General features: G+C 41.2%; 23 protein-coding genes across 46 annotated transcripts; 11 read left to right on the plus strand and 12 right to left on the minus strand.

Annotated features, from left to right (window-relative positions):
- Positions 1-501: 501 nt before the first annotated feature.
- Positions 502-33,777, plus strand: LOC115763980 (complexin). 8 transcript variants are annotated; one of them, XM_030706786.1, is made up of 7 exons: positions 502-595; positions 5,046-5,215; positions 10,916-10,927; positions 22,903-23,060; positions 23,840-23,972; positions 26,307-27,708; positions 33,647-33,714. In XM_030706786.1, the coding sequence occupies exons 2-6, from the start codon at positions 5,161-5,163 to the stop codon at positions 26,378-26,380; spliced, it is 432 nt and encodes a 143-aa protein (XP_030562646.1). In that variant the 5' UTR covers positions 502-595; positions 5,046-5,160; the 3' UTR covers positions 26,381-27,708; positions 33,647-33,714. The 8 variants fall into 8 exon arrangements, with proteins under 8 accessions (XP_030562646.1, XP_030562645.1, XP_030562649.1 ...); XM_030706785.1 differs by lacking the exon at positions 33,647-33,714 and adding an exon at positions 29,167-29,273; XM_030706789.1 differs by lacking the exon at positions 26,307-27,708 and having other exon boundaries at positions 33,647-33,777.
- Positions 18,913-22,271, minus strand: LOC115763979. The gene is made up of 2 exons (XM_030706784.1): positions 20,987-22,271; positions 18,913-19,987 (listed from the first exon to the last, which is right to left on the minus strand). The coding sequence occupies exons 1-2, from the start codon at positions 21,867-21,869 to the stop codon at positions 19,083-19,085; spliced, it is 1,788 nt and encodes a 595-aa protein (XP_030562644.1). The 5' UTR covers positions 21,870-22,271; the 3' UTR covers positions 18,913-19,082.
- Positions 33,778-41,086: 7,309 nt separating the features above from the next.
- On the plus strand, positions 41,087-43,517 carry LOC115764000 (melanization protease 1-like). Its single transcript, XM_030706820.1, has 5 exons — positions 41,087-41,220; positions 41,473-41,636; positions 42,346-42,586; positions 42,641-43,213; positions 43,275-43,517. The coding sequence occupies exons 1-5, from the start codon at positions 41,163-41,165 to the stop codon at positions 43,424-43,426; spliced, it is 1,188 nt and encodes a 395-aa protein (XP_030562680.1). The 5' UTR covers positions 41,087-41,162; the 3' UTR covers positions 43,427-43,517.
- A 124-nt stretch (positions 43,518-43,641) lies between these two features.
- Positions 43,642-44,536, plus strand: LOC115764003 (39S ribosomal protein L9, mitochondrial). The gene is made up of 2 exons (XM_030706822.1): positions 43,642-43,751; positions 43,820-44,536. Exons 1-2 carry the CDS (start codon positions 43,680-43,682, stop codon positions 44,516-44,518), a joined length of 771 nt encoding a protein of 256 aa, XP_030562682.1. The 5' UTR covers positions 43,642-43,679; the 3' UTR covers positions 44,519-44,536.
- Positions 44,537-44,754: 218 nt separating this feature from the next.
- On the minus strand, positions 44,755-46,174 carry LOC115764002 (39 kDa FK506-binding nuclear protein). The gene is made up of 3 exons (XM_030706821.1): positions 46,078-46,174; positions 45,691-45,903; positions 44,755-45,633 (listed from the first exon to the last, which is right to left on the minus strand). The coding sequence occupies exons 1-3, from the start codon at positions 46,091-46,093 to the stop codon at positions 44,777-44,779; spliced, it is 1,086 nt and encodes a 361-aa protein (XP_030562681.1). The 5' UTR covers positions 46,094-46,174; the 3' UTR covers positions 44,755-44,776.
- Positions 46,175-46,335: 161 nt separating this feature from the next.
- LOC115764168 (cytoplasmic FMR1-interacting protein) lies at positions 46,336-52,804 on the plus strand. The gene is made up of 10 exons (XM_030707052.1): positions 46,336-46,669; positions 46,728-48,559; positions 48,617-48,790; positions 49,136-49,254; positions 49,316-49,428; positions 49,496-49,695; positions 50,056-50,591; positions 50,655-50,749; positions 51,514-51,900; positions 51,966-52,804. The coding sequence occupies exons 1-10, from the start codon at positions 46,463-46,465 to the stop codon at positions 52,176-52,178; spliced, it is 3,876 nt and encodes a 1,291-aa protein (XP_030562912.1). The 5' UTR covers positions 46,336-46,462; the 3' UTR covers positions 52,179-52,804.
- On the minus strand, positions 52,360-58,114 carry LOC115764170 (N-acetyl-D-glucosamine kinase). Its single transcript, XM_030707054.1, has 5 exons — positions 58,021-58,114; positions 57,401-57,498; positions 54,035-54,245; positions 53,748-53,973; positions 52,360-53,591 (listed from the first exon to the last, which is right to left on the minus strand). Exons 2-5 carry the CDS (start codon positions 57,424-57,426, stop codon positions 53,002-53,004), a joined length of 1,053 nt encoding a protein of 350 aa, XP_030562914.1. The 5' UTR covers positions 57,427-57,498; positions 58,021-58,114; the 3' UTR covers positions 52,360-53,001.
- LOC115764169 (serine--tRNA ligase, mitochondrial) lies at positions 54,268-57,390 on the plus strand. The gene is made up of 2 exons (XM_030707053.1): positions 54,268-56,641; positions 56,715-57,390. Exons 1-2 carry the CDS (start codon positions 55,371-55,373, stop codon positions 56,716-56,718), a joined length of 1,275 nt encoding a protein of 424 aa, XP_030562913.1. The 5' UTR covers positions 54,268-55,370; the 3' UTR covers positions 56,719-57,390.
- A 228-nt stretch (positions 58,115-58,342) lies between the features above and the next one.
- Positions 58,343-59,670, minus strand: LOC115764032 (protein FAM50 homolog). The gene has a single exon (XM_030706867.1). The coding sequence runs from the start codon at positions 59,577-59,579 to the stop codon at positions 58,506-58,508; it is 1,074 nt and encodes a 357-aa protein (XP_030562727.1). The 5' UTR covers positions 59,580-59,670; the 3' UTR covers positions 58,343-58,505.
- Positions 59,671-60,338: 668 nt separating this feature from the next.
- LOC115764120 (aldo-keto reductase family 1 member A1) lies at positions 60,339-62,347 on the plus strand. Its single transcript, XM_030706989.1, has 4 exons — positions 60,339-60,511; positions 61,246-61,426; positions 61,489-62,176; positions 62,236-62,347. Exons 1-4 carry the CDS (start codon positions 60,440-60,442, stop codon positions 62,282-62,284), a joined length of 990 nt encoding a protein of 329 aa, XP_030562849.1. The 5' UTR covers positions 60,339-60,439; the 3' UTR covers positions 62,285-62,347.
- Positions 62,282-66,842, minus strand: LOC115764119 (transmembrane protein 245). Of its 8 annotated transcripts, none has more exons than XM_030706983.1 (9): positions 66,761-66,842; positions 66,099-66,655; positions 65,435-66,037; positions 64,833-65,373; positions 64,419-64,597; positions 63,950-64,359; positions 63,744-63,896; positions 63,499-63,528; positions 62,282-62,526 (listed from the first exon to the last, which is right to left on the minus strand). In XM_030706983.1, exons 2-9 carry the CDS (start codon positions 66,621-66,623, stop codon positions 62,361-62,363), a joined length of 2,607 nt encoding a protein of 868 aa, XP_030562843.1. In that variant the 5' UTR covers positions 66,624-66,655; positions 66,761-66,842; the 3' UTR covers positions 62,282-62,360. The 8 variants fall into 8 exon arrangements, 7 of the variants coding, with proteins under 7 accessions (XP_030562843.1, XP_030562842.1, XP_030562841.1 ...); XM_030706982.1 differs by having other exon boundaries at positions 64,419-64,609; XM_030706981.1 differs by having other exon boundaries at positions 64,419-64,621.
- A 138-nt stretch (positions 66,843-66,980) lies between these two features.
- Positions 66,981-67,550, plus strand: LOC115764122. The gene is made up of 4 exons (XM_030706992.1): positions 66,981-67,056; positions 67,110-67,237; positions 67,300-67,395; positions 67,473-67,550. The coding sequence occupies exons 1-4, from the start codon at positions 67,050-67,052 to the stop codon at positions 67,533-67,535; spliced, it is 294 nt and encodes a 97-aa protein (XP_030562852.1). The 5' UTR covers positions 66,981-67,049; the 3' UTR covers positions 67,536-67,550.
- LOC115764121 lies at positions 67,411-68,353 on the minus strand. Of its 2 annotated transcripts, XM_030706991.1 has the most exons (3): positions 67,824-68,342; positions 67,682-67,759; positions 67,411-67,621 (listed from the first exon to the last, which is right to left on the minus strand). In XM_030706991.1, the coding sequence occupies exons 1-3, from the start codon at positions 68,274-68,276 to the stop codon at positions 67,493-67,495; spliced, it is 660 nt and encodes a 219-aa protein (XP_030562851.1). In that variant the 5' UTR covers positions 68,277-68,342; the 3' UTR covers positions 67,411-67,492. The 2 variants fall into 2 exon arrangements, with proteins under 2 accessions (XP_030562851.1, XP_030562850.1); XM_030706990.1 differs by having other exon boundaries at positions 67,411-67,759; positions 67,824-68,353.
- A 95-nt stretch (positions 68,354-68,448) lies between these two features.
- On the plus strand, positions 68,449-76,329 carry LOC115764117 (serine/threonine-protein phosphatase 4 regulatory subunit 3). The gene is made up of 9 exons (XM_030706980.1): positions 68,449-68,646; positions 71,975-72,592; positions 72,667-73,605; positions 73,670-73,847; positions 73,931-74,186; positions 74,262-74,534; positions 74,601-74,734; positions 74,799-75,793; positions 75,862-76,329. The coding sequence occupies exons 2-9, from the start codon at positions 72,293-72,295 to the stop codon at positions 75,958-75,960; spliced, it is 3,174 nt and encodes a 1,057-aa protein (XP_030562840.1). The 5' UTR covers positions 68,449-68,646; positions 71,975-72,292; the 3' UTR covers positions 75,961-76,329.
- A 2,444-nt stretch (positions 76,330-78,773) lies between these two features.
- LOC115764165 (cilia- and flagella-associated protein 36) lies at positions 78,774-80,341 on the plus strand. Its single transcript, XM_030707051.1, has 4 exons — positions 78,774-79,045; positions 79,107-79,315; positions 79,371-79,531; positions 79,584-80,341. The coding sequence occupies exons 1-4, from the start codon at positions 78,943-78,945 to the stop codon at positions 80,044-80,046; spliced, it is 936 nt and encodes a 311-aa protein (XP_030562911.1). The 5' UTR covers positions 78,774-78,942; the 3' UTR covers positions 80,047-80,341.
- Positions 80,342-80,481: 140 nt separating this feature from the next.
- LOC115764162 (leucine-rich repeat-containing protein 40) lies at positions 80,482-87,587 on the minus strand. 8 transcript variants are annotated; one of them, XM_030707040.1, is made up of 12 exons: positions 87,508-87,587; positions 86,316-86,375; positions 84,741-85,102; positions 83,617-84,011; positions 83,165-83,288; positions 82,935-83,107; positions 82,497-82,879; positions 82,081-82,431; positions 81,525-81,668; positions 81,279-81,467; positions 81,036-81,221; positions 80,483-80,951 (listed from the first exon to the last, which is right to left on the minus strand). In XM_030707040.1, exons 2-12 carry the CDS (start codon positions 86,336-86,338, stop codon positions 80,846-80,848), a joined length of 2,436 nt encoding a protein of 811 aa, XP_030562900.1. In that variant the 5' UTR covers positions 86,339-86,375; positions 87,508-87,587; the 3' UTR covers positions 80,483-80,845. The 8 variants fall into 8 exon arrangements, with proteins under 8 accessions (XP_030562906.1, XP_030562900.1, XP_030562901.1 ...); XM_030707041.1 differs by having other exon boundaries at positions 82,081-82,428; positions 87,439-87,517; XM_030707039.1 differs by having other exon boundaries at positions 87,439-87,517.
- LOC115764163 (carotenoid isomerooxygenase) lies at positions 87,523-90,660 on the plus strand. Its single transcript, XM_030707048.1, has 4 exons — positions 87,523-87,595; positions 87,955-88,463; positions 89,303-90,299; positions 90,352-90,660. Exons 1-4 carry the CDS (start codon positions 87,551-87,553, stop codon positions 90,625-90,627), a joined length of 1,827 nt encoding a protein of 608 aa, XP_030562908.1. The 5' UTR covers positions 87,523-87,550; the 3' UTR covers positions 90,628-90,660.
- Positions 90,641-92,857, minus strand: LOC115764164 (adenosine deaminase 2). 2 transcript variants are annotated; one of them, XM_030707049.1, is made up of 6 exons: positions 92,727-92,857; positions 92,172-92,663; positions 91,949-92,118; positions 91,702-91,883; positions 91,235-91,371; positions 90,641-91,168 (listed from the first exon to the last, which is right to left on the minus strand). In XM_030707049.1, exons 1-6 carry the CDS (start codon positions 92,788-92,790, stop codon positions 90,708-90,710), a joined length of 1,506 nt encoding a protein of 501 aa, XP_030562909.1. In that variant the 5' UTR covers positions 92,791-92,857; the 3' UTR covers positions 90,641-90,707. The 2 variants fall into 2 exon arrangements, with proteins under 2 accessions (XP_030562909.1, XP_030562910.1); XM_030707050.1 differs by having other exon boundaries at positions 90,836-91,168; positions 91,231-91,371.
- A 2,797-nt stretch (positions 92,858-95,654) lies between these two features.
- On the plus strand, positions 95,655-97,706 carry LOC115764096 (adenosine deaminase 2). Its single transcript, XM_030706949.1, has 6 exons — positions 95,655-95,934; positions 95,993-96,490; positions 96,553-96,722; positions 96,790-96,971; positions 97,029-97,165; positions 97,222-97,706. The coding sequence occupies exons 1-6, from the start codon at positions 95,862-95,864 to the stop codon at positions 97,683-97,685; spliced, it is 1,524 nt and encodes a 507-aa protein (XP_030562809.1). The 5' UTR covers positions 95,655-95,861; the 3' UTR covers positions 97,686-97,706.
- A 400-nt stretch (positions 97,707-98,106) lies between these two features.
- On the minus strand, positions 98,107-98,879 carry LOC115764097 (low molecular weight phosphotyrosine protein phosphatase 1). Its single transcript, XM_030706950.1, has 4 exons — positions 98,750-98,879; positions 98,505-98,689; positions 98,274-98,447; positions 98,107-98,216 (listed from the first exon to the last, which is right to left on the minus strand). Exons 1-4 carry the CDS (start codon positions 98,772-98,774, stop codon positions 98,127-98,129), a joined length of 474 nt encoding a protein of 157 aa, XP_030562810.1. The 5' UTR covers positions 98,775-98,879; the 3' UTR covers positions 98,107-98,126.
- A 105-nt stretch (positions 98,880-98,984) lies between these two features.
- LOC115764098 (low molecular weight phosphotyrosine protein phosphatase 1-like) lies at positions 98,985-99,710 on the minus strand. The gene is made up of 3 exons (XM_030706951.1): positions 99,615-99,710; positions 99,210-99,559; positions 98,985-99,153 (listed from the first exon to the last, which is right to left on the minus strand). Exons 1-3 carry the CDS (start codon positions 99,643-99,645, stop codon positions 99,067-99,069), a joined length of 468 nt encoding a protein of 155 aa, XP_030562811.1. The 5' UTR covers positions 99,646-99,710; the 3' UTR covers positions 98,985-99,066.
- Positions 99,711-100,306: 596 nt separating this feature from the next.
- Positions 100,307-101,271, minus strand: LOC115764048 (low molecular weight phosphotyrosine protein phosphatase 2-like). The gene is made up of 3 exons (XM_030706889.1): positions 101,102-101,271; positions 100,685-101,043; positions 100,307-100,627 (listed from the first exon to the last, which is right to left on the minus strand). The coding sequence occupies exons 1-3, from the start codon at positions 101,148-101,150 to the stop codon at positions 100,529-100,531; spliced, it is 507 nt and encodes a 168-aa protein (XP_030562749.1). The 5' UTR covers positions 101,151-101,271; the 3' UTR covers positions 100,307-100,528.
- An 8,045-nt stretch (positions 101,272-109,316) lies between these two features.
- On the minus strand, positions 109,317-110,208 carry LOC115764155 (ubiquitin-conjugating enzyme E2 G1). The gene is made up of 2 exons (XM_030707031.1): positions 110,075-110,208; positions 109,317-109,956 (listed from the first exon to the last, which is right to left on the minus strand). The coding sequence occupies exon 2, from the start codon at positions 109,946-109,948 to the stop codon at positions 109,445-109,447; it is 504 nt and encodes a 167-aa protein (XP_030562891.1). The 5' UTR covers positions 109,949-109,956; positions 110,075-110,208; the 3' UTR covers positions 109,317-109,444.
- Positions 110,209-135,866: the final 25,658 nt, after the last annotated feature.

Raw genomic sequence — 135,866 nt, forward strand, 5'->3', positions numbered from 1 at the left:
ATCAGAAAGAAAGGCGAACAGTCAGACATGGCTTGACCCGGTTGCTTTTAGCCTATATATATCCCAACCCGTCTCATATTTCATAACACAATGAAAATACACTTAGCAAGTGTATTGAAAAAACAATAGAGAAAACACACACATACACACACCGCACACACACACAGCTCTGCGCTCAAATTAGCCGCAATGTCAATAGGTTGTTGTGTGTTAGGCAGGGTTCACAGTCGATTGGCGTGACCCTCAAGGCACACTCATTAAAATCAATCCTTATCTAATCGACTAGCTGCAGCTCTTTCTCTTTCTCTTTCTCTTTCTTGGCAACAACATTTGAAGCACTTATATAAGCAAACGTTATTTCTTGTTTCTACACATCTTTTATCTGTGTTTACTTTGCAGCAACTCTTTCTGTCTGATGCTCGCTCTTCTTTGTGGATTTCTTTAAATAACAACAACACAAACCACTTTCAAAAACTTTGCTTCTTCTACAACAACAAGAACAACAAGAACTAGAACTGTTTGCAGCCACAACAAACACACACGCACACACGCACGGCAAAAGAAAAATCTGAACGGAATATTTACCGAGCAGCAGGTAAGTGAGTGCACACAGATGCCCAGCTAAAAGTATCTGCAAGTAGCTAAAAGTATCTGAAAGTAGCTAAAAGTATCTGCAAGTCGCCAGAAAGTATGCGACAAGTGCGCTTCAAACGGGTTTCAACTCTCTAAAACTCGCCAAATGCTTGCATAAACTTTGCGCATTTTCACGCGTCATGTTGCCCCAAGACACCTGACTTCAGCCCCACCTCAATTCACCTAATGACAAGTTTTGATTTTGCATGAGAAACTGGGCAAAAAAGGGGTACAATGCTTGTGTGGAAATGTATGTAACGGGCACGGGAGAGGGGGGGGGGGGGGAGGCATCTCTGTGCCCCTCTGTGTGCAATAGAAAACTTGCAAGAGCTAGAGACAGGAATAAAGATATTATTCTATAACATAAGCAGAACGCATCTTTAAATATTTCTCGATATCTCCCACAAAACTTTCTATGTAACGTATAAGACTCTACATATTCCTCGATATCTCCAAAGAGTTCCATAATATCGATAAATATCGGCCTATGGCCGATCACATCAATTCCGTCTGTGTGAACTAGAAACTACAAGCAGCTGGAGACTTGACATTGAATAAAGACATTCTACTTTAACATAAGCAAAATGCATCTCTCAATAAACTTTGATATCTCCAAAGAATTCCATAACACCGATAAATATCGATTTTGTGACATGGTTCTTTAGGGCTTACTCGAAGATAATAGAAGCTCAGCGCACAGAACTTTCTATGTAACTGAATATATAAGGTACATCTTTAAATATTCCTCGATATCTCCCAAGAATTGTATAACATCGATAAATATCGATTTTGTGACAGGTTTTTTTAAGGCATAACTTGATAAGAGCTAAATACACAAAACTTTCCATGTAGCTAAACGTATAAGATACACACATGAAAAATATTTAACTTTTTTGATACCAACTCTATTCCTCCTCTACATACTCCTCTATTAGCCCAAAATTGGAAAAAAAGAAAAGGTTTTCAAATGTTGAGTCTTTCGTAAGAAAAAACGCTGAAAATTTCAAAAAGATCGGACTCTAAGCTCCGAAGTTAAAAACAGGATTTAATTTCTTATAGAATGGAACAAAGGGAAGAGGAAGCACAGCTGCTGCCTATAGCGCACGACTTTTGTTTAAGGTATCTTCGAGTCGAGCACACCCTTGCTAGTTTTCTCCATCGATTTGTGTGCACTTAAAAGTAGCCGAGGCTGGGAAAAAGGGTTTCCACTTGACAGTCGGATTTGAGCAGGCTTACGCAGCGTATACTTAATGCAGGTGTTGACCAGCCCCAAACCCCACCCCGCACAACCCCTCTATCCTTTGTGAAAGGAACCCTTTGGCGGCGCCATAGAAACGAGCACAACTCAACTTGGCTTATTTGCGTGTTTATTGGCTTTAGCTCTTTTTTATTTCATATCACACACACAAAAACAACTTGAAAGGTAATTGGATACGACGCAAAAGAAATGGGAATTCGCTTTTGTTGGGGCACACCTTGAGAGACGGCAGCGGCAGCGGCAGTCGTTGAAACAGCAGCTGGCCCATCAAATTCTAAACACGAAACCCATAAATTTGCGCCTTTTATTTACATATATTATAGGTCCGGGCCAAAAGCCTTGGCTGGACTTGGCAGAAGGACCCTACGGTTATTCCATGTTCTCGCCAGCCTTTCGCTTCAAAAATTTAACTAAATTTCGTTAAGCCCGTTAACTGACAGCTACCTTGGGCTCTGGGCCGAGAATGCTCGACTAACAATTACCCTGCAAGAGCAACCCTGCAAGAAATGTCCAACAAGAAGTAGACGATATTCTCTTCATTTCTTATTTTTGAAAAATGTTTTGATTTTTTAATGATGGAATCAATTTTTCTAATATAATATATGTCCGTCAATAGGTGAGCTCTGTGCGAGCTTGCTCGACTATTAAATACCCTACAAGAACTGCCAGAAAGTAGATTTGTTCTAAATCTATCAAGGAATTATCTATACATTTCTATTTTTATGCCAGTATATAGTTTGTAAGAAAAATAGGGATACATTTTGTTTACATAACAAAAAGTAGAGTTGTGTCGTTTAGTTCAGACCAAGTTCGATTGAACGTGTCATTAAAATGAACTACTGAACTTATTCAGTGATAAGTGAACTAAATCGGTCATTTAGTTCACTCGTTCAGCTATTCAGTCGATCATGAACGCTGTAACTCAGCAACTCAGCAGTTCAGTCGTTCCTGAACGATACACTCTTTTGAGATGTTCAGTTCTTAATAAACATAATAGATAGCGGCATTTTAATTTCACTTTTGATTTGACTGCATAACTGAACTAAGCGAATAGTTCATGACCGACTGAATAGCTGAGCAGAATTCATCGTTCATGAAGTGAACTAAATCACGGAAATGAACGAGTGAACTTATTAAGCAAATTGAACTAGATATCCCCACTCTAACAAAAAGATATTTCAAGAATCTTCCGATTCTATCATCATCAGAATTCATTACTATTCTGATATATGCCGGAATTATCTGAAGAGAGAATCATAATAAAAGAGTTCTTAGGGTAGAAATCAAAACTCGTTCTCCACGTAGAACACCTTGCCTATGCGGCATAGAGCATGCTTAAAGTGAATTTGGTAAACGGAAAATGTGTTTTTCTATTTTCGTTTTTTTTTTTTTTATTGTGGATGGCTTGCAGCTGGACTGGCTTGGGGGTGGGCTTAGCCCAATAAACAATTCTGCTGACGCGTGGCCGCAGGGCGCCTGAAATGCTTTGCAGCGGCAGCTTAATTCATTAGCTTGGCACAGGAAACGCCAGCAGGGCCAGGGGAGAGGGAAAAGGGAACGTACCGCATCCTGTCCTATACATCCTGCCGATCTGTCAGTCCGACTGTCAGTCTGTCAGTCTGTCAGTCTGTCATGCTGTCTGTTCGTCTTCCTGCCCGCCCGCCGGGCGTATGCTTTTTATGTCAAACTAATTTGGCTGCTCGCTTAGCTGGTGTTGTTTTAATTTGCTGCAGCTTTTGCCCCTACCACGCCCCCGCCTTGGCCACGCCCCAGCTTAAGTTCGTTAGCCCAATTCGAGCAAATATTAATACATGGGCTATAAAGCCGCCGCCGCCGTCGTCGCTGGAAAATGCAAATGGAAATGGGGCGCGTCTCGCTCTTGGCTAAATTTACAAAATTGAAAATGTTCTTATACTCTCTGCTCGTTTTTTTGTTCTTTCATTTTTTTATTTTTCTCTGCGCCCACATTCATTAGGACATTATTGTGCGGGGCCTCAGCTAATATTACATTATGTGTACCACGAGGAACAACTGCCTGGTAATTCCAGAAATGTGTGTCCCCCCAACTAGAGATGGGCCCGAGCCCACGCGGGACTCGATTCTGCCTGAATATGAAAAAAGGCTAGATTGAATGTGGGCTAACATGAATCTCTATCAGCTTCTTCTTCCTTTTCTTGCCTTAGCCCCACAATGAGAATAACATGCTTAACTTCGGTATTTGAAGTCCGATCGAAGTGTAATTTTCAATGGCATACCAAAATATGCGTACTGCAAGGTTAAGGGATTTTTCTTACAATAAATATATATCTAGGAAATAGAAGAACACAGCTTCAAAGTAAAATAAATTTAATCTATACACGGTTAATAAAGTTAATACATAGACAAAACCAAGTTTTGTGTATTTAGCTCTTAAAATCTTTAAGGTATTCCTCTTCGTTGAATAATTTTTTCTAAATTTACTTTTTGAAAATTCACTAATTGATTCAGTAAAAAAATATGTCTTATTATTTTTTGAAGAAGGACATAAACAGATCAAGTCAGTTCGTCGTGCTGATGAAGAATATATATTTCTATATATTTATTTATTTATTTTAGAATATATATATATATGCTTTGCGAAGCTTGCCTGTTGCATACATACCGCCATTAAGCTTGATAGGGCATAGAAAGTTATTAAAAATAAGTGCAGTATACTTTTTGGGGCTTGTGTTGGGCTGGGCCAAAAAGCAGTTGCTGTGTTGCCTCGGCCTGTTTTTAAGTACATATTTCGTGCTCGTGGTCGAAAATATGCCCCACGTTCATCTCTGGCATATAAATACACACACACACACACACACACACACACACACACACACACACACACAGGCACACACAGACACACGCACAGCTGTAAACTGTCAAGAAGTGCGCTTGGACAGTCGTCGAGGCGGCCAGGCGGCGGCATTTAAGCTAATCGGCTTAAAGTATCAGGCCGGGGCGCAGGTGACAGGCCAACTTGGCGGGCACCCTATGCGTTTGGCTAAGAACCATTGGCGGGGCTGGGGCTGGGGGGGCGGCTGCAGGATATTGTCCTGGGCATTGTCCTGTGTTGAGCACAATTTAATTTTCTCTCTCTCTCTCTCTCTCTCTCTCTGTCTCTTGTCTTTTCTTGCAGTTGCGGAGTTGGGTGCGAGTGCACTTTTCCATAGCAGCAGCCACGCCCACAGAGCCAACCGAAAAACCAACAAAATAACAACAACAACAGCGGCAGCAACAAAAAATAAAACAAAATGGCGGCTTTCATTGCGAAACAGATGGTTGGAAACCAATTAAGTGCCGTTAAAGGTAAGTCAAAGTCGCGAGCAACCAGTGTTGCACAGCCCAAAAAAAAAAAAAAAAAGCTCGATGTAATGGATAAAATTTGACAAAAAAGAGCTAAAACTAGGCAAAATTAAAGCTAGTTCGAACGGAAAAGTGGCCAAAAACTGCTGCATTTTGTCCTTTTACTATGCATACCTTTTGTAAAAATGTTCTATATGTACATTTTATTTGAATGTAAATAAAATGTGGATTGTTTAGAAGGAAAAGAAGCTTTTCCTATCGAAAAAAGTGGCTAGAAAGTAGTTGACACTAAATATCCTAAATAGGAAACCTTGAAGTAGCTTATATTTGAGCCTTTTTCTATATATAACTTTTACTTTCAAATAGAAACAGCATTTGTTTTAATAGAAAACATGAAGGAAAATAGCCAAATCAGAAAAGCTTTTAAATTTAGGCCTTTTATATATCACTTTGTTGTTGAATCTAGCCCAAATGTAAGTTTTATAAAATAAGAAGATAATTCAAATATGAAAATTTATTAATTAAAAGGTCGACAAAAGCAGCATTAAAAATGATTTGTTTAGCTTAAATAATTATAAATCAAAGTCAACTTTTGTGCTTAGTTTTAGTTTGATATTACCAAATTTTTTCTCCTACTACAAAGACAGTTAAATTGCATAAGCTTGCATTTATTAGATACATACATATGCTAGTAACAATAATTAACTAAAAGTTATCAAATGAAAGTTGTATTATTTACTCCGAACTACCATTCGCACTTTTTACGAAATAAAAGCCGCAAGCGCACTTTTGAAAAAAACAGCTAAAACTGGCAAAATATGCACCCATTCCCAGCGCCTGGAGGGTATCTTATGCGATTATGCTCATGCATATATGCCACACACATGTGTACATGCATATATGTATACATGCACACATGTCTGCGTGCATGTATTTTTGGCATGCGCGATCGATAGACATACATAATTCATTTTCAAGCTGCTGCACATCGCAGCAGAAGGAGGCAAAATTCAAGTAACTGCCACACATGAAAGTGGCTAACGCTTTTAGCTGCCGCACACACCTCCCCCCCCCCATTTACCCACCCGCCACCGCAGCTAGTAGTTGTTGTTGTTATTGTTTAATCGTTGGCTGTGCAATCGCTTGGAAAATCATTGAATGCTTTCAAAAACGTGGCGCTAGAATATTTTATTTAAAACGCTTATCAGCCGGCAGCATGCGGCATGCGGCATGTGGCAAGTGGCAAAGTGGCAAGCATTTACATAGGCACTATGTAGCTGTGGCTAGTATCTAAAGGCGCATGTATCTATATATATGTATATATAAAAGTATCTTTAGGTGTGGCTCGCACAGCTGCTGCCTCAAGGCCCCAACTGTGCCCCAGCCGCGTCCTCTTATCGAGTCGCAGAAATTCTGCACGAATGCGTCGTCAAGTGCTTCTAACAAATTGATACAGTTAATTGCGTAGATTGATGCTAAATTTACAGCAGCTCGAGCAACGACTTGCCACACAGAGCCCTAATACCACTTACAGCCAGGCAGCTGGCGGCAGCTCAATCATTAGAAAACCGCCCAACCGCCCAGCTGCCACAGGCACTTGCCACTAACCACTTGCCACATGCCACATGCCACTTGCCACTTGCCACTTGTCAAGCTGTCCGCTGCGGTTGGCTGTGGCATCAAAGTCTGCCAGTTGATAGACTGACCGAAAAAAAACACGAAAATGCCATTAGCATGAGCATAAAAATTGAGAAATCAAATCGAAATACTTTGCAGATATATATATATATATTACAATGTAATGCCATATATATATCGATATATATTACAATATAATGCCACATTAAATACGTGCAATGTGCTGCACACGTTTCCCAATTACCCAGATACAAAACTGCAGATACTTTGGCCCCCCCTACCCATTCGATCTCTTTGGGCAGCCACTCAAAAATGCACATAAAACTGCGACAAATGTGAGAAAAATCACATAAAAAGCAAGTAAAAGTGTTCGAGTCAATGTTGACTGACTACGAGTTACCCTGTAAGCAGCAATGCGACAAGCATCCTTGTAATCCGATAGTAAGGAAGTTATCGAAACTTTAAGCTGGCCTGCAAATGTATCTATATATCTGGACAATTTCTCATACTCATAACCAAATTTGGATTTCTCTAGATCGATATTCCTTGAGATAAAGCCAAAAAACAGTCCCAAAGAAAATATTCTTGGTCTTACAGCTCTTTGAGATGTACAAAGTATTCTTGATCTTACCAGATTTTGTAGGTCTAAATCTTCTGGATAAGCTGAATATTGTTACTTATCGATGTTTTTAAGCCCAACAATCTACGAAATAAACAACCTATTCTTGGCCGTGTCTCTAGTCCTATAATCTACCAGATTTAAGGTAGATGAATATCGATATTTATCGATTTTGCCAAATATTGTATCTGTAGCCTTTTAGTCTTTATTGTCTTTAACATAAACCGGAAATCGCTAATAATAGATTTAAGAAAAATTAATCTGATTATGATATGCAGCTGCGCCTCTTTAGTTTGTAAAGTATCTGAAACTCGATCTTCTATCCTGCTCAAGGATATATTTTCTTTATGGCGTCGGAAATGCCTTGCTACGCCAGTTACATCGACTTTTTTTTAACGCATTTTCAATTGCGTAATAAAAGTAAAGAGCAAATCGTAAAATACTTTAGCCAAGGCCAGGCCAGGCCAGGCCAATAACTGCAAAACTGAAAACAGTTCGACTGCAAATGGCACATTGTTTAGGAATTTTACTTTGGAGCTTGCAAATCTGAGAAGACAAGGTTCAACAGAGGGTGTGCGTGTGTGCGTGTGTGTATGTGTGTGTGGGTTGGCAGCTAATGCGTTTCCATTGTCGACTCGCCGCTCTGAATCGGAAAATTTATTTGACCTGCTGTCGTGTTAGCCTTTATTACTATTGCCCGTCTTATGCGAGAATAATAATATATATGGATTTGTCGGCATGGGGGGAAGGGGTTCAGTAATAAATGTTTCAGACGTGCAGACAGTCAACGAATGAATTATGGCGCACAATTAACTTGCAAGTATTTGCAAAGAAACTATTTTTCAATATATATTAAGAACAATGTTAAAGCCAAAGCGTGTTGTTTTTTATGGCTATTTAAATAAGCTCCGAGTCTTGCCCCCTGTAACCTCCTTCGCAACCTTAACTTGTTGCGAATTATAGGCTCAAACTCTTTTATTTCTGACTCTAATGCAATATAAGTTGTTCTCAATAGCCTTCACAGTCTTTTCCTCTTTAACCTCATTCGCAGCTTTAACCTGTTGCGAATTATAAGCTCAAACTCTTTTAATTCTGACTCTAATGCAATATAAGTTGTTCTCCGTAGATCCCACAGTCTTTTCCTCTTCCAACTCTTTCGCAGCTTTAACTTGTTGCGAATTATAGGCTCAAACTCTTTTCTTTCTGACTCTAATGCAACATAAGTTGTTCTCAATAGCCTTTACAGTCTTTTCCTCTTCTATCTCCTTCGCAGCTTTAACTTGTTGCGAATTATAGGCTCAAACTCTTTTATTTCTGACTCTAATGCAATATAAGTTGTTCTTAATAGCCTTCACAGTCTTTTCCTCTTTAACCTCTTTCGCAGCTTTAACCTGTTGCGAATTATAAGCTCAAACTCTTTTATTTCTGACTCTAATGCAATATATGTTGTTCTCCGTAGATCCCACAGTCTTTTCCTCTTCTATCTCCTTCGCAGCTTTAACTTGTTGCGAATTATAAGGTCAAACTCCTTTATTTCTGCCTCTAATTGAATATTATTTGTTCTTTTTTTACAGGTAAGCGTTTTGTTTGTGAAACTAGCCCGAATTTCCGCCAAGTGCGTAAGTTTTTATGCAACTACACATATTTATAAATAAGTTTATGACAAATACCATACCGAACATTATTACATATTCGGCACAAATTGTGTTTATAATTTGAGCTTGTCTTTCAGTTTTGAATGGAGCAACAGAACATTTTTGATTGATTGGCCGAAACGCATGTACGAAACGGAAATGATTAGAAATTTAATTTAGACTCGTTCAAAATTGAAATTAATTGAAGCAAAAACTAACATAAATCATATTTAATATTTAACTTTGCACTTTCTTACTTTCGAACTCATGCTCCACATAAATCATTTAGCTCCCATTAGCTAGAATCCTGCCCATCCATAAAGCCATTTGATAACTACGTATTCTTATATTATATAACTTGATTGTACTCAATTTAAGCTTAAGTGCACACACAAATCATTAAAGAGCCCCGTTAACCAGACAAGCATATCAAATAATATGTACATATTTGTACGCTCCTCCTCAGTACCTATTCACAGCCGAACTTTACCTCATTGTAAAACACAAACCAAACACAAGAGCTTGACAAACACCAAAAAAAAAAAAAAACACCAAAAACAGCTAAATAAAAAACTCAAAACTCACACTCTCACACGCCCTCAAAACGATACCCAAGTGCACAGCAATCCTTAGAAATTTTCATGCACTTTACACAAAAAGATGAAGAAGAAGAAGAAAACAAATAATAAAATATACAACAATGCCCCAAAAACACCCTACAGTCCACGCCCACGCCCAGCAACAAAGAACACAAAAATATAAAGAATGTGAAAGAACATACACAATTCAATTTCTTCTATTACAATATCTTCCTGCCTACCCTCGATACGGCTATGTCCTTACTTCCTTTCCCTTATTTTCATTTTTTTGGTTAATGCTACTTCTTTATTACACTGATATTAACGAGAATGTCACGCCGATAAAGTAAAGCGCAAACGGAAATTCGATGCTTGCATCGATTATTCATTTTTTGAACACTGAAACCCTCTTGATATGCCTTTTCCAACACACACAGGATAGTTATCGATAGCTAGATTGAGCATTCATCGATTTGCTTAACTTTCCAACACTGAAACACACGCTTAACTTACGTTGGGTAAATATTCACAAGGCATTTATCGATCCTTTTTTACATCAAACTTTCCAAGACTGAAACATCATTAAACAATATTACTTTTCGAACAATGTTAGACCCTAAATACCTTTTCCAACATATACACGCTAGTTATCGATAGCTACATTGGGTATTCATCGATACGCTTTCCAACACTGTAACATTCGAAATACACACGCATAACTTACGTTAGCTAAATATATACAAGGCATTTATCGATCCTTTTTTACTTCAGATTTTCCAACACTGAAACAATACTACTTAATATACCTTGCCTTTGTTCTACTACTACTTGTCTCTCTCTCTCCCTCACTCCCACATAATTTTTCCAACTTTCCAACACTGAAACATCCTTTAACAATACTACTTAATATACCTTGCCCAACACGCACACAACTATTTAACTTGCTTTCTATCAGCTATAATGCATTTTTAAACACCTCTCTTGTTTTCTCTCTCTCTCTCGCTCACTCTCTCTCTCAATCTCTCTCCCTCTCTCTCTCTCTGATATATATCCACTTTAATCGCATTTTCTCACGAATCGCATATATCATAAAAGAGTAGCCAACTACTAACTATACTTTCTCTATATAATACAAACAAAAGAAAGACTTTGAGTGGCGTATTAATGGAAACTTTACCTTTACTCTCCCCCCCCCCCCTCTACTAACCCCCCTTCGACGACACACGCTAAACAGATGCTGCAGGCGGTAATACTTACCTAAAATATATAATACTATATATAATATATATAATCTCGTTTCTTTGCATTTCCTAATCAACTTTTGTATGACCACACGCATTTTTAATTCGAACTCTTGCGAAATTCCAAATTGAAATCAGAATTCGTACAAATCGTACTCAAATTATGATATATCTATAAATATATATAAACATGCTCTGATTGGGCTTTATGGCCTTTTGGTTTTTACTTAACGAACTCATAATTATTTCTTACTTAATATAGTTATTTTTCTTGCTGCACCCTTTTCCCCCGCTCCAAAACCAAACTCAGCAAAAGTTTGCACCAGAAAAAAAAAAACATATGAAAGAGCTTTCAGTACCCTTAAATATGCATAAGCAAACTTTTGCGTACGAAGCTTTTGCTGTCAAAATCAAATTGAATAAAACTTTAAGCTGAAACTAACTTGAAGCTTATATAGAAAATGCGCTCAAAAAAAAAAATATACAACAAATTTTCATTTGAGTTTCTGATTTTGTTTTATTTGAATTTAATTAGTCGCAAAACTAAAATTCTGTTCCATCTTATTCCCAGCATCTGTACAATATACAATTATGATTACGAGATTTGAAGAACTATAAACAAGTTTTGCATAGTTAGCATTGCGTTGAGTTTTTCCAAGTTTTTTTCCGTTTTCAGTTTTGGCTATTAAAAAGAAAACATTTACAACCTATACGATTATTTGTTTTTGCATACAAATAAATTTAGTATCTTTGCGAGTTACTTGATTTATGCTCTTTGATTTTTTGTTTTTAACAAACTGCTTCTATAACTACTTCTACTTCTACTTCTACTTCTACTTCTGCTCTAACTACTACTAACTCTTCTACTAATACTACTACAACAACAACAACAACAATGAAAAACTACAACTTTCGTACTCTACTCTCTACTACTACTACTAAAAAAAAAACCATATATGGAACTATACTAACTACAAAACAACTTACATCTTCTACAACCTTCTACTACTATAAAAAACTACTCTTAACTACAACTACTACAACAACTACAACTAATATACAACGTATTTACAATGAGGTAAAGTATAAGTAAATATTATTGCTATGTATATAAACACAACAACAATCTTATCTATATACCATATGCTATCTGTTCTATCTATCTATCTACTCTACCATTTGATTGTTCTGTAAAACTCCATCCAAAATCAGGTCCCCGCGGCCCGACACTTAAGTTAGCTAAACCTGTCAATAACACACATGCTGAATGTCCTTCACAAAAGTAAAAACAAAACTTACCTAGTCGGGTCTGCCCGACTGGAGGGAACCCTGACCTGAAGGAACCCTGAACCCTGTGTGCACTCTATAGCAAATATATTCTTGAATAACTTCGGTTCCTACAGTCCGATTTTTATGAAACTTTCAGGGTTTAAATATGTTAATAAAATGTGTGTAAATACCAATGCGACAGGCTCTAGCTTTTCAAATAAGTTATTTTTTAAATATTAATGAAAGGTTAGCGGTTTTTCTGAAAGTGAAGTATTCGTAAGCTGTGTATACTATGTGAGATCCTACAAACCCAGTTTGGTAATTATAAATGCTATAATCTTCGAGTTAGGCTTAAGACAGCTCTTCTCAAAATCGATATTTATCGATAATATGAAAAAATGTATATTAAAACTTTCAAGTCTGTTTCTTTGAAGTGAGACGAACTTGGTTGATTGTCCTACTTAAGTATACATATAAGTACATATATATCTGCCTTATATTATCGTAGATGCCTCCCATACATTTGCTCAAACACATTATACCCCATTTGGCCGCATTTTGCCCCTTCTACTCGGCCCCTGCGGTAAACAATTCTCTCAACATTCTCTCAAGCCCGCATTTACACTATTCTTCAATTCGCATTTTGATGAGCAAACATTTTGACACATGCGGCACATGCCAGTGGCAGGGGCCAAGACAAAGCCATCTACATGACAGATACAGCTACAGTTACAGACACAGATACAGATACATGTGCAGATACAGATACATTTACAGCTACAGATACAGCTACATGTGCAGCTGTCCACAACATGTGCAATTGATGTACTTGGCCCCCAAATGCAAATGTCGCTCACTTTGGCAAATTCTCAATTGTCTGACAACATGTGCTATGAAAATTGGAACTTAACGCGAGCTGCGGTTAACGCGAAAATTACATTTTCCAGCTCACTTTTCTTTCCTTTTTTTTTATACAAATATAGAGCAGTAGAATCTTATGCTCCAATAATTGAGAACTTAAGGGAGGTTGCATAAAGTTTAAAGCATCTTTCGGATTAATCATATTTCGAGTTGATTAATCCGATTGATTAATCGATAGATTTATCGGTTTCAATTTCCACTAAGTGTACTCTCCTCCTCTCCTCCTGTCAAAATTCTGTTCTATTTTCCCAATAGCTTGCCTTTGAAAGTCTGCCACTGCCCAACTTCTGGAGTCCCAAATAAATTCCAGCTAACAGATATCTGCTTTGTATGCTATCTATTATATGAAGCTCCAGCAATATGCTCACCTGGTAGAAACCTTCTCCCAGCTGGCATGGAGCACTTGAATCTAGAGCTTACCTCCAGTTAAGTCGCTTTAAGCACCGCCTAGCCAGGATCTGGCCGACTTTGATTTAAGAAACCTCTGTTAACCAACGGAATGCACTCTGAGCCGGAGCCTGAGCCGTGCATGCCAGCACGTCCGACGGCAGCCGCGCGGCATAACTAATCCTGCGGCCGCAAAAAGGACCGCAAAACTAAAGGCAAAATGACGCATTTAATGGGCGGAGCGTGAGGTACTCTAAGGAGTTCTTTGGGTGTGCACACATAAATGCTGCATATTAAAAATTCTTGAAATATTTGTGAAAATATTTGCATGCAGTTGATCAGCTGTCAGAGCTGTCGGAGGCGGCAGCATTTTTGTCAAATTTCCAGCATTTGCTGACATGGAAGGCACATTCCTGACATTGACAAGTGCTCGCTGCCGTTGGAGGCTGGCAGGTTGGGAGGTGCGAGTGGGCGTGGCTTGTGGGCGTGCCAGTCGGCTAACAACTAATTGCTGGCGCTAAAGAAGAAAGGATGGGGACAAGAAAAGAATTGAGTACACAGCCAGCGAAATGGCAATGAGATTTACTTGCGTCATTATGAAGGGCCATAAGCCCAGGCAGAGGCAGAGGCAAGTGGCAAGGGGCAGGGGCAGTCGGCAAGTGGCAGGGGAAAGAGGCAGAGGCATGAGGCAGTCGGCAGTCGGCCTACTCTGCCACAAGTAGAGGACAACATTTTAACACTTGCACACGCCCATTTTACGCTTACTTATGCACACGCACGCCAACCCAAAAAGATACAGCAACAGCTCAAAAGATACAGCTACATCAGCTAAAAATACACTCGAAGAAAAACACGTGCAAGAAGCTGCTCAAATCAAGTGCAAACGTGCTAAGCGCAGTACTTAAAAAAACAAATATTTTAATTGCAATTAAAGTGCTTGTCCGAAGTTCCTGAAAGAAGAGAAATCCTAGATAGAGTACGATTTATGCTAATTTTAAGCTTGCAAAATCTTGCTTTAAGTCCTGTTTTTAGTACTTAATACAAAAAAGTTTTTTGTACTTCCAATTATGAAACATATTTTATGTCCGAAGTTCCTAAAGAGAATCCAAAGAGTAGAGTACTCTTAAATTGAGTATTGATTATGATTTTTATGCTAATTTTCAGCTTGCAAAATCTTGCTTTAAGTCCTTTTTTTAATACTTAATACAAACAAGTTTTTTGTACTTCCAATTATGAAACATATTTTATGTCCGAAGTTCCTAAAGAGAATCCAAAGAGTAGAGTACTCTTAAATTGAGTATTGAGTACGATTTTTATGCTCAATTTCAGCATATAAATTCTTGCTTTAAGTACGTTTTCGAAAATGAACTAAGTGCAGAAGTCTATTTAGGAGATATTTAACAACTATTGTGAACTATTTATGCTTAATTCAAATAAGCAAAGTATTCACAGCGAGTATTCTTTTTTTAGTACTTTGTGCTTAGTTCAAGTAATATTTTTAAAACAAGTTCAAGCTTCAGCTGTAATCTAAGGCAAATTCTAAGCTGGATATACTGGACCTTTCTTTCTCTGAGTGCACAGTTACAGCTAAAAGATACAGCTACACGAGTTAAAGATACACGTCGAAAGCAGTGTCAAGGGTGTGTGTGCGGGTGTGTGTGTGTGTGCGTGGGGCCATAAGTAAATATCCAGGACTCTTTGAGGCTGTTAAAATGTAATTACGCCGGGAATATGGTAGTTGCTATTAGCGACTATGACAATGAAATCATTTGGCTATGCGGCAAATCTACGAGCAGGGAGGGAGGAAAGGGGTGGGGCAGGGGCGGAACAGTGGGAGGCGGGGCGGCTAGGCAACGTTTGGCAGCTGCTTAAGCCAACATCTACTTAAGAGAAGTCGCAGGACAGACCGACAGTCCGACAGACCGCCCACTTCCTGTCATTTGTCGACGTCTCCAGCTCTGACCCAGATGCGGATGCACAGCCGGATGGCAGCAGAGGGGGCATGAAGGGGGCAGCGGGCGCGGGGGCGTAACAAAGCTCGGCGGTCTTGAACCGGATTAAGCAAGAAAATAATTTGACGTTCGTGCCTTTTTAGCGAACTCCTTGCAATAAAAAGAAAAAAAAATAGAAGAGAAGAGCAAAAAAAATTACGCACACACGCGCCGAGAAGTGTGTGTGCGCAAGGATGAGACGCACAAATGACTGTCATTTTATATACATATACGTGTGTGTGTGTGTGTGTGCGTGTGTGTGTGTCAGTTGGCAATACAAATGGAAATGGAAGTCTAATGTAGTATGCCCACAGCGTGCGCGTATTAAGTCGCATAAATGTCAGCAGCCCCCCCCCTCCCAGTTCAGGCCGTCATCCACATATAGATCCACAGCACAAGCCTAAGACAATTACGGGCCCAGTCCTGACCCCTCAATCCAATCCTCAAGCCAGCGCCTAACGTGTTGGTATTCAAAATAGCATTCGAAGCAATAAAACGCAGCGTGCGACTTACTTATCCGGCCTTTGGATCGTATATCAGACTTATGACTGGGGACCGGGCGCACTTAGCGGCGACCCAAAAGGGATGATAGACTATATATGAGGAGAGAGAGCCCAGCCCAGCCCAGCGCAGCGCAGCCCGGCCGCAGGGCTAGGTATTAAGTACCCTCATTATGGCCAAGACACGCAGCGCAAAAGTAAAGCTTTTAACGCAAAAAAAAAAAGGAAGGCGAGCAAAAAAAAATAATAATAATAAGCACAACCAATTTGTGTGCCCAGAGTTAGATTCAAAGTGATTTCTTTTTCCTTTTTTTTTTTGTTCACAAGATTTTCACCATTTTCTTGGGAGGCAGCTGTCAAGAAAATGCTGCAGTTTTCCGAGGTCTTAAAGGACCTTCGATGGCCAACGGGTTGTCCATTAGAGAATAAATGTAATATGCAAAATAGCTGGCAAAAAAAAGAAAAGCAGAAAGCGCAAAAAAGAGCTGCGGGAAATGAAGAAAAGCTGCTAAATATGGGGGGGGGGGGGCGTGGCAGCAAGCACAAGCAGTGTTAATTATACTGTCACGATAATTATATTACAATAGGCTTGATTAGTTTTTAATTGAGTTGCGACGAGTTCTTAACATGCAATGAACAACTCCAAACTTGAGAGTGTACATATACACTCAGAGAAAATAAGACAGGGTTATTGTACAAAACAGTAACTACTTTTACTAAATATCGAAATTTGCAAGCAAAAGAAATGTAAGACTCAATTTAAAGAGTTTCTACATTTTAATACACCCAGAGAAAATCAACAAAAGTTATTGCACTTTAATTTAATCTTAGACAAAGTTATTTATAAACATTCAATCTTTTTTTTAAGATTTTAAAAACAGTTCACACTTAATTTAAAAAGTTTTTTTTTAAACGAAATATTCTTGAAATTGAAGCATAAACCGAAGAATATCCCCTTCATTAACCCCTTTTGCGCGCAGTGCATGCATATAGCTAGATATATGTATATGCATATGTATGTATGCATGCGCGTATGTATGTGTGTATGTGTGTGTGGAGAGGTGCTCTTAAAACAAGAGTCAGTTGCAGCCACAAATAAAGCAGAGCAGAAGGTGGGCAACAGCAGAAGCTGGTCCTGAACAACGGAAAGCGCCAAATGGCATAAAAGGAAGTTCATAAAGTTCATAAAGCAAATTACAAAAGTCTCATAAAAGCGCAACAGTACGCAGACAGGGGGGGGGGGGCAGGGTGCGGGTGAATCGAGTATATTTCGCCTTTTGGCTGTAAAACAATTTGACACCATTTTGTTGCGAGGATTGGAGGGGGGAGGGGGGCAAATCAATTTTTATTATAAAATACATTGGACTGATTTAAGAAAACAATAAATGGACATCTACACAAATCAAGGCGAATACCCTGCATAAAAAAGAAGAAGAGAAGAGAAGAGGAGAGAAGAAAAAGTTAATTCACGCAGCTATTCAGCAAATTGATGACTATAAATTCAATTTAATGTGCGTTGCCTTTAGCACAGCAGCAGAGACATGCAGCAGCAGCAGCAGAGGCAGCGGCAGAGATAGCGCCCGTCGCTTTCGCTGTCGCAGCCGACGCCGTAGCAGCAGAGAAATGTGGTCAGTAGCCAGCCAGCTAACCCCCTTGGGCAGCGCGCCGCCCCTTTGGCGACTTTTGCAAAAAAAAAAGCGCTCAAGAGCAGCGCGTGGGAATTTTCTATTGCGTTTGCGCTGTCACATCGGGAGGCTGTGCAGCAGCAGCAGCGTCGTCGACGTCAGCAGCGCTGCCCGAGTGCGACAACAATAATTAGAGCGAGACTGCGGCGGCTGCTGCTGCTGCTGCTGCTGTTATCAGACGCAAAGCCAAAGTCTATGCTAGTTATGCGCAGGCGCTGCAAGGCTCACAGTTAACTGTTAACAGGAGTCAACCCCCTGCGCTTAGGTCAACACACAATGTGGTCCAGCGACAGCGGCAGCGACTGCGACTGCGACGACGACGGCGACAGCGTCAACGACTGCGGCGCTTGGGCATAAAAAGCCCAGCGTTTGCTGTTTTGACTCCTACTCCAGCTTTGCACTTCTGCGACTGAAGTTCTCTCTGGCAGCTGACGTAACCGAGTGCGTCGTCGTCGCTTAAAAGTCGGCAACAGTCAAGTCAAGTTCAGTTTTTGTGCGTTCAGTTCGTGTGCGCTCGTGGCCGGGTACGCACTTCGTTTTACCGCTGCACGAGCAAATCGATTTGGTAGACATGGCAACGCAAGCGGGGACACAAGCACAGCAGCAAACGATGTCAGAGCCGACGAGTCGAGACGAAGTTCAGCACGATGGCAGCGCACGAAGACGAAGACGAAAGCGCAGCGTCAGTGTGTCACAGTTGCAGCAGACGCGCCTGGGCACACAGTGTACAGTGTGGTGCGGTGCGGCAATGCGTTGACGCTTAAAACTGTAACTGGCCAGTCGTAACCACAACGGCAGCGGCAGCGGTGGCTGCATTTAACGTAGTCGCGTGTTTCCAACAAAAAGCCAGCAGCACGGAGAGATAGCATTGGCCTAAAAGCGTCACGAAATCATGAATTTCATTGGTATGCAAAAAAGAAAAACAATTAATTCGCAAGGAAGAGCAGTTTTTAAATGTTATTTTCGGTGTTGTGTGCACTTTAATTTCATTTTCAACTCTTTCGCTCAAAACTCTCTCTCTCTCTCTCTCTCTGTCTGTAACGCTCTCTTTCCTAAAAAAAACAACTGTAACTGAATACTCTCTGCTAAATGTAAGTTACAAAAACTAACAAAACATTTTTTTTATTTGATTTTATACATATACATACACTGTAAACGTAAGCATATGCTGAAGAGCACACAAAATCAATCGCGCCCCTTCCCCCCTCCCCCACTCTCCTCTTGGCATTTGTTTACAATGCGAGTTAAATATATTGATTTTTAGCCATGCTGATGAAAAAGTTCAAGGTTGAAATTCTGACAAACTTTTTCAGTCTGTTTCACATTTCAATTCATTTATTATGCATTCAAGTCCAATGTCCAAGTTTTTCACATTTCCTTTTCTCTTCACTATTTTTTTTTTGTTTGTCACGCGTTTGCAGCGAGCGGGCAGCGCTGCTGCTGCGCGTAGAGCGCATCGCCTGGCCGACAGCTGAAGGCCTCGCTGAACTCGGGCGTGTTACGCAAGAGCGCGTGCTGCAGCTGCCGCTTGCGCTCCTGCTGCCCCGGCTGCCCCTCGCGTGTGCACTCCACCAGCAGGCTGCCCACAAAGTACAGCCGCTGCAGCGTCAACTGCAGCCGGCCGACGGTCAGCTGTGGATTCAACCTAGCGACTGTGGCCTGTTGTCCCGTTAGCCACAGTTTGTAGCAGCTGCCCGCTAGGCGCTGCGCCCACATGCTGAGCAGCAGCTCGTGGGCGTTGGTGTTGCTGCCCGCTTGGCTGCAGTTCTGGAACTGGGCGAATTGCTGCTCCGAGTCGGAGCTGCGCCAGGCGCCGGGCGTGCGACTGCTGCTGCCGGCGGCCACTAGATGGCGCCCCAAGCGCTCCGACAGCAGCACATAGTTCAGAGGCGCGCTTAGGCTCTGCTGCTGCTTGGCCAGCAGCCCGTTAATTGTCTCGAAGATCTGCGCGTATTGGCGCAGTTGCAGCGCCGCGCCGCTGGGCGGCTGGCGGCTGTGCTGGAAGCGTCGCAGCTTCTCCATGTTGCGATAGAAGCTGCGCCGGCCCAGCTGCAGCGGCTGGTAGGCGGCGTCCAGGCGCGCGTCACCGTTGAGCAGCACGTGCATCAGCTGGCTGAGAAAACGCTGCGAGCCCTGCTCGGAGATCTCGTCGATCCACACGCTGCCCGACAGCTGCTCCTTGTAGGCCCGACCCATTGCCGCGTACATGTGCGTCAGCTGCACCCGATCCGAGCTCAGGCGCTGCAGCAGATGCGCATAGACGTCGCCGGCGTAGGCCTCCGCCAGCTGCTGGCAGTCGGCGGCGGCGATGTCTGCAAGACAGAAAACACAATAGTACGTTAGGAAATTTGAGTCGGGTAGCATCGTCCGGGCAATACTCTGTTAGCACGCTAAAACTTATATACATAGAGAAAGCCCTTGCAGAAATGTGAGTACAAATGAGAGAAGAAACTAATTGTTGGTCCAATTGCTTCTAAGGAGCATAAGATATAGTTGTCCGATATTTATAGGAAGTGTCTCATATGTGTCTATAATGTCTACAATGTCAAATATGTAATTATAATTATATACAACTGTATATGATAGAAGATAGATAGAAAACTTAAAATGCTTTTCAAAACGAGTTTTCTTAACTCTTAGTGACTCTTCAACTGTCGCCCCTTCGCAGTGACTTGTAAACTTCCTGCCCAGAGTGTTAAGAATGTCTTCAGCATTTACTTAATTAAGGTGTCAAGCGAGAGACAGACCGACAGACAAACGGGCAGACTGACAGGAAGAAAGATAGACAGACAGGCAATAGCATAGATGAAGTATCTTGCCCGTTCACGTCGCGTATGAGAAACGTGTTCTATATTACGTATACGTAACTATCAGATAATTTAGAAGAAGACAGACAGACAGACTGACAGAAACAAAGACAGGCAGACGTACACACTTCTGCTAGCATAAAGGCAATATTACCCAATTCGTTTTGCGAACAGAGTATTAAGAATCTTCGCATATTACGTATACGAACCCATCAGATTATCTAAAAGAAGACAGATGATAGCCCAAATTGAATATACCCCATCTCGTTTTATGAACAGAGTATTAAGCATCTTGCACGTACACGTTGCGTATGAGCAATGTTTTCACATATTACGTATACGCAGCCATCAGGTTATCGAGAAGAAGACAGAAATACAAACAGACAGACGGACACATTTCTGATAGCACGAAGGCAATATGCCCTTTTCTATTTGTGAACAGAGTATTTAGAATCTTGCCCGTCTACGACGCGAATATTGTGCTAAAATATTACGTATACGCACCCATCAGATAATCAATCCAAATCCAGTTGAGCAGGCGATGCATGCTGGTATTTTGAAGCAGCTGCATGTAGTCGACGAGGCGTGGCAGCTGCTTGACGACAATCGCATCCGTCGGCTGCAGCGTCTTGCCGCCGAGCAGCCGCCGGAAGTAGCCGTCCCAGTCGAGGCGCGACATTGAGATGTTGCCAATGCTCGAGCGCTTGAAGTTGGCATAGCTGAACTGCACCTGGTCGTCGATGCGTTCGGTTTTGATAATGTCGCGACGACTGCGCTCGAGACTGAGCACCTCCAGCGCGGCGACATGGGCGCGACTCTGCTCCACGCCGAAGCTCTGTAGCAGCTCGCCGACGCGCTGCTCGAACTTGCGCAACGTGTGCCGCCTGGTCAGATCCGGCTGCAGTGTGACCAGCCGCTGGTTCGACTGCATGCTGATCCTGCTCTCGAAAAAGTATGGCGCGCCCATCTCATGGAACTGGCCCAGCAATGCCAGCCAGCCCAGCGCCGTCCGATTGCTGCCGGCGTCCAGAACGGGCCAGCCGCCGCTGCTTCTGTACAGGAGCGAGGACTTCAGCGAGTCCACGGTGCGCGTGTTCTCGCAGGACTTGTAAAAGTTCAATAGCTGCCGCTCCATGTCCAGCAGCTGGAGGGGATTGGCCGCGCGCAGCAGCTGCTGGAAGCGCTGCTGTTCCTGCTGGCGGCGCAGCGTTTGATTCCCGGTCGCGCTCCGCCCGCAAACATAGCCATAAAAGTCCTGGCAGGGCGAACGCGTCTTGTCCAGCAGCTGCTCCAGCTGCTCGCCAAAGCGCAGCACATCGTTGTCCGGGCTGTTGCCGCAAGCGGCATGCAACAGCCACAATACGAGCAAGAAAAGTTGCACAGACATTTGCTGCCTCGACCGGCTGCCACGAGCTTCAAGCTGAGAATGGCTTTGGCCAACTGTTAATGTAGCTGTCACTGTAACTGACCCTGGTCAAACTATGAGGTCAAAGCGTTTGAAAGGTCGCATCGAATGCAAATCACCGGAAATTGCCCACAATTCCACTTCCGCAGCGAAATCTTTTGTGGCACGCTTGTGCGTCGCGTCGCTTTCAATGTTGCCGCCCAACTAATCGCGTTTCCACTGGCAGCCCGATTAGACCCAGCTATCAGTGGCAACCCAGACCAGCCGCAACCCCGCAAGACCAGACTACACTCGTCAAAAATGCCAAGTACATTTCATTCTTAAATGAATATAGCAAGAATTTTGATACTTGAAATAAGCATAAAATGTTCTTAACAAGCGTACATTTCTTAGGTTATGTATGGCATTTGATTGCAGCATTTAGATATCTAGAAAAAGTTGTCCCCCGTCAATGAAATTTAAGGTCCCAAATACTTATTTCAAGAATTTACGTGCTTAAAATAAGCAAACAAATAATCTGAATACAACATTCTTGTATAGCTAAGCTAATCCTTAGAAATTTCTGACTGAAAATAGAAAAGCTTCTTGTGACGAGAAATTCATTCTCAGTTTAAGAAATCTTAAGCTTATTTAAATAAGTTACATACTTAAAATAAGCAGGAAATGTTCTCAACTGAAATGTATTTCGAAATTTCGAACTGAAAAAGAAAAGCTGCCTAAATTGGGAACTTTATTCTCGCGCTTGGCTAGATTCTGACAACAAGTGCAAACGCACTTGATTTAAGTAGAAAAACATTAAGTTTTTCTTGCAGTGTAGAGCCAAGTTGTTGTTACAATCTATGAATCAGTGTCAAAATGTCAAGCTAAAATTGGTCATGACCGATTTTGATTGGACTAGATCAGCAGACATAATCAGCTGCGTTATAGTGTATGCTGTACAGTAAACACACAGAAAACATACTCAACACAATTATACTAAAACCGATTTCTTTGCATCTTTGTGCAGGCGCTGTAGGAGGCGATGGTGGCGATGATGGCGACGACAAGGAAAAGGCAGAGGAGGAGGAGAGGGAGCGCCAAGAGGCCATACGCGAGGCTGAGGAGCGGCGCAAGGAGAAGCACCGAAAGATGGAGGAGGAGCGCGAAAAGATGAGGCAGGACATACGCGACAAGGTAAGGACATGCGATGCATTCGATTAAGATCCCGGCCAAGTGCAACGCGTGTATTCCTGCCGCAGTTCAAATTGACTCTAGTAGGGAGTCCTTTCACGAGCGACTCCCTAACGGAGTCAGATTGAATTACAAAGGACCCAAACAACGAGTAGAAATGTGCCAAGTGACAAAGTGTTAAGCAAGTGAATAAATATGGACAATATGCGATTTAAGCTATACAGTGAAAGCTCGCTTTAGCGAACAGTTGAGTTAGTTGTTCATGAAATAGAAAAGGAAACGCGGAAAATATTTCTGGAATGTAGATCTAAGAAAATCCTTTTTGTTATATTTTTATTTACAATTTTCACCCTACTTAATGAATTTCGGGATTTAAGCCAGCGAACTGCCGTTTGCTAGTTCAACGCTCAGGCACAGAAATCTCTTTACACAATTTTCAATGCAATTTCCTAATTTTTTTTTTTGGAGACTTTTTCATTTTATTTATTTGTATTCACAATTTTCTTCCTATTTAATGAATAGGATTTGAGCCAACGAACTGCCGCTTGCTGGTTCAACGCTCAGGCAAAGAAATATCTTCAAGAAAATTCCAAATCAATTTCTTGATTTTTTCCGATTTCAAATTGACTTTCCGCTCTGCCGCAAGAAGATTGGAGTTCAAGCATTCGCTGTCCGTTATTAGAGCTTTCACTGTATACACACACACACACACACAGAAACACACAGACAGACACTCAGATATATACAATTTGCATATGGCACTCGGCCAAACACTCTTACAGTACAACATCAAGAAAAAGGAGGAAATTGTCGAGGCAATGCCGCAGGAGGAGCCAAATCCGTTGATGCGAAAAAAGAAGACGCCCGAGGAGCTGGCCGCCGAGGCCGAGCAGGAGGAGCTCGACGATTTTACAAGTAAGTCAGAGATGTTTCAATTTACAAAATTCCGCCCCCGTGTATATGTAGCACTCGTACTCAAATGTATCTATGTATATGTATATACTATCTTCAACTGGTCTTTAAACTAGAAATATGCTAATCTATATAATAATAATTCAGCAAGTCGCGCTCTCTCTCCCTAGTAACTGTGTGTAACTGTATGAGCACTCTCTCGCTCTCTCTCTCGCTCTCACGCTCTCCTGTTTTTTATGTATTTTGTGTACTATTTATTATTTTTATGTATTCAACAATGTTTTTTCAAGCGGCTGTCAACAAAAACAACAACAAAATACAACAATAAAAAACAACACAAAAAAAAATTAAAAAAAAAAAACAATAAACACCACGGCGCTTGAAAGTAGTATATGTGTGTGTGTGTGTGTGTGAGAGTATCTATGTGTCGTTATCTATCTACTCGTGCTCGTAAAACTATATAGCTACTATCAAGCTATCTCTATCTCTCTCTAATACTACCTACTAAATACTACTACTATATATGTATCTGTACTATGTTTCCTGTGCGTATGTAAGCTCTAAACTAATCGTATCTACTAACTAAACTCTATAACTATCAACTAATCAAACTTTAAAGCAACGAATGAACAATCTATATCAAGTGTGCACTCCATTCTCTCTCTCTCTCTCTCTTTCTCTCTCTCTCATTTAATTTATTTAGTTTTCTTTCTGTTTTGAATCATCTCGTTTTATTTCTTCTCGAGTATTTCATTCGGTTTATCCTTATTTAAATGGTATATACCTATATCTATAAGAAATATGTGTTGTATTCGAAACTGGGTTGCAAATCGAATAAATTAATTAATTGATGTTAGTGTAGACAATTGAAAGATTGTCGTCTTTGTACTTAGGTTTAATATTAGACTAAGGTAAGTGCGAAAATTCATTAAAAAATATTTCTGTGTGTGGTAAACTAATTGCAAGCTCTTGCATTTGTAATTCATCTTTTACACCCGTCTCACTCTCTATCTATCTCTCGCTCTCTCTCTCTCTCTCTTGCTCTCTCTCTCTTTCTCGCTCTCTATCAAACTATCTGTCAAACTCTGTTGAGAAACCCTTTGTCAGATTGAATACAATACTCAAGTGTTTCCGTAAAACTCACAACAAATACAAATATGAAGAAAAAAAAACACACACACGAGTCCAGTACGAAAATAAAAGATATTAGATTAGGGGTACGCCCGTAACGAGGCTGGGTTTAGAGTTGAGGTCTGGTAGTTATAGTTATTCGATTATACTTACATTATATTTCTATTTTTTACAAACGAAACTTTGTTTATCCTTTAACAACATCAAAAAACTCACCAACTGCACTCTAACTAACTTATAAATATAGCTTTATATGATTTCTCTTAAAACTAAAACCAAACTTAAAATAAAAACCAACAAACTTTATTTCCCTGGCTTGTGCGCTCGAATTACATTTGAAAACTAAACACGCATAACAAAAACAAAATAAATAATTATACAAACTGAACTTGATGAAAACTTTGTGTTTTATGCTAACAAAACGTAATCAAAACATAAATAAACTTAGTAAAGCCAAAAGAAAAACAAACAACAACAACAAATATCCGTATCTATCAACTTTTTCCCTCTTGCAATTGTTTATTCTCTTTCTCCTTTAATCCGTATGTAGTATATGTATTTAACATAATGCTATGTGAAATATATATAATGCATATGCCGTCTATGTATGTGTATTTCTCTCTACTCTCTTCACACGCACAACTCTCACGCCATCTATCCTATCGCTGTCACACTCACACGACTAACTGTGACTCTCTCTTACGCGCTCTCTCTCTCTCTCTCTCTCTCTACTTTTGTCTATCTGTTAATTACATGAGTACTTTCTGTTACACTGTTAATTACATGACTACTCGACACGATTACATTACAGACTTTGATTACGTTATGCTACACTAATTGCAATTATGATTTGGCAAGCAGAAATATAAGCATTTAATTTATTACAAATACCGCCCCCCCACCTGCGTCCCCGACTCTACACCTGCTGCATTGCATTTTGAGTGATGTCTCTTTGATTCCAAGCATAAATATACTTATACCTATTATCATTTAGACCAATTATGATATATGATTATATGGCTACCGTACAGTTAACAGTTGCACTCAAATACGTTAAGCGACGTCCCGTTGCGCTATGTTAGTTAACATGAGCATCCATTAAAAAAATACATATACATATACCAGTTGAACATACATAACATTTGTAGTGTACTCTACAAAATATGCTTATTTATTGCTGTTTCCATACTCAATTTCTTTTTACAGAACTGAAAAATCAAATAGAAACGCAAGTAAATGAGCTAAAAACTCAAATAGAGGGAAAATGTGTCATGCAGTGATATGTCAGTCATCATAAATGATATCTAAAATAATAATAACCATAATAATAACCAATTCAAAATAATAACTGAGTAAACCCAAAAAAAAAAACCGATCAAATGCAATTGATTTAAATCACACTTAACTTCAATTTGTTGCTATCAATATAAAGTTGCCAGCAAAGAAGCATCAAATAAACAATTATTATGTTCGAAACGTTCTGCATAATATGGGAAAGCATAAACAAATATTCTATCTATTTACCATATTTATAAACCCGATGCCCAATTCGGCAGCAGTAAATCAACCAAAGAATATATAAAACGCCGCAAAGATTGAGGTTATGTGAAGCATAAGAATTATATACTATTATTATATCATAATAATTCAAGCAATTCAAACGAAAACCAATAATAAAACAAATAGCATAAAATTAATAATAATAATAATAAAAACGATGCAAATTCAATGAAAATGAAACATATGTATGTATGAAAACAGGACGGTGAAATCCTATTGAATTTTAAAGTAGTTAAAGCATAAACCAAATTATGTATAAACGAAATATAGTAAACGCCTTTAATAATATTCAAATCACTTTTGCTTCGATGATAATGTAATATACTCAAAGCCCCCCAAAAAAAAAAAAAAGGAAAACAAAATGAAAAAAAAAGAAAATGCATAACCGTTGTTTAGTTGATAGCATTGCGAAATTTACGATAACGATAACGATAACGAGTTAGAAATCGAAACTAAAAAAATCTGCGATTGGTGCGACAGAGACAGAAACAGAAACAGATTTATTGGAGGTGTTGCTGAACCATGTCGAACCGTCGAAATACGTTGCTGAAAATCTCATTTTTGGACTTTAATAACACACACACACATACACACGCAAAAATACCTATCTATATACCCGCAAGGATTTATCTGGATAACAAGCTCTATAATACGATACACTAGCCTACATATATATGAAACAAACGCCAGCTTCTTCTATTGTTGATATATTTCCGACACGAATTCAAGCTACATTTTACCCAATGTGAATATACGCTAACTAAAAATTGACTGCAGAAATGGTAAAAAAAAAAAAACAAAACAAGAAACAACTCATCGTTGGTACTCGAAACAATTTAACCAAAAGATAAAAAAAAAAAAACCAAAATTTAACTCACGATCGTTTGTTTATTAAGCCCAAGAGATATTTTTCCTAACAGCTGTAACATTTTGTTTCTTTCCTATATACAAAAAATAAAAAACAAAAACAAAATACACAACACAACAATTGAGACATTCTAAGCTATTTGAGATACTTACTGAACATACTGATTGATGCTTCTGAAATGTAAGTAAACCCCCAAAATATACCTAAATCTAAATACTTATTCTATATACATTAAACCTTACAATACTTGAGTTTCAGTTTTCTTAATTACATGCAAAATATATATATATACTTATATTTGTTAAGTTCACAATTATACAGTAGGCAAAAAAGTTTAACTAAAACAAAAATAAAAGAAAAAAATACCGAAAGTGAAAGTATATAAACTTAGATAATACTTTATATTGTAGCCAATTAGCCGAAGGACAATAGTTCGTAAGAAAAACGCTAGGCAGTTCGAGAGCATATTGCTGTGATACATTTAGCATACATTTTGACACGCCCTCCCCCCCTACGCCCCCAAAAGTCAGACCTAAACAAACCAAAAAAAAATACCGAAACGCATATGCATGCTTTAAAGTGCAGAGAAAAATACTCCCTCGAAATACTAACAGACATACAATACGTAATGCCATAATACATACAAAACCAAGGATCAAAAGACGGAACCCTTAAATAAATACTATATATATATATACTATATATATAAATATATATCTCTCTGTTGTCTGCTCCGACTTTGTAAAGTTGTCAAGGGTAGGTACTCGCCTACATCCATTATATACCCACAAAACATATGCCACTTCTGATTGTATATATAATACGATGTTTCACCAAACAACATGAATATATAAAAAAAAAAGTACACTTCACCTGGTACAGAATGCAATATTGTATGCATGAATGTACAGATATCAACCTATATATATACATATACAGACAGTTGCACAGATACGAGTCGAATTTATCTCAATTATATTTAATGATTGTATGTGAAATAATATCGTATATCGTATATCGTTGGTCTATCGTTTATCGATTACTCGATCACTCGTATGTATGCTAACAATATATAACTATATATATCACACCTTTCTGTACCAACATGCCCTTTCCAAACATTGTGCTCAAAATCCGTCTTTACATCCGCCTGTAGTATGCCTTATAGAGATAACCAAAACGAAAGATAAAAGAAAAATTAATATTATATATATACATATAAAATATTTATTATTAAACAGAAACATTTGGAAAGGACATTTCAACTTCGGCCAGTCGAAGTTTGAGTTTTTTTCGTTTATTATTATTTTTTTATATTATCTACTTATCCAATATATATAAATATATATATATATATATATACATATAAATATAAATACATATGAATAAATGTTTTAATCACACTGCATTCTCTATATCTCTCTCTCTCTCTCTTTCTCTGGTGTCTTTCTCTCTCTCTTTCTCTCTCTTCTTTTGATTTGAAACACTCTTTTGAATCTTTAATCTGCGCCACTTCTACTACTACTACTACTCTGCCTAAAAATACAACAACAACAACAACAACAACAACACGAAACAACAACAACAACTCTACCAAAATCTTCACCCCAACAACTACGACTCGCTGGTCTCTTTCAGACATATGTACTCTCGGTGTTTAATATGATATACCACTCGTATCATCATCAACAACAACAACAACAACAACAGCACAAGAAAACAACAACAACAACAACCAGTACAAGTACAACAACAACAACAACCTACATCTACAACAGAAGTAACCTTATATTAACTATATATTATAAAGAAAAACCATTTTTTAAAACAGAACCAACAAAAAATACCAACAAAATACCAATTAAATACCAACAAAATACCAATAAAATACCAAAAACTACCACAACATTATTTCTGAACGTTGTGTAAATTTTCATTTACTTCTTTTGCATAGTTCACAGTCACTCACACAGACACAAACACACCCACACCCACACCCACCCACACACACACACACACATCATATAGTCACATGCATTTAAATAGCCAAGAAATATGGTGTTGTAAATGTTAAAAGTTATGTACAGTTCCAACAAAAAAAAAAAATACCAAAGAAATAAATGTACAATTTACATATTACAGTAAATACCATATAGTAAATTTAGCTAATATATATATATATATATATATATATATATATATAAATATATATATAGATGATATGATATATCACAACAGTATCATAATGAACAATCAACATTAATACAAAACAATATTAAACAGAAAACCAAAAAAAAAAGATACCGAGAATTTATAATATGTCCCTGCCTGAATGCGACAGGTTTTCATTGAACCAATATTTTGGGTGTTGCTCAACACTGTTTCGCTCAACACAGGCTTTGAGTGTTGTTCAACACTGCTGCACTTGTAAAACTACCAAGAACTTATACTATGTCTCTTTCTGAACGACACAAACTTTCATTAAACCAATCTTTTGCGTGTTGTTCAACACTGTTTCACTTGCATCTTCTGACTTACAGAAACGTCAAAAAATAACCAAGAAATTATACTACGTCCTTTTCTGAACGACACACACTTTCTTATAATCCAATCTTTTCCGTGTTGTTCAACAGGCTTTCACTGTACCAATATTTTGCGTGCTGCTCAACACTGTTTCACTTGAAACACGCTTTCACTTTACCAATCATTTGCGTGTTGTTCAACACTGTTTCACTTGCATCTTCTGATTAACGGCAACAAATGAACTAACTAGTTTCGGGCTGCATTCACGCCAATCTCAATCTCTGTCAATCTAATAAAGCAATCCCCTAGTGCCCCCCGTCGCTCCGGACAGGAAATGTCGGGAACGATCGAACGATTTGAATGCCTTACAGTGGCTCCTATGAAAAGCGCATAGATACTATATCCGAAGGAAGCTTAAGATCTTTAACTTCAAACTACTTACTGCAACTACTACGCCTAGAGCCTAGCCTAATGCTAACTACTATTCTACTCTAAATACATACATATATATATATAAAGATATATGTATATATATATAAGTATGTTTTCCCCAAAAAGCAACAGATTTTACTAGTTTTACCGAACCCAAGTCTTATGCTCTTTCCAATTCTTAGCTCTTAAATCTAAACGAGAAAATGCTTTCTACTTAACATACTTACATATAGCGAAATGTTTAACTAGATTCTATAAAGGAAATATCTCTATTGCGTTCTTTTCAAAAACATATATATATATATATATATATGATATTGAAGTTCACTTTAATTGTTTACGAAATAAAAACCAAAAAAGGAAAAAAAACGAATCAAGCATTCAAAATACAAAAAAAAAAAAAACTTATACAAAAAAAAATAATATATATACAACACATATTATTCAATCATAACGAAAGAATTTTAACGTAAATCATAAATGTTAAAGACGAACAAAAATAAATGTTAAAGAAAAAAAATGGTTCAGATGAATTTTTTTTAGTTTTGACGTTTAATATTACATATATATAGTTATGATAATGTATGTATATGTATATCGGAAAGTTTATAGCAAGAAGATTATTATTGAATATATATTATGAATTATATGCATATGCATGCCTATATATACATGCATATACACACACACACGCACACACACACACACTCACACACATGACATTATATATATGTATATATATGTGTATATATAGCTATGCATATGTGTAACCAAATAGGGAAATGAATTTAAACAAAACATCAAACAAAAAAATGAACAAAAAATGAAAAAATAATGTTGAAAATTATACCATTCAAGTCATTATTAGATGTGAAAGCAGTTCTATACACAGCAAAACCAAGAAACAAAAACAAAAACAAAAAAAGAAAAGAAAAACGAAAATGGAAAAACAAATTTAAAACAAAAAAAAAACGTTAATAGTTGATTAATTATATTGTTACTTTGAACATTTGATTAAAAAGAAAAATAATAAAAAACCGAAATGAATAATAAAAAAAAAAAACATGATATATATGTATAAATATATACTCATATGAGAAAAAAAAAACACAAATAATACAATGGGTTTTTCTTGATTCCTGGGCAAGCAGCTCTCTCCCTCTCTCTCTCTCTCTCTCTCTCTCTCTCTCTCTCTCTCTCTCTCTCTCTCTCTCTCTCTCTCTCTCTTGTCATATGTACAACCAATACACTCTCTCTCTCACTCTCTCTCTCTCTCTCTCTCTCTCTCTCTCTTTCTCTCTGTGATACTACGTATACCGAACTTGATTTGGCATGACTGTTAGTCTAAATGTTTCCAAAACTTCTATGTGTCTCTCTCTCTCTCTCAATCTAACTGTCTATCTATCTCTCTCTCTCTCACTCTCCTATCCTCTTTCCTGTTTCATTTTCCCATTTCCTTTCCTTTCTATCTAACTGTTTAAGCGCAGGTGCTGCTGTCTATCGTCTATCCTAACTATTCTAACGCTAAGTATACCTACTCTTAAATGGAATGTGCTGCGTTTTCTACTAAGTATTAAGCACATATTCGTACAACATGCAAATGATAAACAACAAACAATTAAAAACGCATCTCTGCATCTGCATCTACTACATCTGAGCCGCAGCTCAGATACACAGATCCACACACTATTCTCCACACCCCCCTCCCCCCCTCCACGGGGTAAAGGTGAGTTATGTGTTGCTTCCTGAAGTTCGTTTATAGCAAAGCTCTCGATAGACACGCTCGTAAGTATTTAGGTGTTTCTTGATTTGCTCTTTCTTTTTCCTTTACATTTTTCCCACTTAATGCATTCTTACGTTGTGCTGTTCGATGTCAACTCACGAGCACCTAAACCAGACCAGGTAGGTGACACCCGCCCCCCCCCCCCCCCACCCCTCCCTCACATCTATGTCGTGCCGCACAGCTCACAAACACAACACGAACCGACGACAGAGTTGCCAAGCCACAGCTAAATTGAAAAAATAAATACTTTCCACAAAAAAAAGAAAATGCAAATCCCTTAGGATAAATTTGTCCTGTGTGTCCTCTAGCAAAATGCTGAAGTAACAAAACAAAAGCAATCAAAACTCGCAACAAATTTAACTCTTTCATTTCGATGCCCTTGCAGAGGGTACTATACTTTTGTCATGGATTATGTAACTCGCAGAACAACCTATCATAATGTGTTATACATTCCTGAGAGTCCAGCTTGTCTGTCTATTGCAACTTACTTAAACGCTCAAATCCTTGCATATATATTATACATAGCCCGACTTTTATATCACATAATTTCAATATGCTTCTTAAATACTTAACATCTGCCACTATATCATCTAGTTGCTATAGGAAAAATCAGTCAAAAGTTCAGATTTTGTAAAATTTGTTTGTTTGCCAAGAAGTCTCAACAAAACTTGGTATAAAGGAATTCTGCCAAGTTCGAACTACTATATCATATAAAAAAGAATTCTCATTTTTCTATTTTTCAAGATCTCCAAGATCTTAACAAGTTTCCAGCTTAGGTAAAAGAGGTTTCTACCAAGTTTCCCCATCTGAGCCAAATTTTTATCAATTTTGAACTACTTTATCATAAGATCACTTTTATAGGGTATATTTCTCAATTTTTCAAAATCTCCAAACTCAACAAGCTTCTTAACTAAACTAGGCATAAAGGATTTCTACCTGGTTCCATTCATCTGAGTCAAATCTTATCAACTTCGGACTACTTTATCATATGAAAGAAATTTTTATTAGGAATATTTGATCTATTTTTCAAGATCTCAAAGCCTAACAAGTTTCTAGCTTAGGTATAAGGGATTTCTACCAAGTTTCCCCCATCTGAGGGGGGAATATTTGATCTATTTTTCAAGATCTCTAAACCTCACAATATTCCCAGCCAGTCTGCAAGGGTATTAGGTCATCGGCTTGCCGAAAATGTACTTGAAATTCTTGTTTCTTATACTTTGTCTTTTTTCATTTCCTTCCTTTTACAACTTTTTATTTACCTGTCACTTTCGTAGGCAATTTTACTAAGTTGTAAAAAGTTTGTGTACTTTGGTTGCAGGTGCAAATAAAAGAAAACAAAAAAAGAAACAAAACTGATTTATTTGCATTTTGTACTTTCAGCGAAATTGAAAAAACGGCTCAGCGACGCCTTCAAGAATTGCCCACTGAGAAACCTGTTTTGAACCCCACGAAGAGCGGCCCACAAAATTGCGTATAATTTCGGTTTCAAGCTGCCAGCTATATATATACATATATACATATATATATATATATATATATATATATATATATACAATCCGACTACGAACAGCTTTTTTTTCGTAGCGCGCATTTTCAGAACTTTACGCAAGACTTTCCACATGCTGACTATAACTCTTGTCTGAACTAGGCATATATATCTATATATCTATCTATATATATATATATATATATATATATATATATATATATATATATATACATATAGGAACTTAGTACAACCCTACGATGTGCCCTATGAACGCAGCTGTACTATATTTGAATTAGAGCCAATCCTTGAGATGGAATTAAGAGTTATACTTTATATATTTTTATACCCTGAACCCATTCAAAATGGGTATAAGGGTATATTGTATTTGTGCAAAATCCAAATGTATGTAACAGGCAGAAGGAAGCATCTCCGACCCCATAAAGTATATATATTCTTGATCAGCATCAATAGCCGAGTCGATCTAGCCATGTCCGTCCGTCCGTCCGTCCGTCCGTCCGTCCGTATGTATGAACGCAAGGATCTCAGAACCTATAAAAGCTAGAGATGTAGGTGCTCCTAGTTCCCGCGCAGATCGAGTTTGTTTCCGATAATCGATAACTTACTCCGTTTCAAAGAAATCGATAAAAATTTATATCGATATCCTGTTTTTTGGGCAATTTTGGTCAATAATAAGAGTTAGAGTCACCAAGCTTGACATATAGCTTCTAAAATAGAATCTATATATGCATTTGATGTTGGAAGAAGAGGGTTCAGGGTATCCCCTAGTCGGGAGCTCCCGACTAGAACCTCTTACTTGTTTGGAATAGCTTTCTTTTAATAAACACAGCCCAGGCTTTTGGTTATCGAATCAGTACAACGATGAAGGACTAGCAAACTGTAGATCATATATATATTGACTAGAGATTGGCTTAACCAATGATTAAACAACGAGATTAGTTTAAAGCAATTAGAGTAGAACAAAAAACGAACTCAGCCCAGCAAATGCCAAGACGTGTTTCTTGAGATTCGATGCGACTTGATTGCACAGAATTGAAAGTGTTTTCGTTAATTGCCAAAAAAAAAATAATAATAATAATAATTCATAAGATTTTCAAAGTACCTGAAATTCCTAAAAATAAAAAAACATATATTAGATTAAGATTCTTCGAAATGTTGCAAACGTTAAAATCAATTTAGATAATTCTCTCAATATCCACAAAATATTTTTCAGCCTTTTTAATTCATCTAAATATTTTCAAATTTTAGAAAGAGTATTCAATACTTCGGCACACCGAAGCAAACATATCCCTATCAATAGCAGCAATATACATATCCGCATTTGGAGTTTTTCCTTAGTTGAATTTTGAAAGAGAGAAAAAAAAAGAACAACAATCATATCTAAAACCTAAACGATTTCGTGTCTTAATTTAAACAAAATATTAAATGATTTTATGTAAAAAATCTGAAAGCAGCGAAAAGTAATTTTTAGCCTATGTAATATATATATATAATATAATTTACATACCAAAACGACCGACTGAAATTATTGTTAAACGTTTTATGAACTATACTTGCATACACACATACATATATATATATATATATATATGAAATGATCAAGTAAACGAATGAATAAAGAAAAATATATATACACAAGCGATTCATTTCGAGGAAAATCAATAAGAAAGTAAATCAAATAAAATGAAAAGTAAATATATATATTAAAGTTTCTAAACCTTAATCAATCATAAATTTGCGATTCAATATACATACAATATATGTACATATATATATACATATATATAGTACGATAGTTGAACGAAATCTAATTTGAAACCCCGTAAGAAGAATTAGTTATATATATATATATATATATACTCTATATATAGGGCCATTTACAATTTAATAAATATAAATCGAACAATAGATCGAAACGAGAATTAAAAAGTGTTATTTACTTTTACAAAGTTAAAAATCCAGATCACAGCAGATCTAGCCTATATATATAGATATGGTCGTGAATGAGATGCAAACCCAAGACTAGTTCCAAAAAAAAATTAAATTTCAAAATGAAAATCGAAAAATCATAATAAAAATTAATAAAAACAATAATAATTACCATGCTAGCGTTTATTATACTTAAAAGATAAATATATATTCTGGCATTTCGGAGATGTTGCGATTATCAGCGTCGTCTTTACTTAAGAGATTCTCGTTCTAGACCCTGATCAACTAAAACGCACATGCATACGTATATGTATGTGAGCTGCGTTATATTGCATTGCATTTGAATATGTTGTATTGTATTTACTGTTGGATTGTATTTTAATATAGAAACAGTTCATTTCCAATAAAGAGTTTTTAAATATACACACATTGTTTCTTTTTCTCAATTTCGAAATGGAGCACAGCCTGCAAATACCCAAAGGAACGGAGACAAAAGTGCGAGTTCAATCAAAAGGAAAGAGGAAAAAGCATACAAATGCCAAGTCGCCCATTAAATACCCTTACAGATCGAGGTGTTCAGTTACAGAATGTATTTGCAGACAAAGAAGCCTATGTCCTGCCGATTGGAACTATACTAAGAAACTATAATAAGAAATTGCAGATATATAAGCATCAAAGTAATGCTCATAATTCTTGAATCTGTTGCAGATCTTGTGAAAAAGAATAACATGTTTTTTTCTGACCGATCTTTCCAATGGGGTATACCTATACAAATGTTAGTAAAGAGGGAAATCCTTCGATATGCCGAGAACAGCACGAGGAAAAAGTAAAGACGATCGTTCCTATATATAGCTGCCATATGATATAGTTTTTCGATGAGAATACGATTTTGCATTTAAATCTATTCAAAGCACAGTTAAGCTCGCAAATGTGTGTTAAGAAAAAAGTTAAGTATTCTGGATCTGTTTAAGCTTTAGTCTACATACAAAATTTGTAGTCTTTAAATCGCATAAGCCTCAAGATATGCTCAAATAATAAAGTAAGAATATCTTCCCATAGGTTTAATGCCTTGTAGACATTTGTATACATATGTGGGAATAGAGAAGCTCTTAAGTGCTCAGTTTGATGAAAATATCTTAGAGAACAGAACATTTTGCCAATAGAAACTATTCTTTCGACCTATTCTTCCTATTTTATACATATGTAAGTGCGATCTTGTTAAGATTTAGCAGCATAGTTTAAATAGTTAATAGCGACATAGAAAAGTTTTCCATAACTGAAACAAATGATATATATATGGCCGTGAACCAAATCGGTGATTTAGTTCACTTCATGAACGATGAATTCTGCTCAGCTATTCAGTCGGTCATGAGCTATTCGCTTAGTTCAGTTATGCAGTCAAATCAAAATTGAAATTGAAATCCCGCGATCTTTTATCTCAAAAGAATGTATCGTTCAGGAACGACTGAACTGCTGAGTTGCATACAACGTTCATGACCGACTGAACGAGTACAGAATATATAGTTCATGACCGACTGAATAGCTGAACGAGTGAGCTAAATGACCGATTTAGTTCACTAATCACTGAATAAGTTCAGTAGTTCATTTTAATCGAACTTGGTCTGAACTAAACGACACAACTCTAGTTCAAACTGAGAAACTAGTTCGCATGGAAACAGACAGACGGATAGACAGACAGACAGACATGTCGATATCAAGTTGGCTATTGATGCTGATCGAGGATATATATACCTTATGGAGTCGATGATGTCTCCTCCTCCTCTCCTCCTATGTACCATCTACATGATTTCAATATCTATGAAATAAGCTTGAACTGCATTGAAACAGCTTCAGATCTTATAGTATAGACAGGACTCTATTGACACGGCTGTTACTGCTCAAGAATTGATTATAATCTTAAATTGCACTACTCCTTGACCATCCCATAATCTTCACTAAAAGGGTGCAAAAAATGCCAAACAACAAGTCGAAAAGAAATGCTTGGCACTCTCAGCTGGGGCTGCAACGAGGGCTGGGGCTGCAACTGGGGCTGGGGTTGGGGTTGGGGCTTTTTTCCATTTTATTGGTATTTGGTATTTGGTAAAACTCTTCGTTTGGCATTTCATGATGCTGTCATTATGCGAGCAGGCCGCATTGTTTAGAGATCAAATGCCAAAGTGTTTGGAATTTAAGGAACTGCCTTGCCAGCCAACAATGTGCCAGAGCAAAAGAATTCGATTCGATGGGCGAGATAGGGGGAAGGGGAGTGGGAGGTGGGTGGGGCGTGATGTTGCACGTAACACAAATCAATACGGCAAGTGCGCCGCCTCACACACACACACACAGGCACACACCTCGGGCATATTTGGTTTAATTAAAAAAGTTCAGCAATGTTTCTGAACAATTGATTCGTAAATTGACATCGTTGACATTTTAATGCGTTTAGTTCCGCCTGTCACTTAATGCGAGTTTTATCTGCAATACCCATTAACATACATATTGAACCGGGGTATCTCGGCCACGATTTGGCCCTAATGGCGCGAACATTTGTCAGCCAGGGTTGCCTTTTAATACCCTTGCAGAGGGTATTCCAATTTTATCGTGTAATGTGTAACGCATAGAAGGAGACATCTCCGAGCCCTCTTTCCTCTTTCTGCCTCTTTCTGTTGCACGCAGTAAATATGTCGGAACCAGCTGGATCGGAATACTATATCATATACTTGCCATAGGTACGATTGGTCGAAATCTAGGTTCTTGTGTGAAAAAGTTTTTTGTTTATTAAGATATCGTGACCAAATTCGATATTTATTGGTTTTACTGTACTCGCCATATATTTGTGAAATCCGATCAACATCGGACTACTATAACATATAGCTGCCATAGGAACGATCGATCGAAAAGTAGGTTCTTATACGAGAAACTTTTTTGTTTATTAAGATATCTTGACCAAATTCGACATTTATTGGTTTTACTGTACTCGCCATATATTTGCAAAGTCCTATCAACATCGGACCACTATATCATATAGCTGCCATATGAACGATCGATCGAAAAGTTAGTTCTTATATGAAAACCTTTTTTAAGATATCTTAACCATACTCGACATTAACTATTTATTTGTGTCTGAAAGTGTATTAAATCCTCGGCTTGCCAAAGATAGCCCGTTTTTTCTCGTTCCTTTTTCGGCTTAGTTTATTTTATCCACTTTTATTGCGAATCCTGCTTATGAATAATGCAGCGAATGCTTTTAATTATACAAACGTACCAGGTATTTCCCGCACTTTGCCTGCAGCCAAGTGTAAAGAGTCGTGTTTATTAGCCAAAAACAAACTCAGCTTGTGCGTTTGTGTATTCTGGCTAAAGTTCCACTTTAATGTAATAGGAATTACCCGAGCCAGCGTTGGCGGGGGGGAAGGCCCCTAATGAAATGCATTGTCAAATGAAATGGTAAAATTGACGACGTCCACTCTTTCCTCAAGTGCCCAACCGCATTAAATCAGCAAACTAACCGCCACTAAATAAACACACACCCCCAACACACGCACACACTCGCACACTCGCACACACATGGCAGACATGCCTGGACATACGTGAGTACAAGATGTTGCCGACGTGGCTGCTGCCCGGGTCAGGATCTAAAGTTAAAAGCACTTGTAACAAATTGAAATCATTCATCTTACTTTTCGCATTCATTTGCACTCACATCTTAGCACTCACACACACCCCCTCTCTCCCCTCTCGCCAACCCTGGACATATTAAATTCGCCTGGTCAGCCAATAGCATTAAGTAGCCGGGTTTTTGGGCTTTTCTTTGCCCAGGTAATGCCCGTGCCGGTAGGGAAAAGCCAACAGCAACGAGCTCTGTCTAAGCTAATCTGTGCTAAAAACTAAGCTTATGTATTGCTCATATACAAATTTCCACAAAAGTGTCAATAAACAACAAGGTTCCGGGTTCGAATCTTAATTAAACATGTGAAAGCTTCGTTGCTTTTAATGCGAGACTAAGGCATAAAGTGTTCCATACACAGTGTGTGCATACTAAATTTGGCTGATTGACAGACTGATTGACAGCATGGGTATAAATTATGCCCAAAAAACAAAGATATGTCTCTTAAGTATTGATATTTAATTTAAGAAACAACCACATTTAAATTGTGATTCTGTGTAAAGTTTTCTTTAACATTTTTAGCATGTTTGGAACATCCACTTTTAAATGTCCATAGTTGGTGTTAAATTTTTAATATAAGTAGCAATTTTTGTAAATAAGAGATCAAGGTTTTTCACATTGAAAATCATTATTAATATTAGCTCGCTTTTAATTTGTAAAGGAATTTTGCTTAAATACACACGTTATCATAATTGTAGTTAATCTGTTTGTGGCTTATAAACTATAATTTCAGGGGGTGTGCACACACTCGTCTATATATATTTTACTTGATAGTGTTGCTCGTTACAAGCAAGTAAAAAAGCTAACCGAGTCGATGTCAGTTCAAAAGAAAAAGCTACATATATTTTTTTAAATTTCAAAACTTTTTAGTCCTAATGTTAACCCTGAAAATTCCTTCGGTGGAAAAAACTAAACACGTTTTAAAGCAGACAATATTGCCGCTGCCCGTCAAAAGTACAGTTTGACGGAAAAAAAGCGATGCCTGACAACACTGGCTGCTTGATTAAGTGCACACTTAAACAACGGCATTTAATTAACATAAGTATATCGATATCTTATGCGCTGTGCACAAATACGAATTGAACATAAATACGCATTGTGCACGTTTATTTGCCCATATATAGAAAATAAAGGAGGGAACAAAGAATGGGGCAAAAAAAATATAAGAAGAAGTAAACTTCAGTTTTCGCTCAATCGAGTTGTCTGCTGCAGCAGCCGCAAGCACTTTCGAGTGGCTGTGGCTATTAAAACGGGCCAAGAACTGTCAAGCTCAAGTAGAAGAGAAATCAACGCGCCATTCAAGCAAAAAAATTGCATTGATGAGGCTAAAGATGGCACAAAGCAAATATGAGTATGAATCAGAAGAAGCTGCACACATACAGCCAAGACGCGCCGAGCGTCTTATACGCATATTTACTTATACAATTAATCGTATGCAGAGAGTAAGAATCAGAAGAAGCTGCACACATACAGCCAAGATGCGCCGAACGTCTTATACGCATTTCTTATAAATTATTTACTTATAAAATTAATCGTATGCAGAGAGCCACGCTGCCTGATAAGCTCGGATAAGTGCCTGAGCTGCTCTCCCTAACTCTCTCTTGCTCTCGCTCTCTCTCTCTCCCTCTGGCATCGCCATTCTACCCACATGCTGGAGTAGAATCGAACTGATATTTAGAAGCCGCTCTCAGTCTTATTTGAACTGGCGGCTTCAGGCGTACGCTGCAACGCTTAATTTCAACAATTTTCAAAGAAAAATATTCAGTTCTTTATTGAAATTCTCTAAAAACGAAATGAAAATCCTGCTGGGTTTGATTTTGCTGCAAGGCATATATCACAGCTACTCACAAGGTTAGCTGAGTCAACAAAATTGTTGGAAAGAATCCCAGCATTGAGTCAGAGAGTTGCTTTCAAAGAAAAAAACCAACAACAACAACAACGACGAGAACAACAACAACACAACTGGTTATCAGCTTGAACTCGACCCAGTGGAATCTCTGAAGCGTTTCGTTAATTAAAAAACATTAATCGTGGGGCTTTTTCTTACGCCAACGACGTTGTCTTCTTGTTTTGATATTAATCTATATATGTATATTTTTACAGAAATTTTTGGTTATTGTACAACGCCAACGGATCAAAGTGGCACATGCATCCATCTCACAGAATGCAACTATCTCTTTGAGCTGGTCCAAAAGCGCACCATATCTGCAGCCAATCGCGCTCTGCTGCAGAACAGCCAATGCGGCTATCGGAATGGTCAGGTGCTGGTGAGTACTCTTATATATAGAGAGAGCGAGTAACTTTAGAAGAGTTTTTGTATGTCCTGCTGTAGTCTTATATATAGAGAGAGCGAAAAACTTTAGAAGAGTTTTTTTTATGTCCTGCTGTAGTCTGCTTAACAGTGTAAGCGGGGGGTAAGGAAATGCATCGAAAATTCCTACACGAAAATCTCTATTAATGGTATATCTAAAAAATAGAGTTCAAATCTTTTCTCTGATTCTAGCGGGAATCTAAGTATATAAAATTGTCAATAGTTACAGTTATCTGCACAAAATTCAAAACTGCTTCGATACTTCGATTTCTGATAGAATCTATCTATCCGATAGTGTCTATCGCCAATCAAAGTATCGATAATTGTCAAAAGTTACAGTTATCTCCTCAATTCTGTTCTAAGCTCAATTTTGAGACATTTTGCGATTAATAGATCCAAGAAAGGGAACTAGCTGCTACCTCAACTATATATACAAAGCTTTCACCATAGTTCCTCAGCGGGAAATTTCAAACAAATTAAGCTATTTTTAGCCAGAAAGCTATTATTCAGCTATCTTTAGCTATTTTTAAAATTAGATTCAGCTATTTTTTGAAGCTGAGAACATAAGCAAAAAGATTTTGAGCCCAGCCTAAGCAGCTGTTCGTTAGCAGAGTTTTCACTGTACATAAGCTAAAGATATTAATGGAAAAATAACGCACTTACAGATTTGCTGCGCCAACAGCCGTAGACTTAGCCAGCAGCCAGTGTGGGGCCAGCCTGCGCCCAAACCGCAGCCCCAGCCTCAACCGCAGCCACAGCCGACCACGCCCACCACGCCCACAAGGCGCTCAAATTTGCTGCCGCAAGTGCCGAACTGTGGCGACAACTTTGGCGATCGGATTGTGGGCGGCGTGGATACCGGCAAGAAGGATTTCCCCTGGATGGCGCTCATCGAGTATACGAAACGTGAGTCCACAAATGTTTCCACATGAGCGACGCCTTAATAAACGGGATCTTTAGCGGGCAACGTGATTGGACACCATTGCGGCGGTTCGCTGATCAACAATCGTTATGTGCTGACGGCGGCGCATTGTGTGTCTGCGATACCGGACAATTGGCGGCTGACGGGCGTGCGTCTGGGCGAATGGGACACGACCATGAATCCGGACTGCACCACGGAGCGAAGCGGCAAGACGGACTGCAATGATCCGTATGTGGATGTGGGTGTCTCTGAGATAATACCGCATCCCCAATATCCGGGCAATGCACGGGATCAGCTGCACGACATTGCGCTGCTGCGTCTAATACGGCAAATCGCCTTTACGGATTTCATTTCGCCCGTTTGCCTGCCCATCAAGCTGGAGCACCAGAATACCATTTTCCTGGGCCGTAAAATGATTGTCGCCGGCTGGGGACGCACGGAGACCAATTCCACATCGAACGTGAAGAAAAAGGCCGAACTAGAATCGGTGGCCACGGCGGAATGCAATCGCCGTTATCAGACACAGCGGCGCACCGTGACCTCCAGCCAGATCTGCGCCGGCGGCGTGGAAGGCATCGATTCGTGCCGCGGCGACTCCGGCGGACCTTTGAGTAATTACATCCTTAATATTCCACAAGCTCTGTGATTTAACCTTTGATTCCTTTATCTCAGTAATGGAGGACTTCAATGAGGGCTACGGCAATTACTATCTCACCGGCGTTGTGTCCTACGGGCCGACCCCATGCGGCCTTTCTGGTTGGCCGGGCGTTTACACACTTGTGTCCTCGTACATTGAATGGATTGAGAGCACGATTAAAGCATAAGATCGTTACACTTTTGTACAAGCTGGTTAAAACCGATTGATTATTAAAATATGCGAAATATGTAATATATGTTACACACGAATAGTTCGCGCCAAATTAATTATCGTGCATGCAGTTGTTATCGATAAATTGCTAACACGCTCCTTTTTGCGTAAACATGCGTCAAATGTTATGCTGCTGTTAAAGTCAACTATCGATTGAATATATCGATTGGGATAGTGCAATATTGTAAAAGTTAATTTACCGGGATAAAATGTTGAAAAACATCTGTGTCACACAATTAAATTTGCTTAAAAGCGCAACCAGTCTGCAGCAACAAGTGCGGGTAAGTTGTGCTCGCCTTATAGAGTTACCTTTAAGTCAATTAACAGCAGCTTCCATCCACCCGAACAGACCACGTTCGTGCTGAAGCGCAAATATGAACCGCTGTTACACAAGACCAATGAGAAACCGCGACGGATGCGGGCCAAGCACTTTATCTATGAGCTGGTGGAGGACACGCTCGTCAAGAAGCGACCCAACTTGGAGGTGGTGCTGAAGACCTTTGTCGAGGGCGTTGGCGACAAGGGCGACGTCGTCTCGATGAAGCCGCATTTCGTCTACAACAAATTGCTGCTGCCAGGCCTGGCTACGTACAAAACGCCGGAGAACATGGCCAAGTATGCGAAAACGGAGGCGGAAAAGTCGTCGGTGCAGCACAGCTCAGCGTATGCCCAGCGCACCGTCAACATGCTGGAGTCCATTGTGCTGGCAGTGATCATGAACAAGGATGAGCCCTGGGTGCTGGAGCCGTGGCACATCAAAGCCTCCCTACGCAAGGCGGGCTTCCATTGCAAGGAGGAGTGCATAACGCTGCCCAAGGAGCGTATCGAGGGACCCGATCTCAGAAAGGAGAACAAAGAGTTCTGCTGCACCATAACGATCAATAAACTGGAGCAGGCCAAGCTCAGATGTCGCATACATCACTGGAGCACCGATCCCAGCGAACGTTTACCCTACGTGCTCGAGCATTGGAAACTGCCAGCTGAGCCCCTGCTGGACGTGGGCTTGCCGGCAGCCGCGGCCACAAACGAATCCGCAAAGCCTGTTTGAGCCAATTGTTTAGAAAATAAAAGACAGCCCGTTTTTTATCCTATAAATCTGTTTTATTTTAAATCAACGTTTTGCAAATAAAGAGTGTATGATAGTTATATATTAATGAAACAAAAAATGCGCACAATTCGCTGTGATATTTCCGCGTACTATATCTCCTCGTTCATAACTGAACGATCTGCTGTTGCTGTTTGTAGTTTGGTTATCATTCGTAAAACCTAATGCCTATATTTAGTTGCCTAATTGTTGAAGTCGCGTTTAGTGCACGGCCTTCAACTCAACATCGAAAACCAGCGTGGAGTTTGGCGGAATGGTCGGCGGATGGCCGCGCGTGCCATAGGCCATGTGGGCGGGGCAAGTGATGCGACGCTTGCCGCCCACCTTCATGCCAACGACACCGACATCCCAGCCCTTGATGACCTCGCCGGCGCCCAAGGCGAACTTGAAGCCGTTGCCCTTCTGCATGCTGTCAAAGGTCTTGTTGTTGGACTTGAGGCGTCCAATATAGTAGACGGAAACGCGCTTGCCCTGCTTGGCCTCGGGTCCGTTGCCGTTCTGCAAATCCTGTACTTTAACGCCACCAACTATTGTGCGTTCACCGGCAGCTTGCTTGGCATCCTTTGCCTTGGGCTGCTCTTTCTTAGCCTCAGGAGCGGCGGTAGCTGCTTTCTTGTCCTTCTTCGACTTCTGCTGCTGCTGCTGCTGTTGCTGCTGCTGCTTACCCTCCTTTTTGGCCACACCATTCTGTTCCTTGGGTGATTTCTTTGCGGCTTCATTGACTTTGGCTTTTTTGGCCTTGGGTGCATCTTCTTCCTCCTCCTCATCCTCAGAGTCATCCTCCTCCTCATCTTCGTCGTCCTCCTCTTCACCAGATTCATCCTCTAGGAATGAAGAGTATTCAGCAGCTAATTTACTGTCATCCACATCCTCGTCCTCATCATCGTCCTCTTCCTCAGCCTCTTCGCTGCCATCATTGTCCGAATCACTGTCGTTGCCGCCAATGCCCTTTTCTTGCTTCAAAGCATTGACAACATTCTCATATTCTGCGTCCTCGAACTCATCGTCCGATTCCTCAGCATCGTGAAGGTAGCCAATCAAGGAAACCAGAGCATCTCCTGCAAATGTACATGTGTTCAGCTGTGTGTCAGAGAGTATAAATATGTGTGACTTACCAGTTGTTTGGAACATGATCTTGTCGCCCTTGCAGAAGTTCAAATCAAGCGCCATTTGTGGCACGCTTTTGGACAAAGTCGCCACAATGAACTTAGTCTTGTCGGCCGTAATGTAAAGTTTGGCGGACTCGCCCTCATCGAGCGCAACACCCGAAATATGGAAGGACTTCACAATGGTTTGCGTGTATTTGCGGTTAGGCTTCATACTTAATCCTGCAAGAAATCAAAACGAAATTGCGTATATTACATCGGACCCGGAAAATTCCCACGCTGCAGCGGGCGCAAGCACGTGGTGATAAAAAATGAAGATCACAAGCCGGCTGAGCGCACGCTTGGCATGGGTATGATAGCTCGCATATAATAATTAAATAATATAAAACTACTTACCCCAAAACATCGACATATTGCAGCTTTTAATTTATTTAGCACAGAAATGAATGGAAAAAACGTGCACGACAGCAAATGCTCTGGAACAAACGACTGACGCCGGCTAATTGCAGTGCTGGAAAAGACTGTAAAGGCATTCCGGCGCCAACGATGAATGCCCGAGGTCTATCGATAATTTAAAAGTGGCATTCACATACATTGCGCTGAGTGCAACGCTGCGTGCACGCGCGTCGCTGTGATTGACACAAAAAAAGAACTGTGTTTGTGTATTTGTGTTGAGAAAATCTTGTGTCTGAGAAACGCAGCGCCTGCAGCCCCGCCTTTGAGTGCGATATTTATCTGCACTTCCGTTGTCGTTAGTTAGAGTGATGACAAATAAAGCAACATGACCGAAAAGATAACACTTGCCGATGCCCTGTCCAATGTGGAGGTGCTGGACGAGATACCGCTGCCCGACGAGCAGCCCTGCATTGAGGCCCAGCCCTGTTCAATTATCTACAAGGCAAATTTTGATACAAACTTTGAGGATCGCAATGGATTTGTTACGGGCATTGCCAAGTACATCGAGGAGGCGACCACGCACGCAAATTTGGTAAGGCCAAAAATACCAATTAGGTAACTGTTTTTAATATGCTTTTCCTGCCCCGCAGAATGTTTTACTTGACGAGGGACAGAAGCATGCCGTGATGCTATACACCTGGCGCTGCTGCTCCCGCGCCATACCGCAGCCCAAATCCAATGAGCAGCCCAATCGCGTGGAAATCTATGAGAAGACCGTGGAGGTGCTGGCGCCGGAAGTGAATAAATTACTTAATTTCATGTACTTTCAACGCAAGGCAATTGAGGCCTTTTCGGGCGAGGTGAAACGTCTGTGTCATGCAGAGAAACGCAAGGATTTCGTATCGGAGGCATATCTGCTGACGCTGGGCAAATTCATCAACATGTTTGCCGTGCTCGACGAGCTGAAGAACATGAAGTCGAGCGTAAAGAACGATTATTCGACCTATCGACGTGCTGCGCAGTTCCTGAAAGTGATGTCCGATTCGCACACACTGCAGGAGTCCCAGAATCTATCAATGTTCTTGGCCACCCAAAACAAAATACGTGACACCGTCAAGGATACGCTGGAGAAGATCGTGGGCTACGAGGATCTACTGTCCGATGTGGTCAATATCTGTGTGCACATGTTTGAAACGAAAATGTATTTGACGCCCGAAGAGAAGCACATGCTGGTCAAAGTCATGGGCTTTGGTCTGTTTCTCATGGACAGCGATGCGTGCAACATCAACAAGCTGGATCAGAAGAAAAAGATACGTCTAGATCGCATTGATCGTATCTTCAAGAACCTGGAGGTGGTGCCGCTCTTTGGAGATATGCAAATTGCTCCGTTTAACTATATAAAACGCAGCAAGCACTTTGATTCCAGCAAATGGCCGTTGTCCAGCTCAAATGCCATCAGCCCACAGGCGGACTTGATGGTGCATTTGCCGCAGATACGCGAGGATCATGTGAAGTATATATCCGAGCTGGCACGCTACACCAACGAGGTGACCACCACCGTCAAGGAGAATCCTTCGGATGCTGAGAATCGCATCACCGCAGATCTTGCACTGCGCGGTCTGCAGCTGCTCTCCGAGTGGACCAGCGTGGTCACCGAGCTGTACTCGTGGAAGCTACTGCATCCAACAGACCATCATCAGAACAAGGATTGCCCCGTGGAGGCGGAGGAATATGAGCGCGCCACTCGCTACAATTACACATCCGAGGAGAAGTTCGCACTGATCGAGGTAATTGCCATGATCAAGGGTCTTCAGGTGCTAATGGCACGCATCGAGACGGTTTTGTGTGAGGCAATAAGACGCAATATCTACTCCGAGCTGCAGGACTTTGTGCAGCTAACACTACGCGAACCGCTCCGCAAAGCGGTCAAGAACAAGAAGGATTTGATACGCAGCATCATTATGTCTGTACGTGAAACCTCGGCCGATTGGCAGAAGGGCTTTGAGCCCACCGATGATCCGGTGTCCAAGGGCAAGAAAGATCCCGATGGTGGCTTTCGCATACATGTTCCCCGCCTGAATGTGGGCCCCTCATCCACGCAGCTGTACATGGTCCGCACCATGCTGGAGTCCCTGATTGCCGACAAGAGTGGCGGCAAGCGGACGTTGCGAAAGGACATCGATGGCAACTGCCTCATGCAGATCGATACGTTCCACAAGACATCCTTCTATTGGAGCTACCTGCTCAATTTGAGTGACACGCTGCAAAAGTGCTGCGATCTATCCCAGCTATGGTATCGCGAGTTCTATCTGGAAATGACCATGGGCCGCAAAGTGAACAAGTGCCTGGTGCGGCATCAGCACAACGAGGAATGCAAGGATTTGATTACCATGGAAAAACGCATACAGTTCCCCATTGAAATGTCTATGCCTTGGATATTAACTGATCACATACTCCAGACCAAGGAGCCATCCATGATGGAGTAGGTTTCCGATTCAAACTAATCAATTGAGATAAATAACAACTATTTTTATTGCAGATTCGTTTTGTATCCCTTGGATTTGTACAACGATTCGGCACACTATGCGCTGACTGTCTTCCGTAAGCAATTCCTCTACGACGAAGTGGAGGCCGAGGTCAATTTATGCTTCGATCAGTTTGTCTATAAGCTAAGCGAACAGATATTCGCCCACTACAAGCAGCTGGCAGGCAGGTGAGTACAATTTTGGATCCTCAGATGGACACCAAGCTTTATTTTGGAACATATTCCCATAGAATGTAGATATGTAGAATGGGAGTATATCTGAAAGTCAATATAGACTTGTCTGTCTGTCTGCAGACTATAGACTATAAATTTGGATTATTTCAGATCAATTTTATCCTTTCATCAAGCTACTCAGAAATCGATAAATATAGATGGTTAGACTATGTCCTTTGAGCATATCTCTAAGCATTTAAAGATCTTGGATCTAGAGTTGTTCATTAAATTGGGAACTAAGCGCAGGGTATTTGCTAGTCGGACTTATTTAATTAAGATATTGTCCTGGTTTCCTTGCAGCATTTTCTTGGATAAACGTTTTCGCCTGGAGTGCGAGGTGCTTGGCTTCAATTTCCAATCATATCCACGCAATAATCGCTACGAAACGCTGCTTAAGCAACGCCATGTGCAGCTCTTGGGTAAGTCAGATGGAAACTCCCAACTCTAGTTACGACTTGACTGCATTTGCTTGCTTTCCAGGCCGTTCTATCGACCTGAACAAACTGATTACACAACGCATCAATGCAAACATGCACAAGAGCATCGAATTGGCCATCAGCCGCTTTGAGGGCAACGACATCACAGGCATTGTGGTAAGCCGAAGATTGGCCACAAACCCAACCACAAAGCTCAACTTTGGTGTATTTTTTGTTTGCGCAGGAACTTGAGGGGCTTTTGGAAGCCAATCGCATTTGTCACAAAATGCTCAGCAAGTATTTGGCATTGGACAACTTTGATGGCATGGTTAAGGAGGCTAATCATAATGTGCTGGCGCCCTATGGTCGGATCACACTGCATGTTTTCGTCGAATTGAATTACGATTTTCTGGTTAACTACTGCTATAATGCGGCCACAAATCGGTAAGCTGCTTAATTAGAGCTCTGCATCGAACCAACCGAAGCGCCTTTCAAGTACTCAAACTAGACTGAACTTTTATCGACTCGACCTGTTAGATATTCAGACAGTATATGAATCGATCAACTCCACTAAAAAAATTGGTTCGATTTAAAAAGTAAGCTCGAGCTGATCGAGCACGCTTCAAACTCGACTCTATAGCCTATGTTCGAGCGTGTATTGTCTCACATCGAACATGTTGCTGACTAAAGCAAGTCGAACTCTGTTCGATTGAATATCCGAGATTGATGTAAATAAATCAACCAATGCAGGGCTCTACCTCTTAACACAGTTCGAATTATCTAACCCATCCTTGTTTTTTGCAGCTTTATTCGCACCAAGGTCAATTTGTCGTCCTCACAGGCCATACAGCGTGAGAAACCGTCGCAGATGTCGCATTATTATCTCTGGGGCTCAAAGCAGCTGAATGCTGCATACTCCACACAGTTTGGCCAGTATACTGGCTTTGTGGGTGCACCGCATTTTCATGCCATGTGCCGGCTGCTGGGCTATCAGGGCATCGCTGTAGTCATGGACATTATACTGAAGGACATTGTCAAGCCTCTCATACAGGGCTCGTTGCTGCAGTTCACCAAAACTCTGATGATTGCCATGCCCAAATCTTGCAAATTGCCACGCTGCGAATATGGTTCGCCCGGCGTGCTCAGCTATTACCAGGCGCATCTAACGGACATTGTGCAATATCCGGATACCAAAACGGAGCTATTTCAATCGTTCAGAGAGTTTGGCAACTGCATCATCTTTTGCCTGCTCATCGAGCAGGCCCTCTCGCAGGAGGAGGTCTGTGATCTGCTGCATGCGGCGCTCTTCCAAAACATCTTTCCGCGCCCATTCTGCAAAGGTGCGGCTGAATAGATCGCTTTGACATAATTTAATATTTATGATAATATATATATGTTTACAGAGAATGAAAAACCAGAGGCCAAGCAGAAACGTCTGGAGGCTCAATTTGCAAATCTACAAATCGTTTCCAATGTGGAGAAAATTGGCACAGCCAAGGTAAATAGCTGGTGAATCAATCAACAGATTGTTTAATTAATTAATTAGCTGACTGATTAGCTCACAGCCCATAACGTAATAATGGGCTGCTGAATTTTACCTTTAGTTTATTAAGCTAATACCAAGTGGTGTAATAATAAGAGAATTGGGAAGTTAGAAGCCCTTAATCGAAATGTAACCTATAGAAGCCCTCCTCAATTGGTTTCTCACATCCTTGACAGCTTACAGCTCGAGCATGTCAATAGTACTTGTAATAAGGTTAAGGATCTAGGTATCAAGGACTCGACTCTCATGTTAAGATCGTGGACAGTCCAGAATTGTTTTGAGTTTCATCAAGCGATGGTCGCAGGAATTTGACGATCCGTACACGACAATTATCCTTCCATACGACCTATACTTAAGTATGGCTCAATCTATCTGGTCACCACAATATTCTACTCATCATGACAGAATTGACTCCGTATAAAAACAATTCTTGTTGTTTGCACTTCGAAGTTTAAATTGCAATCCTCGTGTACGGTTACCATCATACTTCGGATGATTAATCTGGCTTCATTAGTCGTAGAACCAAGCATGCTTGGTGTAAAACACATTCATAACCACTCTGATGATGATAACAAGCATTACAGGGTATTCTGCGCGGAGTAGTCCCTTCCTCGTATAAAGTCTTCTATTCTAAGCAATTTAGCAAGTAGTTAGTCTTAGTATGTAGTCGTATGTTAGTTCCTCTTATAAACTTATATTTCTATAATCTTTAACCACAGCAAGCGATGATAGCACGAGAAGGAGATCTGCTGACACGCGAGCGTCTTTGTTGCGGCCTGAGCATATTTGAGGTAATATTGAATCGGGTCAAGAGCTATTTGGATGATCCCGTCTGGTGTGGGCCACCGCCTGCTAATGGCATCATACACGTGGATGAGTGCTCAGAATTTCATCGGCTGTGGTCCGCGCTACAGTTCGTCTATTGTATACCCGTGCGCGGCACCGAGTACACCATCGAGGAGCTGTTCGGCGAGGGCCTCAACTGGGCTGGCTGCGTCATGATTGTGCTGCTTGGCCAGCAGCGACGCTTTGAGGCACTCGACTTTTGCTATCACATCCTGCGCGTGCAGCGCGTCGACGGCAAGGATGAGGATGTGAAGGGCATTGTAAGTAGCGCCAGCCACAACTCAAATCAAAATCAAATTCATAATAATTTCACTTCTTTCTGCAGCAACTGAAGCGCATGGTGGATCGCATCAGACGCTTTCAAGTATTAAACTCACAAATCTTTTCAATACTTAACAAATATCTGAAGGGCGGCGACGGCGAGGGCTCAAATGTGGAGCATGTGCGCTGCTTTCCGCCGCCACAGCATCCCTCGGTCATATCCTCGTCGTCGCACTATCAGGATCCACAAAAGCTGCGGCAAAGCATGAACAATTGAGCATCTCATGATGTCTTGCATTTAAGCTAATCGTAGGCACTTACGTTAATATTTAATCCGAATTACAAGCTACTCACACAATATGCGGGCATGTACGCTAAGTTTTGCAAATCAAAACCAAGTATGTGCCAGTGCCAGAGATATATACATTCGATTTTATTACAATTGTTTATTATCACCCTTTTTTTGTGGTATATACTCTACACATTATGTATATTGAATTATGCAAATTATACGCTGCTCTAGATTTATAGATTTAACAAAATTCCACGCTACAATTTTTCTAATGTGCAGCTCAGTTAATTACTAAAATAGAAACGAGAAAAAACCATTAATTATGCGAGAATCAAATTAGCCAAAGAATTGACAAATGGGCAATGAATAAATTGGCTTTAAACGCTACAAAACAGTTTTTAAAAAATAAAGAAAAACGAAAGAGTATTAAATAACAAGTAAAACAGCCAATTAGCCAGCGCGCATATAAATTAAATTATTTATATGCCCGAGCATATTTCCATATGTAACAGAATTGACTATATATACGTTATATATATATATAAACATAAATCTAATACAATGAACTTTATCGAATAAAATTTTCATACGTATTTCTAACAAAACCCTTATAAGCTGGGTTTTTATCTGGCTCGAGGAATATAATTGTCTATCTACATTATATATATGTCTGTATTTTATAATTTATTAATCAATCATTTCTTTCTACCTAGAAAAAGCTGAGCCCACAACATTTTTGATTTGTATATATGTTTGTTTTATTCACTGAACAGTTTTGGAATGCCTGGAGTAATACAATTATGTTACGCTAACAGTCGCAGGCTTTAATTGGTAGCCCGTTTTTTGGCGGACTGCCGCCCGGATGGATGTGCAGAACCGTAAAGTTATCGGCATAGTTGCGCGGCAAATCGAATTTGGCACTGTCGGCGCCCAGGTAGCAGGCGCCGTAGGCACTGCTCTTGGTGATGCGCACCAGCTTGAGATTGTAGTCGATGTGCATCTTCGAGATCTCCTTGATGAAAGCCTCCTGCAGCAGGTTCCAGCTGCTCCACACAGAGCCCACACAGACGACGCTCAGATCGCCGGACTTGACCAGATCCCTGTGCACCTTGGGCAGCAGCGATTTAATCATGCGCGCCAACAGCACACCGGCCTCATGGAAGAGCGACAGGGCCAGCTTGTCGCCGGCTTCCGCATTCTGGGCGAGCTTCTTGCACAGATTGGCAAAGAAGGGCTTGTCGAATTTGGCATAGCAATGCGGCAGCATATCGTAGCGTGTCTCTATGCTAAAATGCTCGCGGATGAGCGCCCAGGTCTTCTCGATGGGCTGCGGCGACTTCTCCAGGTTATCCATGTCGTCGAAGACCAGCTTGATGGCCCGATATGATATGTACCAAGCTGGAAAACAATTAAATGCCAATTACTCATACGTTCGCCCATGAAGCTATGATTAGCCGTCCATCAAATGCTATCAGCAAATCCCAATCGCAAACTGGGTCGTGTTTATTGATAACAATTGGCTTTGTGGGAAAGACAACATTGCCTGGCACTCACCGCTGCCCTCGTCCCCGAGAAAATGACCCCAGCCGCCGCAGTTGGCCGTGCTGCCGTCCGGATTGCGCAGCAGGCAATTGGAGCCCGTGCCGGAGATGAGCACCATGCCGCCGATGGAGGAGGCGGTAAACATGCTGCCCATGGTATCGCTCGAGACGGCATAGCTCTCGGCCAGTTTGGGATATGTGCTGCGCAGCTCCTGCTCCAGCTCACGATTGGTAGCCTCCTAGTTAAGCAGACAGATTAAAACATGGACGGGAATGTCAGTTGGATTCGCCATACGCCACCTGCTCACAGCCGCTTAAACTCAGGCCCAGGCTCGTCAGTGGTGTGTCCTTTGGTATCTTGGCCTCATCCTTGCAACGCTCCACCATGTCGGCAATGCGGCGTGCACATGTCGGTATGCCGATGCCCCAATGATTTGTCCCCAGCCCACTGGCCGTGCCCACAGACTCGCCGCTCTCATCACAGATGACCAAATGCGAGTGCGTTGCACCGCTGCCAAAACAAGGAAAATATATGAGATGCCATTATAAATATATAAGTTATATATATCTGGAATTTGTATAGTCGTGATGTGCATCCGGTTGGATCCTATTGTTCGACTATTGTGCTGCTTAAGGGTCATGACCGGGAACAATGCCTATTTATGGACGTCTCTATCAATAGTAATTCAATTAAATCAACGCAATTGAGCAAATTGATATTAAGCTGTTCTATATTTGCTAACGTTTATTAAATTAATCAATTTTCAAAGGGGCTACAATAAATGGCCTCACGTGCCTTATCAATTTCCGACTTTAATACATTCAAAATGATGAATTAGTATCGGGGGAATGCTCATTATAGAAAATAAAACCAATGTCACATTCTAATAAGAATCGCGACACATTCCCAATTAGAATCGCAAGCTCTAAACAGTTTTCGATTTTATAAAATACCAAATTCTAGAAATTCAAATTTCCCTCCCATATTTGTATGCTTTGATATTTCTCTTTAATTACTTGACCCACATTTATGTATTTTTATAGAACTACCGAATTTATTTATTTCTAAGATAAAGTAAACGAGCAGACATCAATGCGGGTAAATTGAACATAACTTTGACAAGCCCAGGTCACATTAAGATATGCCATAGATATACATGTGTGTGTGTGACTGTGTGTGTTCCCCCATTCAATTGCTGTTATTGTGCGCGCCAGTTGCCAGCCTGTTGAACTGCAATCTAAACGCGCCTCAATTCAGATAAATGCATGCTGAACTGCGGAACAGCAACATGTGCTATTGTGTTATCTGCAGTGGGGGGGATTATTAGCTAAACGTGTTTGCATTCTGTTAATAAATATATAAATTGGCTTTTTGCTATATCTGAGATAAGCTTGGCGCTTGCACCTTTAAACAAAAACATTGTGACGTCACGATTGAATCGGCTAACTGGCAGCACTGTGCAAAATGGTGCTGCCATATCGCCGCACTCAAACAATCGTATTGCACAATAAACTGTGTTTAATTTTGTTAATTGAGCATCTCAAGACGTTGGAAAGTGCGTGCTGTGTGCGCCTCGAAGTAATTAAAACCATTCAACGTGCTGAATTAATAGAAAAAATCATCAATTGAATTGATATGAAGCTGCTGACAAATGTGCGCAAGCTGCTGCTGCGGTGCCGGCAGAGCCCAACGCTGCGGTCAATGACAAGCACAACAACAACAACAACGCAGGCACATGACGCAGCTGACGAACCGGCGCTAACCAGTGCACAGCTGGACGAGCTGGAGCAGAATGTGCAAATGCGACAGCACAAGAACAATGTGCCACGCATACGCCAGCTGGTGGAGGCACTGCGGCAGGGCGGGCAGACACAGGATGTGATACGCCAGCAGCTGGCGGCTGAGCTACAGGAGCTGCCGAATTCCACGCATCCGCGTCTGCTTGCCTACGACAATCAGCCGTTGGAGTTGGCCAACTATAAGCATCGTGTGCTGCCGCAACAAGGCGCCAAGGAGTTTTCGGAGCTGGCGCGTGCATTGAGTCTGTATCGCATGGAACACCTGGGCAACTACACGGGACACAAGAGCTACTACTTAACGGGTCAGCTGGCCATGCTGGAGCAGGCCATTATACAGTATGCGCTGCGGTCGCTTACCCGGCATGGCTTTAAGCTAATCTCTGTGCCCGACATACTGCCCAGGGAGATCATCGAGAGCTGCGGCATGCGCACCGAGGGCGAGCGCACACAGGTCTACAAACTGGACACGGGCGAATGCCTTTCGGGCACATCCGAAATGGCGCTCGCCGGCTACTTTGCCAACAGGCAGCTAATGGAATGGGAGCTGCCAGTAAAAGTGGCCGCCGTGAGTCGTTGCTATCGTGCCGAGACGTCGGGTCTGCACGAGGAGAAGGGCATTTATCGGGTGCATCAGTTCACCAAGGTGGAAATGTTTGCCATTGCCACGCCCGAACAGTCTGAGCCAATGCTCGAAGAGTTCAAGAACATTGAAATAGATCTTTTCAAGCAGCTGGGCATCAATTTTCGACTGCTCGATATGCCGCCCTGTGAACTGGGCGCGCCCGCGTATCAGAAATATGACATAGAAGCCTGGCTGCCGGGCCGCCAAATGTGGGGCGAAATTTCCAGCTGCAGCAACTGCACAGATTACCAGGCCAAGCGCCTAAATGTCAAGTACAATCGTGCCCGCGATGCAGCGCTTGTCCATACCCATACCCTCAATGGCACCGCAACGGCCATTCCCCGCCTGCTGATCGCTCTGGTTGAGTCGTATCAGAGCACCGACTCCATACAGATACCCGAGGTGCTGGTGCCCTTTATGAATGGACAGCGCACGATCACGAAGAACAAAAAGATTCCCGAGACAAAGCTGGTCAAATTTATCAGGTCAGCTTAAAGATTTACACCCTTTTTTTTTAACAATTTGATATACGAGATTAATAAAAACAAATATATAAAGATAAATAAGCGATATACTGGAGATAATTGGAGTAATGTCAGATCTGCGTGTGGCTTTCATCTTAATCAAGCGGAGGAACACTTGGTTAGCGGAAAACATTGCCGGATAGGGAATACCTCACCGGAATCGAGCACAAAGAAGATATCTTAAGAACAGACGCAAGCTGGGAAGATGCCGCAGGGATAAATGCAAAGGAGGGAGCATCTTTTTAAGGCAGAAATCTTCGCCATATGCTCATGGTATCAGATCGCATGTTTCTGAATTCCAGCGCTGCCTCTCCCTCCCCCTTACAACCCCCCACCTTGCCTGCCGATCTTTCTGTAATCCCAGCTGACGCTGAAAAGGTTAAGGTCAAGCTAAGTTGATCTATAATTGTATATATAATTTTCCGGCTTGCGTCGGTTTCTGGGCTCTCTATGTATTTGAAAAAGCGTTTATAATTTTGTTGTGTGTTTTTTTTTAACTAATGCCAATCTTTGAGCAGGGCAATAAAATATGCATTGACTATAACAAAATGAAAAAAAAAATCACTATAAAGGAACTTGCTGCAGCTGATCCCAATGATAAAGTAAAAAAAAATAGCAATAATCTAGCTCATTGTTAAACAATTGCGCACTTGTTGGCTTGCTAGGTAGAGTATATTGATGGGAGTTCAGGTTTTAGGAGCAGCTGACGACCTTACTTACCCTTCAATGCCGCCAAAATATCTCATTTTAATTGTTGAACTTTTGCCGCGTGGTGTTTGTATTTGTTGTAGCCTCTTAACGGGGCACTCGATTAAATCCTGCAATTAAATAATAAAATATATGTTAAACGCATTTTGTACTTCCTATCTGGCACACAATCTTATCGAGCAAAAAAAAAACAATTTGCTGCTCTAAGCAAAGAATTTACAAAAAAAAATGAAAAACGAAAGTGTGCTATTTAGTGTATATTGCATGTGCTCGAAGAATGGCCAGCATTTTGGCCAATTCCAAGAGAGTTGGCCACGATTATTGCAACAACAGCACAAAGCAGGTGAACGGGTGAGAGTGAGAGACAATAACAAAAACAAAAACAAAGAAACAAGTTTACAAAACAAATTCCAATCACTTTTCAATTTTTGTTTTTGTTTTTTTCGCTCATAAATTCAAAGCGCGTTAGATTGAATGACAGGTTCACCCTAAAAACCAGCCAAAAATTACTATTTACACACACACACACAAACACACTCGCATGCATTTACTGTACACAAATGCAGTTCGCTACACAGGTACATACAACAGTTCTGGCAGGTAGGTTGCGGAATTTGTCATTTGATTCTTACCCGCTAACTGAGCAACTGTTACGGCTTTCACGTCTAGACGCTTTGATGCCCACACACAAAATATTGTTTTGAGACTGTTGCATTGTTATTTAAAGATTGGCGTCCGCCGCTGTGACCAGATGTTGTAACAGTAACAGTGCTGCAAAACATCAACAGTGCTTCAAGCTGCACATAGCAGTATTAACCCTCTGCATCGCAATGTTGCCGACTGTTAATGTACATTTATAACTATATTGCTTTATTATTATTATTATTGTTTTAGCTTAAGAAGCTAAATTAATTAATTTTATCAATTGCATTTTTATGCATTATCTGGCATTTTAAAAAATAAGTGCTTTACTTTCTGCTTGGATTTTAAATTATCCTAGTTGCAGGCGGGATTAAATGGCTGCCAACAACCAGTGTTGAAAACGGTACAAAACAATTTTGAATTTCGATAAATGTATTTTGTGTGTAAAATGGGACATTATTTAGGACGATCACATTTACTTTTTGCTCTTATCTTTATCCTTATCCTTGATGGTGTATTTGTCGTAGGACTTGGTGGGATCATATGGCTCCCACCGACTGGCTGGGAATATGTGCTTGTTGCGCTCATACCATGAACGCAGCAGCACTTTGCCCGCATGCGATTCTTCCTTCTCGACGGATGCGTCGCTTATCATGCGGACATCGTCATGCACATCGAACTGGAAGAGCGGCCCGGATTTGCCGCGTGCCTTGGTCACAATGAAGTCGTAGAAGGAGTAATGATGCGGCAATATCAAATCCTCCTTGACGTACATCAGTTGATCGGCCATTACGGTTTTCAGCTCGATGAACTCCTTGCGCAGCAGTTCCAGGCATTTCTGCAGGAACTGATAGATTGAGTTGCCCTTTTTCATGAGCACATTCCGCCTGTGGCCGGAACCGTCCCAGTAACTGAATGTGATTGAGATGTCCTCGTCTTTGAGCTCGGCCTGCTGCATAACCCATTCCTGACGCAGTTGTTCGCGCAAGCGATTCTCCTGCTCCTCGCGATCGCGATCTGGCAGAAACGATGTGTCCACATCGGGATTTTTGCATATTTTCTTCTTCTTGACGGGCGCCTCATCTTGCTGTAGCTCGGTCCACTTGGCTGCCTTGGGCTTTACGAACTTGTTTTCCTCCAGCTCATCTTCGTCTTCGCCCTGCTCCTCCTCGTCGTCGTCTAGATTAAAGGATAACGCCTGTATTTGACGTTTCTGTTTGTTTTTTTCCGCTTGTATGGCTTCCAGGGCACGTTGTTTCTCCCGATCCTTTTCATCCTTCTTTTGCGCTAGTTTCTTTTCACGTTCCCGCACGATGTCCTCCTGTTTGGCCTTCATCTCATCCAGCGTGACCAGGCCAATGGTCGACGACTTGAGCTGCTGCTCCACGGCATCGTAGTGTGTCGCAAACTTGTTCTCAATCTTATCCAGCTTCAGCTCCTCTTCAATTTTCTTTTTCCGAAACTCGATCTCCTGCTGTTGGATCTCGCGCTTCTTCATCAGCTGCGCAGCTCGCCCAGCCTCGCTGGCGGCACCTTTGTAGTGAGCCATGGCGTCAGAAAACTTATTCGGTTTATTGTCTGGTTTTACAAAACAGTAAAATTGTATTTATTTTTATTTCTTCTTCAAGCACTAGTGCTGTTCTGCTTCTTCTACCCCAACAGATGTGTTTATTGAACCAGCTGTTATTTTACAGGCCCATAACAGCGTTAACTTAACAGGGGTCACTATGCGTCGATTTTTGGAACTCTGGAACCGAAACTGGAATCATTCACGTTTTTGTTTTTGTTCCAACAAAATGTTTCATATTCACTTTTAAAATAATATTTTAAAATATTAATACTTTTTCTGGTTTATATATATATTTTTTTAATGAAATCAGTATTAATTACAATGTGGCTAATATTAGTCTGCTTAACATAAAAACACCTCTATCTAGGTGTAAAACCTATATAACATTTGTATACCCATATTTACATTGACTGAAATGCACGCTATATTTCATTCCGGTTTCATAGCTAAGTTCCAAAGATCGATGCTTAATAACAGATGCTAACTATACATACATATGTATGTACATTAACTTAAGCAAAAAAAAGTTTCTGACAGAATTGATCAACACTGTTTATAAATAGCTTGAAAAAATTCAACTAAAACTACGAAAGGTGAGCCTAAAATTAATTCTAAAAACAAGCTGTTCGTTGTTTGTGTAAGTTTTTGTGCACAACACGACACGATGAAGCCCACTGTTACTCAAAAGCTTCGTAAGCTTTGCTACTTGCCGGCACAGCCGAACTCTCATTCATTCCACTTGGAATATTCAGTCAGAACGGTTGTGCTTGCTGTTGATATCGCTTCTAAATATTAAAACTCAACAAGTGGCAATTTTTGTTTAATTATTCGAATTAATAATGGCTTGCACTAAGTTCGTGACACTCAACAATGGCGAGAAAATGCCCGTCATTGGCGTTGGCACCTGGCAGGTAATTATTAATCAGCTTTATTTAAAATTATACGTATATATATATATATATATATATATATATACACATATATACATATATACATATATACATATATGCTTATGCAGATATGCTGCGTACAATAATTATAAATACATATACATGTAAGCATATACATAAATATATGTATATGCATGTGTATTGATTATTTAGAGGAGAGTTGAAGGGGGCTTCATCAAATGTTTGCCCAGGGACCGGTTCTGGTTGACTGTAAACAAATCGAACCTTTGTGGGACAAGTACAATGGTTCGACTTTCTCCAGATATAAAAAAGCAGAAGAGACAAGCAACTGTTATTGTTTGTGGGCAATTCAAAGATATATCAAGACTCTAGACACTTGAGATAATAGCAAAGAACGTAGAGTTGTTTGCAGAACGCCGACAACTGAATACCCTTGCACACAGACAAGAGTATCCGGATTTAGTAAGAAGAATATTGAAGCTCTCAATTTCTGAGTTTGGCTAAGAAATCTGTACCAGACTTGATTTTCGAGCAGCAGGAATTCCGGCAACTCTATGATAGTAATCCGACCCGGCCGAGCTGGGCAAAGAGACTTTTCAGTATATATACGTTATTTACATATACTTCATGAAAGACATCATTCTAAATTTATAGCCCCTTCAACTGCACTTAAGAGCTGTTCATATAATAAACCGCAATCTTTAAATCACTCCAATTCCCACACACACACACAGGCACCCGATGACGAAATCGAAACCGCATTAGACGTTGCCTTGGCGGCGGGCTACAGACACATCGACACGGCGCCAGTCTACGGTAATGAGAAGGCAATTGGACGCGTGCTCAAGCGCTGGCTGGATGCGGGCAAGGTGAAGCGGGAGGAGCTGTATATTGTGACCAAACTGCCGCCCATTGGTAAAGCCAGAACACTCTCCATAAAAAAGCACAATCCAATGTTATCCTTTTATTTCCCGCAGCTAATCGGCCGCATGAAGTGGAGCCCACCATTAAGCAGTCACTGGCCGATCTGCAGCTGGATTATGTGGACATGTATCTGGTTCACACACCCTTTACGGTATTCATCAATCCGGATGGCAGCTTTCAGTATGACGATGAGGGTCGCGTTAAGGTGGACAAGTCGACCAATCATGCCGCCGTCTGGGCGGAAATGGAGAAACTGGTCGCAAATGGATTGGCCAAATCGATTGGCGTCTCGAACTTTAGCAAGGAGCAGGTGGCGCGTCTCCTGCAGAACTGCAAAATACGCCCGGCCAACAATCAAATCGAGCATCATGTCTACCTGCAGCAACGTGATCTCGTTGACTTTTGCAAGGCGGAGAACGTGGTCGTTACCGCTTACTCGCCGCTCGGCTCCAAGGGCATTGCCAAGTTCAATACTGCAGCCGGTGTTGTGAGGGATTTGCCGGATCTGATGGACATACCCGAGGTCAAGGAGATTGCCGCCGCGCACAAGAAGACACCCGCCCAGGTGCTGCTGCGCTGGATAATCGACACGGGCGTCGTGGCCATACCGAAGAGCACAAATGAGGCGCGTCTCAAGCAAAACTTGGATGTGTTTGACTTCGAGCTGAGCGCCGAGGAGGTGGCTAGGCTGTCGGCCTTGGACAAGAACATACGCATTTGCGACTTTTCCTTTTTCCGCGGGTAAGCTCGGCAAACATAAACCTTATTAAAAAACAATACTAACCGCCAATTTCTTGCAGTGTGGAGCAGCATCCAGAGTTCACCTTCAAGAACCAATTCACCAATTAAAAAAGGAAAACAATTATATTAAAACATCAAAAGTGCCGTTATTTTTCATACAATAAAAACACAATATTCCAAATATTTAACTACTTTCCAGCGAGTCCAACGGCTGCAACATTCTGGTTATAATTTTCATTACAACAGGTTTTCCCACACGCTTTTCCCTGCAGCTGGGCGTAGCCTTTTCGACTTGTTGCCCATCGAAATTGAATTTCTCGTTGTGTTCGTTTAATGAATCAAGTTTTGGACTAAAAAGAGAATCGGAAAATTAACCGGGCTCCAATACAGCGCTTGCTCGTTAAATAGAATTGTTTAGACATAAGAACTGAAAACGTTTTATCTTAAAAACGTCTCGAATTGAAAATTTGTAATCTCTGCACTTAAAGCTATTATTTGTAACTTTTCAAATTTATGCACTTCAGTTCCAACTAGCGAGCGAGCACTATAATTTTTTGTATTTGTTAGTACGTAATGACATTTATTTGCAATAAAGTTTTTAACATAAGCTTAAACAAATCACATGTGTAGCCAGCACAAAGTTAGGTACGAACTGGCATGAGGAAACCGGTTGACGGTTTTTAGAGTCAGGCTTAAAATATGTGCCTCTTTATACAAAACAAACGAAGTATTAGGTGATATAAAAACTATTACTAGAAAGCTAACATCGGTCACAACGAAGCTTATATACCCTTGGCAAGCGCTAAGAGACAATTATTGTTTAGGCTCCCTTTATATATATATACCATAAAGGGAGCATAAGCAAGAATTTTATAAATACAGTATTTTATTTTTAAGACTAAGTTGTAAGTGAGAGATTATTGGACCTGTTCAGAGAAAACAATACAAACTGTTGTAGAGTATGCACTATTCGCTTATGCCAAAACAAATTTCAGTTATAGTAATGCTTAGCAAGGGTATATAAACTTAGTTAAATACATTAGTTTTAATACACAGCTTTTAGTGACGGAATCAATTGTTTGCATACTTAAAAATTTAGTACAAAAATATAAACAAAAGCGACTCGAATCAAATACTAAAAAAAAAAGTATGAAATAACGTGTAAACTGAAAAATTTGCTTAGCTTGGCTAAATGCTTGACATTCATTAGTTAGTTAGTTGGCCCAGACAAGCTCGGAAACTTGTTAGATTTGCATTTCGAGTATTGAAAGAAATTCGCAGTTGTTGGAGCTAGATCCTTTGAAGTCATGCGGACGACTCACGTGGTGCGCGTCTCCTCATCCGAGCTGCGTCTGCAAAGAACAAAGTTTGTTATTATTAATTGTTGTTATTAATGTATAGACAATTAGGTGTGCTCTAGTCAAGATTGCCCGACTCTGAGATCAAGGGGTGCAGGTTACAATTATAATAAACTAAGACAATGACTTACTCATATGCTTCCGGCCGCAGAGTTGTCGATATAAATAAAATTCTTAACTTGCATGCCAAAAGCTAGCGCCAAACATACCTGGGCTCCTGATTCGTGCGCATGGCCAGAGTGGCCACTTCGAAGAGGCCAATGAAGAAGCAGAGCATCAGGGGGCCAAAGATGGCGCCCTGCCAGCCAATCCAGTACATGCCGCCCGCTATGGCCAGGCCATTGAGGTAGGGATGACCCCCGCTGCAAGAATTGGGCTTAGCTGTGTGCGTTTCTCCATGACATGACACACTTACCCCTTAATGTCCGCATAGATGGCGGTCTCGAAGGACGAGGGCACAAAGAATTGTAAGAGGAACAGTATTAGTCCCGCATAGAAGCGATCCTGTGCCAGCCAGAGCTCCAGAAAGGCAGGCACCGCACACCAGTAGCTGCCCAAAAACGGAGCAGCCGCCAGCAGAGCAGCCAAAGCGGAAGGCAGGAAGACAATCCGAGCGCCAAACACCGTATGTACCAGCCAGGTGAAGAGACCCGTAAACGTGGAGCACTTGAACATGGAGACGAGCACAACCGTAATTGAGTTCTCCAAGGCATCAGCGACTTTAATGCCCGAGGCAGAGTAACCCATGTATTTGGTGATCTGCATGGGCGCATACTTCTCCTGACTGCTGGACAGTAGATAGAACAAGGCAGTGAAGAACACAATCTAAGGATGAAGGGGAATTTATTCTGTAATCGGATTTGGTGTGATCCTTCAATTCTTACCATGTCCAATATGAACTCAATGCACGCCTGTCCGCCGGATAGCAGCAGCGAGAGTATCTCACCCGTAACGCCCATTATCATCGAGAGATTCGTGCGTATAATGTGCCACAGAGATTCGGCAACCTCAAGTATGGTCTGCGTATTGCTCTGCGCCCAGCCGATGATGCCCTGTTTTGCCACTAAAACTAGCTCTTTAAAATGTCCTTGGTTAAAATGAAACCATGGGTTAGCAAAGGCAACATGTAATGAGTTATTTGTTCTGACGCATACGATAAATCATACGGGATGGGTGTGTTAAGGCCAAACTGAGCTGTGTTAGGAGCTCTACAATAAATATATAACTCAAAAACTCAAAACATACAGAAACGTTGGACAAATGAAATCAGAAAACCAAAAACCGCGTCGCGCACTTACCTGGATTATCGACAATCTCACCGAAGGTGCTTTTCAGCGCATCCGTGGGCACGCGCGGCCCGTACGAGGTGCCCGCCTTGTTGAAGTCAATCCAATACTGTATGAGCCTGTCCCAGACATCGAGAATTTGCTCCTTCAATTTGGTGGCATGCACCTTGTCGGCATCGGCGAGCCAATCATCTATATAGGTCTCAATCTTACGGCGACCATAATGATGCGCATTGTCGAGCGCATCATCAATGGACGCCTGCATATTGGCGGGCAATATATCAATTAGCTCAGGACGATCTGTGATTGTCTTGTTAATTAGATCTTTGCCCAGATACGCGACCTCAATCGTCTCTGAATAGATGTTAACGCAAAAGAAAACACTCAGAAAGATGATGATGAGCAGCATGAGTATGATCATTAGAATGGATGTGACAGACTCCACAGATGACTTCAGCGAATCCCGCACAATGCAGTTGATCTTGTAGTTGAGCTCCAGAACGCCCGGCAGGCACAGCGGCAGCACAGCCGAATGATGCTCCAAGGCCCAAGACTGCGGAAGAGTACATAGTAGAGTATAGATATACAGAGTTAACCAATTCCAAGGCTTTTACCCGCACGCCCCGATAGGCATCGTCGAGCTTGCCGCAGACAAACTGGGTTAGGCCCGTATAGCTGCCCGCGGTGTACAATAAATGCAGAAACACCGGCACCGCAGCCAGTATAAACATCCAAATATTGCGATACAAAAAGGTGCCCAGGCAGGCATAAAATAACAGCTTAAAGTAGGTATCGCTTTGGTGTACCTCTGGCTCCTCCGCCAGCTTGGCATCGAATGTGTCCTCGGAATCTATAGTGTCACTCAACGAAATGTCCTCTACATCGGATTGCAATGTCGGCTCGCCAGCAGCTCGGCGACATATGCTGAGATTGCTCAAAGATTTCTCGAAATCATTTTTATTGAACAGCTTCTGCAGGCGCTCCAAATAGGAGCTGGCGTCATGATCATCACTCGTCTGCAGATGATACGCCGTGGAGACAAGCACGTAGCCCATGACCAGCAGGAAAACAGGCACCTGAAACGCGCCCAGAAAGCTGCACAAATAGCCGGCAATGGCTATCCACATGGACTGGCCGGCAACAACGAAACGTGCGCTATTCTCTGGTTTCCAGAAAAAGTGCACCGAGGACAAGTAGATGGCAATCAAAACGATGAGCTGCAAGTGAGGACAAGTGTGGGCTAAGATGCACCTGCGACGAGTATGTCAAAGCACTTACCACATACACATTGAGAAAGCCAATGATGCGCACGAACAGGCCGTGCGAAAAGGTCAGCCAGTTCCAGAGCAACAACAGGCAGCCTTTGGGCGCATACAAAACAAGAAGCTTGACGCAGACGGCGACGCCGCAGCCGGCTATGAGAAGCTGCCAGTGCTGGCACAGCCAGTCGATGAGCAAGCGACCGCAATGCTCGGTAGCCTCCAGTGGAGCCAGGCAAATGGAGACGATCACATTCGAGTCGCGCTCCTCCAGGCGCTGGAACCAATTGTTCAGCAGTTCGGCCAGCTTGCGCTTGAATGGGAACAGCACGGCGCCCATGAGGAAGGCCCACAGCAGCGGACGCACAAAGGGGCCCAGGATGAAGCAGACGGCCACAAAAGCGGCCACGCCCGCTGCAATTAGAAAATTGTACATGGCAGCCCGAAAGCTCTCATGATTCTGTGACCGCATCCTAAGCAAGCGATTGAGAACGCTGTCAAAGGAGCGATCACGCCGTATGGGTATAGAATCCGAGCGGTTCATGTTGAGAAAAGAAGGTTACACGCAACGAGGGACTGAAAACAGGTTGATGCGAAAAAATTAGGCAAATGCTTTGACAATGCTGCGGCAGCTGACACGCCCGTATATGTGCGTATTTTTAGACAAATGAGTCGACTTACAATTATTATTGTTTAAATCTGAAATAGGGTTGATGAATGCAGCTCCTTTGCATTTTCGGTAGATATTTGTGGGGGCTGGGGTTGTGCCGGCTTTACAATTTGTATATAATCATTCACACAATGTTTTTATTTCAATTTTGGCACATAAACAAAAAGCAATATTGTTTATTTTTAATGGGCAAATGACGTCAGCTGACGATGCAGTGTTGTTAGCTGACTGAAAACAGAATCGTTTTACAGCACTAACGCGCATTCGAAAAAAAACGGGACGCCAACAAAAATAGACGCAATGCAAAGTGAGTAAAACGAAATAAACATCAAACAATTAATTAAAAACTATTTGGTTCAGAATTAACATTACAGCAAGTACATGCCTTGCGCAAGGCACAGGAAGATTTAAATTTTAGCAAAGCCATCTACCTGGAATTCTACCCAAAAATGGCCAAACATGCCTACACAACGGAGCTCAATAATTTGGTAGTAAAATTTGCTATATACTAATAATTAAAATTTAAGTTATAGGCCTGTTATATTCGCAGATACGCGGTGATTTCAGCCGTGTTGAAGTGGAGCTAAACATACCCAAATTACCGCCACAGCACAAAGAGCAGGAAGAATACACACCCATGCTACAGGTAAGCCGTACATATGTACATATATTAAATCTTTGGTTGGAATTGATTATGATTAATATAAACTGTCTTAACTATAGCTGGACAAATTAATGGAATATTACGATGCAACCGTTGATGGCATATCCCTATTGCAAGCGTGATCCGATCTACCCCGACTATTATTCAGCCAGTAGCCATGTAAAATGCGTTGAATATGCTGCAGGCACTCGAAAGGAGGTGACAGGTTCTGTAAAAAATCAAACTTTATTAAGTTATCCGTATTGGAAACAAGCCTCGCCAGACTCACATTGAATAGCGGTATAATGGGCCGCTCTTTAAACATGCTGCCCTTTGTGCGCAGTATTAGCATGTATTTAATATCTAGCTGTAAGTAAATTGAAACCTTTTAATAAATCTAAGGAAAATAATGTAGCGCAAGCCAATCTCACATTCTCTATGACCTCGTTGAGCACCATGTCATGGAGATGACCGCGTTGTACGCAGAGCACCGATTGGCGTCCAAAAGTGCGCACCGTTTCCGTCTGCAGAGCCATGTCCCAGCTGTAGAAGAGTTTCTCGGAGTGAACTAGTTGGAGCGTGGTACGGAATATCGAAGCAGACAGAGCAAAACATAGCAGGCCCGGATATAATATATGAGCTTGACCCATCCTGGTCGGGCCTTCGCTTAGGGCCAGAGCAAAACCAAAATAAACAGTCGCCAAACCCAATAGCCAAAAGAAACGTTTCAGTTGCGCTCTACATTGTTCGCCATGCAGACGGTTTAATAACTGTATGCGAACAACGTCTTCGCCGTATTTCTGAACGGTCAGCTCTAAGTCCTCCACCACGCTGCCTTTATATATGGCTGTCTTGCTAAAGTATCTGTGCCGACTCGGTTCCATTATGGATTTGCTCAAACAAAAAATAAATAAAATCGGCAAACGGCAGCCTACAACACTAACGGCAATTATTATGCAGCACTGTTTAACACTTTGGTCATACTTTTGTTTACATTTGTGCATCGATAGAAAGATGTATATCGATTGTTGTATCGATGTGTACAAAAAACAATATGGCGTCTGCACAGCACAAAATCGTCTTCGTCTCGGTTGGAACAGCGTCCGTTCCGCGAAAAATTTTAAAATAATAATTGAACCGTAAATATATGGTAAATAAGGTGTTGGAAACAGTAAATATGCGCAAACGCAAATTGTATATACTTTGAAAAATTCTGAAAAGGCGCTGCCAACAGCATTAACAAGGAATTGCAACGTGAGTGCATACATTTTTTGGTCAAGATTCAATATTACCCCTCGCGCTTTCGCTTACACCGCTGATGCCCTCTTGCGGCTTCTGTGTCTGAGCTTGTGTGTGTGTGTGTGTGTATGTGCGTTTAGGTGTGCATGTGTATTTTTCGTGTGTAACTATACTTGATTCTGATGTACTTCTAAATACGAGTATTTAACGCGTTCGTAAAATAATAAACTACCTATAAACTTTGGCTAGGTCCTGCGACTGCGTGAACATTGCACATTTGGAGGTGAAAATGTTTTTATTTATGGACTCGAACTCGTACTTTATGCAACAAAACGGCGTGTTGAGTTTTTGGTTCTTCTATTTTGTAGTGTGTTGAATTTGAGGATTGCCGCTGTTACTTGTGGTGGATTTTGCGCTCGCCGTACTTTACTTCTCTGTTTCATTGTGAGCCGTCACCTCTGTGTGGTTTGCGTGGTGTGTACCCGTTGTTTTTATAAATCTTGTGTGCGTTTAATTAATTCGTAAACGTATACAGCTAATGTAAAATGTAACAAATGAATTCGGATAATCGCAAAATCAAAACAAAATCATTGCAAATAATGAATGCGTCATTCACATTTGTCGAGACGATGTGTGTTTCCGTGAGTGTTTGTCTGTGTGCATGAAAAAGTGCGAGAGTAGACGGCATTTTTCTTTAGGCATGCTCTTTGCCAGATATACGCTGCAATTTTTTTGCAATTCTGTTTTGTGCTTGTCATTCGCAATAATTTAGTGAATGAAAGCAAAAGAAACGGGCCGAAAAACGATGTACTCACCAGACGGTTGTTGTGTGTGTGTGTGTATTTCGAACACTTGCGTTTCAGAAAATTGAATGTCAAAAGCAAATTTTTTTTTCGCAACTGCTTGTTTTTTCGAATTACTGAACTCAGGACATACAACACACACACACGCATACACATGTACAAACATAAAAATACATGCATGCACATTCATGCTCATATTCAGAGTCTTTTGCCCACCCCAAAATGTGCATGCAAAACACACAGCACACATACATATGCGCGCGTATTCTGCATACATCGCAGCAGATACAACGCGTTCGTTTTCTTACAGCTTGTGCTGGCCATTGTGTGAGATCCATCGCGCGCACACACACACACACATACACATTGGTGCGTCCCCAGCGTATTCATGGCGTATTGTCATTGTCCTGTATGCTTTGGCTTTCCTGTTGGCTTATATATTATTTTTCCTGTTTCGTTTGCGCGTACGCATCACAAATACACACACCTCCACAGCTTGCGCCTCCTGCCTCGCCCCTTTTTTTGTGCCACTTGCAGGCAGCGTCAATATTTTTCATTTGGTTTTATTGCCATTGTGCGCTTGCCTTTTTTTGACAGCGACATCAGCGCCCGCTCTCCTGCTCCCATTTCAATAAGCGCTGCGCTCTCAGCGGCTGGGCCTTACTTTAACTTGAACTCTGTTGCTGGGCGACAAATGTGTACTTTTTTTTTTCTTCTTTTCGTATCTCTGCGGCGAAGCATGTGGCAATTATCGCCTTTGACCAATTTCTTTTCTTTTTCGATGTTTATCAATGATCATCCTAGACGAGTTGGCTGCCCACGCAGTTTTGCCAGACATTGAACCTAGCTGCATATATACATATGTATGAACACACAAATGCACGCATATATACATGCATGTGTGTCGTTGTGAGTATTTATTTTTAACTCTTTTTTTATTGAGTGTAAAAACAGCGTTGGTTGCGTAAATGGCCGCAATGTGTATTAGCATTTGTTTTTAATTGCTGCTTTTGTTTTGATACACATTCGTGAGAGGCGAAATATGTATACACGTAGATTAGAGTGCGCTTATCAGCGAGGCCGGTGAGGGGTGCCGCATTGCAATTGTTGAAATGTTCTCATTGTTTTACATAATATATACAAAAAAAATACCTATGTTATTAATTTTATTAAAACATATTATAAATAATCATGAATGCTTATTTTCGCCCACACGGAGGAGCCTATCTGTGTGTGGTAAAAAAACTTAACACGCATTTTAAGCGCAGCCTTGGCGCCGTTGCAAATTGTACTGAAACGTTATTGAGTACTGGCCAAAGGTGGATTTCCTCAGTTTCCTCTATCGATGACGTAGACCTTGTTTCTATGCTATTACTATGAGCTAAATATCTGTTCTGTGTACACACTTTATTTTACACTTGCTCATTGATTTTTGTTGCCTTGTGCGTACGGCGTACGTTGTAGCAACAGTTCTTACGCGTGTGTGTGTGTGTGTGTGTTTGATAATCTAATCTAGTCGCCGCAAATTGCCCCCGCTAGCCGGCCGTCACCCACTGGCTGCATACATATACAATGTATATGTACTGGCTGACTTTTGTGCGCTCAGTTTGCTCTCTTTCTCCGGGTCTGACCACTCATTTTGTTTGTTTTTGTCGCGCGCGTGTTTGCACTCGTCGCCGTTGTGGGTCGCTTTGGCGAAAGCGCGATAATAGTTTGCAATGGTGTAGACTTCAGAAATCACTCACACACAAATGCATGGTGCGTTGTGGAGAGATTTGAACGTTTTTGTGTTTCCACTTAAAATGTGCTAAATTCAAGTTCAATAAGCTTATGTTACAGACAGAAGGATCATGCCCGTCGAGTTATTAAAGTTTAGAGAACTGCTCTCCCAATACTGATCTTTGCCACTTACGCTCTTAAAATGGATGTATTTTAGTTCTTTCTCATTTACCCATTTACTCGCTCTTTCGTGGTACACGGTATTTTCTATTCGAACACTCTCGGCTAGAGAATACATGTTTTTTTTTGCTGTTTGTAAACAGACTGGGGCAAGAATAGTTTTTGGCATTTCGCTTTGCCGAATAGTTTGTATTGCTGTGCACACACACATGCAGACAGACTCACGTACACACACACAGTCGGATACATGCATAAATGCAGCAACATCAAACGTAGCTTTCACAATTTCATTCATGGTGTACGCTTTTTGCAGCTTCTGTTTTGATACGCATTTATTGTTATCGTGCCTGTGTATGTATGTGTGTATGAGTATAACAAATATACATACATGTATGTATGGAATTACTCATTATGCTTTTTGCACAGTGCTGTAAAACAACAAAAATTACCTACTCAAATCGCTTGATTGCGTTATGAGTGGAAATGTGTATCATTGTTAGAAATATCGATACTTTTCGTTAAATGACTCAACATTCAAACCGATGAGCTACGAATAAAACATATTAATGCTAACAATTCTAATTAGTGCACGGATCAATAAAATGTTTCTTGTTTTTTTTTATTTTCATATTGTTTTGCAGTTTTGTTGTGCGCAGACCACAGATAACAGCACATAAACACATAACATGGATATGCAAGTCAAGTGTAGAGATTAGTTGAATGCTTTGAATTTCAAATTCAATATACTAAATTAACTGTAATTAGTCTAGTTGACTAGCCCCAAGCGCGGCTACAAGCCAGCCACAATAAATAGCAGGCACAACCCAAGAGAAGTTTTTAAACGTGAACTTTTTGTGCAACCACAAAACAACAACAACAACAACCACCAACAACCAACAACAAAAAGAGAGAGAGAGAGAGAGGGAGGAAAGGACACACATTACACCTAAGGCCAAACCATGACGACTGACACCCGCCGACGTGTTAAGCTTTATGCGCTGAATGCAGAGCGCCAATGGGATGATCGTGGCACTGGCCATGTCTCTTCCACGTATGTGGAGCGTCTCAAGGGCACTTCGCTGCTGGTTCGTGCCGAATCAGATGGTTCCTTATTGCTGGAGAGTAAGATTCAGCCAGATACCGCCTATCAGAAGCAACAGGATACGCTGATTGTCTGGTCGGAGGGCGATAATTTTGATCTGGCGCTGAGTTTTCAGGAGAAAGCCGGTTGTGATGAGATATGGGAGAAGATATGTCAGGTATTTATTATTATTTGCTTAATAACGAATTTCGCTTAGATGATCAACATTCGATATCGGATTGCTGTGTACAGGTGCAGGGCAAGGATCCCTCCGTGGAGATTACGCAAGACATTGTCGAGGAGTCGGAGGATGAACGTTTTGAGGATATGTCGGATACAGCACCGCCAATTGAGTTGCCGCCATGCGAGCTGTCACGGCTCGAGGACATATCTGAGACAATACAAAGTTGCCTTTCGACACCGCTGCGCAAGGAGAAGCTCTCCATGGCCCTGGAATCGGAGAACTACATTAAAAAGCTATTGAATCTGTTTCATGTTTGCGAGGATCTCGATAATACGGAAGGGTTGCATCATCTCTTCGAGATATTTAAGAACATTTTCTTGCTAAACAAGAACGCGCTCTTTGAGATTATGTTTGCGGACGATACCATCTTCGATGTTGTCGGCTGCCTGGAGTATGATCCTAGTGTGGCACAGCCCAAAAAGCATCGGCAATATCTCAAACAATGGGCCAAGTTTCGGGAAGCTGTACCCATCAAGAACATGGATCTTTTGGCCAAAATTCATCAAACGTTTCGTGTACAGTACATTCAGGACATTATATTGCCGACGCCGTCTGTCTTTGTCGAGGATAATATGTTGAACACGTTATCAAGTTTTATATTCTTCAACAAAGTTGAGATTGTTACGCTCATCCAGGAGGATGAACGTTTTCTGCTTGACCTATTCACCCTGCTCACGGATCCGGCAACTGGCGATGTTAAACGGCGTGATATCGTACTATTTCTGAAAGAGTTTTGCAATTTTGCGCAAAACTTGCAGCCCCAGGGCAAGGATTCGTTCTACAAAACACTCACCTGCCTGGGCATATTGCAGGCCCTCGAGCTGACGCTAGTTATGAACGACAATAAAACCAAGTCGGCATCCATTGACATACTCACGGCCATTGTCGAGTTCTCGCCGTTGGTGGTGCGCAATTATACACTGAATCAAGCCAATCGACCGGAGGGCGTAAGTGAAACGAGTCATAAATATTTAACCGCAATCAGCTGATTTTTTATGCTTTTTTTTTAAGGAGCGAATGTTGCTGAACATTGCCATTGAACAAATGTTGAACGATTCGGAACCAGAGCTGGGCATTGCGGTGCAGTTGATGGGCATCATTAAGATCCTGCTCGAGCCGGAAAATATGCTGACTGAGAAGGGCGATTTCCTCAACTTCTTCTACAAGTTTAGCGTCCAAACGCTAGTAGGTAAATAGCCAAACAACCAAAATGCAATTGTATCTTGCAGGTTTTTAATCATATATATATATATATATATTTGTTTAAATTAGCGCCTCTGATGCTCAATACGATGGGGGATCGTCCACAGAACGAGGATTATCAGACGGCCCAGCTGTTGGGCATTGTGTTGGACATCTTGTCGTTTTGCGTTGAACACCACAGCTATCATATTAAGAATTTTTTGCTGCAAAAAGATCTCCTCAAACGAATTCTGGTGCTGATGAAGAGCACACATACGTTCCTTGTACTTGGCGCCCTGCGGCTGCTACGCAAGATAATTGCACTTAAAGATGAGTTTTATAACAGGTGTGTGTAAAGCTTGACAGTTATCTAATATGATGGATTTGAAATTTGATCTCCTTGACTTCTTTCTGCTTTTAGGCACATTGTCAAGTGCAATCTATTTGCGCCCGTTGTGGATGCCTTTATTCGTAACAATGGTCGCTATAATCTGCTCGAATCGGCCATTCTGGAGCTATTTGAGTTTATAAAACTCGAGGATATACGTACGCTGTGCGTATACTTCGTGGAAAACTTTAGCAAGATATTTGATGAAATCGAATATGTGCAAACATTTAAATACCTAAAGAATCGTTATGATCAATATCAGGATCGGCTCAAGGATCGCGACAAGTTGGAAAATCGCACCGATGGGTAAATTTGCAATCTATTATTTACCCACACAAATGCTTATAATACTCTCTGGCATAAATCCGATAGAAGTTTGCCCATGATACGCAGCGGCAATCGTTTTCGTCGCGATCAGCGCCAGATGGAGGAGGAGGAGGAGATGTGGTTTAATGATGATGATGACTTTTCCGAGGAAATCGATAGCTATAACAATGTCATGAAATGTAAGTGAATTAATTAGCTCGAATTTGTGTTTATTAATTTACATTTTGGTTGCGTCTTGCACAGCCGTCAGCGAAAAAAATGGCCCGCAGCAAACACAAAATCAGACGGCGCAGCAAAAATCTTCGCCGCCGCACAGTACATCACCGCACGGCGGTGGTCTCTTGGGCAATCTGAATTCCACAGCGACAGCAACTGCCACCTCAGTATCAGCGCCGGCGGCAAGTGGCAGCAGCACCAGCAGCAGCAGCCCCGAGGCGACGAGCAACTCCGCCATCGCTGCCGATGAGCAGGCCCAGGCAGCAGTGCAGCTGGCCGCCGCTGCCAACATTGCATTGCAGCAGCAACAACAGCAGCAGCATCCATTCCAGCAACAGCAAACTTTGTCCCTGAATAGCACACTCGTGGCAGCGGCCGCTGCTGCTGCTGTCGCCTCCACATCGAATGCGGCTGCTGCGGCGCAGCTGGAAAGTCAACAACTGCAGCATCAACAACAGCAACAACAGCAGCAGCAGCAACAGCCTCAGCCGGAGATTGCAGAGCTGCAGCAGCAGCTGAGCGCTGTGGTGCCACAGAATCCGGAGATGGTGCTGTCTGCCGCCAACGCTGCGGCAGCAAATGCATCCTCTTCATCGTCGTCGTCCTCTTCGTTATCTTCATCATCGTCGTCATCGTCATCGTCGTCATCATCATCATCCACGTCATCAATGGAAGCGTCCACGTTGTCGTCAACACCGCCGCCGACAACATCTTTGCCAGCCGCCGCACTGTGCGATTCGGCGACAGTGGCCGCCGTGGCGGCATCTCAATTTTTGACAACAATTGCAACAGCCATGGCCGCCTCGGTGACGGCAGCAGCTGCTACTGGCACGCCTAATTTAACGACAGCTGCTGTGTCCAGTGAGGACAGCAGCGGGCCGCAGCCGCAGGCACAACCACAACCACAGCCACAGCCACCTGCCACAGAAGCCAGCGATGCTCTTAAACTGGATGGGGAGAAGACGGCGCTCAGCGCAGAATCGCCAACGGGCGGCAGCGAGGCGGACAAGGCGACCAAAAAGGTAAGCTGAACGAGGAAGTGAAAGCATGCAAATGAATTATGAACTAAATATGCTTGTTATCCTTGAAGGGACTGGTGGATTATGAAAGCGATTCTGGTGAAGATGACTACGAGGAGGACGAGGACTCGGATGGGCCCCACGCACAAAAGCGCGCGCGTATTGCATAGTAAGGGGCGTTTAGCACAGCGGCATCAATTATAAAATAGTACACACACATACACAACCACACACCCAATTCTCACACACACGCACACACACACACACACACACTCACCAGCGAATGCAAGGGTTGAAGAGTGGGCGGAGCAGCAGCAGCAGCAACAATTGTCAGCCAAGCATAGAGCGGTACGATGTAAGATCGAACAAGAACAAGGAACAACAACAACAAGAAGAAGAAGAAGAAGCCCGGGTAGAGTTCGGAAGGCTCCCAGATGATGGGGCGCGTTTTGCTTGTAAGCGATCATGTAAGAAGAACAAGCAACAAAATATAAAATTAAATTTTAGCCTAAAATCATTTATTTTAAAGAAAGCAAATCCGAAAGCTAAAAAGTAAAACAAGAAATTATAAAATCTTACTTTACTAAATTAAACAAAATATATATTTAAAAAAAATATATATATATATATATATATATATATATATGAACATGAATATAACTTATAGGGTATATATAAATATATACGTATATATATATATATATATATACGTATATATATATATATATATATATATATATATACGTATATATATATATATATATATATATATATATATATATATATATGTATTACGTGCACACAATAGCAAAACGCACTTATTGATCAAGAAGAAGAACAAGCAACGTTTATTGCCGTTGTGTGTGCTTAAAAAATAAAAAACAAAAACATAAAGAAACCAAAATATATATATATACATATATATATTTAGAAGGTAAAACTAAACGGCAGCAACGCAAGACAGAAAAAAAAATATAGAGAAGAGTGTTTAGGTTCGGTGCTTGAGTTGTCGCTCAATAAGCTCACAGATAGACGACCCCCTAAAAAACAAAGCTTGTTTAGTTGGCTGCGCCAGTAGATGTTGTGTGGAAGAGTATCTGAAGATTTTGTGCAATATCAAAAGTTGTGGCTAATTCGAAAGCAATTGTTATAATTATATCCTATTTTGTATGTCAAATGTAAAACAGACTGTAAATTTATTAACTAACAGATGTTGAGCTGATGCTGTCTATGTTGCTACATAAATAACAGCTGTTAAACTGATGCTGTCTATATTGCTGCATTAGCATATGTTAAACAGAAGCTGCCTATGTTATAACATAGCTGAAATATGTTAAACAGAAACTGTTAAAATTGTACAATTCAGTTTTGTAATGATAAGCTGTTTATGTTGTGACATGACTTACAGATGTTAATCAGACCGCGTTTTGTTCTAACAGCAGCTGTTTATGTTTAATTAACATATCTTAAGCAGCTGCTGTTATATGGCTAACAGCTGTTATTAGTCAGCCTGATCTGAAGAAATTTGAATGCTTAAAATACTTTCTCTTAAGATTAAAGTAAACTTTTATATATATTTTTTTTTATCTAAAAGTAAACTTAACTTTCAGTTAACTCGGAATTAGTTGTAAACCTTAAACTTTATAGATAATTTTGTATTTCCACAACTTTTGGCCATTTAAAGCGGGTCAAAACTTTGTTGTAGATACGAATTGAATACATTTATAAAATATTTAATTACTTAAGTTAAACAATTGCTTTTCGAATGCCACACAGCTTGACCCAAAGCCAACTCAACAAATTTTGTTTTGCGCATTCACAAATTTTAGCCATATATGTAAAATGCCCAATTGAACGATACAAATGGATTAAATTAAAATAAACCTTGTATATAATTTAGCGTTATATCGAATTACAAGCTACTTTATAAAATATGAACACTTGATTATGATTCGACAGGCGTGACGATTTGTAAAATAGCAAAAAAAAGGCGGGAAACGTTTTTTTTCTAGCAAACAACAACAACTTGTCCTTACGAAAAAACTAAGCAGCAACAAATAATTTGTTAAGTCAATCGAGATGCTGCGCCACAATTTTGCATTCAACAATAACAAATAAACACACACACACACACACACATAACATTTACAACTAATAATGATAATTACAAAATAGATTTAAAAATGGGTTTAAACAAATACGCATAACATATAAACAAAACAAAACAAAAAAAACAAAAACAATTAAATAACAAACAGAAAAGTCTTCTTGCGTTTTCCAATGTAAGATTTTTTGTTTTTAAGTTTACAAATACTATTATAATATTAAAGAAGCTCCAACAACAACAACAACAAGAATGATTTACACAAACAATAAAGTTTTTTGTTAATAATCGTATTTGCCATTTGTGCATGTGAGCAGCTTTTTTTTTTAAATATTTATTTTAACTAAAAAAAAAAGTGAAGAAAAACCTCAAGCGAAATGGTTTCCATTTTTCTTTGGAGCAACACCCAACCACCCTCCCCCATCCACCACGCGACAAACGAGTGTGTGTGTGTGTGTGTGTGTGTGTGTGTGTGTGTGTGTGTGTGTGTGTGTGTGTGTGTGTGTGTGTGTGTGTGTGTGTGTGTGTGTGTGTGTGTGTGCGTACATACTTAAAACATAAACAAACAAACAAAAAATAAATAAATATATCCTTCCATGTTGTTGTTTTTGGTTTGATGATTGCAACAATAAACGTAAATGCATAAAGAATAAAAACCAACTATAGTTTATTATATAGTATTTAAATATATTAACGAAAATGTGTATTTGTATATGATATGCTGTCGTCTAATACCCTGTAATCCTAACTCACACACACACACACACACACACACATACGATGCATACATATATATATAATTTGAAAACATCTCTATATGATTGAGTATAATTAAAATCATAGTTTTTAATAGTTTTTAAACAAAACAACAAAAAACAAACATAAATTGCAAAGTTTTTCCCAATGTGTTTTTTTATGTGCGCTGGGCGGGGCGGGGCGTGGCGTGGCTGGTGTCCATGGCAACCATGGCAACCACTTCAATGACCAAACATTACGTGCCCAGGAGCTGACGACATTTCAGTTTCGATTTGCTGCGTAATCCGTGAATATGGCTGCCGAAGATTCCTGGGTATTCGATTCTCTGGTCTGTTTTCTGCACGGACCCGTCTGGAATGCGCCGTTGCAGACATTTATTGAGCAAAAGTCCCTGGGTATGGATATGAGATGGAGCTAAATAGTGCTGGACTGAACAAAATCGTTTTGTTGCCGCAGTCTTTGATCCCAATTTGCAGCTGGACGAGGGCAACGAGGAGATACGGCAGATACATGAGGAATACAAGAATCTGGTGGACTATATGCTGGGCAGCTTTATGGAGGAGATGCACATAACGCCGGAACAGTTTGAGTTGGCCTGCTTGGAGGGACGGCAACAGGGTCCCGGCGAGAATCCCTTCCAGTTCCATCAGGTGCTCTTTCAGCAGGTGAGGCCCAGCTGCATATCCGCCTAAAATGCCAGGCTAAGTCTCGCTTTTATAGATTTGGGCCGCCAACGATCTGAAGATCTTTATACGCATGATGACGCAACGCAATGTGGAGCTGCAGCTGCAGGCGCTGGATCTCATCGAGAAGCATCAATTGGCGCACAGTGCTTCGGCAGAGCTGGTGGATACGGAGCGCGCAGCGGGCGCGGAAGCCAGGTGGGCATTTGTTGCGTTCCATTTCGAATTGCATCATATGTAACCTTTGCAGCAATACGGCGTCCGATTTGGATGTGGATGAGCTTATTGCCAAGACTGTGGCCGATGAGCTCGAAAGTCCGGAGGCCGCGCTGACGCCCGAGCAGGAGGCTAATTTGGAGCTGGTCAACGACAAGTTTCAGCGGCTGAATCTGTTCTTCGAGCGGGAGGATCAGGTGGATCCCAATGAGGTGGTCTCGCGTCAGGAGTATTTGCGCCAGCAGCGTGACAAAATAGTCGAGATCAAGAAACAGACGCGCGCCAAGCAGCTGCTGGACACCGTGGCACGCAGCACGCCGCAGCACCAGGAGCCCGGCGCACGGCCCAGTTCCGCGCAGGTGGCCCAACAGCTGCTCGAGAATGTCGAACTGGACAAACTGCCGCCGGCGCCAGTGGCTGAGGCTGACAATGCGGCGCTGCAGCTGCGACGCACGCTGGCCAAACGGCTGCGCAACGAGGTTGTCGAGCATAATTAGGAGATGGCATCAATATACCCTTGCAGAGGGTAATATAGTTATGTTCTCGAATTATAGAGTATAATTTATTCGCTCAAGTCTACTCGTTATACCCTAAGTTGAGTCCTTATACCCCTGTTCGTCCGTCTGTCTATATGATTCTATTCTGGTCTCCCAGTTTTGAACATATTCTTAAATATTCTATAAAAAACTTTTTTATATTATATATCTTTAACGAAACTACGAGCTATTATAAACAATGGAGTATATATTATAGGGTATAAAATTCCCAAAAACTCAATTCTTTTAAGAAACAATTACTAAGGAATTAAATTTTTCCTATAAAACCTGTTCGGTTCGAGCTTCATTGATGGGGATAATTTTGATATACATCGGTCTTACAAAATTAAAGTGTTCTTTGTTGATTTTTAATTAAATGTTTAATATTTTATTTTGCAAGGTTTTTGGCCAAGGTTTGAACGAGGTGCGCTTTGCGAGTTACCCAAATGCTGACTAGTGCTCACATGGATAGGTGTGTGTGTGTGTGCTTTGTTAAATGCTACAAGGTACTACGCGCGTCTGGCGCCCACACACACACACACACACACACACACACACATACACACTGGCCGCATGACAGGTTGTATTGTCTGGCTGGCTGTGTGTGTGTGTGTGTAAGCGTGTGCGGGCGCCACTTTAATTTGGTTAAGCTTTTGTCTCAAAATCAACACAACAATAATAAATGAATAAATTAATTAACGCTTCGAATGTGCGCTAAGTTATCGTTAAATAAATAATAATGCGTCTCTGTTTAGCTGCTTCAGGTGGGAATGCGATCACGTAGATAGGACATAATGGCATCTGTGCCCTTCATCAGGATTTGATGGCGCGGCTGGCGAAAGGGATTGCCCACCAGCTCCAAGTGGCTGCAAAGGCAGTAGAACAAGATTAGCAGAACACATAAACAGAGTATAAGAAATGCCACTGGCAATATATTTCCTGGCACTCACGTAATATTTGTTAGATTTCCCAGTATGGGCGGCACGTATTCAATATCATTATTGCGCAAATCGAGCGTATTCAGCCGGGGCAAACCCTCCAAGCCGGCCACGTTCAGGGTCTTAATGTGATTATCGCTGGCAACTAGAATCTCCAGGCCCTGCAGCTCATACAGGCCCTTCGGCAAGAACTCAAAGCTGCAAATGTTGGCAATATATAATAGACTATAATACAGATTGTATGGCATTAGCTACCGATTGTTGGCAATATTGAGTTCGCGCAGCGTGTTGAGCAGTCCAAATTCGGGTGGCAAGTCCTTAATAACATTGTTAGACAAATTTAGAAATGTTATACGAGTGAATTGGGAAATAAAAATTGGTACACTGGCAATGACATTGTGGGCCAGGACAAGCTCCGTTACCAAATTGGACATGCGCTGCAAACTAAAAGGAAGGGTTAGCCTATATATATATATTTAGAGTATGTATTTCATGAGTTACCCCGGCGGGAAAGCAATCAGCTGATTGCGGGCAAAATCCACCACATGCACCTTCTCCGCGCTGGCCAGCTCGAAGACGTGCGTCGGCACATCCGTGAGGTTCTCCAAATTGACTGCCAAAGTGCGCGTGTGACGCAGCTTGTATCTGTAAGATACAATACACAACATGAGTAATGGCTGTTAAATCACAATCACAATAGGAAGAATGATCTTCGCAGTGCCGAAGATTATATACCCTTGCAGCCAGATGGCAAATGTGCCACAAATTTAATTTAATTTGATATAGTTGGAATTGGTTAAGAAAGCTATTAAAATAGATATATAGTTCTCAGATGCGCCCAATGCTTGGGAGCATTACGAGGTTCGTCTAAGGAAGTGTCTCATTAGGATTAAGTTAAAAAACGGGGAGCTTTGCTAGCTCTAAAGCCAACAGACGGACATGCCTCTAACTGCTGCTGATCAAGAATGTTATGGATTTTGTGACAACAAGGGCATATGAATAGCTCTATAACAATCGAATGCTATGGCTGTGTTTTTGGAACTTGGTGATACACTACACCCAACGGGGTTGCACAACACAACGATTGAACTGGTTATAGGCAGCCTGATGGGCTGGTGTCATCGATGCACAGCCGGGCATATAATGGCCATTAAAATAGGTATCCTGATAGGGCATCTGTTGGTTCGCCGCATAATGGTTGGGATGCCCAAATTGTTGCTGCTGCTCCTGCTCGTAATCCTCTGGCATATACTTTGGTGGCCCATTAAACGGCGGATAGTATAAGCCGCAATGCGGCTGCTGCTGCTCCTGGTGATGTTGGTGGTGATTGTGCATAAAGTGCTGGCACTGGCATTGGCAATGACAGTGCCTGAATGGCGGCTGGGCGCAACCGGGCTGCTGGTAGCTGCTGCATCGTTGGATCAGTGCCTGATCAATGGAAAAAAAACTGTACCCATTGCGCCCAATACTCACTTGTCGGTCATATTGGGTGGCAATTGCTGTTGCTGTTGACTGGATGCAGCTGATCGGCTGCTGCATGCCACATCCTCGGCGCCGCCATCTTCGCGGCCTTTGGCCTGGGCGCGATCTTGCAGCGTTTTAAGAATGCGTGCTGTGCCGCATTGCAGAATGTCGCGTCGTATTGTCTTGATGGGATTGCCATCCACCTGAAGGCTGATCAAATGCGCCAACGAGGCCAAGGTGACGGGCAGCACACTAATGGAATTGTTGGACACATCCAGGCGATTCAGATTGCGCAACAGGCACACCTCGTCGGGCAGCTGTGTGATCTTGTTGTCGCGTAAATCCAAGATTTTCAAATGCGGCAAATTGGCACACAGATCCTTCGGCACGCGCTGCACGAACAAAATTGTTTTGATTACCTGCACAAAGTATCTCCAAGTCACGTACCTCTATAAAGTTATTGCTGGCGTGCAGTTCGTTCAGCGCTTCATTGCCCTCAAAGTCAGGCAGCTCCTTGATGTCATTGTGCTGCACATACAAGCATTGCAGCTTGCGCAGCAGGCCCATGTCGTCCGGCAAGGCGATCAGATCGTTCTTCATCAGGTCCAGCTTTTGCAGTGCTTCAAACCGAAGAGCAATTACTATAGCATACGATTTGGGATTTAATGCCAACTTACAGCGCATATAGACAATATCGGGCGGCAGCTCCTTGATGTGGTTATTGGCCAGCAGCAGAGCCGTTAGACGCACCAGAAACCCAATGCCACCAGGCAAGCTGTTTATGTTATTGTTCCCAGCATCCTTGGTTTTTGAATGATGTTAGCAAAGCATTTGGTTCAGTGGGTAAGTGTGCGGGCGGAGGGGAAAATACGAATTGGATTAGTTGAAGCTGGTTAAAGGATTAGTTTAAATGCCTCAAGGTTTGGGATCCAACTGGTTTAACTGGCAATTTACTCTTACTATGAAGCGAAAGTTAAACCAAACTAGTTGCCCAAAAGCAGATTAATTTTTTATATATATATGACAGCCCAAGGTTTGAATCAAAACGTGGCTTTACGAGTGTGTGAAATCGGTTTTCGGATATCAAACTTAAGCCAGAGAATTGGTTCGAATCGTAACCGATACGTACCAGGAACTCGAGCATGTGCAAATTGCTGATGTCCGGATTGAGCTCAATGAATTCATTATGCGATATATTTAGATGCCGCAGCTCTGGCAAGCTGAATAGCTCGATTGGCAATTCGCTTAGCTTATTGTGGCCAAGATTCAGGCGCACCAGCTTTTCCAGCTTTCCAATCTCTGGCGGCAGCGCGACGAGCGCATTGTCATGCAGCTGCAGCACGGTTAGCGTCAGCAGATTCTCAATTTTGGGCGATATATGCGACAGGGCATTGGAGCTGAGGTCGAGATTTTCCAGCGGCACCTGATTCCACCAGGCATCCTCCTCGCTAATGGACAACTGCACCAGATTGGCCTTCTTGCTGTCCTCATCGGGCTCGTTAATGTCATAGATACGCTCGGGCACTGCAATAGTCAACAGAAGGGAGGATGAGCATTAGAATTCGTGTCGGATTGTGTTTATCATCTCTACGAGCAGTGGCATCTTTGCTGGTCTGTGGCGCTGGATCATCCAGTTCAAGTTCAATCTCATCATCTGGATCGTCGCTTTCCAGCTCATCGGGTGATGAGGCCATTTGAAATTCCCGTATTTGATAATATCGTTGTTGCTGATGCCGTCGCCGTCGCGGATGCGGACCACACATGCAAAACGATGTGAGCTGCTTCCTTGTTTGCCTCGAGGACGCAATCTTGATGGATATTTTGGTACACAAAACGATGCAAGCGAGACACACTTCTGCGGGCAGCGAGCGCAACGCACAAACTGAACGCTCGTGGGGAACACTCAAAACAAAAATAACAAAATATAAATCAAGATGACATCAGTTGCCGCTCGTGGGGATTGACTAGTGAGGCGTGTAATATGGCACGGCGCCTTCTATGGTCAGGCCAGGGGCAAGGTTCGAGATCACATCTACATATAGAGAAACCATAAGGCGCTGCTGTCCATGAACCCGGCCGAATGCGAGCTTGCCCCCGAATGTGTTTCTGTCTCATGCCTCACTGGATTATTGATCATCGTGTTCCAGCGTCGCATTGTCTCTGCCGTAACCACTACACACATACATACACATGCACACACATACACAGTATCATAACGCAAAATGCATCTGAAATTGGCATTTGGCTACTTACCGCGTGACATGCCCTTGTTGGTCATATTCAATGTGCCCGTCTTGCGGGCCAGCTTCCACAGATTATCGGACAACAGCGCATCGTCCTCCATGTTGGTGCGCTCATGGAACACCGGCTGGAACGAGTAGTTGTTGCGCGGCGATGGACCTTGACGCGGCCTGGCCGCGCCCCTCGGTATGCGACTGCCGGCGGCATAGGAGCCACCGAAATTATGGCGTTCCGCCATCTCGCAGGGGCAGTCGTATTGGGCGTAGCAATCGTTGGAGTGCACCGCGTCCAAATTGAAATCACCTCTGCAATCGGTGGAGTTATCACAAGTACCACAATTAACGGGGTTCAAGAAGTTGCTGTTGAACTCGTCGCTGCAGGCGCGTAAAAAAAAAGAATATTTAAAATATATATATTTATCTTGATTATTTATATTCGGCGCTGTTTTGCGCCGTTAATTTTCATTGTTGTCAGGCAACAGCTGATGTGTGCGTAAAGTGTTGAGCAGCGCCCAGCTGTGCGTATGCGCTTTGCAACACCAACGAAAAGTGACCCTAACATTTAATTGAAAAATAAACCGATATTCTAATTAGAAGTGCGCATAAATCAAATTCGATCTAAAGAGGCAACAAATTTAAGCATTATATTAAAAATCCAATTAAAAGATAAACCTTATTGCATAAGGCAATATAATTGGGTTCATGCTATAACACAAGTTGCGGAACTAATTTGTGTTAAATATGCCGTTATTTGAAACTGCATTTTCATTGTTGTCAGGCCACAGCTGATGTGCGCGTAAAGTGTTGAGCAGCGCCCAGCTGTGCGTATGCGCTTTGCAGCACCTACGAAAAGTGAGCTTAACGTTTAATTAAAAATATATACATATATTCTAATTGGAAAGGTGTATGCATGAAGTGCATAATTGAAATTAGATTTTAAGAGGAAACTTATTTAAACTTAGATCAAAAATCCAATTAAGAGATAAGGCAATATAATTGGTTTCTTGCCATAATACAAGTTGTCGAACTGACTAGCTTTAAATATTATTTTTGTTATTTGAAACTGCATAAAGTGCATTTCAATAAAAAAAAAATAAATTTAATGCAGCTGCCGGGCGCCAAACCTTAAAACAAATATGAACTGTGCCTGCAGCTGGGCGAGCTACAATAATTGAAACCAATTTAAACTTTGCCTAAACTGGGGCAATGCTCGGGATGCACCTGACGAGAACTTGCACTCATTTCCATCAATTGAAATTGTTTGAGCTAAAGATTTAGCCTCCGGCTGAGCCATAATTGAAATGATCATGAACTTAAGCCCAAGCCAGGAATATAAATTCCAAATAAAATGATATGTGTCTTACGTTTCCCGCTTGAATTAGTTGGGTCAAGGTTCAGGTTATTAATTTGTAATTGCTGCTAAATATATTGCAAGCCTTATATGAATTCAATTTGATGAATTTTTCAATTGTAAATCCTATTAGAATTAACATCTAATCAGATAAGCTTGCAGCCTGCAGCCACGTGTCGTATACGTAATTTTTGCTGGACTTACCTTTAGGCTGGGCTCCAAATGCGTTTTACTTACTTTATCATCATGTGGCTATCCATTTAAGTGTATTTTTTTTCCAAAGCTTTGTTGTGGCTTCTGCAACAGATATGAAGAATTGCGTATTACTTGGCAGCAAGGTCAGTCTCTCTGTCTGTCTGTGTGGGTGTGGGGTGTGCGGGTGTAGGGTGCAGAGGGTAGGGGGGACTTGGGGTTTGTATTAAATTTCCACATTCGCCCTAAGTCTATGCCAAAATGTTAGTTATAGAAGTTACCCGACACGTGTGGCTTGGCTCTGCTCAATTGTCGCCGAAGCGGCAAAAATGCTGTGGCACACATTTGTTTTTAATACCCTTAGCGAGGGTATTTTAATTGTATCAAACATTTTGTGACGCCAAGCAGCAGCAGCAGAGTTTTGATCGGAAACTGAAACTTTGCAGAAGTCCCTCTTTCTGTTGTACGCAGTACATATGTCGGAACCAGCTGGATCGGACCCCTATATCATATAGCTGCCATAAGAACGATCGGTCGAAAAGTAACTCTTTTTGTTTTCAAGATATCTTAACCAAACTCAGCATTAACTATTTTCCCTGTGCTTCTTAGATACGGTCAAAGCACTATGAGCATTATGAAAATGTTCGGTCTGCATGGGTATTAGAACTTCGGCGTGCCCTTCCTTCTCGTTATAATTCGATTATAGAAATCATATTCATAGAAATCCTTTCTAATTTTCAAGCTATCTTTACTGACTTCAGCTGTAACAAGCAGCCAGCCCGTAAGCCATTTGCCAAAAAAGAGAGTATTTAGTCTTCGGCAAGCTGTTTGTTTTTTGTTTTTTTCTGTTTCAATTTTCTGCCCTGCTTGGGCTCCGACGCGAACTACTCTGACGACGAGCGGCTGTCAATCTGAATTATGAATAAAGCTGGCCCACCGCCTGCCTGGAGGGTCAGTTGGGCCCGCTCCCTCCTCTCTCTCTCTCTCTCTAGCTATCCACCCATCCCCCTAATGGGCGAACCCTCGAGGCAGTTGGCGAGCCAGCGACCGCCTTGGCTGGGCTTTTGCCAGTTGTTGTTTGGGCTTGTGGCGGGTCGCTCGCAACATTTGCCAGCTGAGCGGGACTTGACGTGGTTGGATTGGCATTGCATCTGCTGTCAGGGAATACCTGATTTTGAGTTTGATTGTTTTGTTTTGAGATTTGTTTTTTTTTTTTTTTGCTTTTTTTTCCTGTTACGTTTGCCTTCGAATCTCTGGCGTTCCGGCAACATTCGCTGCAAATGTCCGCACGCGTCTTTAAAAGTTTAATGCGCGACTTTTTTGCGGTTAGTCTACAAAAACAATTGTGAAATTTATTCAATAATTTAAAAACTGTTTTTCCGAAAAGGTGCCAAAAAAACAAAAAATAACATGAGATACTTGAATATCAAATGAATTTCAAATATGTGCACAAACTGAGTGTAAACGTGTAAGCTGATAATTTGATGGGCTGGCGGAACGGGTGGAAAGGGTGGAACGGGTCAAATGCGTGGAACGGGTGGAATGGGTGTAATGCGTGGAATTGACAGCAGCTAATCGAGACTAAGCCGTGGCTCAAAGCCAGCTTATTGGCATTAAACAAATCCAAAATCGTGTCAATCAATAATCCTCCTCATCTCAGCACCTTCTCTCTCCTTCCCCGCAGGTCAACTACGATGAGCAGCGCGCTGATCCGGAGGCACAGCGTCTGGATGGCAACGGTCGCTATTATCCCAACTGCTCCTCGGATGTCTGGCTGCGCTCCTGCGAGCGTGAGATCCTTGAGCCTCTGGAGGGTCATGCGAGTGGCCATATACCCGGCTGGCTGAATGGCAGCCTGCTGCGCAACGGGCCCGGCAGCTGGCAGGTGGGCGACATGACATTTGGCCACCTGTTCGACTGCTCGGCGCTGCTGCATCGCTTTGCCATTAAAAATGGCCGGGTTACGTATCAGACGCGATTCGTGGACACGCAGACGCTGCAAAAGAATCGTGCAGCCCGACGGATTGTGGTCACGGAATTTGGCACGGCCGCTGTGCCGGATCCGTGTCACTCGATCTTTGACAAATTTGGTGCCATCTTTAAGCCGGACAGCGGCACGGACAACTCCATGATATCCATTTATCCGTTTGGCGATGAGTATTACACATTTGCCGAGACGCCCTTTATGCATCGGTGCGTATACGTGATATTTGTGGGATCTGTCTTGAGAAGGTTCGGGTTGGGTTGTGTGTATTTATGTGAGGAAGTCGATTTAGATATCTTGAAATATGGATTTTAAGTTATAATATGTCTTATACGGATCAGCTTTAAAATTACATTAACCCTTCTTTTGCCTATATCGATAATTATCGATCGAAACTTTGGCAAAGCAAATACTGCAGACTTAAAGTTAAGTTGTGTATATTTATGTGAGTTAGAAGATTTAGATATCTAAAAATGTTGGATTATCAGCTGTAATATAAAATACATATAAATTAACATTAACCCTTCTTTTGCTTATATCGATAATTATCGATTGAAACTTTTGCAGAGCAAATACTGCAGACTTAAGGCTAGGGACATCAAATTGGGAATAAAAGTTATCATATGCCAAATATAAATCACCTTTTTTATAAATAAGGTCAATTGGCTCTGAGTCTATGTTTCCGATAAATATCGATTTTGCTAATATAGGTTCTCGTTTGCCAAACGCAGCTCGATTTCATTTTAATCTTTCGATAAGTAGCTTGCTAAAATCGATATATATCGATTTATAGCCCAGGCTTTTTGAGCATATCTCAGAGATTATTAGAGTTAAAATTTGAAATGTAGGCTTGGAGTACAGAAATGAACTTTTTGGAAATGCGTCGTACATGTTTTTCAAGAGCTTTACCTTTTGCTTTTTAGATGTCAATGAAAGTTTCATATAGATTAGATCGATAGTTAAACGATTTTGATGCAGTTCGAAACTGCGAATAGGGTATCTACTAGTCGGCTACTTGTGTAATTCAATTGACAACCTTTGCTTTTAGCATAAATCCGTGTACGCTGGCCACCGAGGGACGCATTTGCACCACCGACTTTGTGGGCGTGATCAACCACACATCGCATCCGCACATCTTGCCCAGCGGCACGGTCTACAATCTGGGCACCAGCATGACCAAATCTGGGCCAACATATAGCATCATTTGCTTTCCGAACGGTCGGCACATGTTCGAGGATGCGCACGTGGTGGCCACATTGCCCTGCCGCTGGAAACTGCATCCCGGCTACATGCACACCTTTGGCCTGACCGAGCACTACTTTGTCATTGTGGAGCAGCCGCTGTCGGTATCTCTGCCGGAATACCTCAAGACGCAGCTGTCCAATCAAAAGTTGGCGGCCTGCTTGAAATGGTACGCGGAGAAGCCGACGCTGTTTCATCTGATAGATCGCGTTACGGGCAAGCTGGTGCAGAGCTACGAATCGGAGGCATTTTTCTACCTGCACATCATCAATGCGTACGAGCAGGACGGGCATGTCGTGGTGGACATATGCAGCTACAGAAATCCGGAGATGATCAACTGCATGTACCTGGAGGCGATTGCGAATATGCAAACGAATCCCAACTATGCGCAGCTCTTTCGCGGGCGTCCCTTGCGCTTCGTGCTTCCACTGGGCGCCTGTTGCAGCTCCGGCAAGCGACGCCTGGTCAAGTCGCTATCCCTGGCGGGTCTGACGCCCCCGACGCCTGCGGCACGCCTCAGGCACTCCGCCTCGCAGTATGCGGACATTAGCTACATGGCCACCAATGGCAAGCAGGAGGGGAGTCCCGGCAAGCAGGAGGAGGACGGCTGCATCAATCTGGTCAGCCTGGAGCACAGCCAAGCGGAGGCGTATCGCGTTGCCAACGGCATATACCTGCGACCCGAAATGCTGTGTGACTGGGGCTGCGAGACGCCCAGGATATACTACGAGCGACACATGGGCAAGAGCTATCGCTACTTTTATGCGATCAGCTCCGATGTGGATGCACAGAATCCGGGCACGGTAAGCTGGAGGATAAATCCAATTACCTTTTGCTAACCCGTCTCACTCACAGCTCATCAAGGTGGATGTCGTGAGCAAAACGTGTGCGACCTGGTGTGAGCCGAATATTTATCCCAGCGAGCCGATCTTTGTGCCGGCGCCGCAGCCGCAGAGCGAGGACGACGGCGTCCTGCTGGCCTCCATGGTGGCGGGCGGACTCAACGATCGCTATGTGGGCCTCGTTGTGCTGTGCGCCAAGACCATGACGGAGCTCGGGCGTTGTGAATTCCACACAAATGGACCCGTGCCCAAGTGCCTGCATGGCTGGTTTGCGGCCAATGCCGTTTAAACTGCATGTTAAATAATTATCCGCTAGTTAGTCGCCCTTTCTATTCACTTTAGCACTTAGCCTTATTCTAAATTTAGCTACTATTTGAACTTGGGATTTAAGATGTTTGCAATAAACTCTTGCCACTTCCTCTGGAACACGCGATTGAACTTGCGCCTCTCCAGAGAGGTGAGCACCGAGTATTTGATGGAGTTCAGCGCCAGCTGCTTGAGAAATCGCAAATCCGCCTCGGCCGGCGCCATGGCCATGAAGGCATAGTAGAAATCATAGCTTAGGCCTTTGGCACCCCACACGCCTGGATCATCGGCGGAGATGACAATCGGAAAGTTCTCGGCTATCAGAAAACTGGCCGGATGATTGCGCAGATCCCAGATGAAGCCCAACACTTGGTTGGACAACGGATTCACCTCGATGGCGATGTTGCGCTTCTTGATCGTCGACCACAGCTGCGGATGCTTCGGCAGCGCAAAGCCGTGTCCAATGCGCTTTGTGTTCAGCAAAATGGCGTCCATCATGTTCCAGTCGGTGCGTCCATACCAATCTAAGGAGTGGGATTCAGGATTCTTAGAGCCAACTATGATTTAAGGATTCGGAAACCCTCACTTACTTGTCTCGCCCGCATGGAAGAAATAGTTGGCGGTGCTGGGCAAATCGGAGAATTCATTCACATATTTGCTCAACATGTCGCCCGTGTCCTCCTGTCCAATCATGTCGAAGCCAATGATAAAGTTGGGCTTGGCGGAGCTGGATTATTATTAAGTAAATTATTATTATTTAGTAAGTAAGCCTCCATATATAAAATATTGCTGATCAACGCACAGCCCAAGCCTCAAAAACATCAACAGCATCGAACTAGCAAGCGAAAGATCGCCGGTTCAAATTAATTATACCTTCATTTATTTATAATCAAAATAATGCAAGGGTATTAAAAAGGGGGCGAATGCGTTTTGGAAATTTGTATCTGTTTGAGGTTGGCGCGCTGTTTATGTCGGGCGACGCCGGATAATTTCTATGGATATATTAACTATGAGTTGCCGTAAGGATTGGGACCTTCACTAGGCTTTTTGTACTTACTGCAACTGCTTGAAGGTGCGTATATTCTCGGCCATTTTCTCCTCCGTGGCGCGATTGCGTTTCGCATAGATGACCTTGAGACCGACAAAGTCCGGATGCTTGGCCTTGAACTCCTCGACGATGCGCTCCAGCTGATTGGCCACATCCAGCGAGCTATAGGTGCGATTGTTGTCATCATAGAGCTGGCCACAAAGAGTTGAGGTTCAGCTTGAAGATTGGTGAAGAGTTCCAGTCGTAGCATACTTACGGGCGAGAGCGAGAATCGGAGCTCGGCATACATGATGTTGTCCTCGCAGAGCTCCTCCAGCAGACGCTTGTGATAGGCGCAATATGTGGGCTGATATTTATAGAGACGATCGACCGTGGTGAAAATATTCTCGAAACGATCCCAGATCTTCTTTCGGTTCGGCAACAGAGCTGTCCAGAGTCGAGAATAGAGAAGAGAATAATCGAGAGATCGGATCACTTACACTCCGGCCGGGTGCTGTGCATATTGATGTGCCTCTCCAGCTGTCGTTCGTATTGATGCCGATCCTCGGCATTGATGCGCTCCGTGCACACATTCTGCTCCTCGCTGTGGCACTTCGAGCTGGCCGTATCGTAGGTGAAGATCAGCAGCCCGTTGATGTCCCGGCAGGTGTATAGATTGTTCGTGTTGGTCAGATTGGCGACGATCCACTTGGAGCTGACCATCGCCGTGTTGTGGCCGTGTAGAAAGGCGCCCTTCGGCATCTTCTGTATGATGCGGAACACCTCGCTCTGGCGCACAAATTGCTTGCCCTGAAAGAAGTGCATGGCCGGCGCATACTTCTCCGGATGCTTGATGCCCTCGGCAATCTCCGCGCGCTTGGCGTTCATCAAAATGCTGTTGGCCTTCTCCTCGTCCGCCGTGAGCCACAGGTTGCCGCCCAGCGAGGCCATTTGCTCCGCCTTCATAATACGCTCGCGCAGCGTCTCATAGGCTGAATGGAATTACAAAAGCAGGGTATCAGTTCGGGGATATCGATTACACGCTGTTGACCTACGCAGATCTGCGCCGCGCAGCTGGCCCAGCAGCGACAGGCACAGGCACAGCAGCTCCAGCAGCATCGCGCAATTGCTCGACTTTGAATATATAGACGTTAATTTGAATAGTTCTATATATTTGCTCGACCTTCTCGTTTGCCGTTCACTTGCTAACTGATAAAGCCCGCTGGCGACTCGCGCCTATCAGCGGGCATTTTGGGCTCTCCAAAAAAGTCTTTCCGATGCTCTCCGTGGGAGAAAGAGAGAGCGAGTGAGGGAGAGAGAGGGAGAGGGAGGGCGAGGGAGGGAGAGAGATCATAGCCAGCTGTGCCAGAGTTCAATGTCAGCAATATGCAAATTGCGCCCACTGACCGACGGGGGCGCGAAAATTACATATATATATATCTATATACATATATAAATATGGATTTGCATAGTCGGACACCCTGCATGGCACAGACTTATCATACTATATGTATACCCATCTAGTGTTCCACATTTACATACGAACATGATAAATTTCTAACCTTGTGTATTAGAATCTTTGTCTGGGTTCTTGAACATAACTCGAGGATTATAAGAGCTAGATACATCAAACTTGAAAATTAGCTTCTCTTTTGGTATACACATATAAGGAATACCTCACTTTTTTTTTATCACTTTCCCGTTTACGTTAGAAATAGCTAGATTGACTTTATTTTAAGAGAATTAACTTGCGTTTTGGTATACACACACTTTTATATGTCATATTCCAGCCCTGAAAATTTCATAAGGATCGGACAATAAACACCCGAGTTAATTAAGAAAGCATATTCATATAGAAAGTCTCTGCACATAGAGCGCAGCTTCTGCGATCTAGAATGTCTAGAGACAGCTTGGCATATATATAGTTATATATTCCAGAAAAGTAAACTTTTCTTATAGCATATTATAATTATTATCTAATTGTAGGGCATCTGTCAGTCGCGCATGCCCAGCTACTTCTATGTGCATTGTTATCAGCACTTTTTTGTATATTTTTAGTTAAAAATGTTTTATTTTTTTTTGCATGTTGTTTACTAACCCAAATTGTTTTGGGGCCACTAAAATTGATACTTGGCATTGAATGGGATATGTAAAAATTTGCCACATTAAAAGCCCCAAACAATAAGTGTGCGAAAGGGTAAGGAGAGAGAGAGAGAGGGGGGGGGGGGGGAGAGAGAGCGATATAGATTGTCAGTTTTAAGAGAACAATGCTGGAAAAAGTAAAATGAATCGTGGGAAATATGTAAACTGTACCGACTGCTTATGTGGATAATAATCAAATAATTGTTTAACACTAGAAAACAGTATTAAAAAGAAGGAATTTATGATTGTTTTGATTTAAAGCTTGGGCATTCAACTGATTTAAAACAATAAGCCCGGCTATTAACAAAATAAACAAAAATAGCCTGCAAGGCCTTCTTACAATAAATAAACTCTCAACTGAAATTACAAGTTAAATAAATATTTAATTTTTGTACATTGTTTCGCATTTTATAGCACTGGTAATTGTTCCAATTATCTGTTATTTGAGGTGACGTTGCATTTATTCTAAAATATCACAAATTATTTCTTATAAATAGACGGATTACTTTGTTTTTGATGTCTCCAATTACCGTTAAGTATTCGTACGCCCAGCCCCCAAAAGCGAACTCCCGGCGAGAAGAGCATCGACTCGTACGGGGAACAGCTCATTTCGTATGCGATTAGAAACCAGCTAAGCGCGTCCGTAAACGTCAGTTGACAATTAACGAGCGCCTCTCGAGCATTGCTCGACTAAGAGATGCCCTGTAAGCTGTCGAAAAGATTTGACTGCGAGTTGTGCTTAAAAATAGAAAGATGTCTTTAAATGTAAAGTGACCAGCGAGTACTACTCTCTCTCTTTCTCTCTCTATTTCTCTCTCTCTCTCTATTTCTTCAAATAAAAAGTGTTTAGCGGGACTTACTCTCTCTCTCTCTCTCTCTCTCTCCAAAATAAAATGATGTCTGCAAATGTAAAGTGACTAGCGAGTATTACTCTCTCCTCCTTCTCTTTCTCTCTCTCTCTCTCTATTTCTATCTCTTACTCTCATTCGCTCTCTCTTTCTAAAAATAAAAAGTGTTTAGCGGGACTTACTCTCTCTCTCTCTCAAATATAAAAAGATGTCTGCAAATGTAAAGTGACTAGCGAGTATTACTCTCTCTCCCTCTTTCTCTCTCTCTCACTCTCTATTTATCTCTTTCTCTCTCTCTCTCTCTCTCTCTCAGAAATATAAAGATGTCTTCAAATTTACAGTGTTTAACGGATCTTACTCTCTCAGTTTCTCTTTTTCTATCTTTAAATCTATCTCTCTCTCTCGCTCGCTCTCTCTCTCTCTCTCTCTCTCTCTCTCTCTCTCTCTCTCTCTGCTTTCAGCTTAGCTGTAGGAATTTAGTGAGAATCTAATAGAATGGAATAGAATAGAATACGATGGGAAAGAATGGAATGCTTTTCCCTAATATTTATGTATATTCTTAAATATATATATTCTTATATTCCTAAAAATCCTGTCACAAGGAGTGTCCTAATTTTGTATGACATCAAACTATGAAAATGAAGTGCTAAAAGTCGAGTTAGAATAATTTCTGGGTCTTTGAAACATTGCTTGGGCAACTGTATATACCCCGTCGCCGCTCGTTGAGCTACAGGGTATATCAATTAAAAAGCATTGGGCGGGCTTGGGTCTGTTTTTTGAGTTTTTTGATTCACTTGATATGCACAGCCATATGCCTCGAGTCGAAAAACCAGCGAAATGTTCGCTACTAGAACAAATTTCGCAACAACAAAAAAATGAAGAAAAACATTTATTAATTGTGAATAATAGTGTGTTGTTTGGGCTTAAGCAATTTCCAACAACTATGCCATAATTTTTTGCCACCGCATGATAAACTGACGACAAGCTCCTCGCCCAGTTCTCGAAGAGCACGGCTGGCGAACGGGCGCACCACCAATGGGACAATAGAATATACATATCTCTGAAGCCGAGGCACACACGTAATTATCACACCTGTAAAAGGTAATAGACAAATATTTGCGTAGGCGGCTCATTAATTGGGCCAAAGCAAATCGAAGCTAGAGTCAAACAAAATTTCTTTCGCTGACGCCATTCGAGAACATGTGGCGACTCTTCCTGCTGCTGGTCGGACTGCTCGTTAATCCTCCTTCCACCAAATCGGAGACGGCTTTGAGTAAGGATTCGGGCAGGTTGGATGCATATAATGTAATATATTTAATTGCGTTCTCCAGGCTATGAGAAGGCGCGCCAGGCGGTGCTCAGTGCCGAGGAGCAGCTCATGACCGGCGGCCGCACCAGTCTGAGCACGCAGGAGTCCCAGGTGGACGATCTCTTCATGCAGTACAAGCTGGGCGAGCTGGCGCAGGGTTTTCGCAATGCCGAACAGAATGCAGCTGCCATGCATTTCTTTAAGGCCAAGCCGCTGATCGATCGCAGTGCGATCTTCCGGTTCCTGCAGCAGATGCCCAAGGGAGCTGTGCTCCATATGCATAACACTGCGGCGGTTAGCTCCAGGTGGGTGCTGCAGAACATGTCCTACATGCCGGGCATGATGCGCTGCACGGACGCGGCCGGTCGCAGCCGTTTGAGCTTCCGGCGCGCCGTCAAGGAGCACGGCTGCACCTCACAGTATGTCTACGTGGCGGACGAGAGGCGCAACTCCATCGATCCGGCGTTGTACGATGAGAATTTCGAGCGGCTCATTAATTTGTATACGCCCGTGCCGGAGCGTGAGTTCCAGCTCGGAATGGACACGTTTCCAAATAAATAATTATGCACATTTTTCTTGCAGTGGAGTATCCGACAATAACTGCCGTTTGGAACCGATTCCAGGGCATGTTCGACACCTTGACAGAGGCCATCTATTACCTGCCCGCCTATCGAGCCTATCACTGGCAGATGCTGGAGGAGCTCTACAACGACAATGTCATGTACGCCGAGCTGCGCATCAGCCTGCGAGAGGTGAGAGCTCCAAACGGCTTACTAAGCTTTCGCCTGACCCTGCCTTCTCTTCCCTCCCTTCTTGCAGCTCTACGACGCCAGCGGACGTACCTTTCCGCGGGATCAGGCGGTGCGCGAGCTGCAGTCGCTGAACGAGAAATTTGTCCGCCTGCATCCGAATTTCATGGGCATCAAGGTCATCTATGCCGTGTGGCGAGGCGCGGACGCGGATCGGATGCGCGAGAATGTCAAGGAGTTCAAACTGTTACAGTAGGCGTGGCTGCTCAAAGATCTTTGTCCCGGCTTAACTCAGTTGTTCTCTTGCAGGGAGACCTTTCCGCAGTTTGTGATCGGCTTCGATCTAGTGGGCCAGGAGGACAAGGGAAAGCCCATATACGAGCAGCTGACGGCCTTAAAGGATCTGCCGCCCGGCACACGTTTGTTTCTGCACGCGGGCGAAACAAGTAAGTGACCTGAGAAGCACCTCCGAGAGAAGTTATTCCAAGTGTATTCCTTGCAGATTGGTTTAGTGCCTCGACGGATATCAATATGCTAGACGCCCTGCTGCTCAATACCACGCGCATTGGCCACGCCTTCGCTCTGGTCAAGCATCCCATTCTGATGAATGCCGTAAAAGCGCGACAGATCGCTGTCGAGCTGAATCCCATCTCGAATCAGGTGCTGCACCTGGTCTCGGATATGCGCAACCATCCCGGCGCACAGTATCTGGCGCTGGATGTGCCTGTCGTCGTGTGCAATGACGATCCCGGCTTTTGGAATGCCAAGGGCCTCAGCTATGACTTCTACTATGCTATTATGAGCATGGCGCCCAACAATGCCGGAATTCGTGTCCTAAAAACGCTCGTTTTCAACTCAATACGCTACTCGGCGCTCACGGAAAAGGAACAGCAACGAGCGTATCAGTTGCTCGAGCACAGCTGGGCACGTTTTATGGACAAAGTGCTGCAGGGCAAGGTGTTCTAAGCAGGCTTATGAAGATAAATAAATCTACAAAATGGTTTGTGATAGCTAACAAGATATAATATAATTCTTATAACAATAGTACTAAAACTTTGCCTGGCTCTTAAATTTATGTATGCAGGTCGACCAATTGCCGAACTATATTAAATGAACTACATTTGCCTTAACACTATTAATCTATTCAATTATGGGTACGTTGTTTTTGATAGATATTTGGGATACCTAAGATTTTAGATTTACGTGGGAATCTTACAGAGAATCGATTAGGTTTGCAAATCAAGTGACAATTTGCTGGACATAAAGAAGACGTCTTAAATACAATACACAAAATAATTCAAAATATTGAACCAAAAGTTTTACAATGAAACATTGTGCATAAAATATTTAGCTGAATCATAAAATATCACGCGCTTAAACATAATGTATAAAGGTTTTTGTCAATATCTAAGTCGGATGGCCATGTTGCTGCACGAAACGCTCGCAGCTCTCCAGGATTTGTGTGTACACCGCATGAAAGCTGCCCATGCCGTGACTCTGCAAGCAAAAAGAGTTTGATGAACAGCTTCAATAAGTACATCTTAAGGTAATAACAAAATAGGGATCTTGGATAATCTCGTCTTCCTTGCGATTCAGATAGCTGCCTAGCAGTAGTATGCGGCACTTGGGCTGCGGCTGCAGCTGAGCTGCCATTTCCTGCAACTCCGCCAGATTGCATTCATCCATGCCGAAGATGTAGTCAAAGTCGTAAAAGTCCTGCGCGGTTATCTGTGAGTTGAGACCAGGTGTAAGATTGTTATTTTCATAGTTAGCTTCTGTGCATACAATACGACTTAGATGTTGGGTCTTTAGGCCGTGCTGTTGCAGCAAGTCTTGGGCGCGCCCCTGCGCCCGCAGACCCACATTCCAATCCCGGAGTCCGGCGCTGTCCGTGTGCCAATTGTGCAGCTGTTTTTTATTTATTAAATGCCGCAATATCGCCTCCGCCATGGGCGAGCGACAGGTGTTCCCTATTGAGATAAACATTTGTAATTGCTCAAAAACATCTTACATTATCATTTACCACTTACCCAAACAAACAAATAAAACTTTCATGTCACAAGTGAGAATTTTTACAACATAATTTTAATTTTCTGCAGTATAACACTTAATTTAACTGTAAACAGATCAGATATTGCTCAACACTTAACGAAATGGTGAATGTAGAGCAAAAGCAGAGCGAAATCGAATTTATTGCAGCGAGCTGAGAGTATTTCACCACAATGAGTAACAATGCATGTAAACAGTGCATGCACACACACACATAGACAAACCGGTATGCACACTCATTTTAATTGCGGTTTAATCATTTTATAAATCAACTATGTACAACAACATTTAACTAAGATTATTTTTGCAGTCGCTGCTTTACAAACGCTTCACAAGCCACCACACACTGCTGATAGGCCGTCTCGAAGCCCTCGACGCCACTTTGCTGCCAACGTACATAGAAATATGAATTAAATTGCAAGCAATTGACAGTTAACTTACATAATAGGGATCCTCAATGATGCGGTCCTTTGCGTTCAGCCCAAAATCGCCCAGCATAAGCAGCTCCGCCTTGGAGCCCTTCGGCGCCAGGCTGCGCAGCTGGCTCATGTTGTCCTCATCCATGCCAAATATGTAGTCAAAGTCAGTGAAATCCTGCGTTTTAATCTGGCGCACAATGTGCGTGCTATTGAGGCCATGTTTCTTAAGTGTGCTCAAGGCACGCGGATCTGCGCGATTTCCCACATGCCAAGATCCGAGCGCGGCGCTGTCGACAGCAACACCTTCAATATTCGCCTTGGCCAAGCTGTCAACCATAACCACCTCGGCGATGGGCGAGCGGCAGATGTTGCCTGTGTAAAATCGATTAGTATGTCGAGCCATTTTTGCTTTCAATTAGTTTATTACCCAGGCAAATCATTAATATTTTTTGCACCATATTGAAACGGATTAGTTATTTTTATGTATTAATGCCGGTTAAACTATCAGCTGCCATTTGCCAACACTGGTACACTGGCCCAAGTTGGCAGCTTTACACCGCAACAGCTGTTAGCTCTGCAATGTTGCCAGCCAGTTAAATCCCGATATTAATGCTGTCGTGACGCGCGTTTTAAGAGCAGCTTCTTAATTTGTTTTCAGACTCTGAATCTTGTTCAAACTATAATCAAACTTTTCGGTTAAATTCGGGAAATGACTCGGGGATACGAAATTATATTTGTAAATTACGCGGCTTAGGCAAGTGCTGTTTCTTTTTATAACAAACTAGCAATATGAACTAAACTAACGGAATGGTGAATTTGAAGCGAAATTATGTTCGTGGCGGCAAGCTGACAGTAGTTCACCACAGTTCGCTTCTGATGTCGGTATAAGTGAAAATAAAACCAATGCGAACCGTTTCGCACACTTCTCTAAATTTTATAAATCAATAAAATAAAACATTTAATATACATGCAGTCGCTGCTACACAAACGCATAATAAGCTTCTGCATCTGCGCGATATAATACATGCCCCGGTTCCCAATAACGGTTGTTTGCAAATTCACCTTTGCCAAGCTGTTCACCACAACAGCCTCGGCTATGGACGAGCATTTAATAGTGTTATTGATAAACAAGTGTCGAATTGGTGTGTTTCAATTAATTTATTGCCAAAAACAAATTAGTATTTTTTCAACATTGCTAAAATGAATTTGTACGCCAAAGTTTATGTTATGCGATTTAAATTGTCAGCGGTCGTTGCCAACACTGGCGAACAAGTACACAAGCTGGCGGGTAACATGGCAACAGCTGTTGTTAACCCTGCAATGGTACCCGCCAGTTGAATTCTATGTTATAATTTCGTCCTGTCGCGCTTGTTTTAAAAAATTGCCGCACGCCTGCGTGCACTGCTCATAAATCTTCTGAAACGCCGCCTCGCCCATCTCCTACAAATTACAATAATATATAAATAAAATAATAATATATAAATGCCCGCTACTTACATAGTATGGATCCTCAATGATGCGTTCGTTCGGCTTCAGCCCGAACAAAAAGTCGCCCAGCATCAGAAGCTGCGATTTGGCATAGTAGGGCTGCAGCAGCTTCAAGGAGGCCAAAATGCTCTGATCCATGCCCAGTATATAGTCGAACTTCTCGAAATCCTCCGGCGTCAGCCGGCGCGCACAGCTATGATAGTTGATATTGTTCTGCCGGAGCACGCTCAACGCCCGATCATCCGGCCGGGCGCCCAGGTGCCACGCCTCAATCGCGGCGCTGTCCACGCGCCAATTCGAATGGAGATTGTTCTTGACGATGATGTCACGCAACACAGCCTCTGCGATTGGTGAGCGACAAATATTATCTGATGGGGGTTTTAAATATATATTATTTATTTTATTATTATTATGCATTTTTCTCACCCACGCAAACCATCAAAACATATTTGGTTTTACGCGTTTTGTTGCTCATTTTTTTACCGGTTTTTCTAAGTTTCTTCAAGGCAAGAATTTACAGAATTTTATTTTTACAAATATTCCTTAAACTTGTCTGTTTTTCTGTTAACAAACGAAATTTGTGTAAATGTTAAATGACAGGCAAACTGGTTGAGACTGAAAAAAATATGAAATCTTGTTCACATTTAGATACTCAGATATATCTTTTTTATCATAAACATATATTTGTTTGTCTGCATATTTCCTGGTAGTACAGTTTGTGCCGGATGTGAATAAGTTCTTGTGGTTTTGTGGTTCTCAGAGACCTCTCAGAGCTTAGACTGGCAAACAGAGTGTGGACCTCTTAAGTCGGGTTGTTTAGTCGGGCTGGGCGAACAGAAATCTCTGCCAGCACCCGAACTCAGATATGTAAAGGCAAAGGATTCGAAATGCTGTGCGATATATATGGGGTTCACTTTTTAGCTCTGCAAAAGCGGGAAAGCAATTGATTCGTCAGAGAGTGGACCTCTTAAGTCGGGCTGTTTAGTCTGTCTTGAAAAGATTTCGAAATGCTAAGGTTCACTTTTTAGGGGTTAAGTTCTGATTATGAACGAGGAAAAGTGCCGAAGGTTCTAGCAGACACGTCAGTCTCGCAGCAAAGTAAAAAATAAATTAACTATCAGCTTCTGGAGGAGCCAAAGCAATATAAAGATTAATAGATAATAGATATAGATATAAAGATACAAATTCGCATGGAGAATTGATTATTTGTAATAAGATCAAATCAATCAATAAGGAAACTTCATATTTCGATTTCGGTAAAGTTCATGGAAGGATGTTAACGTGTTTACAATGGCTTAAAAGGTTCTGAATGTCCTTATGCTCAAAATACCTGCAATATTCTAGGCTATATATTCGACTATATCAAATATCATAGGCCTCAAATGATTTTGTTAACGATTTCTTGTTATTTCTCTGACCATTCTCTCAAAAATTTATATGAGCTGCAGTATAAACTATTAAGTAGTATACATAGATCCAACATATTTCGCTAGACCTCAAATTCGAAGAAAATCATTTTTGAAAACATAGTCTTGGGCTTGAACGTCATTTTTGTGTCCCTAACATGTCATTCAGATCGGACAACAAGCACCGAAGCTTGTCACAAGCGCATTCTCTTTAAATTGTGGGGCTAAGGGAAGATGAAACACAATCAGAGCGTGCTCCTTTGTACATGTGTGACAGGGTATATCTCAGTCAGGCACACCCGACTAGAGCAACTTACTTATGCATGGAGTAGAGAGTAGAGCTCCAGAGACTCACTTTAAAGTATTTCGGTTTTAAGTAAATATTGAGCACGATGTCAAGTCCGTGTCTGAGCCTGCGAGGTGTTAATCTAAACACAAAGTATTTTTATAGTTCAAGTCAAGTGCCTTGCACTTCCGGCCGGAAGTATTTGCGCAAGTCGAACGAGTTGAGCTATTAACGTTTAATTAAAGTTGGCTAAACGCAGAAGTGCGAGACCATTTCCATGGCCAAAAGCTGTGCTCTGTCAAAGTTGCGTCGAGTTGTGCACCATGAATATGCAGGACCTCGCAGGAGCTCGAAGGACCTCTCAGAGGACCTCTCTCTGCGGCAGATGCACAAATTCTTAATGACTTTTATGGTGACGGCAGAGCGTCCACAACTTTGGCAACTCTCGAGTGGCCAGGCCAGGCCAGGCCAGGCGACAAGGCGGGGTCAGCTGGGGGTCAAAGCAAGCAAGCTGCTGCTGCGCTCAGGTTTGGGCTTGTGGCACAAGATGAAAACTTAGTTTTATGCAAATTACACACATAACAAGAAGATAAACAAAACGCCAGACCTGACGAGTTGCCAGTTCTGCGCTTAAGAGGCGGGGGCGGGGCGTGGCGAGTGCATCAAAGTGAGCTTGTCTTGGCGCAGACAACAACAGCTCGACTCATGCAAATTTCCTAGGCCAGGCGTTGCTGCAGTGCGTCCTCGGCAATTGACAATTGTTCAAAATGCAAATGGAAATGCAGCGACACATGCGACAACAAGAACAAGCTGTAAAACTGCTTAAATGGGCAGTGCCTGACTAGAATATACCCTGTCATAAATATTTTACATATAAATACACTATATTATAGAAATATACATATATTATACAAATTTATGTTGAAAATCGATACTTATCGATTTCGCGGAAACGATAGTTTAACGATTGCATGCAAACGGCTGCCTTTCTAATTTTGGTGTCTCTATCTTTAAATTGCGAGAATGGATGGAGAAGCTAGGCTGAAAATCGATAATTTATCGATTTCGTGAAAACGCGCCAAGTTATCGATGATTGCATACAACAGCCTGCATAGTAAAGCTGGTGTCTCTGGCCCGTTTAAGCTGCGAGATGGGGTTAGCGAACTTAAGCCGAAAATCGATAAGTTATCGATTTCGTGGAAACGCGCCAAGCTATCGAAGAATGCGCGGGCGTTAAAGGGCGAGCCATATTTCATGTCTCCAGTTATTATACCCTGATTGGGTATACTTCTTTTGACATTTTTCATGGGTACAGGGTATCACAACAACAACAACAACAACTAATGCATATGCGTTGAGTGTTATGTTTAAAGGCGTTGACATTGTCAGGAGGTTGACAAACGAGAGAAGGTCTGCTGAAGATAAGATAAAACGGACAGCATTATCAACAGTGAGTGCAAATACGAGTGTACCACCGACACCAGGAACATTTTCAAGTGCAAATGAGGCGGCAAACTGATAAAAGATGAGAACCATATGCAAACTAGACAATTATGAGGCAGATGGACAAAATGCCAACAAATATGGCCGTAGAGCAGCCATTTTGCAGATGAAAAGCGGAAAAGCAGAAAAGCTGCCAGACAGACACAAATGTCTTGCCAAATGTCTATCTATCTGTCTATCTGTCTGTCTGACTGTCTATTTGTATCTTTATCTTTATCTCTATGTATCCGGCTGGCAGCTTCATCAAATATTTAGCGCCAGGCATTGTACATATTGTAAAATGTAAATACGAAACGGACGTCGAAGTGGTAGAGTGTATCTGTATGTGTGTGTGTGTGTGTCTGTGTAAATACAAACTACCCTGTGCTGCTCTTTACGGGGGAGGCACGCCTGCGGGTGCAGCTGCGGGTCTGGGTGTGGGTGTGGGTGTGTGTGTGCGGCAGTGCCAACGACCAACAGCGCACAAAAACAAAAACCATCGCAGCCAAAAAGCCGGCAACAACAAGCGCCCAGCAACAAGCTTAAAACTTGCCAGCAACAATGTTGCCAGCAACAATGTTGCAACAATGCTGCTGACAGTCGCGTTCAGGTGCGGCTTGAGCTATTAGAGGGTTACATGTTACAAGAAAAGAAAAAAAAGAATGCATATTTAAAGTAAATATAATAGCAACATTCTATAAATTTAGAATATATCAATTTAAATTTTAAGATCGCGCTAGATCTGAGCTTGTAAAAAAAAATGTTCAAGTGGCTTGCAGATTTCTTACGAGTGGAAATACTTTCATTTGGGAAGTATTAAAACATTTCTTCTTTATTCATGTAAATGAACAAAAAATCTTATAAACATATCAAAGTCAATTGGGTTGCTTTGCTTGTGTAAATATTGATTTTTATTAATTTAGAAAAATATTAATGGTTAAAAAAATGTATATTTGGAAAGCTTGATATAAACTATTAATCTTGTAATATTCATATAAAACAGCTCATAAATTTTAAGTACAACAATAAAATCAAATACTAACCCGTAATAGGTAGCTCACTTATTCTCAACCCAAATATATTCGCTGGAAATAATATTAACAGCATGTGCTGTAAATCCGAAGTGCACACACACACACACATATGGGCGCACTGCAGGCAAGTCCGCTCCTGTGTGTGTGTGGCCTGGCTAGGGCAAAAGTGCATGTGTTTGCGTGCATTTATCTTGTTTCGACTTGTTATGCTGCGACGCCAGCTGCGACCGAGGCAGCGACTGCGACTGCGACTGCGACTGCGTTGACAGAAACTTGTTTTCAATGTAGTTGGGTTTAGTTTACTTTGAGACGGCAACGCAGGTGGACGTGTGCGCTCGACAAACCGGCAAAACGTGAACGTGAGGCGCGTCGCGAACGAACGGAACGAAACGTAGCGCGTTTTTAAAAATACAAATACACACACACACACGCACATGCAAATAAAAAAAACAAATAAGCGAGAACAGCAAAAAGTGTTTATGACGCGGCGGTACGCGTCAGGTAGTTTCTGCCTCAACTTCGATATGATTATTGCTGTTGTTCTGAGTTTTTTTTTTTTTAATTATTCCAACAACAAAATCAACAAGCGTGTAAATGCTGCTAAGCTTGTGCTTAGATAAACAGATAAACAGCGCGATTCTCGTTAAAAGAAAGTGTCCGAACGCAGCTTCCTAGAGTGCAACAAAAAAATAACCGACTTACGCATACCCTGGGCTTACACAACCAAGGAGCAACGACCAATAGCGACATTTTCACAGCAATTTGCTGTCTCGCTCGCACCACAGCACGATATACGAAAACCAGTATCTGAGCCAATGTATCTGTAAGATACAACGCCAGCTCCAGCTCCAGCGCATATTGGAATTTACTTAAAGCGTATGCGACGCACGCACACACACAAACACACACACGCACACACGCACAGCATACATACGAGGTGCAGCGCTTGTCTATTGGATTTGTACTTGTTTTTGTAGGTAAGTGTACGCACAAGGCGGAGGCGCCTTTTTCCTAGAAACTAGACACTGCCTTGCCGGGTTTTTCCACGCTCGATCGACGCTAATGAAGCTGACCTGCAGTAGCAGCAGCAGCTACCTGTCTGACCCCGGCTAAATAGGCTCAAGCTGATGGCCCCGCTTTCCCGCAAGTAGATTTCACTGCGTATTGAAATGCTATTTATAAATCTGAAGATCGTGGTCCAGCTCCACCCGCCACCGTTCACCCTCTCAGCTCCAGGTATTCCGGCCTTACGCTTTGTGCGTTTTGTTAGCCACAGACAAGTCAAGACTGGAGTCGAAGCCGGTTTTCGACTTGGCCAACAATAACATCAATTCAATTTCTACTCGCTGAGTGAGTTTTGCTGCGCTGAAGAAGAACCTCAGCCACAGCGACAGGCACAGCCACAGACTCTGCCTTTGCCTCTGCCTCTGCCACATTGGAGCAGCATCGATGAGACTTCAGCTTCAGCTTCAGCTTTGTGGCATCTCTTTCTTATACCCTTTTAGAGGGTATTATAGTTATCTCAAGAAATGTGTAACGCTTGAATGAAAACAACTCCAACACCATTAAAATATATATGTATATATTTATCTATATGTTATAAATATATCTTAATCAGTATCAACAGCCTCGGCGATATATATCTAACCTGTCGAGACTCTTAGTTTTTATCTTCTTAGTTTCACTATTGTGTGTAAAACGAAAATCTGATCAATACTGGAAGACTATATCATATAGCTGCCATTGGAAAGATCGGTCAAAGATTCCAATTCATTTTTGTTTTGTTTTTCTAGACTTGAATCGACCTGAGTATATTAACAGTTTTTTTTAATGAATCTTTAAATTTCTTCTCATTTAACTGCAAGGATATTTAATCTTCGGCGTGCATTCTTCCTCGTTTTTTTTCTTCAAGCAGGTTTTTGTGCTGTTTTCTACAGCTTTTCGTTTTCGTTTTTTATTACTTACATATTTTGTTGGCCAAGATTTTTTTTTTGAGCTGATTCTTTACAGAATTCTTGTTTTTATTTGTGATTTTCCCCTGTCGCGTATTTGTTTTTGACCAACTAGCTGGCTTGGCCTTATTTACCCAGTTCGCCAATCGTGTTTCTGGCGCTGATTCATAATAATTTTGGAATATTTTAATATGCATTCGCCAGACAGTCGTGCTTTTTTGTTTTGTTATTTCTTTGGGGGCACACCCAGAAGAAATCAAACTGTGGCTAAAAATGTTCATTAACCGCTTTTGAGTCACTGTTCAACAATGTGCCAGGCCTGACCGGATTATGGCCGGAACAAAACAATGCAAAATCAAAATGCAAAACTTGTTGCTAAACAACAACAACAACAACAACAACAGCAAAAACAACAACAACAACAGCAAAAACAACGACAAAAAAACAAACTTCAGTTAGCCGTTAATAAAATGCTTTCGACACACTCACTGTGGGCATATTAAACTTGACATTAAATTTGCAACGCATGGAAGGTGACTACTGCCTGTCTAAATGACAGCGTGATTGACTGACTGTTGGATTGGTGATAAATCAATAGTGCATCCGTCAGAGTTGAGAGCTGACATTTAATATAATATAATAAGTGTGGAGTGCGGTGGGGAGAGGATAGTTTGGTAATTCCACACATAAGCGTGGAAAAATCGTGAAAAAATTGCTTGCATGATAGTATAGTTCTTACATCAAACTTATTATCAAACATTTTTGTGAAAATTCACTTGACAGATGTTTTCGCAAAATTTACAGATCCACGGTGGAAAGTGAAATAATAGCTAGTTGAAGTTTTGGGTTCTATTCATTTGTAACGTGAATCACACTTTTCGTAAAATTCACTGTGAAAAATGGGGGTAAAAGAATAGTTGACTGAAGTTTCCGGCTGCAACTTATTTTTAAGGATTATTATGAAAGCTAATTTGAGACATACTTCACAAATTTCTCTTATATGTGCCAAGTTTGCCTAGATACAAACTTGATGAATACACGGGTTTTGCATACATTATGTGGAATTCACCCGTAGCTGTGGAAAATTGGTGGAAAACGCTTATGTCATACAAAAATGAGCATGAGGGTAATATATCTAATGGAAAAAAACAAATTAATAACCAAAACAATTTTTGTTTATAATATAGCATAATTTATAATATATAATTCTTCCACAAAGTCAAATATTGTTTATTCGACTCTCCTATGGGAATAATCTTTGAACTTTTTACAAAGTTTTTTTTCCTTGACATATTTCTGCAAGGATATTTGATATTCGGCACATCGAAAAAATGGTTGTATTTTCTTGTTAACAGTCGTTCGACTGCCATGTGCCCAGATCGACCAGGTGAGTGGCGCGTTTTGCTACGGCCATGTGAAGTAGAAGTCAATAAAGCTGCTTACAGCCACGGCAAAAAGTTAGCACAGATCCAACTCGCAACTGGCAACTGGCATTTGGCAAGTGTGTCAGCAGTAGCTGCCGTGCATTAAGCACACGGCTTAAGATTGACCCACACTTGGGCGACTTGACCAAGTGGTTGAAGAAGATGCCGCCGCCCGCCCCAGAGATGCGGCTCGGAGTCTAATTAAAGCTGACAGGCGTCGGCATAGAAAAGCACGCTAATCATGTGAGAAACTTAATTAAAGCGGCGCATTTGCAGCTGCTGCGAGGCCAATTAAAGCCAAAACCAAAAACCAAAAAAAAAAAATCCCCAGAGTAAGAGTCGGGTCAGACCGACTAGAATATGCTCTGTACTCAGCGCCGAGCTGTCCTCACAAGCAATTGCACTTCCTTTTATGTGTAAGTGTGCATATTTAAACATGCACACACACAGGCACATAGCCCGCAGGCTGTGCTTCTTTTTAACATTTCCCGGGTATATTTATGGGAAATGCATTCTTGATTAACTTGGTTGTTTATAGTCCGATCTTTGTGAAACTTTCAGGGCTTGAATTAGCATAGAAAAGTCTCTCCAAAGGCTCTGATCTTAAAATAAATTCAACCAATCAATTTCTAAGGTAATCGGAGGAGGTATTCAATAAGTGAAATATTTCTCATATGTACATATCACTAGGTCTTGTAATCTTCGAGTTATGTTTAAGAACTCAAACAAAATCTTCCAATACACAAGCTTAGAAGTTTATCATTAGACGTCCTTTTGCGTATGTAAATGTGGAAATATTGTAGGCAATCCTTTATATGATAAGTATGTTCCATGCAGGCCCTTCGACTGCATCTCTATCTATTCAAAATATATTTTTTAGAAGAAGGCAAAACTACATAAATATGCCTTAAGGAGTTGCAGAAGCTCTACCTGCCTGTTATATACTTTTGCACACAAACAGTATACCCTGCTTTATGCATTTACCAGGCGTACAGGGTATACAAATTCTACTTTTGACACTTTCGCCCGAGGCAACTGTGAAATGTACTCCAGTCGCTAGATTTTTGCAAGCAGTCGCTTATTTTATTCGCATGCTTGAATGTTGACCGTTCCGAGTTGAATGTATGTGTGTGTGAGTGTGTGCGAATTTTGGAGAGCTATGCTATGTGGCGCACACGTCCCATTCTAGACCTCCTCCTGGCTGCGACGCACACAACGGGCCACCTTGCGCTTGAACTCGGCATGATCTTCGCGCCATTCCTTGGCAGCGTCCACATTGGCGGCGGACTCATCGTTGGGATCGGTTAGCATGGAGATGACGGATAGCAATATGGTTTCAACGGTATGAACGGGCAGCCAGCGCTCCTCGGCCTTCTCGTAGCCCCATTTATCGTCGCCGGGCTCGTGCAGAATGGAGATGCACACATCGCCGTTCTTTTCAATATTCGGATGCCAGATTTCTGTGACGAATTTCATGCGAGGCGGCCGCAATGGATACTCCTTGGGAAAGATCAGATGCGCCTTGAAGCAGCCGCCTTCGTAGAGTGTGTCCGGCGGCCCAATTATGACCACCTCCCATTTGAAGATGTCCTCATCGTTGATCAGGCCCGCGGAGAAGCCCTCGACGGGATTGCGATGCAGCTCAGCGAGTTGCCGCTTCAGCAGCAGCGATGCTTGCAGTTCAGACATGTCACTGGCTACAAGAACGACAATAATAATTATAACAACAATTGAATTGATAATAATAATTATGATGATTATTATAATAGTTATGATGATGTAGTCGTTTGTGTTGACTTCTTTGGCGCTACTTACTGGAATTTTGTTCAAAAATCTCGACGTTATGTTCGTGTTGTTTATTTTTTTCTATTTTTTTTCGGAATTTTTGTACACTTTTTACGGTGCTGAACTACGCTGAAAGTTACGGCCAACAAGCATTGACAGCTCTCACCTATAACTAAATGTTTTCAGTTCCCAATTTCTCAGTGTCGACAGTTTCTGCAAAGGAAACTTATTTGCATAAGCAACAACTAGTTGAAAAAGTCGAAATTGAAGCCAGAAATATGGACAAATTTGAAAAACTGATCAGGAATGGTGTTGAAGAAATAGGAAGACTAATTTATACATTTGATTTAGGAGTATGATTACATACATATCACAATAACGAGTTGCCTTAATATGTTAGCTCAGTTGGACGCCTCTCTTTGCGCTTCTCATAAATCTGGCCTAAACGATTGACCAACTAAATTTGCTCGCTTATTGGATCTTTGAATGAATGAATAATAAGTTTAGCTTGCCCCAAATAACCAATTTATCACTTTTGACTTATGCTTGGTCGGCTCAGGCAAGAAAATGACTGTTGGATTTGAACTGTCTACTTCGCGTTTACTAGTTCGACGCTCGTCGATGACTTTTATGTTTTTTCATGCTAACTTTAGTCAGTATTTTGTTCAAGTTAAATTCTACAAAGCTTCATCTTAGAGCTTAATCTTGACGCAACTTGGCAACTGCATTATTTAGATTGTAGTAAGATTCTTTGAAAATCTCTGCTTGAATTGATGGCTGAGCTTTTCTTTTAATGGTTTTGCGTCTTAATTTTCGGAAATTCTTTCAACTTCTCTGGCTAATAGTCGCATAAATTAGTTGTAGACAAAACCGCATTGCAACATTCTTTGTGCGCATTTGAATTATGAATGCTGCCACACATTGTTGCAACTTGCAATGCCTTTTGGGCTTTTGTAACACGCACACACACACATACATTAACATACATACGCACTCATATGCCACATTTGTATCTCTTCATTCTCATGCTTTTCACACACTCTGCGGCTTTTTTGCCAATTGCATTTGAATTTTGTGCTGGCATTTTAAACCAGCATCTCGCCCCCCTCACATATCTATGCCTGACTGAAATTATGCTGCCGCAAATGTGTGAATTGTTAATGTGTGTGTGTGTTTGCTTTTAGCCAGTTTTGCCAGTTGGGCCATTTTCATGCACATTTGCCGTTTGCCGTTTGCCGGTTTTTCAAGTTTTTCTTGTTGCAATTTTCACCAAATTCCAGCCACATGTGTGTGTGGTTGTGAGTGCGTGTGCATAATAATATTTACCTGGCATTTGCTGGCCAGACAGCAACAACACGCCCCAAACCCCAGTGGGGAGAGAGGGGCAGAGAGAGAGAGGGGGAAGAACTTATCTAAATCGAAAAGTGCGCTTCGCATTTTACAGAACCGAACGAGCGCACATGTATCTATCAGATACTTTTGACTGACTGACTGACAGCAGCTGTTGGTTGACTCGTGGCATGCCCATTTAAGTGCCACATGTGGCAGTTGCACGGCGCACAGCTTGTGCCACAAGCCTGTTACACAAATTATCAACAATGTGCGAGAACTCGAATTTCCATTTCGTTCAAGTGACGCTCGCGACCCAATGATAAAATGGCATTAACTTCAATTGATTTTCATATAATTATCATAAATGTGCCCACACACACACACACACACACTAATACAGATTGGTTGCCATGGCAGTTGTGTGTGTGTTTTTTTTTGGTGGGCGTGCGACAATTGCATTTCCGGCATCACGCGAACTTCTACCGGTCTGCAGAGAGCCCACGCTCTTGAACTCTCTGTTCGCAGTCTGCTCTGTTTTAGTTTTGTTTTTTCTTTCTGTTGTTGTTGTTGTTGTTTTTGGACGGAGCAGGTGCATCAGTTGGCCGTCGCCGTTGGGTGCCCACGCTGCGTGCCTCAAAATGCTTGCTCATGTTGCCAGCTTCATCGGCCAGCTGTCGGCGTCGATCAGTTCCAATTGATTCTGCTCTCCCTCTACCTCTCCCTTTCTCTCTCTTTTTTATGTTCGCTCATGCGTTTCGTTTTGGTGGTTGCTTAGACAATTGTTTGGTCGTACACATTGCTTGTGCCAGGAACTACCTGTTCTGGTTAAACTTACATCATTTCCATTTCGATTAAAAAAATATTATCATACGAACAGCTGTTCTCAATTTACTTGGCTTCTGCTGTGCCGCTCTATGCGCTTCTCATGCACATGACTTTGACAAGTGAACAATTAAGTAACTGTAGTAATCAGCTATCTCATCTGAACCAATATTATTTTTAAATTTTTCTACAATTGACTTACTTTTTGCTTACAATTTCCGTTGTATCTGCCAGCAAGTATTGTATTCTTTATAAACATTTGATTTAATACCAAATTAACAGCAGATCTTTATTTTGTTGCGTTCAAAGTAGCTGTTTTTTCGTTCCTCAAATTACCTAACTTGAGAACAACTTTATTTGGCTTTTAACAGGTCATATATTTATCGAATCGTATGTGCTAATATGTTTTCTACTATAATTTAATAGCTGAAGAATCATTATTTCAGTTCTGTAACAAAATGTTTCCATGCCAACACCTGGCTTAATATGTTAACCTACTTGACCGCCCCTCTTTGCGCTTCTCATAAACGTGACATTAACAACTGACCAACTAAAGTTCATATTGGATCTTTGAGTAACGTCCCCAACATATTTGATGAGGGTTACCCGCAGTGATTCAATAAAAGAGCAGCATAATTTCAGTTATATTATGTAGTTTTATCATAGTAAAAACTTGCATTTGAAAGCCTTTCTTTGCGCTTCTCACAAATCTACCCGCTTGTTAAATCTTTGAGTTATAAACTTATAAGCATATTGTTTCTTAACTTCCCTAAGACATTAAATGAATAATAAGTTAAGTGCTGTAACAAACGGTTACCATAACAGCTTGCCCCAATAACGACTTGCGTTAATAAGTAAGCTCACTTGACCGCCTCTCTTTGCGTTTCTCATAAATCTGAACTAAACGAGTGACCGACAAAATTTGCTCGCTTATTGGATCTTTGAGTTGTTACGAACTCATTTTTTCAGTGCACTTTTTGTTTTGCTGGCAAGCGCACAAAAGTTTTTCATTATTTATTGTATTTTCTTTTGTGCGCCGCTGCTGGCCAAGCTGCCATAACGGAACAATGCTCGAAAGTCAAAATGCACAAGAAATGGCAGAACGTTGAGGGAAAACTAAATAAATTTTGCAGCAAGTTGCGCAAAACGATAAATGAAAATGCAACAGAAAACCTTTTCCACGTGCACATTTTAATGTGTTTTGTGCGTTGTGCCATTTTATAATTGAGTTGGCCGCCGAGAAATTCGAGCGGGGAGTTCGGCGACTGCCATCAAGTGCACTATGCCGGGCCGGTAAAAAAAAGAAAAAGAAGAACGGCCAGGCATCCAAGCTGGTTCTGGTTCTGGATTTGCGGCTAGAGTTGTCCAAAAGGAGTTGCAGCTGCAGTTGCAATGTTCATGTGCGCTCATGTGCACTCAATGCGAACAAAAAATTCTGCACTGAAATGCGATATTACTACTACATCTTCCCCCCCTTTTTTTTTATATGACCTGTAGTATTGTATAAACTGAAGTGGGTATATTGCAGGCCCAGCAAATAAACGCAATTGACAGTAGAAAGTTGTCTGAAATATGATAAGCTCTCCGCTCTCTAACGCTTTCAAGCTAGACTGAACAACTTTGCGATTGATAGTTTGCCAAATGAACTTGAGCACGTTTATTAAATATATATATATTTGATTAGGTAATACTTTGGCTAAGCAAACGCTTAGATCATCAAAATTTTAGCTGCGCTAAGGTACTTAATTTCTGTTAATTATAAAAAATACCTTATTTTTATGTTGTTTTTAGCTTGCTTGAAGTTATACGTTGATTTGCAAAAATATTGCTGCTTTTTGGGATGAGAGGAGAGAAGAATCTCAAGCAGCTCGCCACCTTCAAACTCTTTACTACACTTCTTAAAAATTACACTTTAGCTCTTAAGCTAGAGTTGCCCTTCTCGAGAAATGAAGACATGTAGATTTGTAACGATTTGAAATCTATTAAAGAAATACTTTTCTTTTATAAGATGTTCGTAGTTATTAAAAAATATTCACTCAGTAAATTTGGCTTATTTGTAGAAAATATTCTTGTTAAAATATTTCATATTTTTCAAAAACATGATATTTCTAAAAAGTAAAAGTAAGAAAAGAATTAATTGTAAACAGAGATTGCATTTTCAAGGTTTATTTATACATAATTTGAGATTTAAGTCTCTAAAATATGCTTTAAAGAAAGTTAATCTACTTTTTCAGTTACTAAATATTTATAAATTTACCTATAATTGTCTTTATATATAGTCTTTATATATAGTATATATAGTAGAGTTTGGATATTGAAAAGAATTTTTGATGACATCTCTTTAAAAATGGGTAAAAAAACTTTTAGTTTTCACTCATTTTCCACTGACATCGGCGTTTGTTTTGTTTTGTTTACTTATTTGTATTTGTTAACTTTTACGAGAATTTTCATTTAGTAAATTTTTGTTTATTTTATAAAAAGAAAAGTCTAGAAATTGTTCAAAATTAGTAAAATTGTTAATGGATATTTTCTTGAATTTGAGCTAACCCATATTTTTTTTTTGAGTGTATTGTTGCAATGGGAGATCTCTGTAACTGGTGCACAGACATCATCATGCTCATTATCTTCATCATCACCCTGAGCATCTGCAGCATCATCATCATCATCGTCATCATAGACTACGGTGTGGTCCGTAATGAACGTTTCCGTCAACTGTGCTCCAGTTGAGCGCATATTTAACTGGGCCGCTTTTAAAAACGCATTTGAAGTTGTTTTTTTTTTTTCACGCGCGCGACTTTAATCCCATTTGGTTGAATGTTTGGCTTGGTTAATAACTCAATTTGTCCTTTAACGAACTTTTGCTTTGTTTCACGTAATTGAGGTAACGAACAGCATGCTCGAGCCAGCTCGAGCTTGTGTTTTGTAATAGCCGCCAGCCAAAAGCGAGTTAAGTAAAACACCTTGGCTACGACTGGACGTCTGGGACAGTAGCCGAAATGGGCCGTTAGACGACGGCGGCGGCGTGCTTAGAGTTCATTTACTTTTCGAAGAAAAACCCCTTTAGAAAAAGCCCGGAAAGAATCGCGCACTGAAAACTGTGGCAAGCGCAAAATGTCATTTCTAGTTTTTATATCATTGTTTCTGCGCTTTTTTGTCACATTTCTTTTGTATTTTTCCCATTTTTTCCATTTCTTTTTTTATGGATTTTGTTTTCATATTTTGCCAGACCATTTCGTTTTGAAAACGCTTCGTTTGTTGCTTTTTTCATTTTTTTTCTTGTTGTCTAGTGCTTTTCTTTCGGGCGAGCTCGAAAAAATCCAAGCTTGGCCTAAAAAGTGCTTATTAAATTTAATGACAGCACGTTTGCTTGCGACTCGACTTCACATTTTGTTCAGTATTTTTTTATGCTTTTTTGTCGCTCACTGAACTTTTTTGAACCGCAACTTATAGTTTTTGTTTTTATATTATTTTACTTGAATGCCTCTTTTTTTTCGCGTTTTATTGTGGGCCGAGACGCATTGGGAGCAGAGGCCATAATGGCACGGTCTTTACATTTAATTACGTGGCACGGCTTTTTATTGAGCGAGCCCCTAAATGAACGCATAATTCACGAAATTGTTGCACAGCTTCAAAATTGAAATTGTTGCTAATTTGGTATTTTGTTTTTCTTCATCTCGAAAGTGTGATTATTTTATACAAACGACTTTTGTGTCCAAATGAAACCGGACATTACATATAATTGAATGAAAAAGATCTTCTTACTCTTATTACACGATCTTTTTTATCTATTTCAATGTAATTTCTCGTTGTTTGATTTTTGATTTTTTCTTTAAGTATCCAAATAGTTGTTGAAATTGATTTCCGGAATGTGCTCCACAATTCAATTTGATGCTCTTCACCTGGTGTAAACTTTCTGATCCTAGCTGAACTATGTCTCGTTCATCTTTAGTCATAAAATAAATAAATAAACATTATTTTAGCTTAAACGACTAAACTCTTAAATGCTTCGTATAAATTATATAATAGGTGAAATGGAACTGCCTCCAATTTGTTGTTGACAAAAGCAAAAAATAAAAACATTTCTTTGGTTTCTCAAATCTAACTTTTTCGGGCTTTTCTATAAAATTAGAACCAGCGAGTTGCCGTTTGCCGGTTCAACGCTCAGCACATTTTTATTCAATTGCTCGCCAATCAAACTTTGAGCAGGTCGTATTTAATCATTTTAAAATATATATAGAGATAGATCAACTTTCCCCTCTCAAATGCTCGCCAATTAGCTTATAGGAAAATGCGCTAAATCCCGAGCTGCCTTTCGGTTAAGTTTCTGGCCCATTCCAAAGTGTCGCTGGCTGCAGTTTAGTATATAAATTAGTTTTTAATAATTATAAACAACAATCGCTTCAGCATTTCAGCCAGTTAGCAGTCAGTGAAAGTAATTTAAAAAAAAATTAAATTAATGCTCTCAACAAAAAAAAAGGGCCCTTTGAGCATTTAGAGCCGTGGGTTATGTGCCGGTAATTTGCAATTTGCCTGCAAAAAGAAAAGTAACAAGAAATAATAAAAAAACAAAAAACCGCGAAGAGACCGCGAGCCACATCAGAGACACGGCTGACTTGGTTATTATTCAACTGGTTTCTCAGTATGCCAGAGATGCATTACGCGCGGATTCCCCGGCTGTTTGGGAGTCTTGAATTTTTATGGACTGCGCTCGTTGAACTTCAAATTGAGCGAGCAGCGCAAAAAAAAAAAACATAAGTGAAATTCACTTTCAGTGCGCAGTGTACAGTGTTGAGTGCCAGTTAATGAACTGCAGCCCAAGAGCAACAAAACAGGAAGTGGGCTTTGTTACATTAGCACAGTGGCTGTGTATTAAGCCAAAACTATGCTAATTTCTTAGGCTAGTTTCTCAGACTTATTTATGAAATGAATTCATTTCACGGAAGGCATTTGCACCTGGAGTGTGGAGAGGGGGGTTGCTGTCAAGATTTGTTTGCGTGCCCACAAATTGTTGACTTTTATTCACACAATTACAGACGAGCAGGCAATTTGCATTTGTATCTACATATGTCTCAGCCAACTGAGAGGCAGTCGAGCATTGCGAGAGACGCTGTCTGTGCCACCTGTTTGGTTGAGGGTTCGAACCCCTGCAGCTGACTCCTAGTATTTTGGTTAATTAACTTTCTTTTGACAATACAAAGCCTGGTCTCAGTTTCGTTTTACCAATTAGCATTTCTAAACAAACAAGTCGTAGACATAACTTCTTTTGGTCATAAATTATTCAAAAACTCGCGGCCGTTGCTTTCGTTTGTTTTTTCCATGTGACGCTGCAAACTGTTGAGGCCGAAAAGAAAAAAACAGAGACACCTCGTAAGCCCTGTGGGAATGTCTCGAAGTAGTCATAAAAATAACAGTTGAACGGAAATCAACACTGATACGTGGCCCTCGAGCCCATCTGTAGTCTGCGGTTAAACATTTATTTACCTCGTGTCTTTCTTAAGAGTTCAGTTGTAGATGCGACGTTTAAGATTTGAGCAGCAATTGAGCTATCGCTGTCAGGTGCGCCTCCAAATGACACTTGGATGACGGCGCAGAAATGGGTTAATATGGGATTTAGTTGGCCTATACAGTTATTGGCTTAAAGTACTGAGAGAGAGTGAGAGAGAAGAGAGAGAGAGAGAGGGAGAGAGAGAGAGAGAGAGAGAAATAGCGAGGTATCTTTAGAAAGACAAATAATGTTTGGTAAAGGCAGCAAGTATGTCTGGCTAGAAATTCTTCAAAATTTAGGCATAGAATAGAATAGCTTATCTCAGAAATTAGAGATATTCAAACTGATAGATAGATAGATATATATATATATATATATAGATAGATGGATAGAGAGATAGAGAAGTCGATGAAAAGATAGATAGATAGGTAGAGAGATAGATAAGATAGACAGATAGATATAGATAGATATATATATATATAGATAGATAGACAGATAGGTAGATAGATAGATGGATAGACAGGTAGATAGATAGGTAGATAGATGATCTCAGGGAGCTCAACAGCTGCCACAAGTAAATATAATTGATGTAGAGTATCTTCCAGCAAGTCTCCCCTCAATTTAAATCAGAGAACCTTTACAATTAAAGAGATTCAATTGGAGCAGGGCTCAACTAGAGAAGCCCATTTGCAGCTTCCTCCCTGGTATCGATCGGCTTTTATTATTATTATTTTAACCTGCATTTCCTGCCCCAGGGCTGGCAGGCGTTCGACTTTGCTGCAACGCGCTGCTTGCAACTTGTTGAAACGAGAGTAAAATGCGCCAATTTTGTACATGCTGTAAATGCAATTTATATGCATCCCAAGAACGGGCAAACAAGAGACACGGCCACTTTATCACGCAGCGCTGGCCAAGCGTGAGGCGACTGCGGTTCCATGCGTGTCTACTTCTTGGCATACCCTAGGCATATTGAAGACTGCTTTACAAGAGGGGGTATATTGCAGTTTTGCGTACGTATGTGACAGCTTGCACGAGGTATTTGCAATTGGGTAAACAAATATTCAAGATACGCGTCATTATAGTTAGCCCTGATTTTTTAGATATTGACTTTTCGAATATCAAGAAAAAGGTTTCCTCCATCACCAAAGTTCGAATATGAATGATTTTCGAGTTCTTAAATAAACCCCGAAAGTTGCATAAGAATTGAGAATTGGGAATTTAAACAATAAATGAATTTAAGAATGAAAATTTCAAAGAAAATTATATATTCCACAAATACATTAAACCCTTTTTACGCAGTGTTAATGGGTATAAAAAGGAGCATAGCCTTCTGTATGGAGTGAAGTTAAAGGCAGGGTATCTCTTAGTCGAGTAATTGCATCGCTCGCTTTCTTACTCTTGTTTTACTAATACTTCTTGCTGTTGGCTGTGAATGCAACAAAGCGGCAACAGTCGGCGGCATGCACCATCCCATCCATGTTCCCGTTCTCGTTCCAGTCGCGACTGCTGCATCTATTGTTCTGACAGCTCGTGCTTGTGCCAGATTAATGCGCCAAGTGCTCGCCAGAGCCGGGCGAGGCGAGGCAGGTTTCGATTTCAATGTGAGGCGGATGTTCGGTTTAATTGCGAGCAACAACGTGGTCATTTATAATTCATAGAGCAGCATTGCGCCCAGCACTCGGCGTCTCAGGTTACCGTTGAACTTGGGAAGGGGGGTGGGTCGATCAATCGATTGGTCAATGAAAACTGAAAGGCATCCTTGTGCAGCGTCTTGTTAACGGTTCAGTGGCCGCCAATTGCCAATTGCCAATTGCCACTAGCACTTGACACTTGCAACCGTAACTGGCCACAGCCAAGTGCCCCTTGCAACATTTCGCAGTTCGATTACTTTTACAATTGAATGGGACGCTGGACACTGGACGCCGAACTTTCACTGCAGACACGTCGTATGCTTGATCGAAAGCATGAAGCCAAAGTTTAATTGAATCTGCGCGGACAACAATACAGACACACACACACACACACACACACACACACACACACACACACACTCGCACACTCGGCTTGTAATTGGCAACATTCAATGGCAGCAACTTTCAAACTTGGCCATTTCTTGCATTTGAAAGTTATTGTCCAGCAGCTGTGACTGGGCCCCAAACAAACTGGCAAATACTCTGCGCACCTGCATTAAATGCTTAATGAGCTGCATTTAATATAAGTCGAGCTTATTTATTGGTGGCATTTTTCAATAATATAGAAAACATGTTTGTAGCTAGGCATGAAAATAATCAAGTCTTTCAATTTCTCTATTCTCTATTAGCCGAGTTTAATGGGTGTATTTGTTTCTGTATCTTTCGACAAGGGTTAGTCCGACCAATTTGGGAGCATAATTCTTTTAGAAACTGTCTAACCTCTATTGGATCATACTACCCTTTGTTTCATACTCTCCTTTCAATCTCAATTCGCTTACAGGGTATTGCGCCTGCAGTTTGCCCAAGTATTCGGCCTGATTGTTGAGCCCAAAAACTTTGGCTTGACTTTGCAGCCGCGACATTATCGATAAGTAACACGCCTCAGCTACGCAATGCGGGCGTGTCTCTCGATTTGACTCTGATGTGGGGCGTGGCATGGCCCTGTGGCTCTGTGTCATAAATTGGGTCAACAAAATGTGTACAATTATGTGGTGTTGCGGGCAACGCGACGCCCAAAATGCAGCGAGCTGTTGGCCCTCGCCCGACCAGGTCGAAAGCATTGATTTTTAGGGCTTTAAGCGAGTGAAAACAAAACTGGTTTTTTTTTGTTTTTACTTGATGTAACTGAGATTTGGGTGCTGCTTGCAACAGAGCTTGCAACGGGTTTTGGGCGCCCAACACGAATACCGACTCGGGAATACCCTGAACTCAGCGTCGACCTGTTGTTACAAATATTCTAGATTTTCTTCTATACATAAATATGTAATCCAAAAACATACATTTCCACATACGCACGTTCTTCATTTTGCCCTTGCTTGCATTATACGGCTAATGCATTTTTCGGTACTTGAAGTCCGATCTTTATGCAGTTTGTAGGTCTTAGGTGTATTTGGCATGCAAAAGTGTGCATATTCCAAAGCTCAAGGCTTTACCTTTAAAAATGAGCTTCTCTTATAAATAAAATCAATAAATAAATAAATAAATAGATAAATAAATAAATGTGGAATAGGAAGATAGATATGTAAAGCTTCTAAACTCTATATAGTTTTCGAAAACGAAGTCCAATAAGGTCAAATTTATAAAGATTTTTCTGATTTTCAATCAAACAATTTCATTTTAATTTCGTAGATTATAGCTTAAACATTCGATTAGATCTATATTATAACAAAATTGGCTATAAAATCGGAACAGGCCAATCTGAAGCGTATGCACTCGTGTATGTTCTCCAAGATAAAATAATATACTCTTTTAAGTTTTCTGAACGCGCATAAAAACCCTTGAGCACACATGGGAATGTCATATAACAAACACACACACACACACACACACACACACACACACACAAATGCTGCTGCGACTTTCCCATTTGCAGAGATTTTCATTTTCACATTTCACATTTGGATATTTCAATATGTAAACGAATGAAATTCGTCTCGTTTGATTTGCATTTGCCGCCAAATGGGATATTTGAGCTTATGAATATTGACAATCATGACTATTCCCTCTCTCTCTATCCCTTTTCCCCCTCTCCCCCTCTCCCTCTCTCTCTCTCTTTATATGTATTTGTTATGCGTGGCTTTGGGCTGCCATGACAAATCATTGCTGCAATTGCAGTCGCAGAAGTTTGATCGATTCGATGCAGTTGCTCCCCCAGCACTGCGCCCCTCCACCCCTCATGTTGCTTGTGGCTTTCAACAAACTGCGGTTAGTTTGTCGCCCTCTTCCCCCCCCGCATGGAGCGTGGAGGGGTCTGCCCTGCTCCACTGGGCAAACATAAAGCTGGAAGGGGCAGGGCGCATCGCTTGGCTAAATGCCGGATTGGGCGGTGGGAGGAAAAGGAAATGTCGCTCGTCGCTTTACATTATTAAGTTGTGAGTGTGCGTGTGAGTGTGCGTGAGAGAGTGTGTGTGTGTCACTTGCTGTTATTTGATTTTAGGCATGCAAGATCTCTCAATGGCCCCTGCTCCAGTTTTGTAGGCCAGTGTTGTTGATATTTTATGAATTTTCTTGTCGCTTATCAGCTGTGGCATAGTTTCTGTTGTGCGGCGAGTTGATAACTGCGCCGCTGGCATCGCATGTGGCAACAGAATGTGCCTCCGATTGCTAAACAGCTAAAAACAGCTAGTCGGGCAGCTGTTGCTGGCCAATTTAGACGCCAAATTGGCGGCAATTCTCGCAGGCGCCGCTTGCAACTTGAAGTGGGTGTCCCGTGCCCCGTCTCCGTGTCCGCATCGCATGACAAATGACTCTGCCCGAGTGGCAGCAAGTGGCAGCCACTTCAGATGCCCTCTCAATTCCACTTGGCTTTTATATCTGTCTGTCTGGCTTGTGATCGCCGCTTTTACTTTTTAAGTAGCTGGTTTTGTCAGCTATTTAGCAATGCATTTCCTCTATATAAACCCTGCAATCAAAGCAGTGTGCTAGTTGGGTATTAAAAGCGGCGGGAACATTATTTTGATCAGTATCAGCTTTGGGTATTTCTTCTATTTTAAGTAATGCACTTTTATATACCCTGTGAACGTGAAATTGATTGGGTAGCAGCACAAATGTTAGCTGTTAAATGTAAGGGTACCTTACGTGCTTTTGGTAGTGTTGTAAAAGTGTTAAACAGTGAGAAGAGCTTCTTTTAACAATACTTGTCTAGCAAATTTATGTTTGAAAACATCTTATTACCTTTTGGCCGCTAAAACTCATTGAGAATTATAAGAAAAAATGGCAAAGCGATGTGCAATTGTTAAAAATAACGTGCATACATAGAACATATTATTTAATTTAAATAAATGCCCTAAATACATTTTTGAGTGACAAAAATATAAAGTTATCTAAGCTTAAGTTCTAAGTTTTCAATTAATTGTTGGTTTTTGTTTTTCTTTTTCAATATTTTATTGTATTTACATTTCTTTTATACGTTAACCAAGAACAACTCCAAAAACCGTCCTGCTTTATCGTAAGTCGACGTTTCTTACAGCTTTGGGAAGTTCAAAAAATATAAATATTTTACAAGCAATAATTTTTTTTAAAACTCTAAGGTTACACTTAAAATTAGTATTTAAATGAATTTACAGGGTATCGCCTGTATATTCCCATTACAAGTCATTACCACTTGCTGCCACTGCAGCTGTGCAAAGTTTTGTTGAAGATTTTGTATTTTATTGCATTTGCTTCGGGATTTGCCCTGATGATTTGTCGCTGGCATTTGGTGAGCTTCAATTATTTTGAGTGTAACGTGATTTTGGTGACTTTCTCGTAGTTCGCTTCGAAAGGGGGGCAAATTGGTGTCTGGCACAACTTGGGCAAAGAAAATGCTGATTACTAGTGAAAAATAGTCACTTATTGCCAAGTTGTTGTTGTTGTTGTTGTCGACATTAACGTAATTCAAAGCCCCAGCGAAATGTGCTGATCAGGCATTAAGTTGCTTTAATGAAGCGCGGCGCATGGATATATGCGAGACTGTCGACGTACGGCGACCACAGCTTAGCCTCGAGTTATTTTTTGTTTTGCCTTCCCTTCCCCCACTCAGATCTAGGCAACTGTCCGCGCAACAAAATTGCGACACTTCAGCTGCACGAACTGCGCGACGATCATTAAAATCGATCAGCGGATCGAGCCCAAGCGGCTGCAGGTGCAAAGCCAACTAGATTGTGCAAGTGTTGGAGCTGCAAGTAGGAAAAAAAATAGTAAGAGTTGAGAGTGCTCGACCTGCAGATACCCTGAAGCCAACGTCGAGCTGTCGTTTTTCAGCTTAACATCGGACTTTATAGTCCGATTTTTATGAAATTTTCAGAGCTTAAATTTGGGCTATAAGAGCGTGTAGATACCTAAGCTCAAGGCTCTGCCTTTAAAGAGCGACGACTTTTTCAAGAAAGAACTATGGTAAGGTATCTTAAAAGGGAAATATTCTTAAGCTATTTATACTAAGCAAGAGCCTAGGCCCAGATAAAATCCATGTCCCTTTATTGGCATCTGTCAGCATTATAAAAATGAAAGCAGATATCAAACAGATATGTATAATTCGTTAGTCCCCCATATGCGCTCTATGCTATAACAATAAAACAGTTGACATGAAGCACATACTCAAATTCTGTTTCACCTTAATAAAGATTAGAAAAGAACTTTGCATTAATGAAAATCCGATTAATATACTTGAAGAAACAATATGTAAAATTTAAAATTCTTACATTTAAGTTTCTGCTATTGTCCAGCAGAAGACGCCTGCTAGCCATTGCTGATATTCACATATCATTTAGTCTAAACTCGATGATTAGTTTAGTTTAGTTGCTTAGTTTTTGTATTTTGCGAGATTAACTCTCACACAAACTGACAGACAGCCGGACGTTCTTCCGTTTGTTACATACATCAGCACAAAACTGATACACGCTTTGCGAACATTTTCAATGGATTGAGGGTATATAAAAACAAGAGTAAAGCAGCTAAATTGAAAAAAAAAAATATATGTATATTAGACATTGAGCCAGATCGTGGCTGGGACGTCAAAATGCCAGCGCATTACGTATGCGCCATGTTGTACGCTCATTGAAATGGAAAGCTCGCCAACTAATGGCACAGCATGCGACACATTCACAAAATTCTAAGCAAGGCACAAAAAAAAATTAAAACAAAAAACAACCTAATTGCAAATGCAAAAAGTTCTAGAAAACAACAACAAGAACAAATAGGCGTCGACGAGTGCCAAGTTTTGCCGGCATTTTGCGAATGTTACGCGACTTTGAGCGCTCTAATTGTGCGCTTGTTTAGTTTATATACATGCAGATACACTATATAACATTACAACAACAACAACAACAACAATAAACAGTAGAGTGGCAGTAGCAGCCACACAAACAACAACAACAAAGGGCGCCATGCAACAGTGCACAGGCGTTGAACGTTTGACAGTACTGAAAAAAAAAGACCAAGAAAAAAAAACTACTCATCTATTTCTGGTCAGCCGCAGCTGAAATACTCTATCTAGCCTGCATTTATTTGGGAGTAGTGCATTTTTTAATTGGAGTACTCTAAAGAGCTGTAGTTGAGTGCTTTAAATAAGCGAATCCCGAAAACCAGTATGGATATATGGATCTACTTGTATTGCCTTAGGCTCAGGCTTTGGTAGCCAGAGTTATATTATATATAGACATACATACATACATTAAGGATCTCAAAAGCTATAAGTGCTAGAGACTGGACATTAGCAATATAGGTCCTCCTAGTGCCTGCGCAATTGGAGTTTGTTTCCGATAATCGACAAGTTGCCTCGTTTTCAAGTAATCGATAGATTTTGGTATCGAGTTCCTGTTTTTTAAGTAACTCTCTCGTGAAGCCTTACGAGCTCGATTGACCAAACTTGATATGTTCTTGCATAGACAATGTATATATCAAGTATCTTTAGTTTTATATCAAGAATCTCGCAGCTATCAAATAAATGTAAATAAGGTATTTTTTCTTCAAAGGGGTTCGATTCCTTAACTTCATGCCCCTTGTGCCGCTTTCAATCTATTTATCTGATCTATTAAATATTCCAACGCATCTTGTGCTTTTATTTTAAAATAAATATCGATCTATCTAATAGATACAACTGCATAAATAGAAAGTGAGTACATGGAATAAATTGCAAGCCTCTAGGCTATAGATAAGAGAGCTAATTAAACAATTGACTGACAAAACAAACAATGCATTTAGATATGCTCAATTAGTAAAGAGTATCAGAACAAAAGCATTCGTTACACGGACGATACATGTGTACCTATTTTTTTTTGCTATTAAGTGGAGTGGAAATGCGTAGGAAATTATGATATAATCAGATACAGAGAATGGGCGTATATATAACAATATATATATGCATATGCATATATGTGGCATGCATGGCTAGGCATATATGGAGCTGCTTTTCAAGATCAAGTTCAAGTTTAGCAACTGCATGAATTATGCCGCAGCTGCAGTTGGGCTTTGCGGCAATTTGCGGCAGGTAGCACGACACAATGGCATGATGGGAAACTCTCGATGGGCATTTTCACAAAAAAAAAAAAGAAAATGCGCCTTCGGTTTCAGGTTAAATGTGCACAGAGACAAAAACCTTGATGTGCTTGGCAATTTGCCAAAGAGCAAAAAAAGAATTAAATAAAAAAGACGAAGTTGAAAAAGTTGTGTCTAGCGGCTAAAATCACCTTTTGACCCACTTTGGGAGCTGCGCTGTGATTGTGCATAATGTGAAAATGATGTTGCCGCTTGATTGATGCACGATTGAAGACGAATAACCAGAAGAAAAAGAAGAAGACACACAACTATCCGACAATCAATCGTGTGTTTCTACCTTGTGGCTTGCAACTTGTGGCAAACGGAAGTCAGCCGCAATTTGTGCACACAATTCGAACAATTTACTGTTTACAGCCGCAAGCCTAATGCTAGTTTTTTTTCTATTTTTTTTTTCAGAATACCCTTCTAGAGGGTATGCGAAGTTTACTATTAAGTATATATCTTAATCGGAATGGACACACTCTAAGTGTTAAGGAAATCATCATTATATTTATATATTGTATATTACGTACTGTATTACGTATTACGTACTTATATATCACGTACTGTACTACGTATTACGTACTGAATTACGTATTACTTACTTCTTTATTACGTAGTGTATAACGTATTACGTACATATTATATGTTACGTACTGTATTCCGTATTGCATAACGTATTACGTATAACGTATTCTTATAGAACTTTCTTAAGATATCTTTAACAAACTTGGCCTTTGCGAACTTCATCATGCTCCTGATATATGAAAATAAAATCTTATTCAGATCGACCTACTATATCTATTATCTACCTTCACCATATGCAGCAATTGAGATCCTCAATTCCTGCTATATAAAAATCGTTCAGTTGTAAGCACTTAAAAGGGTATTTAATTTGCGGCATGACGTTTTCTCTTGTTGTTATTTCCCTTGGAAAATGTCAAATGCGAAAACGTTTGCGGTTTTGCTTGGCGTTTTTTTCGTACGGAACGTGACTTTGGCATTTTGCAGAGGCTTTAAATGCAGCTTTAAGTGTGCCAGCTATCGCTGTGAGTGTGTGTGTGCGCGCTCTCTTTGAGTGTGTGTGTATCTGTGAGTGTGTGTGTGTGTGTGGACAAGGTGGGTGACCGGGTGTTTTGTTGGTGCGAACTGGTTTGCTGAAGCATATTTTACGCATAGTTAAACACAAGTGCACACAAAACACACTTACACACACACTCACACATACACGTACACACACACGTGAACACCTACTCCTTCATGCACTTAATTATGCATTAGGCTGCATTGAAAGCTGGCTGCCAACTCTGCTCAGTTCAATGAACTCCGTTAAAAGGATGTGCCGTGCGCAGAGCTCACCTTTTGGCTGGGCAACCCAAACGACAGCCATCTTCATTAGGGGCCAGCGGCAATCAATTGCCACCTGGTTCATGTGGTCAGCCCCCAAAGTGTGGCAAACAGTCAAGTAATTGGCGAAATGTGGCTGAAGCTATTGATGTGCCTCAGCCACGCATGTGTGGCCAGTTTGTGTGGCATTCAATTCAATTTATAGCCTGTGCAACAAAGGCGCGCCTGTGTCCGTGTGCGTGTGTGTGAGTGTGTGTGCAAGCTGTTTGCCAAATTTATATTGCCTACATTTGGGCGCAGGCAACTGGGCTCTGCCTGCATTTGATTTTGTTTTGCTTTGCAGCTGCCCGCACAACAACATTGTCTCTGTCAGTCCGAAGCCCTCGAGACAGCACGCTTCGTTGCACACACACACACACACACACACACTCGCACACACATACACGTATGCTGGTCCGCACGAGCGGCTTGTTTATTGAATTTGGGCGCCTTTATGCGCTGTCACAGCCAGTGTTCCTCCCACTTCCGCCCCGCTCCCACCCCTGCAACATCCACTGCAATTGAGGATGTAATTTTTGCATGTCTCCGGCATTAAATTTGCGCCTCGTTTGCCTTGTCCCGTTGCCAGTGCAATTAGGGCTATGACATTCCGCTCTAAATCTCCTGCACACTTTGCTAATTGTTTTCAATTGCACACACACTCACACACGCACTCACAAGCACTCACACATTTACACATCTGCGCAAAAAGTAATTGGACTTTGATGAGGCTTAGGCCTCCCGGCTAATTAGCTAGAGCTCATGGCAAATACCTCAATTGCGCAATTGTTGACCATAATTGGCCTTAATGCTAGCCGCTGTCGAAGCAACTCTGCTGGCTATTGTGCGATATTGATCCTGTAAATCATCATTTGCTACGTTTATGCTAATATCAAGCTCCATGCTCACTTTAATTGGACACTTATCGTACATATGGAATGGCAAAGCTGTGTCTATACAAAGATCTCCTCCATGTTTACTTATTTATACCATTTGTGAAATTGTAAACAAATTTGTATGTTTACAATTTACAGGCTTTTTAAAAGAAGCTCGCTTTTTATACCCTGAACCCATCAAAATGGGTATAAGGGTATATTGTATTTGTGCAAAATCCAAATGTATGTAACAGGCAGAAGGAAGCTTCTCTGACCCCATAAAGTATATATATTCTTGATCAGCATCAATAGCCGAGTCGATCTAGCCATGTCCGTCTGTCTGTCCGTCCGTCCGTCCGTATGTATGAACGCAAGGATCTCAGAACCTATAAGAGCTAGAGACTTGAAATTAGAAATTAGATGTATATGCTCCTAGTTCCCGCGCAGATCGAGTTTGTTTCCGATAATCGATAACTTACTCCGTTTCCAAGCAATCGATAAAAATCGATATCGACATCCTGTTTTTTGGGCAACTTTGGTAAATAATAAGAGCTAGAGTCACCAAACTTGACATATAGCTTCTAAAATAGAATATATATATGCATTTGATGTTTGAAGAAGAAAAGGGAGCTCCCGACTAGAACCTCTTACTTGTCTAATATTATGTTCATGCAAATGGCTTGGGTATGCAAAGTAAGTATATTGATTTTGATAAAGCTACCTATTTATATGGCTTGAATAAATCCAGTGGAGAGAGCTCGATTGGGACAGTACTTCGTTTAGCATAATTTTATGAATCTCACTTGAGATACTCCAAAAAAGGTGTACTTTGCAAGCGAAACGTTTTTTGACCAACAACTTTTTTTTAATGAATGCCATATGATAGTAGGGATCCGTACGCATTTAAAAAGGTATAACATTTTAAAATAAGATTATATTTACCCGAGATTTTCAAAAAAAAATCGTCAAACAATTTGAGATATTCGAACCTACCCCGATTTTGGAAAAAAACGTGATGTAACTCCTTGGTTTTTGGTCGATTTGGGTCAAAATTTAGATTTTTATTTTTCTGATGCCAATCGATAGTACTGATCCTTACGAGTCAAAAATAGTATAAAATTCCAAAATCTGAGATTATTTGGCTGAGATAGTCTAAAAAAATTATCAAAAAAGGTTGATTTTACAAACGAAACGTTTTTTGGTCAAATATTTTTTCCAACCCATCAATTTTTAATTTGTTTGAATGCTGTATGATAGTAGGGATTCGTACGAATTCAAAAAGGTATAACATTTCAAAAACAGGATATATTTACCCGAGAGTTAAAAAAAAATCGTCAAAAAAGTTTGTTTTTTTTAACTTATATATGTTTATTGTATTGAATCAAAAAATAGCATACATTTTTATTACAAAACCGTTAACTTAGGTGGTATCTCGCCAATCCTGGTTGGCTCCTCAGGCTTTATCGTGGACAAACGTCAAAGCCGTCTTCTTTGAGTAAGGCTGCACCGTCACGTAGGTAGTCGGTGGGCTCGGGTCGGGTCGGTGACGTTCCAAAACGACATAACTCCGCGCGGAGATATGACGTTCCAAAACGACAATTAATGGAAACTTTTCCAGAGAAATAAGCCTGTTAACCTGTTTGCTTGAATCCTGCTTTACTTGACCTCCATGGTCACTAATTGAGGCGAAATCAATTGCCAATTGTTTGGTGTTTTACTGGGTATATATATATATATATATATATATATATATATATATATATATATATATATATATATATATATTATTCTCCCATTCTTATATATATATATATATATTCCGCTGCACTTACGTCTGCCCCGTCTCCATGTTCACTTAGTCGCAGTCAATATCCATTCCCATGGCAAACGCACCACAAAATAGGTGCGAGTAAATGCAGTTCTATTGAAACGTTTGCCTCAGTTTCCATTGTGTGTGCCCTGCATATGGAATCCGAATATCCAAACACCCAATTGTCGATTCTGAAATCTAAAGCGTTGCCAGTTCATGTGCTGCGCGGCGTGTTTTGTCGTTTCTGCCTTTTGGCTGCACGTGACTTGTGTGACCAAAATTGCTTCATTCGTCGCATTTGCCCCCCCCCCCCCCCCCCCTCCCCTCTCTCTCTCTCCACGCCCTTTTTCCGGCCCCTTTTGACACGCCCGAGGCGGGGGGCATGTCGCCGGCATTGTTTTGCATTTGCGTGCAACGATTTGTGTGTGTAACTGGAAGCCAAAAGTTGTTTGCCGCCTTTACCTTATGCCTATATATCCCGTGTCGTTATACCCTTTGCCCATTGAAAAGGGGTATAAGACAAGCTGAGACGAGCCATGCCTGTTCATCTGTATCGCATATCGTACTATATGTTCCTCCCATATCAAACGCACATGATTAAGCTTAGCTCGATAAATATAGAAGCAAGATATAGGAATATATAGAAATATGATTATCGTAAAGTATACTCAGATTAAGAAAGTTTCACTTTTTGGATATGTTGCCGCAGATTCCTCAATTGCGGTTTACAATTTAAGACCCCGAAATCTTTATGAAGATCGGACAATAAGCGCTGAAGTTCATTACGAATGCATTCTCCATGAAAAGTCTGGGGCAAAGGGAAGAAGCAGCACATTTTAAGGCCTGCTTCTGTTGTATGTGTGCATAGAGGAAAGCGATAATTTTTGCAATGACAGGGTATCTGCTAGTCGAGCACTGCCGTCTAGAGCACCCTATGCAGTTGTCGTAGTTTGTTATAGGCTTTTAATTGACATACGCGTCGCTTACACGATTTCTCAGTTCAGTTAGCTCGGGGCCTAGCCCGTCTGCATACTAAACACCTTTTGCACATTCAGCTCTAACTCTTTCCTTCTCTTTCTCCCTCTCTTTCAGCTCCAGATAATGGCTGAGCAGCAGCAGCAGCAGCAAAGCGGCAGCACCTGAATTTATTGGCCACACATTGATTTCCCAAAAGGTGAGTTGACTTGACTTATTGGCCTGCTAAGTTTAGATAATTGCTCTCACATGCGCTCCAAATGTTAATTAGCTCCATAGCAACAAAAATAATAACAACAACAACAGAAACAACCGCCTGTTGTCAGTCTAGAGATATTAACACAGATTTTATGGCCTTGCACGCGGCGCACGCATCGCTCGCCCCACAATATGAAGTCGCCTCTCGAAAGCCATTTTCATTAGTTAAGCGTTGGGCTGAGTACATCAATTGGATTGCAGCGCTGAGCTTTAACCCCAGGAGGTGGCAACAGCAACAACAACAGCAAAAAACAACAAGTAAGAGCTGAAAGTTGAAAGCGCGCGACTGGCATATACCCTGTAGATAGTACCTAATTAAATCAACATACCATATTATTAACAAATTGGGTAAACAAATATGTTAATGAAGCATTTGAACCATCGACCTTCCGCTTGCTTGTTCGACGCTCATATGTTTTTAGCAAGAACAACAAGAGGTGAGAGTTGATAGCGCACGACTTGTATATACCCTGTATCCAGTACCTAATTAAATTAACATATATACAGGTACACAAAGTGTGTTAATAAAGCTTTAGAACCGTCAACTTTCCGCTTGCTAGTTCGACGCTCATAACAAGTGAGAGCTGAGAGTTAAAAACGCACAACTGGTATATACCCATACGTTCTCGTATATATTAACAAACTAGCTAAGCAACTATGTTAATGAAGTTTTTGAACCATCGACCTTCCGCTTGCTAGTTCGACGCTCACTTTTTTTTTTCATTCACTCATTCAAAACTAAGTGCTGGATAACGATATAATAAATATAATCGATATAAGTTTTGGAGCAACCGAAAAATTAAACGTAAAAGGAGGAGCATGTTTTACGCCAATTTGAAAGAGAGCCCATTAACGGGCTGCCTTCAGCTGCACACATCATTAAACCCATCTATTTTTAATGACTACAGGGTATATTGACAACAACTAGAGCATTTACCGCATATGGTTATGTATGTATATGCTGCCGCAGTTTTTATGCTGCCGGTGTTTTGGCTTGCTGCTTGGGCCAAATTAGAAATAAAAGCTCTTTTCTTTAATGCATAAACACAGGAAAAACACAACACACACGCACGTATACTTATACACAGACACTCACACACACAAAGACACTTGGCTAAACGCTAAATTTTGCAAGCTTAATTTGAGCTAAGCCTTGAGTTTGAGCATTTTTTCAATATGTTAACAGCGTATTTAGTCAGCAATTGCTTTAGCAACCCGCGCAGCTTTTGCCTAAAAAGCTTTCACTCAAAAAGAAAGCTTTCGCTCGCATATTGCTGCTCCTGCTGTGTCCTGTGCCGAAACGTAACGACGCGAAACGATTTGCTGCAGTCTCCTCGCGGATTTCGCCAGCAGCGGCTGGCCCTAAAACACCAGAGCGGACGGTTGGCAACGCGCGTGTTTTTGTTGGTTGGCAACGCAAAAAAAAAAAAAATACATAAAAATAAAGAGAAAAAAAAAACAGATAGTCAGCGTGGGCGTTGTGGGTGCGCATAATAAAAGTAAAATGAAAATGAATTAGAAATTTTCGTGTGAGTGTGCGAGTGTGTGAGTGTGTGTGTATGTCTGTGTGTGTGTGTGTTATGTAAAGCGAGCGCCCAAAAAAAAAACCGAAAGCACAAGAAATCCACGTCGCGTCCTGTGAGAGTGAAAATATAATTTCTGGCCAAAAGTGCGAGACGCTGCCTCGTTGTTATCGCTCGTTCTCGTCCTTGTTGTTTTTGTTCTTGTTGTTGTGGTTGTCGTCCTTTTTGTTGTTGTTGTTGTTGCTGTTGCTGCTGATTGCGCTCACGTATATTATGTAAATTATTATGTGGCCGAGCTTGGACCATGTCCAGCTCCGTCAGCCAAGTCCACATCCATGCCTGTTTCCACTGCGTTTCACCTTAATGTCGTCATCGTCCTGTTTAACGCCTGCTGCGCGTGTACACCTCTGGCCTACATCTCCCCCTCTACCCCCTCCCCCCCACACTCCTACACTTTGTCCTTGTCAAAAGTTTCAGTTCTCATGTGTTTCTTACTTTGGCCGACAAAAAATCTCTTGGCGTTTATTTTTGGCTGCGTCTCGCTTAACGTCTTACACCTGCGTGCGTGTGTGCGTGTGTGTGTGTGTGTGTGTGTGTGTGTGTGTGTGTGTGTGTGTGTGCTCGCAGTAGCTGAATAGGCAGCAAAAGTGCTCTAGTCGAGCGTGCGCGACTGCGAGATACACTGGACGCGTGTTGTAGACTCTGGGACATGCATTCTAGAGTAACTCCGTTGTTTAAGGACCGATCATTATACAATTTTTAGAGCTTAAAACATGGTGCTAAATGTGTGTACATCCCAAAGAAAAGAGTTATTTTTCATAATCGGGGGGAGATTGGGGGGGCTATTCAAAAAATGGAATATTCTTAAACTGTTTATACTTATCGAGAACCTACATCCGAAGTTGGACATATCTCATGATTTTCGAGCTATGATTAAAAAACTAAGCCTAAAATCTATTTTTTATCGATATTATGGAATGCGAAGATATATAAAACAAAAGTAGTTAAATGTTTATCCGTTTGTTGTAGGAGAATGTATATTTCAGATTTCAAGTCATTCGCTTTTGTAGTTTGCGAGATCGACGCCAGAAAAAGTTTACATACATAAGCTCAGAAATGTTAAACCCTTCACAGGGCAGGGTATGATAAGCACAACGACTTTGCGACTGTAAATTGTTAGCAACTTTTGCCCGTCTGTGCCGCCATCTTTGGCTGCTTTTAAAGCAATTTATTATGCCTAGCATCGCATTATTTACACACTCAACACACACACGCACATGCCTCGTATCTAATGAATAATGTTATGCAAAAGCGTATCCAAAACATTTGCATATCCAGCCAAGTCGACAAGAGCCAGCCAGGGCAAGACAGTGCAAGGACATATCCAGCTAAATCCATGTATCCATCCTGCTTCCCAGGTGCCTGGCCGACAACAATCAAATCATTTTTAATTGCAATTTTGATTAATTGAGACATTCGGTCAACAGATTGTCTTGAATAGCCTTTCAAGCCGTTTCAACCATGAACGTTTATTCACTTTAAGCATAAAACTTGTTAATAACTGCAAATTGACACATTTCTTTGTGGCCTTAAGTGGAAGATTGTGAGAATCTTAACTCTTCTGTCTGACAACTTAGTTTTAATCATTTCAATTTGTGCTCAAGAATAAATACTTGAGCTCCGACTGCGTTCAGTATTCATTATCTTGTTGTGTCTCAAATGTATAAAAGTATTTTAAAACCCATTAAAAATGTCTACATAGGCCATGATTGTTTTGAGTTGGTTGTGTAGTCAGTCAATGAGTCAATCAAGCAATTAGCTGGTCAATCAATCATTCAGAATAATTTCTTTTTTATGTAGAGATTCAGTCAGTCAGTTATTCAGTCAGTCAGTCATTCAATCAGCCAGTCAGTCAAGCAATCAATCAGTCAGTCAGGATAAGCTTTTTTGTATGAAGAGATTTAGTCAGTCAATCAGTCAGTCAGTGAGGATAAGCACTTTTGTGTATAAAGTTTCAATCAGTCAATCAGCCAGTCAATCAATCAGTCAGTCAAACAGTCAATCACTCAAACAAGCAGGTCAAGAGATTCTCAACTAGATTTTCTATAATTCTTAAAAGTCATCTACTGTTGGATAAATTTGATAAATGCATTTATATAGAAACTTTCACTTGGGATTTATTTTAGGCCACAGACGCACTCACAAACTTTTGTCTGACATTTCTGATGGCAGCACGTAAATTTTTATGTAATATTTTTCAAATAATTCACAGAGCTCGCATCACGTCACGTCAATTTGTGCGTTTATTTCAATTCTAATTTTCATAATTTTATAATGGCCTTGCCTAATTTTAGGCAACCGCCAAATAGACGCAGCGCCAAGCCCATTCTCTACCCGCTCCCCCTGCCCTTTCCCTCTCCTGTTCGCAGCAGCTCTCATTTGCATTGAAGGCTGTCATTTGGCTCGTTCATTCGAGCATTTCGCATGCTCTTTGGGCGTAATTGTAAAATTAGATTTGCATGCGGCAAGTGAGCGAGTACAACGCAAAATACAAACAACTAAGAGTGCTCTAGTCGGGTGTGACTGACTCGGAGATACTCTGTAGCTAAATATTCAAGCTACTTCTTACACAACATTTTCGGGGCTTATAAAGTTGTGTGTATACCAAAGCGCAAGGGCTTATATTTAAAATTTTGGTAGATTGGCGAAATTAGGGAAAGTATTCATAAAGTGAAATGTATTTAATCAGTTTATAATATATGTGAGTCTACACTCTAAGTTTTGCGTCTGCACATCCATGTCGAATCAATAATTATCGATATTATGAAAATAAAAGGGGAAAGGAAATATATTAAAAAGAAGGAAAATATTTTTAATGCTTACGTGAACTTAAAAGCTTTTGGATATTTTACCTTCCCCGTATAATATACAAGAACTTACAAGCATTCCAAAATTGTATCTGCCAAAATCGATCATTTTCGATATTATTTATCCGAAAGGAGAATCCGGGAAGCATGTAAGAAGTGAAATATATTTATACACTGTATATATTATATTAGAATCTACTTACAAAACTTAGAGCCTATTAGAAAATCCATGCATCAAAATCGATAATTATCGATATGAAAATAGGTGGAGATATACAATGTTAT

This window comes from Drosophila novamexicana, unplaced genomic scaffold, assembly GCF_003285875.2.
Source record: "Drosophila novamexicana strain 15010-1031.04,08,12 unplaced genomic scaffold, DnovRS2.1 tig00000817-arrow-arrow-pilon, whole genome shotgun sequence".
In the NCBI taxonomy this organism is placed as follows: Eukaryota; Metazoa; Arthropoda; class Insecta; order Diptera; family Drosophilidae; genus Drosophila; species Drosophila novamexicana.

Bases quoted from the DNA above. Each gene is read 5' to 3' on its own strand.
- LOC115764121 (XM_030706990.1), bottom strand. From the start codon at position 68,276: ATGGAACCGAGTCGGCACAGATACTTTAGCAAGACAGCCATATATAAA. The intron at 67,760-67,823 runs GTGAGATTGGCT...ATTTACTTACAG, and splicing joins TCAACGAGGTCATAGAGAAT to CTAGATATTAAATACATGCT.
- LOC115764163 (XM_030707048.1), top strand. From the start codon at position 87,551: ATGTCCGCACGCGTCTTTAAAAGTTTAATGCGCGACTTTTTTGCG. The intron at 87,596-87,954 runs GTTAGTCTACAA...CCTTCCCCGCAG, and splicing joins TAATGCGCGACTTTTTTGCG to GTCAACTACGATGAGCAGCG. The intron at 90,300-90,351 runs GTAAGCTGGAGG...TCTCACTCACAG, and splicing joins ATGCACAGAATCCGGGCACG to CTCATCAAGGTGGATGTCGT.
- LOC115764048 (XM_030706889.1), bottom strand. From the start codon at position 101,150: ATGAGCAACAAAACGCGTAAAACCAAATATGTTTTGATGGTTTGCGTG. The intron at 101,044-101,101 runs GTGAGAAAAATG...AACCCCCATCAG, and splicing joins TGTTTTGATGGTTTGCGTGG to ATAATATTTGTCGCTCACCA. The intron at 100,628-100,684 runs GTAAGTAGCGGG...TGTAATTTGTAG, and splicing joins TCATTGAGGATCCATACTAT to GAGATGGGCGAGGCGGCGTT.
- LOC115764122 (XM_030706992.1), top strand. The intron at 67,238-67,299 runs GTAGTAAAATTT...TTATATTCGCAG, and splicing joins CAACGGAGCTCAATAATTTG to ATACGCGGTGATTTCAGCCG. The intron at 67,396-67,472 runs GTAAGCCGTACA...TCTTAACTATAG, and splicing joins AATACACACCCATGCTACAG to CTGGACAAATTAATGGAATA.
- LOC115764168 (XM_030707052.1), top strand. From the start codon at position 46,463: ATGACCGAAAAGATAACACTTGCCGATGCCCTGTCCAATGTGGAGGTG. The intron at 49,429-49,495 runs GTAAGCCGAAGA...TTGTTTGCGCAG, and splicing joins ACGACATCACAGGCATTGTG to GAACTTGAGGGGCTTTTGGA. The intron at 51,901-51,965 runs GTAAGTAGCGCC...TTCTTTCTGCAG, and splicing joins ATGAGGATGTGAAGGGCATT to CAACTGAAGCGCATGGTGGA.
- LOC115764097 (XM_030706950.1), bottom strand. From the start codon at position 98,774: ATGAAAGTTTTATTTGTTTGTTTGG. The intron at 98,690-98,749 runs GTAAGTGGTAAA...TTATCTCAATAG, and splicing joins AGTTTTATTTGTTTGTTTGG to GGAACACCTGTCGCTCGCCC. The intron at 98,448-98,504 runs GTATGCACAGAA...CTCAACTCACAG, and splicing joins CCCAACATCTAAGTCGTATT to ATAACCGCGCAGGACTTTTA.
- LOC115763980 (XM_030706786.1), top strand. From the start codon at position 5,161: ATGGCGGCTTTCATTGCGAAACAGATGGTTGGAAACCAATTAAGTGCC. The intron at 23,061-23,839 runs GTAAGGACATGC...ACACTCTTACAG, and splicing joins GGCAGGACATACGCGACAAG to TACAACATCAAGAAAAAGGA. The intron at 23,973-26,306 runs GTAAGTCAGAGA...TTCTTTTTACAG, and splicing joins GGAGCTCGACGATTTTACAA to AACTGAAAAATCAAATAGAA.
- LOC115764162 (XM_030707040.1), bottom strand. From the start codon at position 86,338: ATGGATAGCCACATGATGATAAA. The intron at 82,880-82,934 runs GTACGTGACTTG...TTGTTCGTGCAG, and splicing joins CCAGCAATAACTTTATAGAG to CGCGTGCCGAAGGATCTGTG. The intron at 81,468-81,524 runs GTAACTCATGAA...CCTTCCTTTTAG, and splicing joins CTGATTGCTTTCCCGCCGGG to TTTGCAGCGCATGTCCAATT.
- LOC115764098 (XM_030706951.1), bottom strand. From the start codon at position 99,645: ATGGTGCAAAAAATATTAATGATTTGCCTGG. The intron at 99,560-99,614 runs GTAATAAACTAA...GATTTTACACAG, and splicing joins AATATTAATGATTTGCCTGG to GCAACATCTGCCGCTCGCCC. The intron at 99,154-99,209 runs GTAAGTTAACTG...GTACGTTGGCAG, and splicing joins TCATTGAGGATCCCTATTAT to CAAAGTGGCGTCGAGGGCTT.
- LOC115764119 (XM_030706981.1), bottom strand. From the start codon at position 66,623: ATGAACCGCTCGGATTCTATACCCATACGGCGTGATCGCTCCTTTGAC. The intron at 66,038-66,098 runs GTAAGTGCTTTG...CCTCACTTGCAG, and splicing joins GCTTTCTCAATGTGTATGTG to CTCATCGTTTTGATTGCCAT. The intron at 64,622-64,832 runs GTAAGTGCGCGA...ATTTTAACCAAG, and splicing joins TGAGATTGTCGATAATCCAG to GACATTTTAAAGAGCTAGTT.
- LOC115764170 (XM_030707054.1), bottom strand. From the start codon at position 57,426: ATGAGATATTTTGGCGGCATTGAAGG. The intron at 54,246-57,400 runs GTAAGTAAGGTC...TTGTTTTGGCAG, and splicing joins TATTTTGGCGGCATTGAAGG to CGGTGCAACGCACTCGCATT. The intron at 53,592-53,747 runs GTGAGTGCCAGG...ATTGTTTTCCAG, and splicing joins TCTCGGGGACGAGGGCAGCG to CTTGGTACATATCATATCGG.
- LOC115764032 (XM_030706867.1), bottom strand. From the start codon at position 59,579: ATGGCTCACTACAAAGGTGCCGCCAGCGAGGCTGGGCGAGCTGCGCAG.
- LOC115764155 (XM_030707031.1), bottom strand. From the start codon at position 109,948: ATGTCTGAACTGCAAGCATCGCTGCTGCTGAAGCGGCAACTCGCTGAG.
- LOC115764003 (XM_030706822.1), top strand. From the start codon at position 43,680: ATGTTGAAAAACATCTGTGTCACACAATTAAATTTGCTTAAAAGCGCA. The intron at 43,752-43,819 runs GTAAGTTGTGCT...CCACCCGAACAG, and splicing joins GTCTGCAGCAACAAGTGCGG to ACCACGTTCGTGCTGAAGCG.
- LOC115764096 (XM_030706949.1), top strand. From the start codon at position 95,862: ATGTGGCGACTCTTCCTGCTGCTGGTCGGACTGCTCGTTAATCCTCCT. The intron at 96,972-97,028 runs GTAGGCGTGGCT...GTTCTCTTGCAG, and splicing joins AAGGAGTTCAAACTGTTACA to GGAGACCTTTCCGCAGTTTG. The intron at 97,166-97,221 runs GTAAGTGACCTG...TATTCCTTGCAG, and splicing joins TCTGCACGCGGGCGAAACAA to ATTGGTTTAGTGCCTCGACG.
- LOC115764117 (XM_030706980.1), top strand. From the start codon at position 72,293: ATGACGACTGACACCCGCCGACGTGTTAAGCTTTATGCGCTGAATGCA. The intron at 74,535-74,600 runs GTAAATTTGCAA...TAAATCCGATAG, and splicing joins TTGGAAAATCGCACCGATGG to AAGTTTGCCCATGATACGCA. The intron at 75,794-75,861 runs GTAAGCTGAACG...TTATCCTTGAAG, and splicing joins CGGACAAGGCGACCAAAAAG to GGACTGGTGGATTATGAAAG.
- LOC115764165 (XM_030707051.1), top strand. From the start codon at position 78,943: ATGGCTGCCGAAGATTCCTGGGTATTCGATTCTCTGGTCTGTTTTCTG. The intron at 79,046-79,106 runs GTATGGATATGA...TTGTTGCCGCAG, and splicing joins TATTGAGCAAAAGTCCCTGG to TCTTTGATCCCAATTTGCAG. The intron at 79,532-79,583 runs GTGGGCATTTGT...TAACCTTTGCAG, and splicing joins GCAGCGGGCGCGGAAGCCAG to CAATACGGCGTCCGATTTGG.
- LOC115764000 (XM_030706820.1), top strand. From the start codon at position 41,163: ATGAAAATCCTGCTGGGTTTGATTTTGCTGCAAGGCATATATCACAGC. The intron at 41,221-41,472 runs GTTAGCTGAGTC...ATATTTTTACAG, and splicing joins ATATCACAGCTACTCACAAG to AAATTTTTGGTTATTGTACA. The intron at 43,214-43,274 runs GTAATTACATCC...CCTTTATCTCAG, and splicing joins CGACTCCGGCGGACCTTTGA to TAATGGAGGACTTCAATGAG.
- LOC115764164 (XM_030707049.1), bottom strand. From the start codon at position 92,790: ATGCTGCTGGAGCTGCTGTGCCTGTGCCTGTCGCTGCTGGGCCAGCTG. The intron at 92,119-92,171 runs GTAAGTGATCCG...GACTCTGGACAG, and splicing joins GCACAGCACCCGGCCGGAGT to CTCTGTTGCCGAACCGAAAG. The intron at 91,884-91,948 runs GTAAGTATGCTA...CTTTGTGGCCAG, and splicing joins TCCGATTCTCGCTCTCGCCC to CTCTATGATGACAACAATCG.
- LOC115764120 (XM_030706989.1), top strand. From the start codon at position 60,440: ATGGCTTGCACTAAGTTCGTGACACTCAACAATGGCGAGAAAATGCCC. The intron at 61,427-61,488 runs GTAAAGCCAGAA...TATTTCCCGCAG, and splicing joins GACCAAACTGCCGCCCATTG to CTAATCGGCCGCATGAAGTG. The intron at 62,177-62,235 runs GTAAGCTCGGCA...AATTTCTTGCAG, and splicing joins GACTTTTCCTTTTTCCGCGG to TGTGGAGCAGCATCCAGAGT.
- LOC115763979 (XM_030706784.1), bottom strand. From the start codon at position 21,869: ATGTCTGTGCAACTTTTCTTGCTCGTATTGTGGCTGTTGCATGCCGCT. The intron at 19,988-20,986 runs GTGCGTATACGT...TCTGTCTTGCAG, and splicing joins TTGGATTGATTATCTGATGG to ACATCGCCGCCGCCGACTGC.
- LOC115764169 (XM_030707053.1), top strand. From the start codon at position 55,371: ATGAAGCTGCTGACAAATGTGCGCAAGCTGCTGCTGCGGTGCCGGCAG.
- LOC115764002 (XM_030706821.1), bottom strand. The intron at 45,634-45,690 runs GTAAGTCACACA...GTACATTTGCAG, and splicing joins GATCATGTTCCAAACAACTG to GAGATGCTCTGGTTTCCTTG.